This window comes from Falco rusticolus, chromosome 8 (genome assembly GCF_015220075.1).
Source record: "Falco rusticolus isolate bFalRus1 chromosome 8, bFalRus1.pri, whole genome shotgun sequence".
Lineage (NCBI taxonomy): Eukaryota > Metazoa > Chordata > Aves > Falconiformes > Falconidae > Falco > Falco rusticolus.
The window spans coordinates 38,319,826-38,441,721 of NC_051194.1; the positions used below are offsets into that span (position 1 = coordinate 38,319,826).

At 40.1% G+C, this 121,896-nt stretch overlaps 3 protein-coding genes across 9 annotated transcripts; 2 read left to right on the forward strand and 1 right to left on the reverse strand.

Annotated features, from left to right (window-relative positions):
- Positions 1 to 5,850: 5,850 nt before the first annotated feature.
- Positions 5,851 to 23,689, reverse strand: PECR (peroxisomal trans-2-enoyl-CoA reductase). Of its 6 annotated transcripts, XR_005105759.1 has the most exons (10): positions 23,562 to 23,687; positions 20,412 to 20,545; positions 17,769 to 17,780; positions 12,994 to 13,159; positions 12,244 to 12,325; positions 9,930 to 10,026; positions 7,620 to 7,730; positions 6,909 to 7,020; positions 6,640 to 6,786; positions 5,851 to 6,608 (listed from the first exon to the last, which is right to left on the reverse strand). XR_005105759.1 is itself a non-coding variant. In XM_037397565.1 (9 exons), the coding sequence occupies exons 1-8, from the start codon at positions 23,674 to 23,676 to the stop codon at positions 6,640 to 6,642; spliced, it is 864 nt and encodes a 287-aa protein (XP_037253462.1). In that variant the 5' UTR covers positions 23,677 to 23,687; the 3' UTR covers positions 5,851 to 6,608. The 6 variants fall into 6 exon arrangements, 5 of the variants coding, with proteins under 5 accessions (XP_037253462.1, XP_037253459.1, XP_037253463.1 ...); XM_037397565.1 differs by lacking the exon at positions 6,909 to 7,020; XM_037397562.1 differs by having other exon boundaries at positions 5,851 to 6,786.
- A 64-nt stretch (positions 23,690 to 23,753) lies between these two features.
- TMEM169 (transmembrane protein 169) lies at positions 23,754 to 41,727 on the forward strand. 2 transcript variants are annotated; one of them, XM_037396347.1, is made up of 3 exons: positions 23,754 to 23,897; positions 35,721 to 36,155; positions 37,617 to 41,727. In XM_037396347.1, exons 2-3 carry the CDS (start codon positions 35,852 to 35,854, stop codon positions 38,234 to 38,236), a joined length of 924 nt encoding a protein of 307 aa, XP_037252244.1. In that variant the 5' UTR covers positions 23,754 to 23,897; positions 35,721 to 35,851; the 3' UTR covers positions 38,237 to 41,727. The 2 variants fall into 2 exon arrangements, with proteins under 2 accessions (XP_037252244.1, XP_037252245.1); XM_037396348.1 differs by lacking the exon at positions 23,754 to 23,897 and adding an exon at positions 27,402 to 27,516 and having other exon boundaries at positions 37,617 to 38,236.
- A 10,880-nt stretch (positions 41,728 to 52,607) lies between these two features.
- On the forward strand, positions 52,608 to 106,571 carry XRCC5 (X-ray repair cross complementing 5). The gene is made up of 21 exons (XM_037396346.1): positions 52,608 to 52,718; positions 55,833 to 55,946; positions 56,469 to 56,652; positions 57,860 to 57,908; positions 59,380 to 59,502; positions 63,472 to 63,657; positions 66,622 to 66,736; positions 68,803 to 68,941; positions 70,971 to 71,083; positions 74,450 to 74,512; positions 75,567 to 75,704; positions 77,098 to 77,188; positions 78,447 to 78,580; positions 83,443 to 83,639; positions 87,730 to 87,823; positions 89,271 to 89,340; positions 96,511 to 96,620; positions 97,147 to 97,243; positions 99,239 to 99,306; positions 104,174 to 104,245; positions 105,034 to 106,571. Exons 1-21 carry the CDS (start codon positions 52,701 to 52,703, stop codon positions 105,046 to 105,048), a joined length of 2,190 nt encoding a protein of 729 aa, XP_037252243.1. The 5' UTR covers positions 52,608 to 52,700; the 3' UTR covers positions 105,049 to 106,571.
- Positions 106,572 to 121,896: the final 15,325 nt, after the last annotated feature.

Below are 121,896 nucleotides of genomic sequence, written 5' to 3' on the forward strand. Positions count from 1 at the left end.
CCTGCGGCTGTGTGATCTTTATTGTTCAGAGATAGGATGTGAACATCCACCTCGGTGCAATCAGGTCTCCGCCGTTGCTTAATTCAGAAACCCTTGCCCCTGGCCCGCCCCGAGCAGCAGTCCGGCGGTAGGACAAGCGGCCTCGGCTCCATGGTGAGCAGGCTGCGCACACTTTTTAGGACAATTCAAAATGCTGCTCCGCTGCCTTCAGGTTGCCCATTCCTCCTGGCACAGGCTGGCTGCTCTGCAGGTGCCACCTTCTTCCCTCAGAAAGTCAATTCACACTCAGAAGAAGGATGCTACCCTAAATTAATTGATGAGGAAGCACTCACCCAGTATGTAGCAGGACAGCTATTAGTGCTACTCTCAACACCTAAGTAGCAGATGACTAAAAATTACTATGGCACTGTAATTAGTTTTGTACAGATTTAAAACTAAGCCTACAGGCACAAACCATTGTGCACACACAAGAAGCATGAATGACCCGTGTGTTGGCAAACCCCCTTCCATGACGCGCTGGCAGGCGATGGGTGTTCAGAGCCCTGCCGAGGTGGCAGTGATATGTGCTGCTGCACCTGACCCTGCAGCACGGTAACCTCAGCAGAGCTGCGCTTGTGACCTGCTTTCTGGCCCTTGGCCAGAGGTACTTAACCATTAAGACAATTAGAGGTTTGTAAAGCCTGGATAAGCCCTCAAAATCCACCCAAAATGAGGGTTGGGGGGGGTATTTTGGCCACCCTAAACAAACCTGGGAAAACTTGCTTGAACAGATATTTAAGACTTACATGTTATTACAGGCATATATAATTATGCTGGTACGGTCCTTCAAACAGGCAAGTCTTCAGTGGAGCAAGACCCCAAGCTGCATACCCAGGCAAGCAAACTTCCAGTGGGAACCACAAATGAAACTAAACAATTGCACATCAAGGCCCACAACCTGAGTATTGCGAGATCTTCCACTGAAATAGGCTACAAAAAATGGTAAAAACAAGTATCATCACCTTTTAAAAGAAGGGATTGAAAAGGACTGTGATAAAGACCAACAGATGAAGCATATCCAAGAAAGGCACAAGACTGAATCACAGTGATTAATAAGAACTCCAGAGCCAACACTAAGGAGACGCAGTCCTGTCTCGAAGCTAAGATGCTCTGTTCCACAGTTGGCAAAATCATGCCATGTTCGTGAGACACTTGTCATGACCAAGAGTCTTTAACTAGAAAGTTAAAAAGGTGACCTTTTCTGCTAAATGATAGGGTAAGAGCCAAGAAGAATGCTGACGTGTGATACTCCTGCACCATCAAGCAAGATCAATGAGCCACAGCTGCTTACACAGCTTTGAAAACACATCCAGTGTTTCCCTTGCCTTAGTGTTCCAGTTCATGGCCATTTGTCAGTTTTAGCATCTTGCAAATGGATTTCACTGATGAAGCAATGGTTAGTAAGCAGAGGGTTTTGAAGTCAGAATTCCTTCACTACCAAAGCTAGGAAGGATTGTAGAAAATCACCCCATATTCCTCTGCCCATGTGGCCCTTTGTGTTTCTGCACAAACCTGCACAGCACAAAGCACTCTCCTTGCACTATAAACACCATCCCAAGAGCGCTTTGCAGAGGTGATACACAACTGACAGCCATCAGCACTATTGTGCCATAATCCCTAAAACAGAACATATTCAGTATCAGGAGCAGGATAAACAGCTAAACATTGACTCTGAGATAAAAAAAAAAAAAACAAAACCAAAAACTATCAACACCAGAAACCAGCACTTATGACACTGGCTCAGCCCAAACCCAGGGGCATGGTTCTGAGATCATTTGTCATGCTACCGGAACAAAATAAATCTTATAGGAACAGTGTAATTGCTGATACAGAAGAGTATAAAAATAGAGGACAGAAGTTGCAATAAAGCATATTAGTTATTTATGCATTCAGTACAAGCCCTGTACAGGTGATGGAAGCTGGGAGGAGCAGGGGTGGAAATTATAGGGTAAGCACATCTTAGTATACTCAAGCAATTGACTGAAATCTGGCAGTATGGCTCTCCCTGGATTTCAGAATCAATGCCTCACTGCAGTAAGAGGTTCTCACCTTCTAGATGTACTGCTTGAGGCTAACAAGTGCCTGTATTAGTTAACACCGAAGCCATAGCTTCTAAACACTTTAAATGGAAACAAACCCACTCCTTTTCATGGCCATGCCATCATCTTCCTTTTCCACCCCAAGTTTCTCTGCCTCCACACCACTTATTCCTATCACTGGCACCATATTACCATGTTACCACATTTTGAACTACATCCAGAAAAGGATCTAGTTAAATACATGATTAATTTAATATATTTTTAATCAAAAGAGGGGTTAACTGGAAAAGGAACAAGCTGCAGAGATGGAGCAGGTAAGTCAAAACAGCTTTGCTTGGGAACAGCAGTAGCATAAAGTCTGTGATGTTTTAACATATGTTGTCATGTTATAACATGATCAAGAGTTCTCCCTCACCAGCAGGAAGGCCAACATCCTGTTTATAAATTTAAATCTAGCTTGCATGCATTGAGCAAACAACAGTATTACTTCAAGCCTTCGTTAGTTCTACCTGTCTGCTATGCTCCTCTGCCTTTCCATGACTGAAGGAGACATGTGCCTGCATCTCACTAGTTCCAGTTCCTCCTGATAAAAATGCACCATCACTGTGAGGCTGATGCCAAAAGAAAGGAAGAGCAAATAGCTTGGGGAGGACAGTCCTAAATCACTGCTGGAAGATTCCTAAGAGGCTTCATCTTCCCTACTAGCAATTGTATTTCTTACCCGGACTGGCATCTCCCATCATACTTAGTATTTTGCATTTCAGGACACATTCTCACTGCCCATGACATTCAAGTTAGCTCCAGAACAAAATAAATAAAGAGCAGCCAGCTATTGACTTGTCTATAATACTTGAACCAAGTACATAATACATAGACCAAGGTATGAGAAAAATACAGTGGTCATTCAGGTATGGAGTTGCTTCTCTAGAAAAAGCACACTGTAGATGACACCGGGCAGCAGTAGGTTTGTCTGCTCCAATCCCATCATTGGAGTTTATGAAGCAACTCATTTACCTTTAGGACTCAGCCGTATTCAGCAATCCAGAACGCAGGCAGTGTTGACTTTACTAATAAGATTATTTCCCTAATGTCTACATTACTGAGCCATTTAACACAAGTCTGCTATTTGAGATGGCAAGAGTAAACTAGGAGATGCTGATTAGAAGTATATGAAATTACGCTATCTGGCAAATAGCCTCCTTTCTTAAAGGTTATACAGGATATTCTATACAACTATTCAGAAGATTAAACATATCCATAAAAGCCTGTAACAAGCAACCGTTGCCTTTTATTTGTCCATTTACATCTTAAAGCAATGGACCTTACTGCAGAATGACACTGCACAGAGTATATTCCCTTCAGCAAACATGATGACTGTTAGTCTTTAAAGAATAAGGATTTTTAGAACACAGACTTCATTTTACACTAAGTAAAACCCCTGAATAATCAAACTTCATTTTATGCTAAATAAATACCCTGAATCATCAATATTCTGCTTAAGACAAAGAGCATCTGTAAAACATAGGGCAAGTACAGTTGATGAAAATTCCCCTTCGTTGAGCTACACTGCTTTCATAAATGTAAAGTTCTACATTATAGAATCTGTTATACGCAGATAGAACACCACACGGTGAAGCAAAGTAGCCATTGGTAATCATCTATTTATCAGTCAAATGAGTATCTGACAAGGGATAGGCAGAATAGGTGCAGGTTTATCCAAAGGTAAATATTAAAGCAACTGAAAAGAGATATCTAACAGAATGGTAAATGTAACTGTCATTCTAACATTCTTTTCTTCGCTTAATTACAACTGTACAGTGCAGCAAACATTTAAGTTTCAGTGTTTGGTCAATAAACCTCTTTGATTCCTCCTAAGGTTCCTTAGCCCTTTTCGCAGTTGCATCTACCTGCCTTGTCAAATAAATAAAATCAAGCCCTGTTCTCTGAACCTCAGATACCCAAATCTTATACAGGTCAAGGATGGTTTTGTTACGACGCCCACTTTTTTTTTTAACCTCTCAATGCCCTTTGATCAAGAGCTGTTGTTACAACAGCCTAGGAAGAGCTTTGCTACCACTGGTATTATCTGCAGCACTAACAGCAGAAAACCAAAACATTCATGCTGCCAGCTGACACAACACTGTATTTCTGCAAGGCACTGCAAAACTTTTAAAACAATTTCAACCTGCATAAAAACAGACCAAAGAGGCAAAGATCAAAATAAAACCTTTGTTCTGAGAATTAAACATTTCATGTTCTTCCTGCTGTAAGAAGAAAAATCGGGCGGTGGGGGAAGGTGATCATTGCAAAACAATTACAGCAAAGGAGTTACTATCCTAATAGCTAATATAATGTGATAGCATTTTAATATGGTGCACAGTAAGCCTCAACACATGGGGAACATCAGTATTACCACCGAAAACGAAGCAAAAAAAAAGCACAGAACACTGATGTTTCCACTTCTCTTTTTAAGGATGTATTTTCTTACACTGTACTTACCCCTAGAGTATTTTGAGTAAATTCTTGTATTGCACTAAGCTGCAGTGGATTACAGTGCCACAAATGCTAGCTGTTTCAACTTCTTGCTAGGGAAAAAAAGCACACACAGCACAAGCCTCTTCTAAAGAGCTAGCTTAGATCTTAATGCATCCATTGCTTTGCTGGAAGTTGAAGGCAGCAAGGTCAAATAAAAGTTCCTTGTATTCAGTACAAACAGAAAGGTTTGTTACAGTTCTTAGTAGAGTTTATTAATGGCAGACTGAACATGTCTCCCACACAGGAGAATGGCTCATTTTCTAATGTTCCATTTCACTGAGGTGAGTGATGTATTTCACCATCATTATGTATAAACTTCCCCTGTTCATGAATATTAAGTCTCCAGCAAAGTTACAGACAAAATGTGCAACAGTGTAAAATAATTATTTCCAAGTTTATGCTCAAATCCCGTAGAGAACAGTTCTGGGATATAATAAAAGTAATTTAGTTTTATCAAATCACCACCATTTCACATCAAATCTACAGTCCACACATATTGTAGAAGCTCACAGTCAAATATAAAGTAAATTCTACAAGTCTCAAGCCTGTTCATGTTTTACATTCTTAACATCTTTCTGTAAAAGAAGGTTGATATAATCTCTTAACAAAATAAATAATTTCACTTATATGCAATGAGCTAGGCTTTTAGACTTCCTAATCTAACAGGTGCATTTTCTTCCAGGAATTATCTTGCTGTGTACCCTGAACTAATATTTGGATTAATCAAAATGTACTTTGCACAAGAGGTTTGAAAAAAGCTGATTTTTATCTCTGTACAAGTTTCTCACAACCACATCAGCGACCAACCTATTACTAAGGAAAGAGGATGTCAGAAGGAAACAGCACTTTGGCTCAAACCACTCCTTCCCCACAAAACTGGCATTCAGATTTCATGAAAAAGCTATCTACATGTCCCTGTGTAAGTCCCCATACTTTAATGAAAGACACTAAAGTCAAACATTTTTGCAGAGAATGAACAGCTGGCAGGGACTCTTACATTCAATCCAAAATCAGGTATTAAAGAAGTTGCTTCTATAGCAGCAACTTGATTCCACAAATTTCAGTTTTTACAGCCAACACAGTCATCACTTATTTTTTGTATTTTGATTGAAGTTATCAGACATAGGAACACCTGCCTTAATGTAAATAAAAAAAAGTAACAACAAATACAGCCTCTTTGAGTGATATATTGCAAGTCTCTGTTTTTTAAAGAAGCACACCCATTTTAGACAACATGGCATGGATAAAAAGCATTTTAATGGTAATGGTAAATGAACACTGGCGAATGAAGGATTCCAAATTTCTCCTTTAACGGAATAGCATACTACAGAAAGCACTGCAATATATACCATACCTTTTGCTTCAAGATTTTGCATGTTAAATTGTTGAATCTATACTGTTTTCCATCACTGTATGTTCAACCTTAAGTTTATTATCTGATTTTTCTATTATCAAATTTAATTTGCAGCCAGCTTAACTCCATTATGTCGTTATACCTGCAAACAATTCAAAATATTCCCAATATGATATGCCGTATTAGTTTGAAACATTAATAACAGTATTCTGCCTTATTTTTAATCCTTTTCAGAGAAATACCTACTCTACTTAGTATTTAAAATAGCTGTTGAGCACTCAGTGTGTGGCTGAACAGGGATAGTGTAGAGCTAACAGCTACCTCAAGGGTTACCGATGCAACTAATAACAGAGATCTAAATTACCTTCTCCCCAAATTCATCCACAATAGGAGAATTCTGAAATGTTCCTTGACTGCCCCCTTCACTTCAAAATAAGTATTTTTTTTTTATTCACTTTGGACTGAGATTCTTCATTACTTCATGCCTGTGCAAATAGAGAATGTGTCTTTTATACCTCTCCTTCCAAAGAAACTGAATGTTTTCAGGGCACTGAGTGTTTTCCGAGAAGTTTGCTATGTACAGCCTTTCGAGTTTTAAATATAAACCAATGACAATCAAGGCACTCAATGTATGAGCAAAAGGATTATATTACTGAGAATAATAATCCCAAATCACAAAGTATGATTATCAGCAAGAGTAAAACTGGGAATAAGATGAAATCTCATTATTTTACAGCTTTGGCTTGAACTTGCCAGAAAGAACCTTTTTAAGCATTTCAGAATTTTTTCCTTCTGGTGGTGAAGGCCATCTGTCATGATCTGAGGAAAACAAATAAAACAACATAGTTAATTGACTGAGAAACTAGGCATTTTATTTGTGTGTCCTCCCCGTGCCCAGCTTTAGTCCTTCGAAGGGCATTATTTTGTAGCCCATTTCTTACCAGGTATTTCTAGGGCATGGCTATATAAACTTTGGCCGCCATCCACGACCATAGTTATCCCAGTTATGTAAGAAGCAGCTGGAGATAGTAGGAAACATACTGCAGGAGAGATCTGACAAAGGAATGACAATTTTAATCCTTCTGAAACTGCTGGGAATTGTTCATGTCAAAGATGCTTGTAAAAATTTGTACAGGCAAGACATAGCAACATTTTCTACTCAGTAATGAAAACTGTAACAATCTGTAACCCATCTTTCCAGCCACAAACATCACGTACATAACAGATGAAAACCAGTGAACTCTCAAAGATCAGCATCAGATGCTGAAAAATAACAAAAAAACCCCAAACAGTTGACCTGTTTATAAGATGCACGATTGGTGGAAGAGAGCTAAGTACTTTTAAGATACACTTTTTCACATTAATACTCATTCTTTCAGTCCTCCCTGCTGGAAGTCAGCCTTTTCAGGAACTAATAATGTCTACTGTGAAATGTCTCAGCTGTAAGAGGCATCTAAATTCAACTTTCAGTGTAACTGTGACTACTGAAGAAGTTTCCCACTTGGCACGACTACATAATACTACAAGTTTTTTTCTGTTTTAATATTCCATCGCAGTGCAAAATTAAAGTCTTTTCTGTTCTCTATATAATAAAGTGGCTTCAAAATAGAGACACAGAAGTAGAATTATCACAAATGTTCTGAATACATTACCTCTTCAGGAACCGCTGACCTCTTGGCAGGAACCTTTGGTATGCTCTTTAACCACATTGCTGTACCTTGTTCTCCATAGTTTGCAACAGCAGTTTCTGAAAATACTAATCCCTATTTTAAAACAGCATAGTGAAAATTAAGGTCTCTTGCATATGATTAAACTGTGATCACTGTAAAATTGTGAAGTTGACATTACTGGGATTTTCTGTGGGATTAAACTATACAGCACTTGAATGCAAGTTTTTAAATTTAATGGAATAGTGTAATTCATACAAGAAGGTAATTTGGCTGCTAGCCACACCTCTATTCAAGCATAATAATTCAGGTTATTCTAATTCTTCACTGTCACTTCAATAACTATAAAGTGGAGAGTATAAAGAAACTCAAAGACTTTTCAAATTAAAAGCATTTCATATTAGCTTACAGCAGAAACCCAAAAAGCCCAAAGAACAAGTTCGCAACAGTTTCTTGTAATCTGTAAGAACACTAGATTGATTTTTATGGAAGCAGACAGTTTCACAGTCAGAATTCAGACTCTCCCTACTTAGCTGCTATAGAAAAAGGTGACTGTCTCTGCTTTGATGATTATACAGTCCGGTTTAGACTTGAGAGGGAAGATGAAGGCTACAGCAATGGGAACACAGGGTTACATTGATTAGTTATGACAGAACATCTGGGACTCAAGTTGATGGAAGATAACAAAATTTGAATTCATCCATGGAGTACATGCTAAGATATCTAAGATATCTGTGAAACATGAGTGACTATATTTTGGGAACTAGGGAACTAACTCATATGCGAAACTATTTTAATCAGAATGCATGCTTTCCTCTCAATGTACCCATTCCCTACATGGGACTCTGCTCCTATAAAGCAGCAACAGTTTTGTATGGTTACCACAGACCCAATGTGTCCATAAAAGTGACAGGAGGATATAAAGTAGTCCTGTAACTACAGCATGGATTTTTGTTACCAGCATAGTAACACAGCTAGTAAATACTTCTGAAGTGTTTGCTTGTCAAAAATTTCCTTTGACAAGTGCTATAATGTATAATTAGTATGATTCATTAGGTAACTAGCAAGCCTGAAAAATATATTCACATAATAATGCTGTCTTAATTACTTACTTCCCCAAGACTTGATTAATCAGAAATAAACAATAACCAGGAAAACCAAGCCAGTAGATCTTAATATTTAAGAAGTCTTCAAATGAGTTGGGCCTCACAAAGGCTACATAAGAGCCATTACCTGAATGATCATCACACATCTGCCATTAAGCATTCTGTGTTATGCCAAAGAAAGTGAGCCCATATGTTTTAGGACAAAAGACAGAACAGACATCCTGTAAGATAGTAGAAAGATCATCCTGAGAAACAGTTCAACAAATCTGACGCTTGACTATACTGTGAGATAAGATAAATTCTGAATTTAGCAGTAGCTGGAAAAAGTTTATCTTTCCTCTTCTGTTTTCAAGGGAGTAAATGTGTAAAATAAATTGTGGTTAAGGGTGAAGATTACACAAGTCATAACAAATCACACAATCTCAAATGTCAAAGCTAGGGCTTCTATATAGCCTCTACATCTACAGCACCGTGCACTAAAAAATATGGCTGGTCTTTCCACACACTTATTTCAAACAACTGCTACATGCTACCTACTTCCTCAGAAGTGTGGCAGGCATATTTTAGCCAAACTGTATAGTGGCTTCCTGTCTGCATATATTTCATAAGAAAAAAAAAAAATCAGAACACACATTTTTACATATAATTTTTTTGACAGAAGGTCCACTTCAAACAGTCTTTTTATACCTAAAGCTAATCTACCTTAACATGTAGAAGACAAAGTAAAAGACATCATGTGGCACATCCAGAGATTTTAAAAATAACTTGGTAAACACAGGGGAAGCCATCAGCATACCTGAACCTCAAAAAGAAAAGGTTTTCTGAACTCAGAAATAACGTAACCATCACTGAAACACAAAGCATTTGGTAGTTTTGTCAAGGGTTTGTAAGACAGGTCACCAATGCCTCCCAAGTATGATTTCATTAAGTTAGGAAAAGACCCAAGAATGCCAAGTCAAAGCAGAAGCAATTTTATCCCACATCTCTGGCTGGTCATGGTCATCCAAACAGTACAAAACACTCTCAAATGACCTCAAGAACATAGATGAGGGAATTATAAAAATATAAATACATAAATAATTCACACACAGTTACAGGCTATAGATTTTAAAATCCCTTGTGACTGGAAAGTTTTAACCATGAACATATATGATGGCTAAGTTTAATCAGATCGTTTGCCATTACTTACAGGAGCAACACTGTTGATTCTTACTCCGCTGTGGGCCCATTCTAAAGCTAAAGTCTTGGTTAGGTTATTCACTGCAGCTCTTGCAGCTCCTGTATGCCTATTGAAAAAAGAAAGCAAAAGCAGCATCTGTTCCTTCAGCTAACAGTGCCCAATATTGTTTTTACTGCAGCCTTACTAGGGTAGTCAGAGTAGTTGTCTATGGGTGGACCAACCATGTGAGAGAGGATAAGATATTATTTGACCATAGCTTTATAGTTTAAACAAGCTATGCTATGATTTCCAGTCATTTGGGGAAAAAACATCATCTCTTCCCCACTGTGACACGAGGCCAGTTACATTCTACTGCAGAAGCAGGCTTTTAAAATGAAAAGCAACTGGAGGCAGAGTTCAAATTGTGTAAAACTATGAAAGGTGGGCTGCACGGGTAAAGCAACCTGGAAGGTTGCTTGGAAGGACAGTGGTCTGAAAAATAGTTTAGATCTTCTGACAAGCATGACTAAAATAAGCCACTATTAAAAATTAATATAGGTGGATGGAGGTAGAGATGATCATAGGCAGAGTGATCTCATACACCTTGGTGCTATAGGAAACTAGTCTGAAATAATTACAAGCTTGAACAAATGCAGACAAGATTACTGCAATTAATAATGGACAGTGGGTCTCAGGAAACTAATAAGAATTTAGTTCCTAGCAAAATAAACTTAGAGAAGATAAATAAAATCATTTCTCAAATACCAGGAAAGGAATATGAAAAACTTAAGAAAAACATAAGAAACCCTAACTTATTCATATGTTTAGGCCAGAAACAAATAACCTTCAGGCACACTACGAGCAAACAAACTTGACTAGTTTTATGTTCAAAATTAATACTTATGAAAAACTGTATCATGTGATTTTTGTATCATGTGAGTGGTGGCTGGACTTGTAAAGGCAAGTCTTTTTCACTAGTACATTTCTAAAACAAGTATAAATTCAATGTGAATTTAATTTGAAAGTATTTTTGTCTATCAATCTACATCCACGCACAACAGTTATTTGGGAAACTTTTTTCCACTGTTATTCAGAATTAGTTTTTTTTATCTCCTGATTCAACTCTCAAATACATCTTCAGCCTATTTGCTGTGACAATTCAACCACACTTAACCGGAGTGGAGAAACTCAAATAACTGTGCCTTCAGCACCACCCTGTGGATCTCTAAATTTATTTTGTACTTGCCAAGAACAAGCTAGTGAGAAAATACGCTGCTGTTCCTTAAAAATTTTAAATTTTGAAAACTTTCAACCATGAATCAAGACAAAGAGAGGTAATGGAACATGTGCTCAAATAATATTTTTATATTTTCTTCAATACAAATTCAAAGTAAAAAAAAAAAGTAGTTTCAAAGAAGAAATTCAGTTATTTTCCAATTAAGAAACTGCCAAAATGCAGCAATTTGACAAATTCAAAATTCCTTTTGAAAATAAAATAACTGAAACAATTTATTTTCTGAGCATTATTTTCCTTTCAGTGAATTGGAACTTTTTGGGGGAAAAAGTTTCAAACTGGAAGACTCCTGCTTGCTTCCATTTTGAGGGTAAAGAAATTTGAACAAATGTAGTACACACATGGATATGGAGAGGATGTTGCATTTTCATGCAGACAGCTGTGATCATTTGTGTCAGTATGAAACAGCTACATATGTGGTAATATGTTTGTGTCCATTAACTTCCTCCCAGTCAAGAAAGAAGCAGAGCAAATAGAACCAGAACCAATTCTCTGCATCAGACACCTTCTCCAAGAAAGACGGCTACAAAGTGAGAGTAAAAAGGAAAATGGGAAAAGCAGGTGTTACATGACCCGAAGGACAAAGCCAAAACCTGGTAACATACTACAAATGTTCCTCCTACTCCCCTACTCCCAGTTCAACTCCCATAACTCATTACACCACCAAGACCTGTAAACAGACAGTAGAAGATGAAAACAGCAGGTGCCAAGTTCTTGCAAACCCTCCAGAGATTTGGAAAGAGAACATGTATAGGTTACATTTCAGTGCTACTCTCACAGTGAAAGCTTCACTGGCAAGTCTTGCTTCAAAGTTTCTTACAAACAAGTTGACAGAGACCAGAGATGCCATTTACACCTGTAGTCTCTACTGAATTAATGAGAGGCCCACACATACAGCCAAGCGATACTATTGCTCTCTCTTGACCTAACTACTTTATTTCCACACTTTGCTGCTGCCCAGCGCACACCTTTCTAAAATGAAGTATTTAGGAGCAATTAGTATTTCTAGGGGAAAAATACAGGGAAACGTAAAAATAAAATATATATTACGACATTCCAGGAAACCCATTTCTCACGGCAGCAGTAATGTTGACAATGACTCCTCCATGTTCCTGCATCCAGGCATTGTACACTGTATGAAGGAGGAAGATAACCTATAAATATCAGAACAAATGCATACAAATGAACTTGCCAACCAGAAACCAAATTTGGAGTCTTAACTCTAACTACACTACACATTTCCTGTGCAGATTTAGATAAACAATCTGCTATTTGTACCACAGCCTCGCCACAGGATTGCTGAAATAACAGATGTGGTCCAGGTAAGTCTCAAAGTTTGTAAAGAAGTCTTCTGGTGGAAATCAAGATTCATGCTTCCACGTAAATCACTTTAATTTCCATGTTCCCAAAGCTATCTGAGAATCATGTATCATACTTAAATTTAACTTTAGATTTACACCCCTGATGAGAGAGGAATCTTTTCCTGTGTTACACACAGCGAATACAGGCCACAGAAGTGGGTTTTGTATAGTGTATTAAGTGAGTATCCAAGCCAGCTGACTCCCCAAATCTGGCCTTAAGCAGAAGATCATACTTGCCTAAACGTATGTTTGTATATATGAACAAAGGTAACGTACAATTTAATGTAGAGCTTTGGATAAGATTCATGAAAACAGATATCCACTGTCAGATAAGTGTGAGGAAAAAAGAAGGTAGGGAAACTTTACAGCAATACCAGAAGGCAAGAAATGTAAAAACCAAAACAAATAAACAAAACAAGCTTAAATGTTAAATCCTTACCTGCTTTGCAGCAGTAGAAGGTCCCTGTAAGATTCGTGTCTATCACAGCATTCCAGCCTTTTGCACTAATGGCTTCAGAAAGACTTGCAAATTGGCCTCCTCCATTATTCACCAGGAAGTCAATCTTCCCATGCAGACTCAGCGTAGACTTCACCAAAGCTTCTACCTGAAACAATATTTGTTAGTGTGGTATGCTGCTTAAGCTACATACCCAATTTCATTCTCAGACAGTATTTTCTCACTTATATCCTTCTCACACATAAAATTCAGAAAGGCTGGAAGACCAGTATGACAAGTTTAGTCAGCCAAGAAGGACTGAGCTGAATCCATGTTTACTTAGGAAATCTTCTTGGTATAATGCAGGTGCTACATAAAATACCAGCACGGAAGGAAGAAGGGGATTTAAGCCACTGAAGATCTGTAAAAACAAAACACAGACAAAAGCCTGCTACTTAAGACCTACTAAGAATCTCCTGACATTTTGCACAAGGGTGGAGGTATTCACAGCAGACACTGGAAGAATTTCATATAACATAGCTACAGCTTTTTTCATCTGATCCATACCCCTGAGCATTTTAATTAGAAAACGTAAGTAATCTTGTGACGTTTTAACATTCTTACTTCAAAAAGTGAAGTTTTGTACGTTCACTAAAGCTCTAACATGTGAGTTGGTAACAGATTATCTTTTTACTCAGACCAAGAAGGTTAGTTTGCTACCCTACAAAACATGAACTCTAAATTTAAAGTGCTGGAAATAACACAAGTTGTCATCTTGAGCAAAAGAAAGGTAAGTATTTAACTAAGACACCTTTTGTCTATAAGCAGGATGAATACTTATGATTAAGAACACTGTCTGGTACTATTTACCTTTGGTACTCTGAGAAGGTATTAACAGCAAATAGCAGTAGACAGTTTATTCACTCAGAGCTATCAGTGCAGAAAAGGAATGGCTTAAATTCACATGGAGGTGAAAAGATTTTGAGAATCTAAACCTAGCTCTAACTCTGACCTGATCTGAGCTACAGGCTGTAAGATAAGCCTTTTGCGTTGTCTTCTGTTTTGGAAGTACAGCAGTTTCACCACACACTCACACTATACACAAGAGAATTTCTGGAGGGGAACATATTTCAAAGCATTCAATGATGTTACAGATACCCAAGTGATGTATTGTTCCTACATATTTCATAATAAGAACTCTATAGCAACTGCTTAATAATTTAATCTTTATGTCAAGAAACGGGAAATGGGACAACATGACCTGCTTAGATTACCTATCATAACTACATACCATGCATCAGTTATTCCTACTCAAGCATATATAAAAAGTTAATCTAGTATCTGTGGTCAAAGAAAACACAGACCCAAAAAAAACCCAAAAACCAAACAGCACGAGCATTGCTGCTGCTGAAACAGATTTGACTAGGGGAAGGATATCAACCAGCCTTCCTCTGTATTGAGTTAGCAGTAGAAAACATCAAAAATAGAGGAACAAGCAAAGCACGATCTGTATTTCACCAAAAGCGTCACTAACTCAATCTCATAAAAAGCAGCCTTACAGCTTTCGCTGCTAACAATTCAGGATGGTTTAACAGGACAGTATGAATCCTGTAAGCATGCACCTCTCCGAAGAAGAAAACCCAAACAAACATATAGTGACTGAAGCCTGACTGAAAAAACTAATGCCTGCTGACAAAAAATGCTTTAAGAAAATAATTTTGATACCTAAATCACCATCTGTAAGTACTGAACATCACTTTATTCCTCAAATCAGTCACTGCAGCTTGTGGGAGCCGAGGAAAAAAAAATACCAAAACCCCAAAACATCTGGGACAGCAGCCCCAAAGCTTGTGAGAACCACAATAACACAAATACTTCCAGGTTTGCTCACAACCATAGAAAAGTAAGCTATGTCTTGCTAGGTGGCAAATGTTATGTTTCCTCTAGCAATATCAAACTCTACTCCCTGGCAGCCTGAGAATCTTGTTTTGAGTATTGCCCTCCATAAGTTACTGAAGTATGGGCTTGTTTATGGAAGAGAAATGTTTTCAGTAGCAGGAATGTTTGAACAATGGCTATTGCAGGGGGTGTATGTGTGCATGCACAGAGGGGTGCAGAGAAAAGGGAAAAGGCCAAGAAATATAAAAAAAACCCCCAACCAACAACAAATGAACAGAAGAAAAAAAACACTGAGAAGAGACATTACAAGCAAGTTTTGAGCAGGTGGGCAAAACCTGCTGTGACACATCAATGCAAAACAGTCCACATGTATCTTAACAAACTGTTGTTGCTCTACCTGTCGCATCATATTATCAGGGCAATAAAAAAAATCAACCACAAACACCTATCAGTTCTGCTTTCCTAAATCCAGCAAAGGCTAGCAGGGTCTCCAGTGACAGCTCAGGTGGCTCCAACTGTAGCAATCTTCACAATGCCTTCTGTGTTGTAGAGAAAGCATCGCTGCAGTGCTTCTGATTACAGTAAACATAGTGACAGCAGCCACCAGCACAGTGAGAAAGAAGGTCTAGTAGAACACATTTAAATCACAGTGAGAACTAAAGATTCCTTTCTATTCCTAAATATTCAAAATCCACAAAGAAAGAACTTCATTAAAAAAGCTGCTAAACACTCTGGAAACAAACCAAAACTGCACAAGGTAGAGCTAACAGTTTAAGACATTCTTCAGAAAAAGAACAAAATCAGGTACTTCAGACATAACACATAACCAGAAGACTGGAGCTCTTCAATAACGACCTTTTTTTTGCAAGTGCAACTCAAAAGTATTGTGCAGTAGTACACTTTCACAGAGAAAAGGGGCAAGTGTCCACATGCATTCACAGGTCACCTTGATCTTGAGTAAGACTTAACAGGCAAACTACCCGCTACAGTGTGTCAGAGATTTGCTATCTGGGGATTAGAACTAGTAGGCACTCTTAAACAGCGGTAACAGGTATTTTTACTTGGTGTTATTGCTGTTAAAGTCCAACAACAGGAATCTCTTATCCACAGCTCCTCACCAAGCCACAGTCTTCCACTACAGGCTTCATACAGACAGGCACCAAGTATGTATAAACCAACTGAGACTATGCTAAGCTATAAAGTTTATTGGAGAAGAAAAGCTGCTAGTGAACTCAGACATGAGGTCAGTGCTCAATAGTACTGTACTGAGTCCACCTCAAGAAGTCTTGTTTGTCAGATGTGCAAGTGACAGGCCTTATCCTCCGGGTCTGGCCCAGCAGCAGTTGCTGCTGGAGCTCGAGTGTGGAAAGGGGACACTATGCACAGAATTATGAATTGCTCATTTCAAGAAAAGCAGTGGTTTACTAGAAGTACAAGGTTTTATCTTCCACTTACCTAGATATGTCTTCTACTTACCTAGATGCCAATTAAAGAACTATTTGTCCACAGCATATATCATAATGGCTTTACAAAATTAAAAAGTTCCTCATGTCTGTCTTTCCCCCATCAAATGATTTGCTGTAGCTCAACATTTAAGACACACACAACACACACGCGTGTGCTTAACCTTCCCAAAAATCTACAAAGATAAATAGAATGCTCTTTTCATAATGGAAAAAGGATGGAGTCCATCTCTCCCACTCTGGCCACCATCACGCTGAGGCAATGGAATGAATAAATTAGATACTTAGATTTTGGAAAAAAGAGCTTGGTTTGAAAAGACACACACAGAGCTGTCTGGCCTGCATCTCAGTAAGAGCAAACTGATGTGCTCTTGTTAGATTCAACACATTACGTGGGCAGTGCTATAAAACATTTAAATAAAATCACTTCAGCTTCATAATCACGAAGAAGCAATACTGCTCCCTTAATACACTCCAGATCACAGGATAAGGGACAGAGGCACAATCGCTGCTTCAGGATAAGGTCCCATGAAGACAGAACATAGAAACCTCAGGTGCTCTTACCAGCATCTCAGAACCCTCTATTCTTCCATCTTTAAAAACAAACCAAGTTTGTTAGCCTTTACAAAACACTCAGTGGAAAACTAGCCAAAAGCAGCGGCAAACCCATGACAGAAAGAAACCTGACAGGTTACACAGCAGCTGAAAATCCTCCATCAAGCAAGATTATTTCTTGCACATTAAACAAAAACTAAGCTTTGCTAGAAAGCAAGAGGCCTCTGAGGATGAAGGAGGCTTAAAAATGTGAATTCATTAAGCTATTCCCATGATATCTGCCATCAGGCTTCTGCAGCAATTAATTCACTGCACCTTCTTTAACTCTTCCTAGACTAGAAAAAGTTCTAACAGTCATATTGCACTATATGATGACAGATGAATCTTTTAGTGCTTGAATTTCACAGATCCAAACCAGGGCACACAAGGAATGAGTTATCTTGAAAGTAGGTCAGTTACCTTAAGATTTGCAATACAAGGCAAAACAAATTAAAAATTATCTGGAAATTTTGACAGCACTTTCATCTTTCTTAGATCTCCTCTCTTTAAAGTCCCTTCATCCAGTTTGTCTGATTATAAAATTAAAACAAGGACAATTTTTTTTTTTTTGGGGGGGGGGGGGGAAGGCATGCTTGTTCCTACAGGTGATCAGGGTGGCTTCCTTTAAGAGAAAGATTTACTATTACAAAGGTTTCATTGAGATGTCAAAAAGAAGGATACACCAAATGAATTATGTAGCTTCTTCAAGAAGCTTCCTGGGCTTCATAGCTTGTTGATGGATCAGTTCTGACTTCTAAGGAGGCTTTTTTCCCCTTGTTGAAACATTTATAAAGTCTTCCTCCTCCACACATTCTTTGGTACCTGGTGTAAGAGCTGAGAAAGAGGATGTAATGATTCACAGGGAATACTGGTAGAGGCTGTCCTCCCTACTCAGCAACATGTTTCTGTGAATTTCTGAGGTAAATACTAGTCACTCATACTAAGCTGAAACCAGACAATGAGTTGTAAAGCTATTAATAAGTAGCACACAGAGCCAACACAGTTGTACAAGTCTTGTTTATTTTGGGAGGAAAACCGAAATTTTAAATGCCCTCTCACCCCATCTTACACTGTAAACAGGAAGCTACTCCTGTATTTGTGAAAATGCTGAAGTGAGTTATATTGCAGTGTTGTCTCTACTGAAGACTTATTCCTAGGCTAGAAAAAACTTTCATTACATATCTTACTGATCCCTGTTCCTAAGATTCCAAGTCCCAGGCACTAAATTTTATGTTAAGAATGGAACAGGTTTTGAAAGTGGATGTACAATGCTCTTTGAATAGAAATAAAAGCCCCAAGGTACTTTTCCTTTAGTCTCTGCAATGCAAACAAGTGCAAATTAGAAAAAAGTATTCACCACTGCTGCTCTTAGCTAATACAATAAATAAGCAATAGTGAGCAGTGGGCTGTGGAAAATCTGCCACATCCCTCAGTTCTTAGTTCTGACAGTTTTTTAACAGTGTAAGTTACTGATTAATTTATCTAGCTTCAACTTACAAACACTAAGCACCTAAGTGTAAGAAAGTGCTATCCTCACTACAAAGTTAAAAGCTGAAAAATGTGATCCATGTGTTGTGTTTCCGTTCCAATAGTGATTTTAGAAATTAAGTAACAAGCAGCCTGGATTTAGCAATCTTTGAGAATCTCAGCATTAAAGAAATAAGCGAGGAGGACAGAGCCAAAAAACAAGAGCTAAAGAACAAAAATCATAGGATGTTGCCAACCACGTTAATATGCAACAGAAATTAAATTCCTTATTCAAAATTTCCACAAAAGTTACAAACTTTTTGTAGTGGTGGGGAGTTTTTTTTCTAAATAGGATTTCAAGAGAGCAGTTAGAGAACTGAAGTGAGTCAAACTATAAGACTGTGCCAATGACTAAAAAAAATTCAAGACTGGAGCTTAATCTACCTTATTTCTCTGAACCCCCTCTTCAATAGATATGGATATGAAATTACAATGGTTTATGAGAACATCCACTGGCAGGAGACATCTGATAGAGGCTTCTCCAGTATCACATCAAAAGTTCTGAGAAAGTTCTAGCGTGTCTGTAAATGACTACGCTTTACAACAACCCTATAAAAAAGGTTTTAAAAGCACCTTCAAAAAAGTTTCCAAAGCCATCAAATACTCTTTGTCAAATATGTTTTAGCCACACTTAATAAACAGGAAATAAAATAGGAATGGTAGTTTGTTTGGTGGAGATTACCTCACTTCACCATGTGAGCCCTCCACCATCTCACAGAACACTGCAGTTCCCACTGCATTTTTAAACTGATGCAGAAATAAGATGCACCTGCAGAAGGTTATTAAGCATGCCAGAGTACTTTCTGCAAGAAGGCTTAAGCCTTTTCTCTCTATCTCTTCTCTTTCCTGTAGCTTTAATCATATAAGTTGCCCTCTGACATCTGCCATAACCTATTATATTGCACTGCTGATGCTAGTCAATGCAAACCTAAAATTCACAGGTAGGTGAAGTGACATACTGCACAGCCCCAGGGTTCTTCATCTTCAGGAGAGAAAGTCCGAGTATATCATTATATTTTATGGCACAAGCTGCTCCATGAGGGAAGAATTTTATTTTTTACTTGCTTGATGATTGTATATTTGGATATTTTCAGAACCTACATAGCCACTGAAGGCCATTAATATTTCTTTACGTTATGCTAGAGTTTATCAGAGACTTTGAAAGGTTAAGAAAAATGCAGCAATCAGTTGTTACCAGAATGTTTTCTAGTTGTCTTCAATAAGTTAAAAGTCCAACCTGATGCTGGACTTTTAAATGTTTAATTACACAAATTAGAAAATTAGGAAGTGAAGGTTGACTTCTGAAGAACCCAGATTAAGTACTTTCAGGTTTGATCTTCAATTTTTTGTAATATGAAGAAAAAAACTCATCTGGGATAACAATAGAGTTTGTAATGAGGCACACCTCAAATTGTAATCAAAATCTGAAACACGGTTAATAACAATAATATCTGTGGGGGTTTTTTTTGCTTTAATACAGGCAAAATTGACAATGCAGAGCACTTGTGTCAAGTCACAAGCATCAACGTTCCATGCTGTGACTTCCTGTTTGAAGGAAAACTATTCTGAGGTCTCCATCTTCACAAGTTAACACCCCCTCACTGCTGTGATAAAATGTGGCAAAGAACATACTAAGCGGGCTCCAGCTTGGCTGTAGAACATGCCAGTTCCAAGGCCTGCTTCTCCCAGAAGTATCTGAAATATATATGATGGTCAGAAAAAGCTATTTGCAATTACAAATGCTTTCTTGCTTAGGTGGCTAACAAATGGTCTTCCCTTGAAAAAGCACATCTTTATCTAGATCAATTTAACAGTGCTTTACTGCACCTTGCCCCTGATCGAAGACACTTTTGAGAGGGCCAGAGAAGACCTTTGGAGATCTGAGAATTTATATACACAATACGCTTTTGACATGTTAAGCAAATCACTAGTCTTTACCTCATCTTCTTTGCGAATATTGCACTGTATGGGAGTCACTTTGGCAGGCCTCATGGAAGAAAACGTATTATTCAGTTCTTCTGCAGCAGCTTTTAATCGATCAAATTTACGAGAGGCAATAACAACACTGCAACCTGTAGAGACAAAATGAAACACCCTTCAGCTAACACAGTTAAAACTATGCTAGTTTTTTAATAACATCAAGGAGATATCTTGTAGGATGTGCAGCCATTAGTCACTGACTAGAAGATACAGTATTGAAGTCCTTGCAGGAGAGAAATGACTGATGTCAGGTGCTTCTTAGCAACAAGATCCCACTGTGCCAGGAAAAGGGCAATCAAAAAAATGTCCACAAGGTTCCCTCTTCTTCCTGCAGAAGGCAAGACAGCCCATGAATTGATGAGTCAGCAAAGTAGCTTTGGAAATCACTTTTGCTGCCTCTGCTCACAGCTGCCTCATTTATCAATTATGTGATTTAAAAATGTTTCAGCAGGTCTTGATTACAAAAAAATGCTTGCTCCTAAAACCGCAAAACCAATCTTACCACATGTCTAGCTGTAATTTTGACTAGCAGTGAGCAAATGTAATGCTCTCCTTTTTAACCCTACAGAGTCTGAAGGAAAGGATGATAGCCTCACGAGGTTATTTCCTATCTGCAGATGACAGACAGCAGGAACAGAGGCTTCCCCATAATACCACCACATGCTGCAGAACCCTAGCTCAGGAGGAAAAAATAAGGCAGGAGTTCAAGCCTCTGTTTTTTTCAGCATTTGGAGGCAGAAGAATTAATTCTACAGAGATAAACAACACAGGTGCCAAATTAATGGCAAGTACTGACACTACAACCAGTCTAATTTCTTCTGTCACATCAGTGGACTTGGGACAGCTTTAAGTCTTCAGTAATTGCTACTACATAGACTAAAAGAGACCACATCAAATTAATTTCTAGTGCAAATCCAGTAAGCATGCATTTTCATATTATGAATAAGCAAATTACTAGCTTTGGATGGCAAGCAGACAAAGAGGTTTTGCTTCCAGTTCCCTCCTTCCATAACCTCAGCATCCCAGCAGAAGTCATCCCTTCCTCATACTAGCTCTGCTGTTCATCTGCTTTAACATAAATCAATTCAACACCCTCAACCAGCCAAAAAAAACCAGTTAACAACTTGCCAGGTGGTTTTGTGGGGTTTTTTTTCCCTTTGTTGCTATTTTACTGAGTGGAATTTGGCCTCTCGTGATCAAACAAACATCAGAATCAACTCAAAGTAACTAGTGGGAGTAAAGCACAGCAAGCTGTTCATTTGGCTCAGACTGTCTTGTGAAACGATGCATAAAACTAAAAAAGAAACCAAACCAAAACAAAACTCCAAAACCCAAAAAATAAACTCAAGAGGAGCTGAATTCTCCCAGAAGGAAGTGCTGCAACTAGATATCCCTAGGAGTGGGAATTTCACCATCAATCAGTGGCCATCTTAAAACAACACATGTGAACGTATTAGTCTCTGAGGTCTCCTCATTTTTTAAATTAAGAACTCCAGTCACTTGTACAACCACCCAAGTAATGCAGAGTTCATAAAATGGTGCACATAATTACCACATAACACAAAATACTAAATCACAGTAGCAGTTACATTGATCAACTCAAGTGCTTGTTAATGCACACACTGATATAGAATAAGGTCTCGTAAGACTGTATTTTTGCTTAATATGCCAATTAGGAGAGGGGAAATTCTCACTGAAAAACACTTGGTACCTACTGTGCAAGCTAATAGTACTTGACTTATTTTTCTTCACAAAGAATGACCAAACCATTTCCTGATTGTGTCGGGGAAAAAGGGCACAAGTTTTCAGATAAAGGGTTTAAATCTGTCCAGGCGGCTTCAAAGGAGACTGGTTATAAAACCAATGTAGATCATGACTGGCATTATCTGTTGCTGCTCCATCCCCCTCCAAAAAATACAGCCTAAAGCGCAAGGTGTACATGGAAATAGTTCCCAGTCATCTTGTCGAGAGTAGCCAGCAAGTCTGCAGGTAAGGAAGGCTGCTCAGACAGACCTGATTTTCTTCATTATTCTTCACTTTCTTACATGTGCTTTGTAGAGATTTGCAGCCGTGTTTTCTGTTCAGGATGTTATGGACAAGCGCTTTTGTTATTTGTATTTTGCTTGAGAAAAATAATGCAGTTCGAATTAAGTACAATTTTAAAGTGACTGGACAACATCATCAACCAACACTGTCATGATGCTTAAAAAGCACCTCTTTAAGGCAGCATGTAAGGACACCTTAAAAAACCGCTTAGTTCCCCAGTAATACGAAAGTAGCAGAACCAGCCCTCACTTCAGCTCCACAGGGCAAGTGGAAAGCTGAGGTGACAAAGGCCAGCAGAGGCAGTGATGTCTCCCAGCACACAGACTTAACAAAGAAAGCTCTTTACTATGCAGTGAAATGGCACGATGCACATTTCAAGAGTGCAAACCATGAGGACTATGGCACCACGAGGCCATTGATGCTAGTGCTGGTACTTTGAATCCTATCATGATGACAAACATTATCTGAAACCAGTCTGATGCTGGTCTGTAGGACTTCATGTTGAAACCTGCAGGAAAGTTGTTGCAAGGTGGATGACTCCGAGGATTGCCTTGCACTCGAAGATATACTTTACCTCCAGGACATTTCTGTCACGAGTACTGACAGAGAAGCACTGTGTCTCTAATCTCACTGCGTGGACAACACTTCAAAACCATACTACTACGTCAGACTCAGTTCAACCACCAGGTAAATCCTCCAGCTGAGCAAGAGGAAAACTCACAAGAAGGAGAATGAGGGAAAGAGTCCAGGCTTAATACAACCTCACCTTGACCGCTGTATTTGAAACAATGCATCTTTGAAGTGCCACGGGTCTAAAGCCATACAGCTCCGCACCAGCCTCGCCTCCTTCTCCTGGCTATTCACGACTCCCGTCACAACGTCCCACTCATGAGCTCCCCACAGCCCCCCCCGGGCGCCGCCTGCCCCACACGCACCGCGCTCCCCGGCCCCCCTCGAACTCCATCCCCGCCTTCACCTCACGCCCGGCCCTGCCCCCCTAACACCCACCCCGACCCTCTGCCCCACCGGGCTCCCTGCGGAGCACCCCCGCCCCGCGCCCACCTAGTGCCAGCAAGTCGGCGGCGATGGCCTTGCCGATGCCGGTGCCGCCGCCGGTGACGATAGCCACCCGCCCGCGGAACAGCCCGGCCGCCAGCAGCCCGCGCGCCACCGCCATCTTGCCCCCCGCCCCGCACACAGCCGCTCGCGCCCCCGCCCCCGCCGCCCCTGCCACGTGACGCGCGGCCCCGCCCTCCCGCCCGCCCGCGCCGCGGCTCAGCGCCGGGGACGGCGAGCGGGCGGTGGCGGAGCGGTGCGCGGGGCCCCGGGCAGCCCGTCGCTCCCGCGTCTTGCGGCACGGCACGGCGCAGCGTGGCACCGGGGCCCCGTGGGCGGCAGGTAAGGCGGGTGGCTATCCACGGGTCGGTAGCGGCCGGGTCCGTCCCCGCGGCGGGGAGCCGCTGGCCGCGCGTCCGGCGCCTGGGCGGGATCGGCTCCTCAGGTAGCGCCCTGGTGCCCCGGGGTCGCGCCGGCCTGCTGGGGCCTCCAGCGAGCCTGCTAGCCCCGTGCGCCGTCTCCTCTGCTTTAAAGGGAGGGGTCGTCGTGTTTTTCTGTACCGGTTCGGGTCAGCTTCCACAGCCATGCGGGAGGACACCCTCAGGAGCATGGCTGAGGGAGCCCCGGCCAGGAGGAGCCCGTGTAATGTTCTAAAGGTGTCGTAAATATCGGAGAAGGCTGCTGGTGTTCTCCGGCCAGGGACCCGCGGACGGAGAATCTCCTCTCCAGGCACGGGCTCTATCGGGAAGAGGTTGGGAAAGCTGAGGTGATACCATTTACCGTATCCCTAACATAGCCGTTTTGTGCTAAAATGCCTTTATGGTGGTTTTTTTTTCCCCCACTTATAATCGTCCTTAATAAGCTCGGTATTAATTATTCAGCTGACGTAGAGGACAGCCAACATTATTTTCCTTTATATTCCACAGTGAAGTGACAGAGCATCTTTGCCCATTGCAGGTGATTTTAACCAGTGCTGATGTGCCTGGGAGCATGTGTGTGCATGTTCAGTATCTCTCCAGGCATCTCCTCTGTCCTTTTCAATGTAAGAGGTGTTGGAATGTGTATCTCAATTTTGTCCTGTTATTTTTGCCTAAGGGGGAATGGCTAATGGGAGAAGAGAGTGAGAAAAAAATATTAAAAGACACATGTAAGTCTAGTGGGAGTATCATTGAGTCAGTTTTGGTTTTTTCATTTGTTAAACATTTTTTTTTTTACTTTTCCCAAAACATGTTCTAAGGTCTTATACTTTAAATCAGAGACAGTTATTTATAAGAACATCTTTATCCTGAGGTTCAGTGTGTTTCAAAGAAAGCTGTATCCCCTCGTTTTAAGTCTAGGGAAGGGGAGGCATGAAGAAGTTAACTTTGTCCAGACTCATTCAGCAAGGGGTGACAAGACAGGAGTGGACTTCTGCATGGTGACTTAGGCCAGTGAGGCAATTGTTAGACAAAGTTGCCTTCTGGATGGGCTAATGTTTGTGGAACACCCTAATATTTTAAAGCACACCGTTGCTTTCTGGAGGCAAAACATGAAGCACTGTGGGTGACACTGCAAGATACGCCCCTCCTCGCCCCCCCCCCCCCCCCCCCCCCCCCTTATTATCTTCCACAATCTGTAGGCTCCAAAGATCCCCATTAACTGTTTCTGGCTGCCCTACATATTTTAGGCAGGCTGTATCAGAGTAATCATTAATTAATCCCACGGGGAAGCATTTGTCTGTGCTAGTGAACTAATTCTTCATATTCTGACCTGCCCGCCACCCTGACTGAGATGCAGGCCACCAAGGAAAATCCAGTGGGCCTCTGTTCATAGGACTTGCTTGATTTCAGTGTTCTTCCTGGAAAGCACTATCAAATGATTTTTTTCTTCCTTACCAGGATAAATTGCTTGGGGTTTGGAATTTCTCAGTAGTCATAGAAATGCCATAAATAAGGGGCTGAACATGTGAATTAAGGTTCTGTGAGTGAGGGTGGGAGGAGAAAGGGGAAAGGCATAAAGACCAGAGAGTAAGGGGACAAGAAAAGGAGACGCCCATTCCTTGGCATTCAGTGGAGGGTAGCCCCTTCTGGTACAAAACATATCCACAAAGAACAGAGCTGAGGTAACCAATACTCACAGATATTTTCAGGAGAGCAATGGCTTCTGTTCATTGTTGTGTGGGTTGCCTTTGCACCCGGGATTCAAAGTATACCTTTGTGTGAATCGATTTTACTCTGCTGATTAAAATACAAAATTATTTAAGCTGAAAAGAAGAAAATTCTATTAACTAAAATAAATTTTAATCTTCTCCTGTACTTGTACTTTCTTATTTGAAAAGGAATGTTAATTTTCTTTTATTGGTAGTATTAAAACATGTTGGTCTGCCACTTCATGCAGCCATATAGTGGTAAATTCAGTAAGCAGAAGGTGCGTTTTACATATTTATGTTATTCTATAAGCTTAATGTTCAGATTATTAATTTTTGTCTTAGGAAACGGTATCTGATTAGATGATTTTTTTAAATTACTTTTTCAGTATGTGGCACCTTAAATTTGGAAGAAAATAAATCTGCATTTAAAGCCTTGGAGTCTTAATTTTCAATTTTTGAAGTTAAAAACCATCTCAGTGTTTTTTCCTTGGTATAGCTATCACTTAAAACATTAAATATTCAAAAATCAAGATGACACATGTAGGAAAAGGAATTAATCAATAGGTTTTTTTCCAGTTGTCAGCTCCTTCAGAGTTGTGGGATTAGCACGTTATTCTTCAACATCTACTGTTTTATTTATAGATTGAAGAGGAAAAACTAGATTTCCTGTTTCTGCAGCTCCCAGATTGTGTCTTGGCATTGAATGAATTAGTTCAATTTGTTGAGATGAACAGGAAACCGCATTTTCAGAAAAGTCTACTTTTGTCAAAAGCTGATTTTGTGCTTTGCCAGCCTATGGCTCAGCTATTCAGCTGATGACATCTGCCAGTCCAGTACACCGCCATGCTTCAAAAATCCTGGCAGCAATACGTACTGCCTTAATAATTCCTTATAGCCTGCTGTCCTTCAGGGGGTCTGTGCCCTCCCATAGTTCATAATCCATGTTGGCAAGGGGGAGGGTCTCAGAGTTGTTAAATACCAACCTGATGTGAGAAAACAGATGGCTCAAACAGGAGAAAAACCTCTGCAGGACCCAAATGCTGGGAGAGGTATCCCTGGGGCCAGCAGTCTCACAAGGAGGTGAGAGCAGAGGAGATTTAATGAAAAATGTCTGAGTGCCAGAAATAAAACTGTAGGGTCAAAGACATTTTCTGACAGAGGGTTTATGCTAGTTAGCCTTCAGAAAAAATCAGGCTTGCACTCCAGCAGCCTCTGCTTTCACAGAACCCCACCCTTATGGATGCTCCAGGTTCATATCTTTCTTCTCCTGGGATACCAAATTGCACAAAGTATAACCACAATAATTTCTCCACATGCACCACCATCACCCATACCTATTACAAGAAATGCCTGGATTGGGCTGAAACCAAATGAAAACCAGTGTGAGTTTCTGCTTCTCTTGGGACCTTTTTGTGGGATTACACAAAAGGCCTCTTTGGAAATCCCTGCTACTTTCACCTCCTGTCTGCGCATTCTCTCCTGTGTCTGTTTTTCCTTTCATCACCTTTTGTTAAGAAGTCAGAGCCTTTCTGGTTTGTGGCTTCTGGTTTTAGTGTCAAAACAACTCCTGGTCAGCCTTAGCTGCTGGTCAGGCTCTCTGGTCGATTCATCTCTTCAGGGACATTCCTCTGGAAAGGTACTTTACTCTCAGTGGTATCTTGGGGGATTTCAGTCTAGGAGATAATCGGGATATTACAACCTTTCATCATTACTCCTAGGAATTTCATTCCAGTGTTTAAAAAAAATTATAGAAGATACCACCGACACCTCATTCAAAGTGGAGTTTGCAGTGGTGCAAGATGTAGGATATCAACATCAAAGAGTTTGAAACTGGTACGTAGACAGATTTTCTAAATAATCACACCCCCTGCTAATACCGTGCTAATGATACTGAAGCATTCATTTGTCTGCAATTCAAAGTGCTGCATTTTTAATACCCTGGCACCATGGATCTGTATCTGCACTTGTATCCAGTCAAGAGTCCCCTGAGCCAACTAATTCCTGCTGTTGGAGATACCGTCTAAATATCTTAGATTATATTTACTGTGCCGTGCATTAAGCAATCCTGAATCACTCCCAGGGGAATCTTCCAGTTCTCTGCAGTTTTGCTTTTCAGCAATTCCTGGGCTGCAGCCAGGTGTAACTCTTGGAAAGCTCTGATCTGAAGCCCCCAAATATCTTGCATAGTAAAAACCACAGGATGTAGTTCAGTGTGGTATTTTTCAGATAATCCTTTCCAGACTGGATTTACAATTGTGTTTTCCACTGGGCTGCATGTCTGCACCTTCTTGCTCTTCAATTGCAGGTATTTCTATGTGTGGTTTCTCCTTATTTTGTCTAAGTAAAGCAGTGGGGTGCTTGACCTTGCCAGTGCAGAGCAGGGCAGGAAAGAGAGAGAAGACTGAGATGGTCAGGCATCTTCTGAGTAGGAAAGGAAGGAAAAAAGAGCATGAGGTGCCAACACAGGGTCCTAGTTTTCAGTTATTGTAAAGGTCAGGCAAGAGTCCAGCACGCATTATCACTGCATCATTTCCTAAGGAAAGGAAACGGGTCTTGCAGTCCTTCACTGAAATCACCTGCCAGGCAGGTCTCTATAGCTAGGACTGTACTGTCTTTCTCTGCACTCTGGAAAGGAAGGTGAGAGGATCAAAACTCTGGTTTCATGTACTACATGTTTGCTCTGTTACTGTCGCTAGGCATCTGCTTGGATGCCTAGAGGAGGCACAACACCCATTTGATGTGTGCAGCAAGCTCCTAGCAAATCTTCCAATCCCATTTAATACCAAGCCTTCAAACTGAGGATGAATCAGGTATTATACCAATAAAAATAGATGCTTGTCCTGGTTTCAGCTGGGATAGAACTAATTTTCTTCTTAGTAGCTGGTACAGTGCTGTGTTTTGGATTTAGTATGAGAATAATGTTGATAATATACCAGTGTTTTAGTTGTTGCGAAGTAGTGCTTACCCTAAATCGAGGACTTTTCAGTTTCCCATGCTCTGCCAGTGAGCAGGTGCACAAGGAGCTGGGAGGGAGCAGAGCCAGGACAGCTGACCCAAAATAGCCAAACGGGTGTTCCATACCATAGAATGTCATCCTCAGTATATAAACCGGAGGGAGTTGGCCAGGGGTGGCCGATCGCTGCTTAGGGACTGGCAGGGCATCAGTCAGCGGGCAGGGAGTAATTGTATTGTGCATCATTGGTTTTCCCTTGGGTTTTACCCTTCTCTCTTCCCCACCTCCACTCCCACCCCCCTTAATTACTATTACTATTATTACATTTTTTATTGTTTAAACTTTATTTCAATTATTAAAGTGTTCTTATCTTGACCCACAGGTTTTTCCTTTTTCTGATTCTCCTTCCCATCCCACTGTGGGGGGGTGGGGGTAGTGAGTGAGCAGCTGCGTGGTACTTTTGTTGCTGGGTTGCTGGCTGGGGTTAAACCATTGCAATGCTACACCTGATCCCAGCCTAAGGGAGCTGCGCAGGCAGGATGCTGGGCTCAAGTTGGTGACACTCACTTGTTTGGCTGTTCTATGGTAAAGTGTAATCCATCAGTGATCTGGTGGATGGGTTCGGAATTACAATGGGCACCTGCTGTTTCAAGGTGCAGGATGGCCTGCTTTGGCAAACGCAGAAGTGAGGGGTAGAACAAAGGAATTGAGAGAGCATGTCTCCACTTGATTGTCGAGAGATTTTTTTTTATACAAGATTCAGGGACTTCTGCTGAATTTATTCAAGAATCTCATCTAAACCACTTGGTTTGCTTTGAAGATGTCAAACTAACTTCCATTTCCAAGTCATTCTCCTTTTAAAGCCTTGGTTCTCTTCAAAGGCTAATGTGCACGTGGCATTCATTGACATTTTTAGCACAGTATAATAAACATAAAGAAACAGATCTCATGCCTGTGGAGGCAGTGGGAAGCTTTGAGTCCTTTGTCTCAATTTCTCTTTTTTCTAGCAGTCTGGACAAAGAAATGGGGAGACAAGAGAGAGACAGCACTGCAGGCTTTCACTTTTAAAAAGGTAGACCAGTACAGTTTGGGGATTTTGAAAAAGTTAGTATGCAAGAAAATCAATTAGGCATTTCATTTAATATAAAATAAAAATGCACAGCTATACTTGTATGCTGTTTTCCAGCCTTCAGTAATACTGATCTACACAGCAGTTATTTTTCTGTGACATTTAGAAAAGTTATGGAACAACAGAGGAAAATAAAAAGAACTGATTCATAAAACAGATACTCTAAAATGTCCTTGACTTTTAAAAGAATCCTTTGAAGATGTCATCCAGAAACAATTCAGTGATACTTTGGAGCACCTCTCTTCATTACTTTTTTTTGTTTTGTTTTGGCTGTATCCACAGAATACTGTCAGCAAGTGTTTGGGCATCTGACAGAAGGACAGCAGGGAGAGCAAGGGGCATGAGCCACTCAGTGTGGCACCAGGACCAGCGAGCCCTTAATCCGTACTCAAGCAAGTCAAGTCTTGCTGCAGGTGCATCTTCAGTGATGGTCAATCCATACTGGCTGACACAGGTCCAGCTCATGGTGCCAGTGGGATTGGTCCAGAAGCTGCTCAGCAATGTGGGGCAGCACTGGCACTAATGCCACCAGCCAACAGGCAGGAGCCATGTAAATGAGAAGGACTGGGCAAACTTGGGTCTGTCGGCACTTGCCTGCAAAGATTGTGTTGCTTGCCCACTCCTCCCTTTGCTTTTAGCACCCTCTGCTTCTGATGGGAAGGCGTGGGGCAGCAGGGCTCCATTAGCAATCAGCCATAAAGTTTTTGGTGGTATAAGTCATCTTATTGCGTTATCCCCTCTGCTGCAGTGCTCAGCACCATCCTCTGCTTTCTGCAGTCCAGCTTGAGGACTGCTTCTGCTTGGATGCACAGTCAGAGCGTTTCTTGTCTCTCTTTCCAAGAAGTGAAAATGCTTTGAAGCTTGTGGATTAAGCTGTGTACAGACAATGCAGCCTCACGATGGGCCGCTGCCACGAGGGGCAGTTTTTCTCCCCCTCCTTAGAAATTCTTTCCTCTAGGGATAGATGCATGGTGAACCTGATGAGGGAATCTGTCTGGCTGAAAATAACATTTTATTTTCTTTTAAAATGCAAAAGGGTTATTTTCAGTGAAATAAGTCCCCCTGTCAAGCTCACCGCAAGCTGCACAGACCCCAATACTGATAGGGAGGGGCTAGTCTTGCCTTGCCTTTTAATGTGTCATTCATCACAGCCTTGAGCAGTTGCTAGGTTCAAGTAACTCTGTAATCTAGTTTGAGCTATTTCATCACCAAATGGAGAAGGACATTGTCCTCTGTTTCAGCAGGGCGTGATGAGGATGCATATGTGAAAGATCATGTGGAGTCATTTAGAAATTTAAAACAGATCCAAAGCTGTTGAGGGAGCCCTACCATTTCACCCATTCCCAGAATAAGGTCTGAATTAAACATAGGTCATGCCACATGATTTTGTAAGGTGTGGGGCTGCATGTCCTCAATTAGACCAGTGCATTTTGTCATAACAGGATTGATTGGTGACAGACAGATCTGTCCTGAACAGCTGCATGCATCTGATACCATCTATTTTTCATATGTACAATCTGCTAGCAGATAACCCCTTTAAAAATATTAAGGATTGGAAATAATTCTTCAGGTAACATGCATCCTCAGAAACACACGCATGCACATGCACAAAATCAAGAGGCAGGGTTGCGTAGAGAAGGGATTAAGGATAGGGGTGCTATGGAGTTGATCCATGGCTGGGGAATCCTCTCTTAAAGTGTGTCTCTGGGGTAAATTTCTCCTTATCTCTTCCCTGTCCTGGGTAATTCACGGTGCTTCTAAAGCACAGGTTTTTTGTTCTGCAGATAACCCCTGCATGATGTGAGTGAAGACACAGTGCCAGTTTTTCTTGTGTTGAGCATTTTATGTGACTGTAAAAATAAAAATTGATGCTCCTCACTGCTCACTGTCTACATTTTTTCCTCTAATGTCTGCTCTGAGCAGTTATAAAAAGGTTACTTGTGTTTTAGCAGGGATTTAAGATCAAGGATTTTATTAGCTTGCGGGAAGGCTCTTCCTTCCTGTCTGTGTTCAAACCGGATAATTTCTCTTCTGTTAGCAGCAGGATCAAACCCTGAAAACCAATGGAAAAGGCTTCCGTTGACCTAAATGGTGCAAGGCCAAGCTTTTAGGCTCCTGTTATGTGTGTCAAAGACTAATTCTGTCATGAGAAGTGTAAGAAGCGTAAGCAGCAATAGCTTTACTGCATAGTAACAGAAGATTGTGCTTCTAAAAATTCCTCTACAGAGTGTTTTTGCAGAGCCACCTCCCCAGGGTTCTCCATCTGTTTTCACACAAAGATTAATAACAAATTGTTTGGCTAATAAACTTCTCCCTGCTATCCTTGAAATCTGACCATTTATTTTCCCTCCCTCCCATGGACAGTTATTGGATTCCTGTCTGTCCCTGTGCTCTCACATGGGAGACATCACTAGTATTAGATGCACAGCAATTGTCATGCTTCAGCTCCACAGCAAGGCTTTTAAGGGGTGAAGAGCTCAGTGTATGGCTGACATGAGTTGATGCAGTAGATAGCTGTGTAGTGATGAGAGCTGTCCTTGTTCTTACAGGATGTATAGAAAAGGAAGAGAGAAAAAATAAGCTGTGTGTACTCTACTGTGACTTCTGCAAGAGCCCATTTTTTGTTTGCAAATAGGAAGAAAATATTCTTGGGGAAAATGGGATTGTGGCTTGAACCTGTTTGATTCACCAGCATCCCTGCGGGATGTGGGGCTGATGGTGGTGTTTCGAGGTGCTGTGTTCAGAAGTCTGGACCAGGTGGGAGAGCGTATCCCAGCTGGTCCATTGGTAGAAACAGATGAGGAAAGAACAAACATCTGTTGTGAAAACAAGCTTAAGATCAGGAAAGATCTTTGTGATCTTTCAATCTGACTGCTCCCTAATACAAGCCATAGGACTTTCCCACACTAATACCTTTTCTAGTCAAGCACTGGTGACCAAACAGCTGCCAAGATACCCAGTCCAGATTTGGAAGTTTCCAGTGATGGGACAACTTTCTACAGCCCTCTGTGATGTATATCAAGTGACACCTACCACTTTGTTAAAACACCTACCTAACGTCTGGCCTGTGTTTGTATCTTTCAGCTTTTTATCTTACTGCATCCTCCTCTGCTGGATCAGAGGGTTCTCCTTCACCATGTTTTTGTTTCTGATGTAGACAGACTAATATCAGATTTTACTTCCTTGTGCCTTAAACAGAATAATCTGGGCTTCTTCACTTCCTTATCCCAAGGGCTCTGACCCAGCCACAGCAACGACACTTCTTAGGGGCTTGTCTCCCATAGCCCGTTCCCTCCCCTGTTCTGAGCTCAGGAGCAAGAGAAGTAGAAACTGAGCTGCCACCCCTTGACAAACATGCTGTTGAGGTGTTTCTTTCTAGTCCTGGTGGAAATTCACAGTGGCAGTAGCTGCTATAGCGGGGGTGGGAACATATGACATAGCAAAATAACTGGGGGGATCGCAGGGCATCTTCCGGTTATTAATCAGCATCCCACCTGACCAGTGAGCACAAGAACTGGACATGGATTTCCAGTGCCTATCTGTGACAGATTCCTTGCTTCTCCTCTCATAGTTAAGGCTGACATAATCCTTTAGGCTTTGGCGTTGCACTGAGAACTGATGTTAGTTTATCATCTACTGTGATTTTAACCAATGTCACAGCTGTATAAACCTTAAGGAAAAAAAAACTTCAACCACAAATCTTTGCCTGTAGCTTTATGTTGGTTTTAGATGTTACTGGCAAGTCATCTCCTTTTCAAAGCAGTGGGGACTGATCGTGGAACTACAGCCAGGATCTTTGTGAATCTAATCCCAAATCAACTTCTGTTTCTCCAGACCTTTAGTAGATCACCCCAACAGTGATAGTTTTGGCTTCTCTGTAGCTCCAGGCCTGTTTTCAGTACCTCTGGGAGGGGAATCTCACTGTTGTTTCAGGGGCTTATTAGGCTCAGTCATAATTTTTGGATTTCATAGATGCAAGCCATGAAGTTTTATTGCTAATTCTCAAAGAAAAATGTTAGAGCCTATTGTACTTACTGGATGAATTTACTACAAAGAGTGAGTTTATTCCATATAATAAATTTATTCCATTTCCCCATAAAGGCATTTTTAAAAAACACTGAATGAAAACTTACATGAATTCCACTGATGTGAAAAGATCTCGGAGTCCTGCCAATATTAACATGTTAAGAGCCAGAGCTTGCTATCTTTGAAGTCAGTGGATGGTTTGCTTTGGAATTAAAAGGAGGAAGTGGAAAGTGAAGTATTAGATTTCACTGTGAAGTTTCTTGCATATCCCGTTCCTCTTTTATATTATGGTATGTGTAAAACTGGCTATCTACATGATGCTTCCAAACAGATGTAAAGGCTGTGTTCCTCAGGCAGACAAGGTACAAGAACTGTATTGAGAAATTGCTTCTCATTAGCTCATTTATGTTTGGGGGGGGGTTCTGGGGGGGAGGGGGATGGTGGAGGTGATGAGATGCTTTTCCCAGAGACCAGAAAGGTCTCTGGGGAAAAATCCCTTCTTGTTTTTGCTCCATTCTCTGTTGAGGTTTCAAAAAATAATCTGAATTGTTGAGTTCTTCAAAGCCATGTAGAGCCAATTGGTCAGTCTTAGGTGTTAAAGTGACACAAATAAAAGTTGTGTGTGTTTGTGAGAGAGAGCGTACGGGGCATAAATAGTTGATCTAGAGTTCTGCAAAACATTTCAAAACAAACTAGAAAAATCTTGTATCAGTGGGAAGACCAGGACCATGCTGCCACATCTGAAAATGCTCAACTAGTTTCTAGCATCTGTTCAGGTAAAACAATTTCCCTGGCATTGTGTGGGCTATAAACTATGATTACTGTGTTTCTTAGTTTCCTGTTAAAGAGATGAGTTAGATACTAGGTAGAAGCTTAATTATTGGTCATGTGCATTTTTTGAAATATAAATGTGAATGTTCAACAGAGGTCTTCAGAGGTTGTTAAATGTTATTCAGTGTATTCAGATTTGTACCTAAATACTAAATGAATACTTGGCACGGTCAGTTTCGTAATTGTTATGATATCTGAGAACCATTAATCCTGCTTCGTCCATGTCCATGGAGGATTGTCTGTCTCAATGCCTCTTTAATTATATGTTTTTTACTTAGGCAGCTTTCCCACAGATAACAGTGTCACTTGATATTGCTGTTAATTTTGCTTGAATGAGGAGAAAAAACTGAAGCTGCTGTATTTGTTAACAAAGCTTTGAGAAGATTTGGGTTGTTTTCCCTGCACAACCAGGAGACTTGGCTGTGGTTTCCAATTCCCTCCCTAGTGAAGTCATCTTAATAGTAATTTTGCTTTAAATCCACTGTATATACTGTATTTTTAAGGTTTGACAGCACTACATAATGCTAAATTGGTATGGATTGAAACATCATTCATTTTGACATCATTTGATTACTTTTTGTAATACCCTTGCAATGGGCAGTAAATCAGAAGACACTCAAAATGAGAAAGTCTGGCACCAATATACCTGTTGTAATGAGGATGAGCACAGTATTCCTGCTGCAGCTGTCTAATCTAGGCCAATCCCTTAAATCAGTCAACTTCTTTTTCCTCTATGGTTTTGTTTCTGCATTCTCATGTGTATGGGCCAAAACTATTGTCTTCTGTTTGCTTCCAGCATTGCAGAGGAATATTAAATTCACCCAGTAAGCTGTGCTTGTTTAATCTCTTTTTATAAATTATTACTCTTTCCTTTTCCAGTAGCTTTGGTTTGTTACATTTAAAATTGGAACCTGAGAATCAGGATTAGGTGATATTACAAAGCATGTATCCATGTAATAAAATTGAAGTTCAGGACAGTAATAAGGATCTTCAGATGACACTTAAACCAGTTGAAAGTAACCCTTTATGGGAAAACCATGACCATTTTTTCTGCTTGGTAAGAAAAAGACACTTTTTCAGCCTTCTTTGTCATTTTAGGCTGGGAATGGAGTGCATAATTTGGATGTCAGCAGTGGGACATCTTACCAAAGCAAAGCATCCATGGGACCATTGCCTAATCAATGACTTCTAAGTGCAGGACCTGTTAGGTTGGAAACAAGTGCTGCAAGATGCCAAGTGAGGGTCTTGAGAGCAGCAGTGGGATGGAGGAGACAGTGCAGAAAGAGAGCAAGTCTGGAAGCCAGAGCCCTCGCCATGGCTCCATGAGAAGGGCTGTGGCAACCACTGTCACCTTTGATGGGGAAGCCACTATGGACCGGAGGAAAAAGAAGAAGAAAGAGTCTCGTCCTGAGTCAATAATAGTGTATCGGTCAGAGAATGAGAATAAGGTGGAAGAAGAACAGGTGGATGAAGAAGGAGGGGAGAGGAGCTCTGAGGAAGGCTCCAAGTTCCTGGGTCAGTCCATGGCAGATGGTATGTATTCCTGGGAACACCCATTTTCCATAAAGTTTTTTTTGATGCCAGCATACGCTAAAGTCAAATGTAAGTGACTCTGGGACCAACCCTCTCCAAGACTGCGGGCAAGGAGAGCCTGAGTTCATACATAAAACCACTCTGAAATAAAAAGCATTACAGGCTGATCTGGGGTGTCCTTGCAGTTCTTTGCAGAGGTTGGTTGTTGCTGCACTCATTTTTAAATGTATGTTTAAATGTTAGGGTTGATCCAGAAGAATGCTGTGTGTGCTTTAAGCCAATGATGCTGTGATCAAGCTCCTGTCCATGCTTAAAACAACTGCCTGTTAAGTGAAAGGATAGAAGCAAATGGATTTAGTGGCTCTACCTGTGACAGGGAGTTTTACTCATTATCTAGGATTTGCTGTTGCTTTCTGTTTGCATATTCTCAGCACAGCTTCCTCTTTAAGAGTGATTGTTTGGCAAGGTCATCATGGGGCATCTTGGAGCCACTTTCGCTTCTGATGCCTGTCCTGGATACCCTTGCAGGGAAGAAGTGTGGGAGGCAGGTCCTATGGCTAATCCTCTTGTGAATCGGCAGTGCGGGCTGGTAGGGGCTTAAATGTGAATGCATGCTCCTCATCCATCAGCTGCAGCAGATTCCCTCATGATCTTAACCCCTATCCTCATGGCTTATCTGCTGCCTTCCTGTTTTGGTGGGCTAGTTCAGACTGCTCAGCCTCCTTTTAAGAGCCTCTGAAGACCTTCTTTCAAGCTAGTCAGAATTAAGACTGGGAGGAAGTATATTTTAGGCCCATAGAGTTTTTGGCCGGTATCATTGCAGGGACTGTCCTAATGAATTTCACTTGGGAACTAAGCCAGTCTGTGACTTTAACATGCATCCCAACACTTTCCTGTTTGGTGCCTTTGCTGATCCCTTAAAATGCAGATATAATTATATGAGAGTTTGTAAGCTTTTTCTAAACTTTGAAAATTAATTTGGATTGAGATACAGTGGAAATGTAAAGTGAAATACTAGCTATTCAAGTATAACTCCATGTATGGATGTGCTTATTCCAGAACAAGAGTCTTAGTCATATTTCACGCCAAGTGTTCACACTGTTAAGGAATAAATCTATGAAGGTACCAGAGAAAATAGGCATGCCATTTTTGATTCAGTTACTGTGGCTCATCTTTCTCATACACTCCTGCAGCACTTTCCCTTCTCATATCGTCCCTAGTGCAGATGCTGGAGTCTTCTCCCTTGTGATTTCTATCATCTGGAATTCATGTCTTCTCCCTCATTAGTTCTTCCATTTTCTTCTGTGATAATCTTCTTTATACTGCATTGCTTATTGCATTCCATCTTTTTTTAATTTAATTATAACTCCATATGCACTATCTAATTGTCTTTGGGGATTTACAGAAAATACTCTGTACTGAAAATAAATCTAATGTAGATGAGTTTATCTGTGTTTGTAGGTGTCTGGAACATGCCTTTAGACAGCCGCTATGTCACCTTGACTGGAACAATCACCAGGGGAAAGAAGAAGGGTCAGATGGTGGACATCCATGTCACACTAACGGATAAAGAGCTACAGGAACTGGCGAAGTCAAAGGAGCCCCCTAAAGAGGACATGCCTGAGAAGAAGAAATGTGATGTTGGGCTGGACAGAGGACCCCACATTGTTCTCTGGACCATCATCTGCCTCCCCATCATTTTTGTAGTGTCCTTTGTGGTTTCATTCTACTATGGAACCATTACATGGTACAACATCTTCTTGGTATACAATGAAGAGAGGACCTTCTGGCACAAAATCACATTTTGTCCCTTTTTAATCATCTTCTACCCAATTATAATTATGGTGGTGTCTTTTTCCCTAGGCCTGTACTCAGCTGTGGCGCAGGTAGCATGGTCCTTTGGGTACTGGTGGCATGCTGTCAGGGATATGGAGAAGGGCTTCTGTGGCTGGCTCTGCAGTAAGCTGGGTTTGGAAGATTGTTCTCCATACAGCATTGTTGAGCTGCTAGATTCTGACAATATCTCAGGTAGTCTTTCTGGCAAGAGCTCTGCACAGGGGGTTGAGACCTCGGCAGTCTGAGCCTTTGTCCTGGCTGACTGTTTTGGTCATATGTGAATGGTTTTCACCTAGACAATAACACACTGATATTTTTTTTTATATATATATATATTTAAACACAAACTTAATTAATAAAATATTGGGCTGGGAGTGCTCTTTAAATGTCACAGAATGCAAGTGTGCTAGCTTCCCATGGTCTGGGTGGGGAGGTGCATGGCTCTCCAAGGACTTGTCATCTGTTTTAGCTAATTATAACTTGTGGGAATGGTGAGAAAATCCAGGTCTGTGGGGCTCAGGCTGTTTGTGGAGTGGCAGAGATACATGCTGAAAAGTCCACTTCTGTAAAGTGGAACTTTACATTTCAGATATAGGACATAACCGTGATCCGTTGACGCAGTGAAAAGAAGTCTCTACTCAGGGGTTGAACTTCAAGAGACAAGAACCTGTTCAGAGGTGAAGGCTAAATTGCAAAATGTGTGATGTTCCTGCAGTTTTCCTAGAAAGGGTCCTTTAACAGCCCTTCCAGTAAGTGCAGCAGACCTTCCCAGTAGGCTAGCTGCTTAGACACTGTCAGTTTGAAAAACAGACCACTGGAATAGTTGTGCCCAGCCTTTCACTGGGGGAGGACAGCATAGTCCCCAACAAAGGCACGTGAGCTGTACACTGACCTGAAACACACCCATCACATGATGGAAGAGTAGAGCTTGCTCTGTAATGCAGTGCATGGGGACCTGACTGACCTGTCACCAGCACCCTCAGGTGACTGTAGGTGCACAGACAGGTGGTTAGGACACACCTGCATTTGCTGTCTTGATAGGTGCACTGTTAGGAAGGAATGGGCTGTGGGAGTCATATACAGTGTGCAGTGCAAACAGTTGCATTATAGGCAAGAAACCTGCTCTGAGGAAGGGTGATCAGTTTGCAGGTCACTGCAATGTAGGTTTGGACCAGCAGCACCTATGTTTAAGGAGGTGGAGTTGAAGGTGCTTGGGATGGGACAGTGTTACTGAAACAGTCATTTTGTTTTTCAGGTTGCTCTTATGGAAGAGCTGCTGGACCTTCTCTTTCAGAACAGGGGAGTCCCTGAGCCCGTGTTTGTTAGTGCCAGTGCAAATTGCATTAGTGCCTCAGCTCTGGAAATCTGCATCCCACACACACTTCCTCGTTAATTATACGGATGAGCAACGGATTATATATCCTCCTCTCCTCATGTCTCATTTTCATAATTGGTTTGGCTCCTTTTGGGACTTTGCATGGCATCTTAGTGGGCTCCCAGACCAGGCTGAGGTGGCCACCATATGCTGGAAAAAATTTGTCTCTTCAAAAAAAAGATTAGCAGAAATGTTCTTTTTCTGGATTGACTCTTAGGATTCTGGCCTAAGGAGGACACAGGGAAAATGAAAGAGATGTATAACGGACTCTATTGGGGACTGAGTTACATGTCTGAAACATGAATAATTTTCTGAGTGCTCTAGTTCAGCTGGTGTTGCTAGTAAGTCTGGCTCAGCCCTAACCCAGAGGAGCCTACCATTTGCATGCGTGTACGTAGATAATTTGTAGTGTGCAGTCAGTCAGGCTGCACAGTCACTCATGTCTGTATAGATGTTTCACTTCCCCAGTCTCCCTACCAGAGGGGGAGCTGCTCTAGTTTTAGGATGGTAAAGAGAAGCATTCAGAAGCTGGATTTCACAGGAACTAATGCTTTGTGTTGCATTTCAAGGAGGAGCTCAAGACTACACTGTCTGTCCTGGTTAGGACATCTGGGAACCGGTGATGTATAAACAAGTCCATCCAATCCTCTAGGCATGACACTGAGAAATAAGTGAAGTCCCTGCTGCGTCCGTGGTCTGTCCCCTTCTGGGAGGTCCAGCCAAAGCAGCCTCTTAGCGCTGCCGTGAGGATGAACACTGTGAATAGTGTAGAAGCCAAATATCAAGAGCAGGTTTGTCCCCACACTTTACCAATAAAGCAGAGGTGCTCCCTGGGCACAGGTACAGCCAGGCTGTGTTTGCTGCTTTCTGATGCACAGCTTGCAGTTTTTACTGGTTAAGTCTGACAGCTAAGGCTGACACATGCCTGGGACCAGTTCAAGCAGTAAAATGCCTTTCACAGGGCTGTTTCAATCAGGGAGCTTGACGTGCTGCTGAATCAATAGAGAAGTCAAGGATAAGTCATGCCAGTGCTGGCAGTCTGTAGTGACCCAGTGCAGCCACTCTGCTTAATACTCTTCCACATGGAAATTGCAGGCTCCCACATGGCTGGAGGGTGGGAAGAAGTAATGCTTAACAAGCATTAATGGGAAGGAAGGCCTGCTGGCAAGTGTTCTCACGCTTTGCCTAGAGGGACACTGCTGGCATGAAAGGGGTGGATTGTGTATCTTGGCCCCAACAAGTGGGTTTGAGAGAAGGATGGCTGGCAAGTATGCATTGCTGCAGAAGGACAAAACCCAATTCAGCTGTCACTGCCAAACAGCAGCTGTTCAAGGCTAGACGAAAGGCTGGGGTCAGTGGCACAAAGAGCCTTCAGCTTACAGAGGGCTTGAATGATAAATACTAGCTCATTACAGAACACAGCCATGTGAAATGTCTGTTGAGCTGCAGGATTTGCTTTCAGGATTGCAAATAGCCTGCCAGAGTGGGGACAAAACCAAATCTGTGCCTCTTACTGCTATGTAGACACAGAGGAGTGTCAGAGAAGTCATTAATACCCTCCCCCTGCCGTGGCAGCTATGCTGGGATTGGAGGCCACCTTTCTGGGGATATACTGGAACAATCCATTGTGTGTTTTCGAATTTACACTTAACCAAGCTTGCCTCTGCACCTGCTGAAGTCAGGGTGTTCTGCCACTGATTTTGGTTGGGGCTAGTTTAAGCTTGGGATTAGTTCTGGTGCTATTTATAAACATCTTATTGAAAATTTTCTCATAACAAGTCTGGATAGCTTTCTCTTTTGCTCCTGGAATGATTTGCCTGCTGCAAAATATATAATAATTATCAATTGTTGTAATAGAAAAAAGCACAAGTTTTTGTCTTGTTCTACCCTTGCTTTCAGAAACTCACAAGTAATTTCTGCTTATGTGCCACTGTCAAACTGCAGGGAATTCCAGTTATTCTGATTGTTGAGTGTGTTTCTTGCTGCTGTAGTCGGGATGTTTTGTTAAGTAAAGATAGTGTACGTTTGCTGATTGTTATTTTTAATTGCATTCCCTTTTCCCATCCTTGCTGGCCTGGGTGGAGAATAAATATGTACGTGGCTTTAGAATAGTGTTGCTCTCATGTTTCTGCTTGACTTTGTGTTAAAAACAGTGCTGTGGGATGAACACAGTCATTCTATGCTGATAATTGATTACAAGTCATTATCTTTGAAGACCCACTTTAAAGTGTGTCTGAAATGTGTCTCAGTTTTACCTCTTGTTTAACCTGTGCCTATCCAGAACTGTCATATCTCTGGGCTCTGGGTTCTTGTTTGCTTTTACTTCCTAGTGCACAAATGAAAACTTCTGATTTAATTTCATTTCTTGGGTATCTGTTTGGCTTTAGCCCCAAGGATCTGTAGGGAGAGACACGCTTCCATACCAAAATAGAAAATACATTTAACTCTACAAATATGGTCTGTGTGTCTGCGACTTGAAACTGCTATTTACAGCTGTGCTGGGAAGATTTCTTACAACCCCTAAGTACTCCAGCCATGGCTCTGATAAGTCGAAGGAGAATCCACCAAAACAGTTCTTTTGAGGTGTCTAAATATTAAATGATACCCTTGGTGCTCTCCCACACTGTCTTACTACAGTCCTACCCTCCTGCTAGCACAGGGCAAACACATTTGGCATTTTCTTTCTTCTAAGAAAGAGTCATTAATCTTTGGAAGGCCCAAATGAAATTCCTAGCCAAGAGCTAGCACAGCTTAGTGTAACAACTCTTCCAGCCAAAAGGCTACCTGCAGGTGATTTTCTCAAACGGGCAGTGCCATGGCCAATGCAATAGCTGGAAATACCAGGAAGGTGCTTTCAGTGTGATGCCTGCTGCAAACATTGTCAAGGGAACAGGATTCCCTGCATGGTGGGTGTACGCTGGGGACTTCCCACCTCCAATGAAGAACCTGGTGAAGGACACTCAGCTTCCTGGTGTGGCAGCATGAGGTGGAGGGTAGTGAGCCCAGAGAATTAGCTCATTAGTCTTTGCAGTTCTCACCTTTGAGGTACAAGGTTTATAATTTTATAAGATAATGGTTAGCAGTGGGAGAGACTCCTATGGATGACCTTTGCACCAGGCAAAACACACCTGTATGACTGCACCATGTATTTCACCAGGGGGAGAGAAGGTGCTAATTCTGCCTGCTGACTTACCTATCCCATTCAGTTTCTTTGAGAACTGAAACAATCACAGTGTAAACTGTGCTTTTAACCATAACTAGTCTCTTGAATTTACCCTTCTAATCCATCAGGCCCATGCTTTGAACCCCAGGGCTGGGAACCTGCAATTCCTCACTCTGAAACTATCAGCTGCTCCATGGATCTGTGTGGCCATCCCCAGGGATACCTTTTCAAAGCTGCAACTGCTAGTTAAGAAAAACCACTCCAATCTGCTCTTGCACACTGAAGCACGCAATTACACTAGCACTGAAGAGAGAAAAGAAGGATGCATAGCCCACATTCCTGTGCTGTGATGGACACGATTTTGCTCAAAATTTATGCAAGCCCTTTTTGTCCCAGACAATGAATTATTTGTGGGACCAGTGCCTTTCCTGCTTATTTCCAAAGACTTGTCAACATGGAAGCAGTTAGTTTAACATGGATTAATTTCTGAGTAGATTAGTCCATCCAAGTTTATACCCTGTATGGAAATGGAAACTCACAAAAAGAGGTTGAAGCAAATGCAGGGGGCTAATCTGGTTGGAAATGCAACGTTTTAATTAATTTGGCAAATTAGAAGGGATATCATGTTTGCTTTCTTGCCTACTAAAGCATGATTTCTCTTCAAACAGGCAGCCACTTAATGATGCAGGAAGGCTTGTAGTTGTGTGTCGGATCAGGTTAAATTGCCAGGGGGGTTAAAAAAGCCCCCTAAGCATCTTTTCACATAAACAAGTGAAGTGTGACTGCATGTGAACAAGCAGCCCAGAGAAACGAGGCTTGAGGGGCTCTCATGGATTTCCCCCCAGTTCCATTAACTTTCAGTCTTCGTGATTTCTTGTCATTAGACAGTAGCTGAAGTCTGTCAGAATGCATTAAGATAAAGAGAACACCTAAGTCAGGCCAACAATGTATTTGTCCCTGTGTTAAAAAAATGCTCTTGCTTTTAGCATGCTAAAACATTAAATCTTCCCCGCAAAACAGAGAAGCTAAAATCTGTTGTGGTTTGCATCCGTTGAAATTAGGCATGCCATGGATTAATTTGACCTGGAATGCTCTAAGATACAAAATTTCTGCCCAGATGTGATCTCCCTGTCTTAGGGCTCCTTTTCCCAACCATTTCTTTCAGCTGAAAATTCAACTTCACAAGATAAAAAAGGATAACTGCTGAATTTCATAGTATGTTCTGCCTGGCAAACAGGATAAAAACCCACCTCCCAGGCAACATATTCCCTCAGGGCTTGGTTTATTACAAGTTCATACATCAGTAATGTATATTAAGACCAATATATTTGAAGGTGCCTTTGACTATTTTCATATGCATGCCAAATTCTTTCTGCTCCTACAGTGATAAGGTAAGTGAATAAATTATTTCTACTACAAAATAACAGCAAACTGGCTCATTGTGATATAACACAAATATAGCTTAATTTATTCTAGCCTGGTTATCTGAATTGCCTGCACTTGTGATCCTAACAACCCCAAATATTGTAAGTACACTGAATGGCTTTTGCAATATCAGTCCTGGGCATGAATCCAACAGCTCCTAGGGTAGTTGGCCTAAGGAGAGCATGCCTTTTATTCAGTCTGTCTTTCTAAATTACATTACTTGTCCTAAACTATGGAAGTGTCAGCTTCTAATGCTTTCACTATGATGCATTTAAATGTATTTGTAGCAAGCTGCCCTTATAATTAAAGGCAATTACTAGAATATCTTTCCATCATAATGGGGATTTTCCTTAACATTTATCCATGTAAAAGTTCCACACAGAATTAATAAACACAAGCAATTTTAACCTCCATTAATTTATTCAAATGAGCTCCCCTGTGACTTAAGAAATGAGCAGAAATGATTCCTAGTATTTGCACGTAGTAAAAGAAAAAAGGTCAAATATTGAATATAGTAAACAGTATCATCCCAGGGCACATGTAGTGTCATTCGTAAATGACATCTCAGTTCTCACCAAACGTGTTGATAGAGCTACCTTTAGTGACTTCAAAGCAGAAAATAATACTGACTTCTCTACAGTGCGATTACACACCACTGAAGCAATGAATGCTAATATTGAAATGGGCTGTAAGGCAGAAGTTTTATGTGGTGGTGGTGACTTCAGCCAGCCCCACGATTACAGCAGGATTGCTCTGAGGCTGTACTTCCACCCTAAAATCAAGTCTCTTTTGATGGCTAAATTTGCCATTTATTTCCATAGAATGTTTTCCTTGTCTAGTACAAAAATCCTGCAGAAACCAGCAGTTGTCATCTTGATGACTCACTTCTCTCCAAGGAATTCCTGCAAAAAATAACCGACAGGGAAAATTTGAAAGTATTCTTCCCTGCCTCTACACCTGATACTGTCACATGTCTGCTAGTGTCATGGGTTAACATTAAGTTACGCAAATAAAACCCAAACTTAATCCCTTCTTCTTTCCTCTGAAATAGCAGCTCCCTCCTTCACACTGCTACTTCATTCCCCGAAGCCGTACAACCTGGGAATTCACAAGAATCAAAAGCTTTAAAACATGAAAATATTGCAGTGCTCCATTTTTAAAGTGCATTAAAGCTGGTATTTCTCTAAAGAGCCAAACTTCCATCCTTTCAGTCCGATTTCAATCTGCTTCCAGGCATAGGCAAACAAATAGGGATTTAAAATGCGATCCTCTCTCCCAGCTCGTAAAGAGCCTTGTTCGGCAGCTGAAGACTCTCCCCATCCCCTCCTGCAGCCTGGTTGGATGGATAAGGAAGAAAATCCTGTGTTATGAGGATTAAATTGGACCATTAGCCAGTGTTTTACGTACAAGCATGCCTACATACATGATGCTCGTGGGGGGAGGATACTAAAGGCTTATTCTTGCACATCCACAAAGCAAATCCTTCACAGAGTGAGTTATCCCTGCTAACTTGTCCAGAACAATCCTGCTGCATGAAAGTGCTTTCCAGAGATGCTGAAAACAGCTGGATTGCTAATGGCTGCAAACAGAGCAGCCATTCTCTCTTACTGCACAGAGAAAGACTGTGAAATGAAGAGCAAGTGAAGAACAAGATGGATGAGATTCTGCTTCTCCAATCTGAAATAGTAGCAGCTAACACAAGACTTCTGGGCAAAATGTTGTTGTTTTGCTGTGTCCTGTAACGCAGTCTGCATTTTCCCCCAGTTTCTAAGGTGCCATTTCATTTTACTGGCATCTACCTTGTACTTATTATCCCCTCCTAAACCATAGGCTTTAACTTTTTTCAAATACTATTTGATACTCTTTTGCTGGGCTGTTGCTTTCCCCAAAGCGAGCATATCTGACATGAACTCTCTGGTCCTCTCTAGGAACCCAGGTGCTCTGGAGTTTGGTTGAACCAAAATACTTGTATTAATTTTAAAGAAAATCAGACCCTGTACTGCTGATAGTCCTCTGAAATGTAATAAAGAAATCATCTATTGTAATGGATTTAACAACTAGATCCACAAAAGTATACCCATATTATTTCAAGAGTAGAAACACGTGCCAGGTTTTCAGTTACTTAACAGCGGGAAATATTTCATCTCTTGTGGTACCAGGCTGAGTGGCCCTCGCATGGCCTCCTTCAGAAATCCTTTGGGTAATCCATGGATTTAGAACTCATGAAAACATCATCCTGAGCAGAAAGCCAGATTAATCGACCTTAGACGTAGGAAGAAATTTTTAAATCTACCTTCCAAAAAAAGCGCAATGTTAAAAAAAAAATAAAAAAAATATATATTATTGTCTAATCTCTGCCATACCTGCGTGCAGAAATTCCTCTGCAGTTTGGTGGTGCTTGCGGGGTGCACGCTACCTAATTCTGCAGGCTGTCGTGCTTCCTCTGCCTAGGATCATGTTGCCCTCCAGTGGCTGAACTGAAAAACAGGGAAAAAAGCCCACTGCGGTATTTTCTGCCTTAGAAATGCATCCAAAGAAGTCTACGTACCATGAAAGTGCAATGGCAAATACTAAGAAGCTACCTCATGCCAATTTTTAATATATTCATATAAGATGAATCCCTCCCTCCCTGTTCCTTTTAGGTATGCAATCTGAAGCAATCTTCAATCACGGGAGTGCATGCTGTTCTTTCTCCGGCATGGAAAAGCATTTAATGACAAGCCAATCCAACATTTTGATTTGCCCTTATACTTCAAAAGGTGTCCAAACCCATTTGCACATATTGTGCAAAGCAATCTCAATAATACATGCCACTGTAATGCATAAGTACCTCACATAAATACTTTTTTTTCAATAGCATGTGACATAAACACTGATAAATTTATATGTGGCAACAAAGGCACAAGGATTTTAGATACAAATATCTATGAAGTCTCAATGCCCCTCTGAGATGCCTCACGGCTTATTTTTTCAGAACATTTAGCATAATAAGGCATTTTCTGTGTTGAAAGTGAAGCTCCTTTCATGAACACCTGTGAGTGCTCAGCACTTACACAGATTTTACTGTATCTCAGACTGAGCATTAAGAAAATGTAACTTACATAACCACTGCCTACTGGTGAGAGACTTGGGTTCCAGTGATTTGTAAATCAGAACACAGGCAACCTACTGAACAAAACCAGAGAATTTAATTTTTAAAATGTTCTTTTTCAAATTTCTTATATTCATAAGAATTTCCTCTGTCACTCTCTGTCTCCCAATTTTTGTAACAAATGAGGGAAGAATCTTATGATTCCTTTAGTGTACTGTCCTAATTTTATCCAATATATATTGAAAAAGGCTATGGCATTGTGGTACAAAAAAAGTACCTGCTCCTGTAGCTGAACCTGTATCATAACATATAGACACAAAGTACTTGGTTTAAGTTGCAAGATAAACTTAATGTCAGAATTTCCTAGCATTTTGGAGCTGGACTTTTGCAACTTCAATGTTTTCTTTACTTTGTAAAGAAAAACACATTAAAGAAATAAAATGAAATTCTGTTATATAGACTCCTGACAGCTACGTGGGTTTCAGCTGGGTGAAACCTTTGGACCCACAGTATATGCTTCTGCCTTTTGAACTAATTAAATAAGTGACAGCTATGAGAGACTGTCCATTTACAAAAGTCACCTGCAATCAAGCAGCAACACCAGCAGCAAAATGTGATTAGAGATAAAACGGGAAAAGTCAGTGTCCTTAAACAGTGGAGATGTTTTCAAATCAGCTGAGCCAGGTGAATTTCAACTAAGGCAAATACAAAACTGGCTAAAGCAATCTCAGGAGTATTAATGATTTTCCTTAAAAAGATGGGTGAGATTACAGATATAACATCTACTTTTAAAAAGGGATGAGGGAGGACACAGATGTCAAGGAGTTACAGATTATTTGTGCTCCAGTTACTGGAAACTAGCATAATAAATAATTAAACCATTTATACCTGCTCAGATGATAATAAGTAAAAGAAAAAATGGAGTGGGTTCTTTTGTTTTGTTTTTAAAGAACAAATGGTGTCAAATCAACCCCACTTTTTTTTTTAATTTTATTTTTCTGAGAGAAAAACATAGGCTTTCTGGATAGAAATTATTTACCTTTGTTTTAATAAGGCTTTGATGCTGTTTTAAATTACATTCTCATAAGCAGGCTAGGAAGCTGTTGTGTATGTATAACAGATCTGCAAAAGCAACTAGAATGTTATACACAGAGCTGTGTCTAGTGGTTACCCCCAGCAGCGGCCATCTCGGGCTGAGCACTTCATGACTTGGCTGAAGACGAAACATGCTTATGAAATCTGGAAGTGACACAAAACTGAGAGGGATGGCAAGTACAATGGCAGAACTAAAAATTGATCATTACAGATTTCATAATGGTCTGAAAGAAGATGCAAGTTGTAAGACAAATGTGCCATTCTGTTCATCAGGTACAACAAACAGCAGGTGGAAGGACTACGGATGTGCAGTAATTCCACAGAACAGTATGTGCGTGCTACAGAAGAGCGTGATGCTCAAGGTGACTTCATGACAGTGTGAAAAAGGTAAATACCACATGGGGAAATGGGATAATAAACAGATTCGGCTTGTGAATTCATGCTTTACCTCTCTGTGACACTTAATACGGCCTCTGCTGGCGCAATACAGCCAGTGGAAGCTTTTACTCTGCTGCCTGAGACATGTACGTTAACTGCTTAGCCTGCAGAACAGAAAGGGGCTGGCCAGATGGAAAGAGGAGGCTGTAAATTCAGCAGCTAGGGTGGAGGGCAGTGAGGAGAAAAAGCAACAGTGACACTCTCAGAGCCTCTCAGCTCCATGTAGAAGGATTTCTGGGGCCGTTTCTGAAGCATTCAGGCTCCTCTGCAGTGGTGTAGGACTAAGAGTTGTGGGTAGCTTGTGTTTCAGCTGTGATCCACCGATTTGCCACAGTTCAGGAGCTTCTACGCTAGAACGTGTCTGGCAGGACACACCATGAGTCTGTATACTCTCCTAACTCACTACCTCTCCTTACAATGTTTTTCTTCAGTGTTTTCAGGCAAGGCTGAGTGGTGTGGTATAATGCTTCCTTATTTAGCTTTTTAATTTTCTTACTACAATAATTTCCTTATGTTTCCTAGCAGACTCATTTCCTTCCATTGCACAAACTAAACTGAAAATGGACAGAGCAGGTAGATCAACAGGTGAGAACCTGTTAAATCCCCAGAAGGATTTTTTTTAATTATTTTTTGGCTAAAGGCACAGTTTTTTAATGTGCCAAGTGTTCATGAGTCATAGATGGCCAGAGGACAAGCTCTGTGGACTTACAGCTGGTCCTCAAAGACTAGTTTTTCCTTAGAGAGTGAAACTGGTGTTTGAGATCTTTTCCCTGCAGATGTATTCCACAGAAGCAGCTAAGCAAAGACCGTCTGTGTGTTAGGTTTGCATCTCTTGGGAAGGACCATCAGGAATCACTAAACAGACATATTAAATGCTGGTGTTGGTCTGCACCACAGTTTTGTCATGTGTTTGCAAGCAGGTGTTTGGAAAGACCTCTTGGGAGAAGACAACTCTGCACACCTTATGAAGTCCAATGCAGGAAGATGCTAACAGATGCACTTCTAAGCTCTGCTTTGCTTTGAGTGCCAATTCCTGTCTACTTCATCTTCCAGCTCGCTGCCAGGCTTATACTGGTAGAAATACAAAGCTGATTGCTGTCAGTATCCTTGCCCTGCTTTGTTTATCTCTGTAGGAAATTCAGTTCGTAATTTCCCAGCGCACAGTTAGTGCATACTTCTGTATATGAACTGAGGTGAAGAATAGGTAATGATTGCAAAGTTAATTCTTCTGTGGAAAGTACTGCTTCATGTATCTGTTTCAATAAAACTATCGGGCTAGATCCCAGATGGCTACAGTATTCCTCTTTCCATGAGGCATTTATCCAAAGTTTTACCCTGTGGGCAATTGCTTCAAGAGGGAGAAAGGCCGTGTCATCTTTCTACTTTTACATTGAAGTCATTCACATTTGCTCAGAGCTGCCATAAGCAGCTGGGTCCCAGCTGCAACTCTCTGGATAATACATTCCTTCTTGTAACGAAACAGGGAAGCCATTTTCCTTGCTGCCTTGTAAAGGCATTGAGTGAAGCTAAACACAAGGCAGGCCCCTTACTGCTACTTCCCAAGAGTGTGTTTATTTAATGCAGGCTTAGTGTTTTGGGGGGAAGAAAAGTAACCAAAAAAAGGATTAAGCAGAGCAGTAAGAACCTCAGTGGGACTGAGATCTGACTCACTTTGTTGCAAATGAGATTACAGCTGATCACCCTGGATGTTGAGTCCTCTGAGATGTCACATTTTTATTATTTATACCCCGAGACTGACATTCAGTAAAATGGAAATGGCCAATTAATCACAAGAATCTTTTGGCAAGTGTTTACAAGCAATGATCTTCAAGTCTTATTCTAAGCTAACAAAGCCCCGGTTTCTCAGGTGGAGCTGATTAGTCAGATCTGATGATTACCTATAAAGGGAGTTCTGTGCAGATTGCAAAGGAAATGAGGATTAAAGTTTGTTTCAGAAAAGATTAGACAGTTTTCATTTGAATGGTGGAAATAGCTCTGAGGCACCAGAAAATGCAAAGGGGGAATGTTTGGGTTTATTGTTTGTGTATTTTGCTGAGAGAGTTATAAGACCCCATTTATGCCAGGCTGAGAGTTAATGGATAGGAGGATCACATCAGGAATTTCATGGTTACAGGTGTCTTTCGTTTTACTCAGGCTTTGTAAAAGAACAGGATGCTGTACCTGGGCTGGGCATGCTAACCTTCCTGCACAGCAGAGATTCCTAGTTCATCCCCAGATTAGGTTTCTCTGAGTAATGTTTGCCATTACTGCTCTAGCTGTGAGAGTTTGGACCAAAGCCTGGGATTCAGCTTTTATGTGCAATCTAAGATTTGGAGGGAACTATGTAGGGTTTTGTGTCAATATTCTGTGCCAACAGTCAGAGCTTGGGTTTACTTCCCAACCCTGGCAGAAAAATAAAATATTATTTGATTATGAAGTCTAGCAAAATACTTTTCTGCTGATGCCATTGCTGATGAAGTTGATCAGTTCTTGTTTTGCTGTTCTTCCCATTTATACATTTGTGTGCACACATCTTTTGCTTTACGCCTAGACTGCAAGCTATGTTGGAAATTGGTTGGGGTGGGAGATTACCTGATTGCTAGACCAAGGAGGGGCTTTTGGTCTGTGGCAAGCACTCCTAGGGACTAGAGTAACATCAGGAACAATAATTATAATAGCAAACAGACCTCATTTCCTTGGCTGATTAATCTGAAGTCTCCTTAGAGACATGCAGGAAGACAACACAAGGCTTTCTCTTGTAATTGCTGACTGGATTTTTTGTCTACTGGTTTCCCATAAAATGTTTTTCATGTTGCCAAGCTGCTTTGTTCCTTTGATATGCAAAGTGCTTTGAAGAGAGGATCCCCCAATTACTGATATTCCTGAAGTATGACAATGTAAAAAGGAGGGAAGGGGGATTTTTGTCTTCAGACATCACTTATAAAAAGGAAACACTTGTGTTTGCACGGTCAGTACTCTGGTAGAAGGTTTTTAGAGTGTTCATGTGAGACTTACTGTTTTGTAGCTATACTAGTATCACCACTTTGCACTCTGTTTTGAGAATAATTATAGATAATAATGTGTTTTTTGAGATACACTGAGAATGGAAAGAACACTGGTAATGCTATTCTTAAAGGACACCAGGAAGGTAACACAGAACAAGTACTCCATATACATGATGATGTATTTGCCATTCTCTGTACGCCTCTGCCAATGATTTAATATCCAACACATGCCAAGATACACATGATATAGCATGTATTGGACTTCAGCAAGTATCAGCAGGTCTAAGTTTCATCAAACCACCTAGATGTAGTTTCACCCCAAAATTCTGTTGTTAATGCTGGGAGAAAGCTAGTATTGTGCCCATGTTTAATTAAATAATCCTGTCCCACTGGTGATCCATGACTTATCAGACGCTTCTGTCGAGCCCAAAGCCCCGTCCTGGCGGCCAGGGGGAATGGCTGCTCCCTCAGCAGCCCGAGCGGGACCCCCGGGCGTTGTGAGGAAGAGGCTGGAGGGCCCGGGGCGGGCGATGGGCGATGTGCCCCGTGGGGGGGGCGACGGACGGGGCGAGTCAGGAGGTCCCGGTGGTGGGAGAGGGCAGGATGGCCACTCCGGCCCCCGAGACTCGCCCTGCTGCTGCCTCTCCTCAGGAACCCCAGCCCACCCAAACCAGGCTTGCCGTTGCCCACGCACTGCGCACACTACGGCCAAAATCGCAGGTACCGTCGTGCCCATGAGATGTGGCACTCAGAGAGCGGCTGGGGATACGGCCTGCAGAGAAAGATGCGGGGGCTATGCCACATCTCCCTTCCCCCTCACCCAGCCGGGCCACAGCCCGCCCAGCTGCTCTCCGCGGCCGGCCCCGGGCTAACTCGAGGCCGTGTGCCCTCATGGTGCCCCGCCGCGGAGACGCTGTGGGGCCGGGCCCAGCCGTCTCAACCCCTCCGCACCTCACCTGCCCTTCGCCTCGTCCCGCCCGCGCCGCCGCGGGGCGGTGCTGCCCCTCCCGCGGAACGCGAAGCGCCGCTGCCGTGTTCCCGGGGGGACTCGGATTGGAGAGGGGGCGGTGCCGGCCGGAGCGCTGAGCGCGGCGCACCGCGTCCCGGAACGAGCGAGATGGCCCGCGGCGGCAAGGTGAGGGGAGCGGGGGTTTTCCAGCGTCCCGACAGCTTTGGGCACCCCCTCCCCACGCGCCTCGTCCTCCGGCTGGCCCCGGCCCGCTGTGGCGGCAGCGTGCTTCAGGGGGAGGGGGCGCCGCGCAGGAGGCTTTGCTGCCCGCTTGGGCCTGGCTGGGCCCCGGGGGGGCCGTGACAGCAGGGCCCCCTTGGGGGCCGGGGCCGCCGCTGCCCGCCTGTAATGCGGGAGCCGCTCAGCCTTCGGCCCTGGGCGGCCGCTTGTGCGGGGTGTTAGCGCCGCGCTGGCTGCGGGGGCTTATGGCGGCGCCCCGGGGCTGCTCCGGTGGGGCCTCTCTGTGCCAAACGTGGCCGGTCCGCTCATCCTCGCCTGAGGGAAGCGGCTTTGCCCCCCTAAGGCGGCTTGTCGGTACCGCCGGCGGCGTGGGGCCGAAGCGGCCGCCTTGCCATCCCTTCAGTGACCCGACTTCGGCGTTAGCAGCAAACGGCACAGCAGTCACGGCTGCAAAACTCGCCTGTGAAACCGATTGACTCCAAGCTGCTGCGGGTGCAAAGCTGTCTGGTACCAAAGCTGTCTGGTGCAAAGCTTCAGTACCGGTGTCTCCGGTTTTGAGCACGGGGCAGCTACCGCAGTAGTAATTACTGGTGCTTTTGCAGTAGCAATGGTTTTGCCCTATTAAAAATGCAGTTTGCTCATCTGGTATGTTTAAGGAATCCTGTTGGTGAACGCTGTGTTAAGGTCTCTTCTGATACAGGGTAGTTTAGTGTCTGTCAAACACAGGTTTTGTCTGTGCTGCAGGCTGAAGTGCTGCTGCAGCAGTATCTTTCTTAGTTCTGTTATAATGAGCTTCAGCACTGAGGTTAGAGATAAAGGCAGGTTCATTCAGTTTTCACCCTTATCAGTACTTGAGCAGTGCAGATTGATGTTAGCTCAGGTGTGACAGTGTTCTCTTACAATCACATGCTGAGCATCTTAAAAGCATTGCTTAGTATACTGTGCCTGAAGATTGTAGTACTGGATGCTCAGGGGTGAGTTGCACAGAGGTTACTAACAGATGAAGAGACATATAGAGGAGGATTACCAAAAGAGAGACCTGCCCTCTTCCTGAAAGAGGATTCTGCGTACCTGAATAGATACTGGGCTTGGAGTTTGCTGTCTTCCAGAAGAGCATGTTAGCACTTGGCACTTGATCGTTTTTTTCTGAAGCAGAACAGCAGGTTTTCAGTCCTGCACTTGTTTGGTTTTTTTGCAGTCATCTTGCCAGCTGTGAAGAGCAGTTTTACCTGGTTTGGACAACAGGATTAGTTCAGCTGCGAGCTGTTGTGTGTCTTGAGGCAGAACAGCAACAAGCTGAGGGTCTGCAGCTGCTGATGCTGGTAGAGTAAATCCTTAGGCTGGCAGGTGAAGAGTAACAAGGCTCTTCTGAGAACCTAGTGCAGTTTCAGTTACTGACTCTGTTCTACTCAAGGATTTCACAGACTTAGGTGACTCAGAGGCATTAATTCCTGGCTCCCAGGGTAGCCACTAATAAAGGCAAAGTAAGGAACAAAGTGTGGAGACTGAGTATAACCTGCTGAATGTCTTGTGGAGCCCTGTTGCTCAGCCTTCTTCCTCTTGCCTTGTCTTGGGAGGATGCAGGGAGTTAAACCAGTGCTTGTTAAAATGGTGGGGGAGGTACACAGTATATTCTGGGAAAAGGAGGGTAAGAAAATAGCTTGACCACTGCTAATACACAACATCAGAGAGCTAATCTGGGTAAGCTGTTCTTAAAGACTTGATATTAGGAATTATCTATTTGGATGACAAAAAGAATCAGGTTCTTTTTGTTGATGTTTAAAAAGGTGTATATATATAAGATATTTTATAACTTGAGTTATTTGCATAGCTGTATACAAGAGAGCTTAGACCAACGCCTTTTCTTTCTGTTCATCCCTTTTGCCTTGCAAAAGTAAACTATGCATCTTGTGCTGCTTGACAATCTTCTCGTTTATTGCCCACATCCTTTCGGCAGTTTCATGTCTTGCAGAATTGAGTGTATTTTGCATTTTAAAACAAGGAGACTTGGCTCCAGCCTATGTAATACCTAACTTTCCTGTGTTCTGGCAAATAATTTAAGCTACTGGCAGTCCACTTGGCAAGATTTTGATCTACATTTAAAGAACCTTGCTTTAATAAATGACAACAGATTTGAGCTGGCCTTTTGTCAGTGTTCTTGGAGATGCATGGCATAATTTTGCTGAATTTCCATACAGCTTTATTGAGCTGGATGATAAAATTGCTTAGGTTAATTAAGGTAAGTCGAGTCTCTGGACTTGGAACTTGAGAGGAACTTAGCAAGAGCTGAACAAGAGAAAATGGCTTCTTTTAATTTGTTTTGTTCATGTACTCATTTATAAATCAGTTAAGGGGAAGACTTGGGCAGTGTTATATATAGATCAGTTAAAGCGATGATCAGAAATGCAAACATATATGCTAGCTTGTGGGATTTAAGCCCCTAAATTGAAATCAGAGTTCATCCTTCTAGGGCATTAAGAGCTTAGCTGTGTGCTGCAGACGCTGGTGCTCACTGCAGGATACCTCCAGTAGCATAAATGTTCTGGCTCTCCCTGGAGGCTATAGGAATGTTGTCATTCTTGCCGTTCTTAGGTTAGACCAAAGAGTGATCTCTACAGCTATTATGAGTGACTGTGAGGTCTGGATGTAGCTGTAGAGTTTAGGGAGGAAGCTTGTATCTCCACCTTGTGTTGTGCAGATATACTGTATTGTGTTGTGCTTGTAATTGTTAGCCAAGCTACCTTTGTTCTATTTCCTAGTGTAGAAGAGCCCTTGGATCCCAAATATGTTCACGGGGTTGTACAGAAAGTGCCTGTATTAACAGATTATTGTGTAATACAGGATTTTTTGTATTTTTGACTGTGCGTGGTACAGGATTAAATGACTCTCAGTTGAGTGCAGTAATACTGGTTCTGTCCTCCACCATTGTCTCTTATTAACAGTTATTATGAAAGAAATTGATGTAGTTTGATTTCTAGGGGTTTTTTATGTACCCTTTTAAGTAGTTACGCTTATATTGGCCCTTTTGCATTCTTACTCAGTATTGTCTTTCCTTTCCAGGTGGCCATAGTGCTGTGCCTGGATGTAGGCTTTACAATGAGCAGTTCTGCCCCTGGTGAGGAGTCTTCACTTGAACAAGCTAAGAAGATTATGATGAAGTTTGTGCAGCGACAGGTATGTGTGATAAAAAAACCGTTAAAAAAGGAGAGGAAGCAATAACATCTGTGACATATTTTCCTCATTTACTAGTAATTGAAATAAATGAGAAATGAGTAAGAATTATTCTGTTTTTATGCAGGAGTAACAGTGCTTTTTGTTTCAGCTGTGCTTTTGTGGATGAGGTGTGGTAGTCTTCAGGGCAGTAGAAAAGGGGAAAACAGGTACTCTCTTTCTCTAAAATGTTTCAACACCCTTAAAATTTACCACACTGAAGACTCATTTCAAGGACTGAGTTGGCCAATTTTACTTGTTTTATCCCAGATATCCTCATGTCAATCTGTTAGTTTAATTATATCTAAATTAGTAAACTCTCTAAGATTACATTTTGGTAGGATAGCACTGAAGAAGAAAGAAAAAGTAAATCCACTGTATCTGACATTGTTTCTTAATTAGTTCAGCTAGCTGGAGTGTCCTAACATAGCTGTGTGTAAATCTACCTGTGTTTTTATTCCTGTTTTGTACTTTCTCTATTTCCAGGTTTTTGCTGAGAGTAAAGATGAGGTTGCTGTAGTTTTGTTTGGCACTGATGCTACTAGGAATAACCTTGCCAGTGGAGATCAATACCAAAACATTACTGTACATAGGTCACTAATGCTACCAGATTTTGATCTGCTGGAAGACATTCAAGATGTGATTAAGCCAGGTTCTGAACAAGCAGACTGTATCCTTTCGTAGTAGAGCGCTTTTTGAACTGATTCAGCTGCGTAGGTGACAGGAAGTTAGTGTTGTGAAATGGACTCAGATTTGCCTCTGAGGTTTTAACTACTACCATAGTTCAACTGATTTGTGGTTGTAAGTTTGTTCAAGAGCAGATTAGCTGCTTTTCGACATTCTTTTAGGCTAGAAGCGGGAGTCTTGGCCTTAGGGAATCATTACTTTTACAAAGTGTTCTGTTAATTAAAGAGAACAAAAGATAGCAATAATATAATTTTAGGCCTCAAGGCATGTGTTTTTTAAAAATAGTGCCACAGAACTTGGTTTATGCTTTTTCAGCAAATAAAAGTATTATTTATGAAATATGTCAGCAGAAGTAGCAGAAGCCAGAGAGAAGAATAGAAGTTTATCAGACTGATTGCTATATAAAGTATTTGTAACATTGCCAAATGTCACTCGCTGGTTTGAATATTGTTTATGTTTGAATGTGTTCTGGTTTTAGGTGCATAAAGTGAAGAGTTTTAAAAGAAGATGATCTATATAGTGTCCCTCTGTGTGTTTCATTTACATACCGTTCAACTTCCTGTGTTTTGTTCCCTCTTTCTGGCCGTAAAATGATTGCTGTGAGCTCGATTCACTGTCAGAGCTGTTTCGGAGAAGTGTGCAGCCAGTCAGCTGTACCTTAGCAGAAGCAGTCATGTTCCTTTCATGGGTAGGCAGGTTTGTGTGCAGTGATAAAAATATGTTCCCAATGAAAATTGTGCTGAGGAAGAAACTTATCAAGAAATTGTCTGATGCAGATATTTTGGAGGAAAACTTGCATGGGAAAATAGTACCCATTGAAAGTACAACTAAATTTTTTTTGTGGGTGCAAAGTAATTTGTAAATATTAGATTGCTGTTTCATTGGACTTGAGCCTCCTCACTGACAGTTAAAAGATTGGGCTCTGCAGCAGTCTTTTTACTGTTCAATCAGATAAATGGGGAAGAGACAAGATCACAAAACAGACAAATTTTATAGGAACCTCTTGCACAGTAGATATTTGAAGAGTTCTTGTCTCAATAAATTTTGCTTGTTTGCTTGTTAACTAAAATGCATATTTGTCAGTGCTCGGGAGGAGGTGAAACCAGAAGATTATTTCATAGGAAAAACTTTTGTGACATGATTCATGTTCTGTGATTTTTCGTATTGAGATTTTTCTTAAACTTGCTTAGTTCTGGATGCAATTATTGTGTGTATGGACTTACTTCAGAAGGAGACAATGTGAGTATGTAACCCAAAGCCTTTTACAGAATTCTGACCTTGCACTTTGGAGCTGATCTGATTTAGAAAAAAAAAGAACAGCCTCAAACCCTACTCCAAACATTAAGAACAAACAACATACTACAGGAGTCTGTCCCTGAAGAATCCCCAGGAGAGATTTAGTGTCTTGAGATGATCTAAGAGCTTTCTGATGCAACTGGGAACTTTGCAGTAGATTTGTGAGAATACTAATGCCACTATATGAAGCATGAATACTTCACTTAATGTTGCATTTGTGATCTCTTTTCAAAAAAACGTTAATTCAGATGCTAACATGGCTAGAAAAGGGCTACCAGATTTATAAGGGTGATGGTGTTTCTTACTACAAAAAGAAAAAAAAATCAGAAAGGTGACTTTGTTCAGCCTAGCAAAGACTGTCAGAGATGAGGTGGGTCTTTGTAAATACACAGGCTGTGGGAGATAAACAGTGTGTTTTCTTACTGCACCTTTAAGCTGAAAGAAAATGTTGTCACAAGTGTTACAAAGTTGTCAATGAATGTACTTAGACTGGAAATGTGACTTTCTGACACTCGGTGAACTGATGGTCTGGGGAAATCGAGATTGAACATGTTGTTAAAGAGATTATGCAATCTAACTGAATACAGAAGACAAGACTTAGGGATGTAATTTATATTTTTATTAATAAAGTCCAGTTGGTGTGGAAAGTTGTATCAATTTAACAGTTAAAACTGAGTTTTGAATTAAAATCACTGGATTAATGGCAGTATAACCTTGAATACCTAAAAGCAACTGCTCTTGTTGTCTTGTGGGTAAGTTTTTGGTATGCACTGAACACTTTGATACAGATTTTACCTTCAGTTGAGAAAATACTATCAGGTAAATTCAAGAAAATCACCCTTATGCTTGAATATCCAGATAAAAACTGTATCAGTTTAAGTGAATTTTGTTCTTTATCTGGCAGAACTTTCTAATGTTTACTGTTACTGCTTCTTAGTGTATTAAATAGGCTTTAAAGTCCATCTTATCCAGTGAATCCAATGAATTAGTTTACTAAAATGGAACTCCCACCAGCAACAGTAATTTAAAATACATTTTCCATTTTCACAAAAGCAGATTCACAGCTGCAAAGGAAATATCCAGTATAATCAGTAAACTACCTAACATATTTTATTAGCGTTTTATTGACATAGGTGACAATTGGCAGAATTCCATTCATGTATGTGTGGTTAGTGATTTTATACAGTCACAGGGCCAGTCTCGTCAATTTTAGGGGGCAGAAGTGAGTAGGGGGAAATCATATAAAAGTAAAAACTTAGCAATGATAGAATAACTACCAAGTAGGTTTGTTTGCTTGGGTTTTTTGTACAAGTATATTACTTTGGTAAAGCTTTAGTTTTCTAAGGAAAGAATTAGGAAAAGGCCTTATAGATAATATTCCTGATATATGTGAATGTTCTGTTTGTATTTTAAGAGGCAAGAAATACGAGAAGAGACACATTGAACTGTTTACAGACCTTAGTAGTCCTGTCAGTGAGGATCAGCTGGAAATTATCATTGCTAACTTGAAGAAAACAGGAATTTCACTTCAGTTTTTGTAAGTATGGAAGTGGCTGTTGTACACTATGCATTTTTTTTAAAGGGACATTATTATTATTTCTTAATAATGATCATGAAGGAGCTGGTGATCTGGTCATGTATTGGTTTCATAGATGTGTACCAGTATGTAATATGATTGTTATAAGTACTTCTATCAATTACATATACCATCAATTCCAGTTATGAGCCAAGTCCCCTTGATTAAGTGATATGCAAATACATGTTAAGATGCTGGCTGCTACTCTAGTTCAGCTTAGCCATAAGTCTAAAATGGGAGACAAACGAACGATACAAGCAGATATAGCCTCAGAAGTAGTGGTTTTGTCACAGCAACAGCCTACATACTTTTAGGTAAGGGAGTTACTGGGAGAAAATAATGAGGCAGTGTTGCAGATGTTTATAGCCTGATTCTGGTGTTAGTAGAAAAGCAAGTCTGAAGAGAAGGATTATATTCACAGTGATGGGCTTAGAAAATTTAAGTGGAAAATGGAAGCAATGTCTTAAGCTTATGACAGAAATCCCTTGGCTGTCTTGGTATAGGTATAGGCATTGATTTGAAGAATCAATGGCGGCGCTGAGATCTGTATTAATTGTTGCACGTGATGGTAACATAAGCTGTAGGCCTTCTTGTAGGAGTTTTATATAAGAGCAAAACTTTGTGTGAATGTTTATGTTTGCTGTTTATCACAAATAATGTCACAGGAGAAATTTAAAGCCACAGTTTTACTTCTGACCATTTAAATATTAACTTTCACCTAGATTCAACATTCTGTAAGGTGCAATGTTGTGAACTTGAAAAATTCATTGCAACCATTTGCGGACCCATCCGCAAGATACCAGAGGGGTTAGGTAGGAAAGCATGACTGAAAATCGTGGCCTGATTCTCCACACATTTGTTGCCTGTGCTTGGGAGAGGCTGAACGTAAAAATGTCAGACTACTCTCAGGTTCTGTCTGCACAGCAAAAGAAGGTAAGCTTGCAACATGCCTTGACGTGCCCCTTTTAGCTTAGTTGAGCAATTGTTGGCACTGGAGGCAGGGGAAACACAACACCATGAACCTGAGTGCATCTTGCCAGCCAGAGTATGTCTTTCAGAGACCTGATATTTAGCCTGTGCTACCTTGTCTCCATACCTGTAGTTTGCTCTGCAGACTAGCACAGATGCTCCCACAAGGATTTAACATTGCAGTTCTGTGTGAGTTTTCTGATAAATCTTTACGTTTTCTTTGTGACAAAACAAAGGAAAGGCCCAGTGGCTGATAGAAGCACTAGGGAAATGTTGCTGTTACAGCATTAGCTGCAGATTTACACCTTGTCTCACAGCCATGCAAGCAAATGATGCTTTGAGAAATACACGTATAAATGTAAAATACTCAGGATACTGGTTTAAAAAAATAATTTCTTGCTAAACCTTGTGCTTTTGTTATAACCCTTGCTTCCGTCTCTTATGCCCTATTTATTGATTAGATTGTAACTTGTGGCAGATAGTTGGTTTTCCTCCCTGTTATCAAGTGCCAAGCAAATGCTGAACACTGTGTGGCTTTGGGTATTATACAGTTCTCGTCACAGGATTAAAGTAATGTAACTTATGTATCAGAAGTTTGAAGCTTTTTGCTGTCATAACAGCTTTAAAATACAGTTTCTCTATTTATCAGTGGATGCTGCTTCCTATAAAGGCATCAAACACTTTGCTGAAGTTTGTTCTTTAATTCTGCTGTGTGTGACATTGTTGTGCATATTGTTAACTGCTAATGATGTGTTGCTCCACAGATAAGTTTAGTGAGGACTAATGAGGTGAAACTAAAGTAGAGATCTGTAGGCTGCTTTTCAAAAACCTAATACAATGGTAAAATTCTTCTGCTTTGTGGAAATGTGGTAAAAGGTATCATGTGGTTCATTCAAAATCGGATCAAATGAAAGATTTGAAAAATCTGCAGGCGTTGTCCAGGGCGCAGGGTAGAGGATCTTACACGTCCCTCTTTTCTGTGGTTATTATATTTAGTTAACTCTGTTACATTTTGAAGAGCAGCAAAATCATTTTATCTATAACCCCTGGCTAAATTTTTAAATCTGATTCTTGAAGTGCAGGAAAATGTGTCATCTTCAGTCAGAAATTCACCTAGTGTTGTAAGCTATTAAAATCTCAGAGTAACATTTATTCCAGAGCTACCTAATAGCCCCACTGCAGACAGAGTCCCATTTGCTGGCATTTGGAGCTGAAACAGCATCACAGGCCTGGACTGGCCTTTAACAAGTCATTTAGAGCAATCCTTTACTTCAGACTGGGTCAGTTGTATGTATGTCATTGCTGAGCGGTGTTTTTCTAATCTTTTTATAAAGACTTCCAAGTGATGGAGACTGTTCTGTCTCCTCAGGCAGTTGGTTCTAAAATTTATGGTTTGAAATGCCTTTATCAGGTTTTTGAATATCTGACCTGACTCCACGATGCAATTTGAGTGCAGGCTCTAAATGTAAAGCCTTTGCCACTGTCTCCCTCGGCATTCTCCTGGAGAAACTGGCTGCTCATGGCTTGGACGGGTGTACTCTACGCTGGGTAAAAAGCTGGCTGGACGGCCCAGCCCAAAGAGTGGTAGTGAATGGAGTTACATCCTGCTGGTGGCCGGTCACAGGTGGTGCTGCCCAGGGCTCAGTATTGGGGCCAGTTCTGTTTACTGTCTTTATCAACAATCTGGACAAGGGGATTGAGTGCACCCTCAGTAAGTTTGCAGATGACATCAAGTTGGGGGGAAGTGTTGGTCTGCTTGAGGATAGGAAGGCTTTGCAGAGGGATCGGGACAGGCTGGATTGATGGGCTGAGACCAACTGTATGAGGTTCAACAAGGAGAAGTGCCGGGTCCTGCACTTGGGTTACAAACAAAGCTACAGGCTTGGGGAAGAAAGCAGCCAGGTAGAAAAGGACCTGGGGGTGCTGGTTGACAGCCAGCTGAACATGAGCCAGCAGTGTGCCCAGGTGCCCAAGAAGGCCAACAGCATCCTGGTTAGTATCTGAAACAGTGTGGCCAGCAGGACTAGGGGAGTGATGGTTCCCCTGTACTTGGCACTGGTGAGGCTGCACCTTGAATCCTGTGTTCAGTTTTGAGTGCCTCACTACAAGGAAGACATTGAGGTGCTGGAGTGTGTCCAGAGAAGGGCGATGAAGCTGATGAAGGGTCTGGAGCACAAGTCTTATGACAAGTGGAGAGGAGGAGACTCAGACGGAACATTATTGCTCTTCCCAGCTACCTGAAAGGAGGTTGTGAGGTGGGGGTAGGTCTCTTCTCCCAAGTAAGGGTAGGTCTCTTCTCCCAAGTAACAAGTGATAGGACAAGAGGAAATGGCCTTAATTTACACCAGGGGAGGCTTAGAATTGGATGTGAGGAACAACTTGTTCACTGAAAGGGTGGTCAAAGATTGGAACAGGCTGCCCAGGGAGGTGGTGAAATCAGTCCTTGGAGGTGTTTAGAAAACACGTAGATGTGGAGCTTACTCGTGTGGTTTAGTGATGGACTTGGCAGTCCTGGGTTAATGGTTGGACTTGATGATCTTTGAGATCTTTTCCAACCTAAGTGATTTTGTGATTCTATGAATATAAAGAACTGATTGTTCCCTTCCTATCTGCAACAGCCTTTTATATTTAAGACTGTCTTGCCCTCTGACTCCCTTTTCTACAGGCTTTATTTTGTTCAATCTTTTTTCACAGATCTTGTTTTCTAATCAGTGTTCCAATGCCTTCTTGTTATGTGGGCATCTTTCTTTGCGTATGATGCTCAGAACTGGTGCAGCACTCTGGTCAAGATATTACCAATACTAAGTAGACTGAAACACTACTTCATGTGTTTTGCAAACCATGTGGCTAGACTGCAACTAGATAGAAAACAATGATTATGATACAATTTTTGTTTTGTTCTTGGTTGGTTATTTTAATTAAGAAGAAAGTCAAACTAACTGCTTCTGCTTGTGTTCTTAGTCTCCCATTTCCAGCGGATGTTGATGGAGGTGGAGATACAAGTGCCTATGTACGTTCCCATGTGCACAGAAATTCTTTCCCAAGAAAGGCTTTAACTAAGCAACAGAAGGAAGGCATTGATGTGGTGAGGAAACTTATGCATGCTTTGGACCAAGAAGGAGGGCTGGAAGAAATTTATACTTTCAGGTAAACTTGGCTATTCCTCTTTATCATACTGTAAATTTACTTTTTGATCTCTTTCCTGAAAGATAAAATGAATAAGTAATCAGTCACATGGTTTCCAGTTTCACTGAAGTCAGTGAATTCTACTTACTGTACACTCAATCCCTTTCAAACAGCTTCTTCAGCGGCTTTTGAATAGGTAAAAAACTTACAGATTTCAGTGGAAAATGAATTTTCTATATCTGTATTTAAAGAAAAAATCAGTTTTTTTCCATCTTTAGTACTGGATTTTGGAGGGAATGTTTCTATAAATGAGATTTGAAAAGCATGCTTTCGAACAGTTGGAATTTGTGACATAGTGCAGGTAGAACATCTGCGTTTAATGGTAGTCTGTTCCTTGATCGCAGACTTGTTTTAGCTTACTAGTTTATCAAACTCCCTCAGATGGTTTCAGTAATGTTTGTTGAATCCTGCTCTTTAATCACAGACTACTGTGCCATTATGCCAATCAATTTACTTTTTAGCAACATTCCTAACGGAAGAAATGAAAGATGTTTTTTCACGTCATGTGAAATGATGTGAAAAATGAAAATGAAAAAGAAAGTGAAAGTGAAAAATGAAGAATGAAAATGTATGTGTGTGTCTGAAAAACTGTAGCTAATGAGATATCCAAGGCTTTTCCACATAGGTGTTGTCTCAGTTGGAGAACAAGCAAAATGCATCTATACGCCGTATAGAAGTCTAATGTTACTGTTGTAGTAGTTGTATTCTACAGTTAGGAAGTGTGATCTTTTAGACTGTGTTTTGCAGGAAGCTTAGTAGACCATAGTTGTAATGTGGTTATCAAGTGTAATTTTTAGCTGAGGGTGGCACCTGAAAATATGCTATTATTCATAATTTTATTTGTGGGGTTTCCTTCCCTCACTCCACCCAGCTGCTGTGCTTTGCACCTCAGCGTCCAGTTAAACTGTTAATTGAGCATTAGAATGGGTTAGTGAGGAAACATGTATCACTGTGTGTGTGTTCCATACTAGTCAACAGAGCAGTCCGAGTCTCAGGAGAAAAGCAGGCTTTGTCATTGCATCAAAAGACTGCACACAAAAGCAGTATCTTTTTGTGCCCGTTTAACCTTTAGGATAATCCATAAGCATAAAGCTACTATGGGCTTGGCCCCTTCTTTATATTTTTTTTTTGTCACATGTTCTTGCTACTGTATAAGATGTTGTGGCATGCTTTCAGGGGAAATCCAAAATCTTTGGATAAATAGGCATTTGGCTAGTAGATTAAAGCTTTATTTTTTTAAGTTATTTAAGAATATGTGAGGTTTTAGATGCAATTAAGTTGCTTATCAAGCTTTAAGAAGTCAGCCTTGCAAATCTGATGATAGTTTACCAACACAGATACACTCTCTGTTTTCCTCTATTCATTATTCCTGCTGGTAAAAATATCTGAACTCTTGTGAAAATAAAGTCATTCCAGGAAAGTAAGTTGTTATATTTTGTAGGGTTTGGTATTTTGACTGTTGGACAGGAGGTGCTTCTGCAGTCTCTGAGTTTTGGGGGAAGGGATTGGAAAGCAAAGAGACTTGTTTTTAAAATACAAGTTGAAATGTGTATTTAGTAGGTTTTTATTGGCTGAGTCTTCTTCGATAAGTGAGCGCTTTTCTTCTATAAATATAAGAAATTAATGGGTAGAGTTAAGTTGAGCTTGAATGGCATTTTTGGGCATTTGACACTTATGTATTTGACTTTCACATTCATCCTTAAATGTATATGTTGCAGTACTATTAATGCTGTAATAACAAGTTCTTTTTCAAAATTCTCTATCGGTGTCTCTGTTGCCCAGAAAAATAATTTTTCCTCTCTTCCTTCTGGAAAAAAAAAATTAAAAAGGAAATGCAATGCTTTTCTTACTATAGAAATCCCAGTGTTTTTCTCCTTTCATTGTGCTTCTGTTAGAATTAACACCTACCACCACCCCCACCAACCACCCCCCTGCTTATACTAAGAAACTTCAGAAATAGAATACCAAGTTGAATTCTGTACTAATGTTTTTAGGAGTTGATCTTAATATCTGCCAGACAAGTGCTTTAATCAAGAGAGTTAGATTTTGGGTTTTATCATCATGTGAAAAATGCGAGGTCAGCACTGTGTTATCTTTGCTTTATCATGCAATAAAAAATAATTTTGAGTGCTTTCTCTGCATTGGAATTTTACAACAAAATAGCTGATGCAGTTTGTATTAGCTGAAAGCTGTTCTGGGGTGCAAGTCTATTTGATTTCACAATTATGCATTATAAATTACTTCTACTGTAAATTTTTTATTTTTGGACTCCATTATATAAAGGTACGCAATTAACACTTTTTAGTATAAAATCATTACAGTTACTTTTTTTTTTGTTTGGTTTGGTTTATGAGCTTGTATATATGCTATTTAAGCTAGGAATACTCAAAATAACTTGTTTCACTCTAACAGAATGCCCTGAAAATAATGAGTTCATTAGTACTGTATTCAAAAAAAGTGTCAAAATTAATTACCACACAAACAAAAAATCCTGTTAATTGAAACTGGATTCTTCATTTCTTCACCTCCACTACATAAAACATTTTACCACTTAGATAGTCTTTTCTAATTTGGCTTGTTCCGCTAACTACATGCCCTAATTGGGTGAGCACAGATAAATGTAAAATGCTTAATAAGCAATTGTGTAGTTTCATCACAAGGCATACCGTCTTTAAGTCCTAATGTCACACCATCATAAAGGCTCAAGATGGCAATAATCTACTGTATCACTTCTTTTTTTTCATTCGCTTTTTCTGACAATAGTTAATGACAAGATTATTCATACAGTTTATTTTCTAATGCTTTATGCAGTCTAAACTGAAACAATTGGAGTCCTGCATCTCCTTGAAGAGAGAGTGTATTGTCTGTAATATTTTATTACAGTTCATCAGAGTTCATTTCTGTTCTCCTGATTCCTTCATTTAGCGAGAGCCTGGAGCGTCTTTCAATGTTTAAGAAAATGGAAAGAAGACCTATGGCTTGGCCTTGCCAGCTCACTATTGGTTCTAATTTGTCTATAAGGATTGTGGCCTACAAATCAGTAAGTTCATAAAATCGTATGCTTTAGTGGATTTTGGCAGCAAGTTAGGTGCAGCTGCATGCTTTTTCCTTAAAGCTAAGAAAATAAAAGATAAAACAACATCCAAAATAATTATGGTAGGGATTTTATGTGTGTCGAAGCCATACATCTAGAACTGTGGTTCCCACAGCAACTCTAGCTTCACCGTATTGAACACATATGTTACAGAAGTAAAATTCACGGTGTACAGAAATAGAAATAATTGCTATTTACGTTTTGACACTTAATGGTATTGAAGTTGAAGAACCTGATTAAGGATGCTGTGATTGTGTGCAGCTTTCCATTCTATGTCAGGGATGTGTCTGCAGCTCGATGAGACTTAGATATATTTCTTAAGCCCTAGGCATGAGAGGAGTTATGCACATGTGTATGTAAAATGGTGGGTGTAAATGTTTTACCAGCTATTGTTTCAAATCACATCTATTGTTATTTTGGACTTGGAAAAAAAACACCTCCTTTTTCAGCTTGTTTGCTTTATACCGTTTGGCAGAGCTTGTGCACAGTCTGTTTCCTTTACAGTTTATATGGGTCCTTCACACAGTGCTAGGAAGAAGTAAGTGTATTTAAACACAGAAAATATGCAAAATGCCAGTTACTGAATAATTAATAGGTAACTATATAGTGTGGCAGCGCTGATGGATCTGGTGAGATGGAGATTAATTGGTTTGTTATTTGAACCCAAGACTAAGAGTCTGACCAATATTGCAAGGTTTCAGGAAGATGCATTATGAAGTTGAAATATATCTCATTTCTGAGATATAGGCATACTAGCTTTGAAACAGGTCTCTGCTGCCAGCTTTCTATTTATACGTATAATTTTTTTTAATTAGGATACTGTGCCAGACCTGTACAATTATGCAGTAAGAGTCCTCTCCCAAAGGTGTTTATACACAAGATAAGTTAAGCTTGGGAGAGTAAGCAACATGAACCAAGTGACTAGCCCAAGGTCATATAGCAGTTGGATCAGAGCTAGGGATTAGACTTGTGATATCCTCTGACATAATCTGTTCTGTCTTTTCTGTTTTCTGCCCATTCTCACTCACTAAGTATACCATCAATTTCACTTAAGTAGAGAGAAAATAAACCATTTTTCTTTCCCTGTAGTTGGGGAACATTCACTCACTGCAGATGTTTGTTCATTTTTTCCCCTCCCAGTCTTGTATTGCAACTGGGATCTTTTCTTGCCTTTTGGAGAAGCTGCAGTAAAGAGCTTATGTTTATCCTGTAGTGTAGTAAGTCTGATGCAAAACTTGGGCATACAAACTGAATGAGCTTTGAGTGTCCCTGTATCTTTAACGTATATCTTTATGTGTGGAGTGGCTGGAAGACAACGGACATATTATGAGCAATCCAGACCAAGTAACTGTTGCAATAGCAGGCCGAGCAGGCCGAAGCTGTAACAAGCTGCAGGTGTGAAGGACGTATGCAAGGCCAAGGGAGACAAAGAAACTCTGTATTCACAGAGAGATAAGAGAGTTGGACAGAACAATGAGAAAAAACATCTCATCGATGATGAGCAGCGTGTGGGTGCCACACCAGAACCAATCAAATGGAGTGTGATGCCACATGAACAACAGCTAAGTGGCATAAAAGACACGCAATTCGGGGAAAAAAGAGAGAGTGACATGTAACCGCATAGGTGTGATGGTCATTACTTGGCTGGCTTCCCGCAGGACCCTCTTCATTAATGCTTTGTCAAAAGCTTTTATGTAGATAGAGGAAGAGAAATACATAGCAAGGAAGTTATGTGTTATCATGTGACTGAAAGACTTCCACAAATGACTTAGCCCATAACGAAGACAAGTATGTAGTTAATATGATATAGGTCAGGTGTTAGGTCTCAAACAGATGTAACTGTGCTGAAAGCACTGTAGTAGCAGTTAGAGATGCATATTTGGGGCTGTCATTTGTCCCTTATCATCAAAGTAATGCAGCACTTGGTCTAAGAATTTTTTGCATGTTCTGGTAAGCGCTCCGGATCCCACTGAAATGTTAAACATTCCTTTTCTTTGAATTCTGATATAAAGGTCACAGAAGAGAAGGTGAAAAAAATTTGGACAGTTGTGGATGCTAAAACCCTCAGAAAAGATGATGTGCAAAAAGAAACTGTTTACTGCTTGAATGATGATGATGAGACAGAGGTTCAGAAGGAAGATACTATTCAAGGTATGGCTTCTTTATGTGCACCTGGAAGACAAACTGAAGATAATAGCTTGTACTTTTCAATCACCTAAGTGCCTTTTAGCTTTATAACTTGAAGCCTTGCTGTGATCTTAGAATGTAAGCTCTGTAAGCTATGGAACACAGAGACTGTTATGTGAGACTCTTGGTCTTCACGTATTGTAAACATTTTTGCTTTTGCCGGTAATAGGTATAATAATAATACCACCAGGTGGAACTTGGAAGGCACTACAGCTTCCTAAACTGTGTTCTGTGGAGTGCCATACCTCAGTTCTGTAGTGAGTAGTGCTGCTACCTCTATTCTGTTTTCAAATCTTCAGTTGTACTGACAACATGAATACCTTCATAACGCTCTGTTTTTTTCTAGATAAGCAACTGCTGTAGATATTCTGCAATTGGGAGGATGAAACCATTAAAGGAAGGTTTAGTGTTCAAGAGTCTATTAGCTTTCTGTTTAAATTCCACAGCAGGTTCAGTCTGAAGCAGTGGTTTGCAGAATACTTCTTTCATAACCTTCAGCGTCTGAGTGGATTAAATTCCTTGAAAGACTAAAGGCCTCAGAAACAATGAAATAGTCTACTTTTAAAAAATGTAGTTAAGCAAATGTGGGGTTTTTGTGATTATGTAGATATATTTTACTACTAGTTTTTTTCTTTGCTGTTTCAGTCCCATGCAAGTAGGGCAGGTGTTTTAAATATAGAAAGGGCAGAACTCTTCAGATAACAGTATAGAATATGCTGTCAAATGAATAAAATAAATTAAAAAATTAAGATAAATACTGTGGTTTTTTATTTTACCTTTTTCAGTTGTAGCAACTGTAGGTGGTTTTGTAGCAGATAAAATTATGTCCCAAAAGCAGTGTGATTTTCTTTTTTTCTTTAAGCAGAAATGATAATTAAAAGCTCGTCATCTGTTTTATAACTTCAAAACTTTTAGTAAAAAAAAATCCACTTTTTGTAGCAAATGTGTTTTGAAGCATTTGAGACCATTCTCTGCTGATGTCCTCACTGCCTAAGCTGGTGAATGATTGTGGAATACTGGTAAAAAGAAGTGATAAACAGTTCAGTGTGAACAAAAGAAACCAAAAATTTCTCTTAACGGTGGTCTGATTTTTCTTAAAGAGCTGCCGATGCCTCGTGCACTTTAGTGGACCTTTTGGGAAATGTCATAATTAGACAATATTTTGCATCTGAAGCACCCCTACTGAATTTTTTTTTTTTCATTTTGCCTGTGTGTTTGCTTTTCAGTTTCCAGGAAAATATATCTGCATATAGGTTTTTCATCCAGGGATTTAGCTCTGTTACTTCTGCTTTCTTCACACCTGAGGGTATCATCCTTAGTCTGTGACAGTATAATAAAATGATGATGATGTAGGGAGGATGTTGGAGCTTGAGGTGGGGGAACAAGCAGCTGGAACAGGTGATACCTCTGAGAAACTAACAGCTTCCTATTTTGTGGAGATATCCCTGTAATGTAGGGCATGGGAAGTAAACCACAGAAACATGTAGAAAGACCAGTTCTGCTCAAAAGAGTGTTTTGGTTTTCCATTGCATGTGAGGATGTATTGCTTCCACTGTTAACACGTTTTGTTCTCTGAATCTCTTCTGGTGACATTTCCTGTCTGTGATTTGTGACTATGTTTGAATTTTTTTGTATTACAATTGCAGGGAGTGTTGTAGTCTTTTTGCTGAAATATATTCTGATTTGCTTAAATCTATTCTGCGAGCATAACTTTGTTGGGCAAGATGTTCCATTCCCTTATTTTCTTTCCAGCTGTCTATGAGGGTAGCTGAGTTACATAAAATGATGTACAAGGGATGCAACTGCTGTTGGTGAAGTACCAAATGTGTCTATGGGTGTGTGTGTTTTTTGTTAACAGGGAAAGTAATTTGATGAGCGTACATGGAGTGTAGCTGTGGGGCATGCATGCATTGTTAAAACATTCAGAGTGCTAATTTCAGTGTTAGAATTGTAGGCCCATATGCTTAGCAGATGCTCTTCTCTTGTTCTCCAGGGTTTCGCTATGGGAGTGATATAGTTCCTTTTTCCAAGGAAGATGAAGAGCAAATGAAATACAAAACAGAAGCAAAATGTTTTTCTGTTTTGGGATTCAGCAGATCCTCTCAGGTACAGTGCTGAACTTCTTCCCATTCAGCTTCCTGGGTTGTTCAAGACAGTTGATTTCAGTTTGAGTTCACTAAAGTTGTGGTGTTGTATTGGGTTCCAGTATTGGGAATGGGGCATCTGCAGTCAGGTATACAGGGGTGACTTATTTGCTGATTCTAGTACATGAAACCAGTATGTAGTCTTGTGAAGGACAGAAGCTCATAACTGTGGCCAGTGGGCCCTCAAGTGAAGCCAGAGCCACTGAACTCAGATCTCTGCAAAGTGGAGACACAGGTATTGTAGTCTTATTTCATTTCACCTCACAAACTTAATAGTGATGCCAGATGTGCAACAGAAGATGGTCTGTCTTCTGTCCAGGTCATGCAGAAGCCTTTTTGGGCTTTGTCCAGCCACCAGTGTGTTCTTTTTAACCGAAGAAGCTTCTCCCTCAACATTACAGAAACATTAAAGAAAGACTGAGAACCAGCTGCATTCATTCTCATTTCCATAAGGATTAGTTTGCAAACTGTGATTTTTTTCTGCTGTAACAAAACCTAAATGTAGCGAAGATTTCATGGAACTTACATCATTTAAAAACTCTCCATATTTCAATGAGATGCTTGGTGTTTGTGTGCACTTTTATTAACTTTTATTAACTTTGTCGTTTGTTTTACGTGGGAATTGTAAGAAACTTACCTTGAGCGAATACCTTAATAAATGCTATCCAGCACAGGGTGATTTCCTGAGAAAATTCAGGACTTAAGCATTAGGAAACCATTAGGCAAAGGCTTAACAAAACCTTTCTTGAAGCAGGGCATTTGAAGAGAAAGTACAGAGATGTGCGTGCCAGTAATTGCTAAAAATGTTAAGCTGCTTCCACTCTTTCTTCTCCAGGATATTGCCCAGGGTGACCGAAACTTTACTCTTCTTGGAGTTCACTGCACCCAGTCCCCTTCACCACTCAAAACTGAAAGGAAATTGTAGGGCAGCTCTGCACCTTCTGTTCTGAAATGTCCCAGCCCTCCTGCTCTTCTCTGAAATATCTCACTGCTTGAACAAAATCTTTGACAAATGCTGAGAAATTATTAACTTTACCAGGAAGGAAAGATGCTAATGAAATAGGAAGTATCTGTGGGACCTTACTCCCAAATGAGTGTACCTAAACATATTTTTATTTACAGTACAGGTGGCACAGAGACCCCTGCATGTTGCTAGATATGGCCTTAGACTATGCAGTGTGGTGGTCCGAAGCATCTTACTAACTGAGGAGCCAGGAAGTTAGGTTGATTTATTGAAGTGAGAAGCCAGCCTGAACGGGAGCCGCAACTTGGTTGCTCCTTGAGGACATTCAAAACTTAAAAGTTGTTAAGTAACATGGGAGCTTGTATACTGGAAGTGATTGAGGAAACTTATCATGCCTGAGCTTATATGCCCTAAATTGACCAAGGCACAGAGATGCTAGGGACTGCTAAATCCTGGACTAGAAAATGGATCTAACAAGGGAAATGTTATGTCTGAATCCAGTGTTCCAGTGAGACAATTTCTTGCATCTTTTGATGTGTTACTAGCCTACAGCTGAGTCTTACTGTCTTCATTTAATTCTGTAAGATTTATTTCACCATATGCATCATTTTCTTATGCTGGAGGCTGGCCTCCTGTTTCAACTTGAAGTTTGAATTTTATTGAAATGGATGAGAAGAATCATGCTCCTGTAAATGAGCTGTTATTTCACGTGGTTATTTTTTTTTTCCTACCATTGGTCAGATATATAATACATAGTTAATAATTGTAGGAATAAAGTTAATTGTAGGAATAAAGTTAATTGTAGGAATAATTTGCATAAAATTTATTAAAATCAATAATTATCTTGTGCATTGAAAAAATGTAAATCCAATTTGTTACTACTTTGAGGCATATTTATGATGTGATACCCTTGTCTGGGGATTTCATAATGAGTAGGAACTACATCTTAAAGTGTGCTCTGGTCCTGTAACTAGGAGTGTGAGTGATTATGCCGAATAGTAGTTGCATAGACATCAGTGGAATAAAATTATTCAAGTGTGATTGCAGGATTAAAATTATACTGTATAGGTAATGATATTGGGAAGTTTTCAACTACAACTCAAATTTTCAAGACCCGTGCTTTCCTTATGTTTTTTCTTTTGAATTTTGTTGTTTGGAATCCTAATACTGACACTATTCAAATGTATGTTTAATATAAAATTATTTCTTTAAAAAACTTTGGAGAAAAAATAATTTATTATTTACTAGAGAAACTGGAACAGCTCCAAATACATAATTAAAGAAGGAATAGAACCACCTTATATTATTTTTCTGAGTTATTCACATCCCTCAGGAAAGAAGATCAGAGACCGCTTAAACTTTGATTTTTAATTTATAAGCAATGCCATATAAATCAAGAAATAATACTTAAAAATATTATGAAGGGACCTTTCTTTTTTTTTCTGCAAACAAAAGAAGGTATAGTGATACGTCTAGTTATTTACACTGTACTGAACGTAAAATTTCCTGAGCTTTTAAAAGACAGAACACCAAAGAATAATTGCAGGTAGAATAATCTGAGTTGAAGAATTGTACTGTACTACATTAAACAGATCTGCTCAGGTGCAAGTTGTCACTGACTTCAACAGCATTATGGTGATTTGCTAAATAACGAAACTCCAGGTGAGTTTGCAGATAGTGTAATTTGAAGAGATTTTTCTTTAACAAAGAAAGGTCATTTTAACCAGTGTCCGTGGTAGTGTGCAGTCTTTGTGACGGGTTTTCCACTATTGCACTGCTTCTCTGGGTGTGTCTCACACAGCCTCTGTAGCTCCAGCTATTCTAGCAGTGCCCCTTGATGAAACTAGTTTTTTTAAGGGGTCAGCCATGTTCATGAACAGCATAAACTCTGCTAACAGAAGTGCTTCTTTTCTAGCAGAGCTGTATATACTCCAGGCTGTTGTTGAAGTAGCTTTATTAATTAAGGAAGTGACTTTTTTCAGCTCCCTTTTGACATATTTTTGCTAGGAAAATTATGTGGTGTCAGTTTTGGGTCTTTTATTAACTCCTGTGGTTTTCCATACTGACTTTTGAATTACTGCAGTATTCTTCAAATTGGTAACAGCTGAAAGTACCATAGTCTTTCATTCCTGCCCATCAACAGGAAGGTATGAGAGTACCCTGCTGAATATGAGTGAATATCCATATTCAGTGATAAATGGAGATATGAAACGTATAAAGGGCTTTAACTTCTCTGCACAGTAATTACATTTTATGGCTTCTCACTTGAGTAATGTGTTCAGTTGTGTCAGAATTTAATTGGTCTGATTGCATCAACGACATTTTCTTTAGATTGGGCTAACTCTTGACCATTTGAATCTGTAGATCCAGAGGCATTACTACATGGGCAACCAGGTTCTGAAGGTCTTTGCAGCAAAAGATGATGAGGTAAGGTGAACTGAAGTTAATGCTGAAGGTGTTTTGCTGTGGAACAGAAAATAGTAGCAGTACTTGAGATTGTCCTGTCTTTCCATGTTAACAAAACAAGTATTTTTAATGCAGCTTACAGAAGTCCTGTTCCATTGCCCATTAGGATGAAAAGAAGTTGGATTAGACCCCAAATGAATACCATATCTCATGAATAATGAGAAACTGGTAAACATTATGTTTGTACAAGGGCGTAGGGAACCTGGAATTGGTACTTAAGTCTGTTTGGGGTTGTTTAGCCTGGAGAAAAGAGGAGACTCGGGGAGGATCTTGGTGCTTTCCACAACTACCTGAAAGGAGGTTGTAGGCAGGGTGAGGGTTGGTCTCTTCTCCCAGATAACAAGAGGGAACGGCCTCAATTTACGCCAGGGGAGGCTTAGATTGAATATTAGGACAAATTTCTTCACTGAAAGGGTGGTTAAGCACTGGAACAGGCTGCCCAGGGAGGTGGCAGAATCACCATCCCTGGAGGCGTTTAGAAAACGTGTAGATGCGGTGGTACATAGGGGCATGGTTTAGTGATGGACTTGGCCATTCTGGGTTAATGTTCAGACTTGATGATCTCAAAGGTCTTTTCCAAGCTAAATGATTCTATGATTCTCGTGCAGAGCGATGGTGTGCTCTGTCACTGTGTTATTCAGAACAGACATCGAAATGATTTTAAATGCTACAGGTAAAACCCGCACTGTGGTGCTCTGTCTGATGTGTTCCTTTAAGGGGCTGACTTTCCTCCCTTTCTCTCTCGTAATACTTCTGAGAGCTCTTCACACCTAGTGGAAAAGGTGGAATGTGCTGGATCTAAAGTCTGCTTAGCTTTGAATATATCCACTATCGTGATAAAATTTGATCTTTCTTCTTCATTTTTTGAACATGAAAAATGCTTGTGTTAAAGTTACAGCTGAAATGGGAACTAGTCTTGACTAAATCAATGCTATTGAGTTCACTGTGAAAGATGTTATTTCAGCAGGCTAATGAGAACTTGCATGACTGTCGACTTTGGGTTTTTGTTTTCCAGAATGCAGCAGTTGCTTTTTCTGCCCTTGTTCATGCATTGAATGAATTGAAAGTGGTAGCTATAGTGCGTTATGCTTATGATAGAAGAAGCAACCCACAAATTGGAGTAGCTTTTCCATATATTAAGGATGCATACGAGGTAATTTTTCACTCTTACCTTTCTGCAGAGAGCATCTGTATTGATGCTTTACAAATATCAATTAATATGTGATCATATTTGAACCGTATGAATTTGAAGTGTTGCGTAATACCAGAAGAAACCAGGGTGACCTTTCAGAGTGATTTTAGGTAATAGTACCAACTCTTAGGACAAGGAGGTAATAAATAATTTTAAGAAAATTCCCTGGAAAAAATACGTGGAAAAATAATGCCATATGTTTTTGTTAATATCCTCTATATTACAGATTTAAGTAATGCTCATTTTTATTTCAATAACATAATTATAATTTCATTTTGCTATCCTGGAAATTTTTTTTTTTTTTTTTGGTATCTAGAAACAATGTAATCACATAGTTATGTAATAAGTTACCACTGCTTTCTTGCTGTTATTACCTACCTGTCTGCATACAATGCAAGGATGCATTCTTTCATTTTCTTAAAATGTGGGTTTATCTCCAGGTTGCTTGGTAGTGCAAAATTTGAATTTGATAGTTGCATGGCATTTAAAGCATGTCCAACTATGCTGTTGTCATTGGGTTTCCAAGTCAACTGGAACTGAGGGGAGGAGCTCAGAGTGTTTAAAGCTGTTATTTTAAATTCATATGGAGGGTTAGGAAGACAGTAGTATGTTTATTTACTTGAAAAGGTTATTTTAAAGAACAGGAGAAAAAAATCAAGTCTGTTTCTAAGGAAAACAAAAACAAGAAAAAGTTCTGTGCGCAGCAGAATCATGTTTGAAATAATCATGTAAAAAATTCTGAGACACCCAGAAGAAACACGGCATGTCAGAATTTTTGCAGCATATGTTTCCACTGATCTTACTTATGAGAGATTATTGAAAGAGCTAAATATGTATAGATGGCTAAGCAATGACGAAGGTGGGGGCGGACGTAACAGTCTTCAGACTTTTGAAGGGTATAAATATAAAGCATGGAAAGGAATTCTTTAGGTTGGTATGAACTGGAGGAGGTATTTGAATAAAGAAAAAATTAGGCTGAGAATGTTAAAAAAACAAAACCAGTTTTTGACTTTGAAACACAGTAAGCTGTGACAAAACCTCGCAAAGCACCAATATATGGATTATTTAAAGCTTGACTGGTTGAAACTTCGTACAAGAAAAAGGGGTCAGATGACCTGGGAGGTCTTCATTCTACCAGCAGAAAAGATGAGGAGTGTGGCTATCTCTGTTTTATAAAAATTATATTTTATTTCATTTTGCTTAAAACTGTGTTGCTCTGTGAATGTTTTATTTTAAGTACTTCGGTATTAGATCTTTAGATTTTTCTTATGTTTGTGCTGCCCTGACAGACTGTGGGATGCTTTAGCTTTTTTCTTTAGGCTCAGTTGTTTGTTTCTTCTTTTGTCTTGCTCAGTGTCTAATCTATGTGCAGTTACCCTACATGGAAGACTTAAGACAGTACATATTTTCATCCTTGAAAAACAATAAAAAATGCATTCCTACAGGTAAGATAGTTCTTTGCTGGGCAAACGGACAAAGTAACCTACTTGTCTTCCTTTAAGATACTCTAAAAGAATTAGAAGATTTGGATTTCCAAAGAAGATGTAGCTTTGTCATTTTGGCTTAGGAAATAAACCCCAGCCTTTTGGGAATACATTATGTTGATGTCATCTTGAACTGTAAAGCCTGTATCAAAACTTTGCCAGCCTAGTTGCAGGCTGAGCAGACTTGAGGTTTGCAGGCAGTCGTTTAAACTGTCCTGTTAAATGACTTGTGCTCTGGTTATGGGATTGTTGGTCTCTCAGAGTCTCTGTGAAGAGATCTGAGATTAGTTCTCTGTATCCTTTGACCTTTGAACTCATTTGTGAGACTAAATGGCCAAGCCTTGTGGGAACTACAATATGTGATTAGCTAGCTAGAATTAGAAGAGAAGCATCAGTTCTGTTTGTACAAAGCTGGTCCTGTAGCCGGTTGCAGAATAGCCTGTTAATAGAATGTACAAATGCAAAACCTGTGTTTTCTGTGGTGTGTTGTTTTTTAAAGCATGCACTTAGTGGTGTCCAGACTCAGACGGAGGGTGTCTTTGGAGAGCCACAGAACATGGAGCCATACAAAGCCTGACTTGCTGTTCTGAGAATTTTGCACAGCAGTGAGCGTAAATGGATGTAGTTTAAAATCCACTTCCACTTCTTGAACTTGTTATGAGATCCGTTGACTGGGCATCTGCATTTCAGGGTTTATAAACCATTGATGGGCTGTTTCTGAAACAGTTTCTGTTTCCTTGCCTGTAACCAGTGGTTTGAGAACAAATCTAAAACTTGTCTCACAAAAGCAATAGTTGACTATTGTGAACTGTGTTAATTTGCGATCATAACTTTTGAAATTTATATTATGCCAGTTTTTCAAACCAACTGTTGTTCTTATTTTCTAAGTGGCCTATAAGCCTTCTGTTGCAAATAAATACATCTTGAAAAAGAAGAAAAATAGAAGCACAAATACAGCAATAATTGAGGTCTAGGGGGGGAAAAAAAGAAGGCTTTATGACTTTACATTGTAGTCCTTAAATAAAGCAGGGCATTTATTATTGTGTTCGTTATCCATATTCTTTATTGGCATGTCTGTATCTGCAGTGCATTCTGTGGCATGTAATGACTTGGTCAGAATCTTGCATTGCAAAGTGAGTCTTCATTTATGAATTGTTGCAAGAAATGCATCCATCTGCAAGTGTATTTAGTTTTTCTTTGTATGTCGTTACTGCTTTAGCGGATCAGTTATCTGCTGTTGACTCTTTGATTGATTCTATGAATTTGGTTTATGAAGATGATGATGGAGAAACTTTTGAGGACCTCTTTAAGCCCAGCAAAATCCCAAACCCTCATTTTCAGAGGTTGTATCAGGTGAGATGAACTATATGGCATTTTTTAAAAACTTCTTTTGTTAAGACTTCACCTTTCTGTCTTTGATTCACACTGGAAAGATCTGCATTGTGAAGATGAGAATATAAATTCTTTTGCATTTAAATATGGAGTAGCCAGTGATTTCTATGTTGTCCTTAACATAGGTTTTATTCTTAAAATTTCCAGTCTCCAAGAAGCAATGGAAATCATACCTGTGCTGAGGTGTCTGCAAAAGCGTCAGTGATATTCACAGGCACCTAGACTAGACAAGTTAAAACTTGCTTGGGTATCTCAACACTGTATTGCAGTGATCGTGGTGTGGACATAGACTTGTTCTTCAGCTTCTGGGCAAAGAGAGAAATTGACTGAAGATCAGGGATCTGTTTAGCTTCTCATTCTGTGTCCCATCAAATCCTGGGCAGAGTCACTTTTCTGTGCATTGTTGCATCTAGCAGTGGTTCCAAAACAGATCAGTTAGAGGTGAACTTGATTAGTAGTAAATGATTACCATTTCTGACATTTAAAATACTCCATTTGGGTGCCTGAGCTGATGCATTTTTTGGGCAAGCGGAACAGTTCACACTTCTTGCAGTTATTGTATGAAGTGATTTACATTCATGTCATGAAGATTTTCACTGCAACTGTGAGGATGAGAGACTTAATTACACATTGGAATTCAAGTGTTCAAAAAAATGACACAGCAAATTCAAAAATAAGGAAAATGACGTTGCAATTTATGCAGCTGCAGAATTGTGTTGTATAGAGAACCATTGGGATAATATTGAGTGCGTGACCTCACTCTGAAAAATGACCAAAAATGGTATTACAGTAACCATGTTCATTGTATCTCAGCAATTCCAAATGAATTTTTTTCAGTTTACATGTAGGAAGAAATGCTTTTTTAAATTAAGAAAACATACCCTAGCTTCCAAACCCCATGCTGCCTCAGTATTGTCAAAAGAACCAAAGGATCTGGAGGTCATATATATGTTTCAGAAACACGTGTAAGCCCACTGTCTTCGATTCCTACTCTGACTGACACTTTGAAGAACTCGGTGTTCCCTTCAAATTCTGACAGTCATATTGACAAGACGGGGTGTAACTGAATGCAAGATTTAGTAAATAGAAGGTTATCGCTGGGCAAGAGTTTAAAACAGCTTGACCTCTGCATGACTTGTACTTGAAGGATTCTAAAACTTGGGTATTACAAAACACATACGGTTTATCTTGTAAATGAAACGGGATAGAATTTCTTCTGCTATCTTGCTGGATGCAATATTACATCCTTTTGATTCAGTGGATATCGCTTATAATGAAACATGTTTCTTTAGGTGTGCCATTTGTCTTCTGAAACAGTATGATGGTGGTGTCCCAGCAGTTGAGTCAAGTGCTGCTAGAAAAGAGTAACTGCTTAACTTGCCATTTTTCTTAGTGGATAATAGGATATTGTAAGGGTGAATGCTACTGGTGGAAAAAGTATTTATTAACTATTTCAATGTACTGGGTAGTATGCAGTTCCTGTCGACAGTGCTTGCTGTTTATAAAGCCCTGGATTACCAGTCCTTTTAGTGCTTTCTTTTGGCCATGCACAGCCCCATTTTTTTGTCTTGGTTACAAAACTGCTGTTAAACTGTGCAAGTTGCAGAAAGATGGTTTTCTCCTTTGCTGCAAACATGTTCGGGGTTCTTAATATTTTGATCTTAGACCAAGTGGCACTACTGGTTCCTTAAAAACTACAAAGAAAAATAACACATAATCTTTTGAATGTAGCCAGTAAATTGATTGGGCTGAACAGGACCTATAAACAGTTTGGAAAAATAACTCTAAAGAAAGGATGATTTCCTCCCTAATTTCCTTGCTCTGTTGCCTCATGAAGATATTTGTAATGGTAAGTGACAAGAGCCAGAATTTAAACAGAAACATCAAGCGAAATTGTATCTCTGGAAGTAGTGGTAGGCATCAGGAAATGACAGAGTGGGTGGAAAGGAGTTACTAATGCTTGCTGAAGTGGAAGATGAGGAATGTTGGTTATCCAGAGTTTCAACTTTTATTCCTTGCATCCAGAAAAGCCGAAGTGAATTTCTATAGCTTTTGTGGTGGCAAACTTCCAATGTCATCGTTTAACTTACTCTTCTTAAATACAGGGATTTAAAGCACATAAGATGTTTGGGGAATGCAGTGCATTTTGTTTGATGGCCAGATAGACAAATTGCTCAACAATGACTGTTCAGTCCTGAGACAGACCTGAGGGGAAGGTTTGTGGGAGTGGTGGCAGGCAGCATTGCATAGTTTGTGGGATCCACCTGCAGAGTCTGCATCTAAACATGCCATAATGGCTCTTGTTAGACCACCTGTGAGCAACCTTAGAGGTCTGAGCGCATTTATAAGTGGTTGGACTGTATGGTTCTATTTCAAAAAGCAGAGCAGCAAGAGGACAGGAGATCACTCACGGAAGTCTGTAAGGGCTTTCAGCATCAAGTAATCTTATCTTTGGTTGAATATAGTGGATCTGTTGGAAGGTCATTTTGAGATCATCACAAACTAGATGTAAACTGAACTCTAAGATGCTTGTGTTGGGGTTCAGTTCGCACAGGTTTAACCACCCAAAAGCTAGCTAACTAGTGTAAGCTGAGTTGTCCAAGGCTATTGTGTAATCCATGAAAGAAGAACCTTAGGTAAGTAACTGATCCTTCTTTTTATGATCTTCAGAGATCATAAGTACCTGATACTTGTGGTTGTGTAGAGTGAGTAGGTGACTGGTATAGATGCTTATTTTTTAGATAGCTGAATCTGTCACCCATATTCTAAGGCTTTAAACACTATCAGGTTCCTGTAAGTTTACAAATTTGCTGAAATATGTTCTTAAAAAATTGTGTTCCTAGATGCTGTGCAGAAGGGAACAGGGCAGGATGATTTCTTGCAGTAAATTCCTGTCTATTCATGCATTTATGCCATTGCTTATTATGGAATGAATCCTGTGAAAATTCCACTTCATTACATCCATTGACCAGTATCTTAGTATGCCCCCTGTTCCTGAAAGCTGGCTACATCTTGAGTCTGGAAGTGTAAAGAAATTAGGAAGAGCAAGGAGGAGCTAGTATGTTGCTGACAACATGCATGAATAGAACGGTGAGTCTGGAAGCCAGTGGCCGTGTGAGTTGCCTTCTAGCCAGTGAAGGTAGGAGTGGTTCTTGCTAGACACAGAAGGAAGCGGAATCAAAGTTAAAAGGGATTGTTTAGGATTAGAAACTCCAGGTTAAACCTGTTCAATTTGTCTACATTTAGCACCTGAGTTTTGATGGTCCCTGCCATCTCAGGTTTCAGAGGTAGTCATCTACTCTAAAAAAACCAGGAACAAGTGGAGGCTGTGTCTACTCAGTCTGCTCAGCTCTTGCAACTGCACACATAGAGATTTCAGATGCAAAAGCCTGAAAAACACATTCACAACAGGGGATTTAGTTTTTTTGCTTTGTGAGTTTAATTCAATTCCCTAATGTTGTTTTAATATTGGGTTTTTTGTATCACAAGGGCCATTACTGCAGCTTCCAGCAACATTTTTACTCTCTTTCAAAATAATTATGCCTTAAATCATTACGAGTGTTTCCAAATCAGTAGTCTTCTATGACTGCCTCCTTTTGAAAGTGTGCTCTAATATGGATTGGAGTCTTAATGGCAGCATGAAAGCACATCAGTATTGATGTGTAGCATATGGTCTGGATTTTCTTTATTGGCAGCTTTTCGGCATGAATAGAGGGTTTTGTTTGCTTTGGTTTTGTTTTTTAAATTAATGTCATGTCTGCCAGCCAACAGGGGAGCAAATCTCTGCTGTATTCCTAGTTTACTGAGTAGTTACCTTCACACTTGTGTCTGATTCACCCAGTACAATGGGCTTGGAAAAATTATTCTCCCATGTACATCACATGTTTTTATGTATGTGTATGCATGCACTGGTATCTGTGTATCTCTATGCACATACACATACATCTCTACTGCTATCCCATACCTTTCAACATTTAAGTTGTTTTTAAATGTTTAATTAAGTTTGTTTTTAAAATTCTCGATGGAATTTCCATAGCCTGCCTCATTAACCTCATCTCTGTCCCTCTGCTTGACTCCCTGGCTGTGTGCACTGTCTTTACACTTTGGTGAAAAGCCTTCTCCTCTGTAGCTCCTACCATCTGTTCCAACTTTGATGTACATCTGTCAGGTCCCTTCATTGCCTCGCTCTTTTCAAAGCTGAGTTGCAAACATACGTATATTCTGTGCCTTACCTGTGCACATTTGACTTCTTTCCATTTGCTCTTAAACTGGTAAAATTTTCTCTTGTGTGCGTACTGAGTTTTATTGACCAAAAAGAAATATTTTCTTTGAGGGACAATAAACTGACAATAACTGGAATATCTGGTTGGGGTATATATCTTGTTGCCTAATTTTGGAATGTAAAGAAATCTCTCCCGTATGACTTATTATAGAACTGCATTGTAAAGGTAAAGTGAAGTTAAAAAGCAGAATAAATGCAGATGACTTTCATTCCCTGGATTTTCTGAATAATGTTCACAGAACTCATTCCAGTGAGTGTAGGAACACTCATTTGTATTACTATTCTTGTTTAATATATATTCTTTAATATATTTTTATATACACATATATATAAATATATTATTGTTTAATATAATTACTGATATCCTTAGCTGATTGTATCTTTCAATCCACTTGTGAGCTGGAATATTTGTGAGGAATATGAAGGTAGTTTCTTTAATACAGAAGATATTTTACATGTACTGTATGAAGTCAGGCATACGGGCATTATATTAAAAGCACATAAACTAGAAGTTTTGCTTTGCTCAAATTGTTTCTTGCAGTGTTTGCAGCATAAGGCTTTTCACCCCAATGAGCCATTGCCGCCAATTGAACAGCGCCTTTTAGAGATGCTGGAGATGCCCTGTGTGGTAAAAGAAAGGTGTCAAGCTCCTCTTGAAAAAGTAAGAGCACTTTTCCCCCTAAAGGAAGTTGTCAAGAAAAAAGAAGAGAAGACTGCTCAGGACATCTTCAAAGACAAGTAAGTTGGAGATGTATTATGGGTTTTTTTTAAAACTTTTACATTTCAAATTGGTTTTGCTGGATGGAGCAGGCTCAGCATCTTTTGAACATAAGATCAGTGAGTTACACACTGAAAAAATACTGAAGGGTAGGGAATATTGTGGTACCACAGTATATCTGGGGTATTTTGTGAATAGTGCTGGTCCTACTGTTAGGGGGCAAGACACACCAGGAACCCGTCTGTAGCTTCCTCATGGCTGTATTTGTTGTCACAGAATCTGTCAGGTTGGAAGGGACCTCAGGAGGTTTCTTTCTGAGCCTGCTGCTCAGAGCAGGGTCATCTGTGAGATCTAAACAGATAACTTGGGACTTCAGCCAGTCTGGTCTTGAAAGCATCCAGGCATGGAGACTGCACATCCTCTCTGAGCAACCTGTTGCATCACCTACTGTCTCCTGGTCAAACAGTTAGTCCTACTGGTGGTTACAAAGTAGTTCAAATACACGTAACAGAGGGTCTAATTTAGTTTAGAATAAATGCTGCAGAGCTTTAAATTAGCTGTAAAGACGAGTCTTCCTTCTCAGCGTGCTCTATTTAGGTTGTTCTGTAGCTTTCATTTTTGAATACCGAATAAAAAGAAAAGCAGCTTCATTATTATGTGCTGTGCAATAAATGTGGATGTACTGAAAAATCAAACTGTTAGGGACTCTTCCTGGAGCATCTGTTGTCAGAACAGTTTTTAAGATAATTGTTTAGCGGTTTTTTTTATTACTTACACTATTTACTTTATTTGTGGTGAAAATATGAAGAATAAATGGTTAATTGCTACTGTATTGGTACTGTCACCCCAGCCAAATCAATCTGCTCAAATAAAATCTGCTTCTTAGACCTTAGTTTATTGAATGCCTGTAATATAACTAGTGAGTCTCCTGGGATGTTGGAGAGTTCTCAGTTATCTCCTCCTCTCTCCCTGTTGTCCTTTTTAGCTCACTCCTTTCAGTGCTAGGAACACTGTCTTTGAGCCTTTCTGAGGCCTTGTGTAGCAGAGCTGTCATACATGCTTTACCTTGGGTTGGCTACAGCCTCCTCGGCATGTTATCTTTGGAAAGACACAACACAGGACTTTTCACATTACTGCTCTGGAATAATGACCACATTTCTGTACCAGACTGGGAAATACTTTCCTTTTCATTTCATTCATTGCTGTGTGTGCCAATCTTGCCTTGGCACAACTGTGACTTCATCCTGATAAAATTCTGTTGTCCTTGCTCTGTGCTCCAGCTTCTCTGTGTGTGTACATACATACATTCATATGGGTATTTAGATAAAAAAAAAGGGGGGAGCGTGATGACACAACCTTGGGTTCAAGCAAGCTAAGGAGAGATCTTAAACAAAAAATGGTGACCCATTACTAAAGGCAATCGATTTGACAAGCAAGAAGGAAAGCTATTTTGTTTAAAAACTGATTTCCTTTAGAGGGGTGATGAAAGCAGCTGTAAAAATAATTGAGATAGAAATTGGTGTAGGGCATTAAAATGATTGAAACACCCCCCCCCCCCCCCCCCGCAACCTGTAAGAGAGGCAAAAGGGTACACACTCAGCTATGCAAAGAAGGATGAATAATATATTTTTTTATATAATTGCAAAAAAAAAAAGATGTTATGGCTGTAGTAATGAATGAGAATAGTAGTATTGTCGTTACTACATCAGAAGTGTTAACTGTATGTTTTTGTTCTGCGTTTGGGGAAAAGCTGAGTGTTGTAATTAAATCATGTGATAAAGTACATCACTCTGCAGCAATGACTAAGGACAATGTTAAACAGCAGATAACGTTCAAGTTATTAAAATGATCAGATCTAGATAATTTGCACCAAAGTGTTTTGAAAAAGTTGGCTAGAAGGTCTCCTGACCATAATTTTTGTTTTCTAAAACTAATTTGTGTCTTATCTCATCATATTGGCCAGATTAATCTCTACTTAATTTTTAAGGTCTAATGGGATTAAGGCAGCATAAATATAAGCATGATATCTTAATACAGATTTTAATATTCAGCATTCGTTTCACTTATGCTAAGCTCTGTGTAGTTTAAAACATTCAGCAAAATAGAAAGCATTTTACTTTTTCCTTCTTAGGTTGGCTTTGGAGAGGCTGTTGTCTCATCCAGCTTTGCAATATGTGAGAGGCTTCTATATAAATGTAGAAGTGGGTGTTTTAAATTAATCTTGTATTTTATTAATTTTTCTCAAATAGTAGTTGCACGTTTTAAAGTTTAAAAATACTGTTAATCAGTGCATTACCACTAACAGATTCTAAACGTCAGATCCTTGGCTGGTATAAATGGGTACGGATTCATTAGTTTCTGCTGTACTGCACTGATTAATGACAGGTATAGATTTGGTCCTAGATAGTTAAATGCAGCAGCAGCATTTATGTTCTCCTCCTTCCTCCAATCCCAAAGCATTTCGAATCAGTAAAATTAATGCAGGAGGGAAAAGATTTCAAGGCATTGCCATTGATTGCAAAACACCTTTTAAAGAAAAAGTACTCTGAAAGAGAACTTTCGTTGTTCTTTGCACCTTTCATCAAACCACATCAATATACAAGAATTGTGGTTCAAGTAGAAGTTCTAAAATCACTGGTGTTAGGTAAGTATCAGTTTCTCCTTTTTACAGACAGGCATATTGGCTGTCCAAAACAATCAAGCAACTTGTTCAAGGTCAGCCAGAAAGTCAGCAGAGTTGAGAATGAAGCAAAGTATCCTATCCTTGTCCTGAGGCATAACCAAAGTCATCATTTCTGCTAGAGTGATAAGTAAGGTTATGCTGGATGACAGGAGTTGCTGAGAAGGGTTTTCATTTCAGTAGTGACAAAATTAAGTAAAGGACAGAGAAGACTAGTGAAACAAAGTGGGTTAGACACAGATTGTAAAGTAGGGGAGGATTGTGCTATAGAAAGGGAAGACTGCACAGGTTCTTTCTAATAGTTCGTTGCTTCTGTAATGTGCAATGCAATTTTTAAAACTAGTTCTAGCCTTGTAGAATGCAAAGTGACACCTAGTCCAGGATCTCTGGCTTTGTCCCTACGTCATCAAGCAGTTCCTTCATTTCTCTGCAGTAACAAAAAATTTAAGGAAAAGTTCTTACTTTGTCTTGGGATTCCTTGAACAAAAATACTGCTGTTTAGATCACTGAGTAGCTTTCAGTCATTCTTAAACTGATTTTCTGTGTCAGTAGCCACAGTTCTGTGAAGTGACACAGAATGCACTGATTTTCTTCCCCTTTTGTGATTGCTTGGATTTTTTTCGGTTGCCAAGATGTGCTCTAAAGTTTGGCATATGTTAGATGTTACAATTAAGTTCCTAGTTTGAATGTAAACCTTGGTCTATGTACATCTGTAAGAACAAAGCAAGAAAGTGGCCTAAACTTGCAATAAGCTTTTTGAAAGCATTTTGAGATGTAGCTTAAAATGTCCTAGGAGAGTTCTTACATACTTAGTCAGGTTTTGCCTAGTAGGTGTTGACTGCTGTAAGTGGAAGTTTGTAAAGCTTTTGTGTGCTGATGGAGAATGTGGGTCATTAGACTCAAAAGCCCCTGTGTAAACAGGTTTGTAGTAGCTATCCATTCCAAGATGGGAACCAGGAGGTAATTAATTTCTTACCTACGTGTTAAGTTTTCATTACCATTTCATATTTAGAGCGAATCTGGTGAGAATACTAAATGCCATGTAATATACTGTAAAACAGTAAATCGTATGCTGTGAATTATGAAGGTTAAATCACTTTATTTGGAACCTGTGTATTGACTGCAGGTACGCTGTATTTAGGGAGGTAGAGAAGGTGTGTGTAAGTAAATTCACTCCTGAAATAAACATGAATAATCTTGCACCTTCAACAAGCGGTACCTTTTGCTTTATGTTAAGATAGAGTTTGGTCTCGCTTTCTACCATCTGCTTTGTGCAACCTGTGGGGAAAAATGAGGCAGGTTTCGTGTTAATTTTCAGACAGTTATATAATTTTGTCCAGCGTTCAGTGTATATTTCATTAATTTACTGACTCCCTACTTAATAGGCAGGACAGTTTAAGAGTTTATGTTTTTGTCCTTCTCGTTTGCAGCAGTGAAGATGGACCCAACCCTAAGAAACCAAAAATTGAAGATGAGGAAGGTAGCTTTACCATCATGAAACTTGCTGAAGGCAATATCACCTCTGTAAGCATATTTTTACAAATCTGATTATTAAAGGGCGAGATTCATTTATCTAAGTGTATTGTAGTGAATATACATAATTCCTGGTAAATGGAGAGTTCCTAGCTGAAATATGACTTAATACTGTCTCCTTGTAGATTTGAGACCGCTAGAGATTGTAAAGACAACTTTCTCTGCCTGTAGGAGCACGTTAACACAAGCTTCCCTCAGTCTTGGATATTTTAGGACAGAATTCTCCCCTGGTGTCTAGAACTCCAAAGGGCAAGCCTAAGGATCTGAGAAAAACAGAATCTCAGAATTGGGGTTTAATTGTTGAATTTTGTTCTTGCTCTTTCTTATCATCTGCAACATAGAAATTGCCTCTGCATATTTAATCGAAGTATTGATGTGATTTAAAGATAGTTCCCTGCATTGGTTGGGGTTCTACATCACAAGTTTGTCTTCATCTTGCTGCTAGGTCTAAATAAATTCCAGATGTTGTGTACAGGGGTAGATTAAGCCTGTTTCATAACTGTGTATGTACCTTCCTTGATCTGATTTTTTTGTATTACGGGGGAAAAAAGTGATTTAATATTGAAATAACTTCACTTGTTTTCAAATGTGCTATCCTTTAAGGTTGGGTTTTAAAATGCGTGATTGAGATTTTTCAAAATATTTAAAATCTGAAAAGATTTAAATATTCTGTACTCCTAATATATATTTCTGAGATTTCCTGAAAAGTAGCATTGCCAAATTTAGAAGAAGCATGAAGAGACCAAGCAAGCTTATTGAAATATCTATGAATTATTTTGACAGCAAAGCATAAAAATTTTAAATAAACTTAGGGAAATCTTGATTTCTGAAAGGGAATTTTAAACAGTGTAATTTTTTTTTTTCTTAAGTTATTGCATCTGTTTTTCAGTAAGTGTTTGTTTATTTTTGACCTGGCTTTAGTTCTTTTGTAAGGTTTCTGCGCTTCAGTGCCCATTTAGAGGTTCAGCTTTAAGATGTCAGACTGAGCCAGTAAGGGTGGATGACTTGAGTGTACGCTTTTAATTTTGAGCTTCCTATTGGAGTGGCAAACCAGTGATTCTGTACCCGCATGCCTGGGAGCTCCCATTCCTCATTGTGTCTGTCAAGATTAGTGAGAGGCCTGTGCCACAAAAAGTCTCCAAGCTGAGCTAGCAGGTAACCTGAACTACTGTGCTTCTGACCTCTAAACCCCAGAGAACATGGTCGGCTTATAGCAGTGCAGTGCAGTGAGTTCATCTTGCTCGTGTCATATCTAAGCCTTGCTAGGAGTACTGCGCGTTACACATTGTAAGAGTTGCATTTTACGAGTCTGCATGCAGAGAAGTGTAGAGCTTCTGTTTCCATATTAAAATAAACAAATGTAAAGGTTCTTGTTGCCTCACAAGAAGAAAAATTTGGATATTGGCAGACAGTTGTATCAATTTTTGATCTTTTGTAGGTTGGCAGTGTCAAGCCAGCAGAAGATTTCCGAATTCTGGTGAGGCAGAAAAATACTAACTTCGAAGACGGTAAATGACTTTTATCTATCTTAATAATGTTTAGTAGCATCTTCAGGGTTCAGTGGATGCAATCCATTTGTCTAAACCTAAGTTTCTAATGCTATGTGAGCTGCTCTGAATCTGTTCTCGGCATGCAGCAGGGCAGGGTTTTGATACAGAGGTGAGGAAGAATATGAAGCACACGTCAGCTACTGACTTGCATGCCGTAAGTCTGAAAATGCAATGGAATTATCATTTGTTTGTGTGGTATTTCCCTACTGGAATAGCTATACACAGGTGCATGTAATCTAAAGGTGTCTTGAAAGAATGCATAATGTGGGTGGGGTCCATTTTTCTTTTAAAGGGTGATTTGAAGGTTGTGGCAAGATACCTTACTTGCTGAATAGCATTTATTTTCAAAGAGAAAGATTTGTAGAGGTGCTGAAGTGAGGAGCTAGGTGTTTCAACAAGGCCTGTGGTTCTTTTGGACATTGTTTGAGGAGGCTGTTTGATTTGTGATAGACTGTTAAAGCCTACATAGCTGTTTGTCTCCAGAATTTCTAGACCTATAAACCAGCTAGCCAGCTTTTTACATGGATTTGCATTAGATCCAGAAGAAATTGTTAATTGAAAAAATATTTAGAATTGTTTTCTCAAATCTCAGATATATTAAGATGCAGTAAAAAAGCATTGTACAATGTATTAGAATACAGAAACTGTGAAACAGTTGACTACTTTGTCACGGTAATTAATTTTATCATGTTGGAAAGCTTTAAGGCAGAAGTAAGTCTAGTGATTACCCTTGAAGATGGTTTAACTAAAGAATGGTTAAATATCTTCACTTGTGCTGGATAACTGCACTACATATTCAGATGGCTTCTGAAATTTTGAGCAATCTGCTTTTATTTTATGTGTGATCTGCTCTGTAATTATAAGGTGTAGTTAGAATGTAGTGCAGTCACCCATTTAAAGGAGAGATAGAAGCCAATATAAACAAAACCATGCTCTGCATACTATTTTTTTTCCTCTGCAGGATCTCTTTTTTGCTTTAGAGCCTTTTAGGTACCTTAATACATAGAACATTACAGACATGTTTTTAATGGCTTGCTGTATTGCATTCTGGTTATGTAAATAGTAAACTCTGCCCTAAAACTATTCAGTGGTTCTAAGGATATATTTTTTTAATATAATTTTATATCATATTTAATTATGAGACTTTTTTTTTTTCCCTCTGCTAGAACATGTGAATTGTGAAACGTCTTTGCAGGAAAGAACGATCTGTGGCATTCAGATAGTTTATTAAGAAAAAATCAGATTTTGTGTGTCAGGATACAGGTAGGAGAACTACTAGGTTGCATCCTGGTTTCCTTCTTTCTTGTAGAAAAGGAGCATTCAGCGTAGTCTCCCAAACTGAATAGTCTACACTCTCATTTTAAAACAAAATAGCAAGAGATTCCCTCCATAGGAAGGAGAAAGACCTTACAGCTGTTTGATTGAGTGTGTTTTTTCTGGGTGGATAGAGAAGTTGTAGGATTAAGGACAGTTGTACTTTAAATACTGACAGTACAGTGGCTTTTTAATTAAGCTGCAGGTTAATGGCACGCATCCTCTTCAGTCTTCAGCAAGTGTATCACCAAAATTATGAAGTTATCAAGACCAAAGTATGACAAGGGGAATTTTTTTTAACAGCTTGTAGGAAGTCCTGATGGTATATTAATTGTTGAAAATGAGTACCGATGGATCTCCTGCAGGTGGCTGTGATGGGATTTGATGATGATTAGGGTTTGTGCCATTCGTAGGAGAAGCCTAAGTGCAAGTTAGCCCATGTCTGATGCTGCATCTCACAGCAGACTAGAGGAGGAGAAACGATGCACTTGCTGTTACTGAGAACTGGGTCACTAATGTGTAAATACATATTTTTATAAAATCTTATAAAGTTAAGATACTTACGAAGTTTCAAATTGGTAAGGGTCTTAGGGATACATTTTCTGAGACTGGAAGCTCAGTTCCTGAAACAGTAGTCAACTTTGGTTTTAATTGACATCTGTATAGTTTATGTCAGTAAAGACCCACTTACGGCTTACGTGATGAGTTGTGTGCGTTGGTGTCAGCTTACTGGCTAGTGTTGGTTGCTCTTGTAACTAGTATTGTGTTTCCTCTCCAGATATCTTTGCTTTGTTATTTGTGTTCATGGCCAGATAGATGTAATTTTATGCAGGTCTTATTTTGAGCAGGTTACAAGTGCACAGTCATCACAAAGGGCAGTCTTCTGATAACAGCTTCTGACATTTTTGTCGATGAATGCAAATAAAATAGATTAGTTTGCCTGAGTAGAATCTGTTACTCCCAAGGGTGTACAATATGTTTCTTCATTCCTGTGGCTGCAAGGAAGATTCTCAAATGCAGTGAGTGCTCGCCACCTTTGTAATGCCAAAGGAGTGGCCACGTGGCTATCAGTGGATCCTGTTAGACTATTTACAGATTTCCATCCATTTCTGCATTTCTGGAGAGCAGGTGTCTGATATGGTGTATTTTCATAGGCTTCTGTAGAAGATAGGGTGTCTTAATGAGGAGTAAAAAAAGGTCTTGACACATGCATAGTATTTTCTTTCGTTTACAATTTTTCTGTGTGAGTTTATAGGCCAGATGTCATTGCATCTTACAGGACTCCTATCTGAGAACATGATGCCTGAAGTCCTGTAGTTGAAAGAGCTTTTTTTTATTTTACTGATTGTAAACAAAGAGAGACATATGCAATGACAACTGTACAGTTTATGGACACAAGAAAAAATGTCCAGAGACAAATTGTGCCATACTGTCATTTTTATATTTATAGCAAACGTGTTAATATTTTTATTCCTAGGCATTTCTAGAAAAGTAAAATTAAGAGAGTTAGTAATTACATGTGTAGATTTTAGTAAATATTCCATTGTTCCTGAGGTGCCACGCTTTTGCCATGGCATGTAGATAGCTTCTTAAGTAACATGTAAAATACTGTTTTTGCACTGGATGCTTTGTACAGGTAGAAGAATGGTGTCATAAAAGAATGCTGCATAAGGGATTTGCAGGGAGAATTTATTAAGCAGTTGCAACAAGAATGATATTTTGTTGCAAGATTTTCTGTAGAAATGTGTCTAGTTAACTACCTTTCTAGACCTAAGATAATTTTTTTATAAAAATAGTATTTACTTTCAGGTTTTGTTGGCATATGTCTTTGCAGTTTGCCTGCATTTTTATCTTACTGGATGTTTTTGTGTGTTTTGGGGACTATTCATGCTCTACTGATAGGCAGGCCAAATGCAATGACTGGTTTGATGAAAATGATTCAGTCATTAGAAGAGTATTTGCAAACCAAATACTTGAGTATATAAAAACACTTTGAAGTTTTCTGTATGTCTGCTTTACAGAGAAGATGAAGCCAGATTAGTCTTTGAAGGGCATAGTGATTGGGTGAGATGCAAAGCTCTGAGTTGCAGCAAACAGAATTCAAATTAAATGTATAGGGAGAAAAGAAAAAAGAACTCGCAGTGGTGGTAGTCAAGTACGGAAAGGGGCGCAGAGAACTGGGAGGCTCTCCATCTTTGGAGCTACTCAGAACTGAAGTCTGTGGAACACTGACCCATCTGATCCTCAACAAACCTGCTTTGAGGGGGAATTTGGTCCATATGTCCTTCAGACATCCAGCCTAAATCATTCTGATCCATACCCGCAGGCCATTTAGAGAGACTGTTTCAAAATTGAACAGCACCTCATAGGACACTGGAGTAGTTCAGCAGCTCTTGATGTTAAAATGCTTATTTCTTGGCTTAAAGGAAAAGGAAGTCCTTAAAAATTAGGACAATTTTCAGCTTAGAATCTCTTTTTTTAGTTACAAAAATATGATACTTACGGAGAAGTAGCTAAAAATTATCAAGTAGTTTAACTGATTTGTCAGTTACTCTAACTTTAAGCACTGTCCACGAATACAAATCGTTAACACCACCAGTGGATAAATCAAAAGATTGACAACAACAGGAGTCTTCCATCTACAGAATATTTTTTTTTAACCTGATTAATTTTTTTAGGGTGGAAAAAAAATCCCCAAATAATTGAACTTGGACTATAATACAGTTTTATCTATTATTATTCTGTGATCTTGTTGGCATAGTAATCAAGACTAAGGACTGAACTGAAAAAATATGAAAACGTAACTACACTTTTGTACTGAAACTATGCAGAGATAACAAGTGAATATAATTGCTCATGGCATATTTCACAAGAAGTAACAGCACGGGTGAATGTATTTTAGTGTAGCAAATGTATCTGAATGCCAGTGGCGAAGAGATTAAATTCTGTTAGAACTAAAAGATCTTCTGTTCAAAGATAATTATTTTTTTTCTGCGTGTAGTTCTCCAGCCTTTAATCACTATATTTGTTATCTGACCAATCAGGTACAGTAGAAGGAGGAAGCAGAAGATTAAAATTTCTTGCAATGTTCTGCAGAATGAGGTGGTTATTAGTGCTGGAATTACAGTTTATGCAAAACGTAGAAGTTTGTTAGTTCACTTCCTTCAGTATGTGTGTAGGATGAGGGAAGTTGGGAGAAAAAAAAAAAGTTGTTACACAGTAGTGGCCTGAGTAGGTTGTCAGTTTGTAACTCTAGGACGTGTTCTTCAAAACCTCAGTGCCTGAGATTTGTCTGGGACACGTCAGAGTTAATGCTTATATCCACAGCATAGTTAAATAGACGTCTTTATGCAGAACATCCCTTTCTCTAAACCCGGGGACACCTATTTTTTGCAGCACACAAACCCAGAGATTCACATTAATGAAAAGGCGATGACAGGCAGCAGGAAATCAACAAAGTTCTCAGACCTAGGAGTGTAAAGGAGCAGAGTCCGCTACGGAGAACTCCGTGTTACAATCCTTATCCACAGTCTTTCGTATTGTCTTTTGCCCCCTGAAGTAATTCAGTAGTCTAATCGGAACACAGGAATTTTATCTATTGTAGATCCATCAGTCATAGGCCTGTCATTTAAGGGAAACCCAGTGGACAGACCCAACTTCAGCCAAGCTGTTTCAAGATGTTAGAAGAATCTGGTGTAAAATACTGTTGCTGTGTAACCTGTTTCCTGCATATATTATGGTTTTTCAGTGCCTAGTAAGACATTATAGGGTTTTTTTGGGTTCCTTACAACGGATTTGAGAAGGAGGCAGCCCACAGTCAGTAGAAGGAAAAAGACTTCTGATGCCTGCCAGTGCAATCAAATGGAAAGGGATTTTTAAAAAAAAAAATAAATGCAAAAGAAGTAGAGTGTCTGATAATTTCAAGCAGTATGCTGGAATCATTCTGACAATAGACTTTTATTGCACAGTCAGAGTGCCTGGGGTTTTAATTTAACACATCAATGAAAAGGCAGCATTAAAAAAAACCCACCACCACCACTGAAAATACCAGCAGGACTTGCTTTTATTAGTGCAATTCGTAAGAAATTAGAACATTTAATGAGAAAATTGTTAACCATGAAAAAAATGGACTGACTTAACTTGGAGAGCTTACGTAGTGAGACTTCAATTTAGTTTGTCAGCTACTGGTAAAATAAATGAAAAGTGAGCTGATCGCCTCTGGAGCAATAGGCATTTTATCACACTTTCTTGTGTGATAGCTGCTGTTGGACAGAACCATTATCGGTCTCCTTTTGTAGAAACTCTGTAGTCAAAAGCTATTGGGAGAATATCAAATATGTCTTGTTTCACTCTTTTCAGAGATGCTGTCTTTCAGATTCAGTTCAATTAGGAATTTTATAGAACATAAACGTAACAGCTAGCGCTGTGTATGCTTACAGTGAGCAGAATGCAATACAGTATTTAAAAAATACCTGCTTCTTGGTGTGTTTACTTGTCCTTGTCTCTTCCATCAGTCTGGAGGATGATGTTCTGTGTGGATGTTTCCATGGCTAGAATACTTGCAGTGACATCTATGCCCATAACATCTGAACGTAAGAAGGGCTATAGGTCAGGCTAAAGGTTCAGCCAATCCAGTGACCTGTCTTTAACAGTGCAAGAACACGACAGGCATATGCTGTGACTTGTCCAGAATGCTTTCCTGCATTTTCTTCCTCAATAGCAACATCATCTTTGATCTCTCTTGATAGAGTTCCTCTTTTAAGAGTTCTAAGAATTGGTTCAAGCATTTCTTTTTAAGCTGTTAAAACTGTAGCATCCCCCAGATGGTAAAGAGGTTAACTGGTTTTGTTTGGGGAGGGACTTTTTGTTTGTTTGTTTGTCCTTAACCCAACTTTTTGCTCTTGTTTTGAGAGAGGCAGTGGACTATCGCTCCCTATTCATTCTTTTTCACAGTGCTTCTGATTTATAGATCACTGTTGTATCCTCCTCACATTTGTCTTTTCCCAGGCTGAGGTATCTGCCAGAGGGTTAAATCAGACAGTTCGACATCTGTAATTAAAAATGAAGAAAATAAAGTACTAAAATCCAGCAGAATTTAATTGGGCTTGCAGAGCTCTTGGTGACAGTTTTGCTTGTCACTTTTGCAGCGTTTTACATCTACCTGCCTTTTAGGAGCTCAACAGTAAGGATGAAACTGGTGTTCCCTTCTTTTTGGTGGGAGTCTCGTTGTTTGCCTCTGCTTTTCTCTGTCAGGCACGCACAGTTTATAATACTTCTTTCCATAATCATAAACAGCATTGCCTTAATGAAAAATCATCAAACTACCTGTATGGAGACAAGATATACTCAATAACAAGGTAGTATTTTAACTGCAGTCACCCTACAGATATTTTGACATTGTTACACCTTCGTTATAAATTTAACTCTTTGGTTGAAATATGCACCTATTCAAAGGATGTTTAGGGGATATGCTTGCGTTGTAGAACAATAACCACCCTCAGCTTTAGCATCCCAGTCCCCAATATTCTGGTTTTACTTTCTATCAAACACTTTTTATCTATTTCTTGGCTTTCGGGGAAAGACTTTTGCCTTGGCCAGGCTTGGGTTTCTTCCTAGTTAGATCTAGCTTTTCCAGAGAGGCTGAAGTAGTTGTCAGTAGCTTAGATAACAGTTATCAACTTGAGTAGCTTGAGGCGGTATGGGTATGATTAACTCTTTAGATGCCTGTGAAATAGAAAAAGAGGAATGTAAAGGAAAAATATTTTTTTGCCTTGAAGGTGTGCATTCTTTGATTTATTTCTCCTGGTCTTTCAGTGAGTCAGCAGTTGATAAACCGCATTGATCAGTTCCTGGAAAATAAAGGTTCACAGTACTACATGAAAGGGATCAATTGTATCAGAGTTTTCCGAGAGGAGGCCATGAAGGTAATGTTACTATGTGAAAACTCTCATCTCTTTCACCTTGAAGACATGATGGGCCTGTTTGCTGTATTAGAAACTTGATAATTTATTGCTACATCAAAAGGAATCGATTCATAGATTAAAATCGGTTATATTATTTGAAAATTTAGAAATATATTTGCATTTTATGTTTCTTTATTCTTACTGGAATGGGGACTAGCTTCTCTGATATTATTTGCTGCTGTTTGTTTTCTTTTAAACATAAACCCAGAAGGCCTGTGATGTGATGCTTTTAAAATAAAATGAAGCGATCCTACGAATGTCTTCTTCAATAAAGCTAGTTACAAGAAAGTCTGCCTAGCTTTCTGAAAGGCAGTTTTTGTGGCTTATCTTTCATTTGAACTCTTGGTTTTATTAGAGATAAAAACGAAAATCAGTAGTGATTTTTGTGTTCAGCATAATGTTAGATAATTTCATAAAGAACTAAATTTGCGCTAAAGTGCCCTTTAGCATTTTTAATATTGTTTGTCATTGCTGTTATTTTTTTCAGCTGTCTAAGGTGAAGTGCTTTAATGATTTTCTGCAAGCTCTTAAATCAAAGGTGGAAGATAAATCCTTAGCTGATTTCTGGGAGATCATGATACAAGGTAGGATGGCATTTTTAAAAAAAGTATCTCTGTTTGTACTATCCATTGTAGAAGAGAAAACTTTGTTAGCAGTGGGACGCTTAAATTAACCTGAGCAGCATTTTGATATGGTTCATTCCTTCAGCCCCCTTAAAAAAAAAAAGGGGGGGGGGGGGGGAGAAATTTCACATTGTAACTTCCTTTTTTGCACTAATAGTTTCATATCGGCAATATTCATAATGGTGTGCCAAGTGTTGTTGAAATGGTAACGTAATTGTGGAAGAAGAGACACAAATTAAAGGGCAAGGAGAAGATGATACAATTTCAGATGAATTTCAAAATAAATGGAGAAAACTCATGCAGCAGAGATATAAAAAGATTCTTCCAAATTAAGCTTTAAAAAAGGCATAGATACATTGAAATACATCACTGATCATTTTGTATTTAAGCAACCTGAAGGGCAGAATATGTGGTAATATCACACCTACCTATGATTAAACTGGGAGATACATGGCAGTGCAATTTTAAAAGACATTCAGAGACTACGCAAGTGATAAATAAACAAACATTTTCACAAATATGAAACATGGTAGAGTAAAAAAATCTTTTATGTCATACTCTTGTTTTTTATTGGAACTAGTGCTAAGAAAATCTGTTAAATGCCCAGCTGTGTTCCTTAGGGGACGTGCTATAAAATGCAATGATATGCTTTTGTATAGCACCTTTCAATGTGACAAACTTCAGATGCTCTGTAATGTCTACTTTGTCCAAATTTCAAAATACAAGATGGGAATTTGTTTAGCAACGCAAAACAACAGCACAGGACAACACTGAAAGAATATTATATTCAGTTGGTATTGTAGTGGACCTTCTCTGAAGAAATTTGAAAAAAGAAACAAACTTTGAGAGTAGGAAACTTGAGTCTTCCAAAGCAGTGCTGGAATAACTTTTGATTGCTATAAACCAGAGTTTTTGACAAACTAGACTATGTTTTTTGGGAAAAAAAATTACAAATACAGAGGTGGTTTACAAATAGATTATTTTCTTGTGAGAAGATGATAAAATCATGGTGCTTTATGCATAATCTAACTGCTCTCACTAGGTAGCTGAAATGGCTTTTCGCTTGCTGCTACCAAAAGCAGTTCTGTTTCCCTTGCTTCTTGCCACGTGACTCACTGCCTCTTTTCTACCAAAGGTGGCATGCATTGGGCCTTTTCATGAGCAACTGCAATCACCAAAGGAGGATGGATGTGAGTTAGTGGCTTAGGAGCAAGGCAGATCTATTTGACAAGTTCACTTGCCTTATGAAACCCTGCCACGTAGTTCTCTGGGCACATTAAGGTGACATTACACTTCTGCTGCTACTGAAACGTTTAATCAAACTACTGTTCTTTGCTCTCACACCCACAACTTCTTTATTCAGGCACAAGCATTTGTGTAGCCAGGTGATGAACTGGACTAGAAAAACAATTGTGGTAAAAAGTAACTGAGTTTTTTTAATATTTTTTTTGGGGGGAGGGGGGGAGGGTCATTGCCAAGGATGGTGGTGTTGCCACAATCAAGGAGAAAAGTCGGGGCAGGACCAGCAATTTTGGTAGTCAGAGGGTAGATAATCACAGCATAAGTGTTTGTATGTTAGGAGTTAATTTTTCTAAGGACCTAAGAGCATGCTGTGAATGACTAGAAGTGTAATTTCTGTTAGATTTTCAGCATTTTATCTGTGATTTAGGATTTCAGTGTCTCATTAGTTTGATTGTCATAATATTAGCAGTTTCCTAAATGGATACTTCCAGAAGCTCATGAATATGCTCATTAATTTATTTTTATATCATAGTTTATATCATAGTTGACTCATTTATGCAAGTCACATTTTCCTTTTGAGCAATATTTTTTTATTTTTGCTGGTGATGATGGCACATTCAGAAGTTGGAATTTGGAAGACTTTTAATTTCTAACATTAAGTGAATTTTTTGAAAGCCTTCTAATGATATTTTTGTATCTCTCATATATTTCTAGACAGAATTTCTTTGATCACTAAAGATGAAGCAGAGGAAAGTTCGGTGACTACTGAAGAGGCTGAAAAGGTATCATTTTTTTAATGAACATCTATGTGTATAGAGCCTTTGCTGTGGAACAGGAGATTCTTTCTTATGTGGGTAAGTCTTTGGGTGAATGAACTAGGATCCATGTGAAGGAAGAAGAGTGTGCTTTTGCCACACAATTTAAATTGCCCCAGTTCAGAGCAAAAATAATTCTCCTAGCATGTGCCACAGCATTTGCTTTAATTTGTCTTTAGAAAGTAGTATGGATTGATGATATTATCTGAAAATATCCTCTATAAAGAATAGTAACTTCAGGAACTTAGGGTAGTGAAACAGCAATAGACTATTTATATACGCAAGATCACTATTCAGCCTTCATAGAAAGAACTGTGAACTTACTGTTAGCACACAAGTTCAAAAATCAGAATACTTTTTTTTGTCTAAAAGTGTTAACTGTAGCAATATAAAGTTGTTACAACTAGTTTTCACCATATGTGTGATCATATCAGTATTTTCCACTTTATGCAGCTCTTGTGGATTGGTGGACATAACAGATTATGCTGGTATTATTATTGGTGAACATATTAGATCCTTTCGGGAAACAAAAGTTTTGGAGTTTGGAGTGTTTGCAGGTATTATTTCTACAGAAATATAACATTTCAGAAACTGCAGTGATGAATGAAGGATGTCACAGTTACAAAGGAGTGACATCTAACAGGCAAAATGGTGCGTTCTGTTTGAAAGAAAGCAGAATTCAGAACTGCTGTCAAAAATTGTATTTGTGTGGACAAGGAAAGATGGGCATTCTTGTATCAAGCTGCTAGCCATGATTTTAAATAGTTTAGGAGAAAGGCAGTCCCTGTATTACAGACCCCTGAAGGTAAAACTGCGGCTAAAATCACCAAGTACTTTGCAGAGAAGCAGCTTTTCTAAAATATGCCACATTGGTGTTTTGTTTTTCACAACTTCCAGGCCTTACATTAGCAGTAACTAAAGGGAGTAGAAGTATGTTCTCCATGAATGAATTAATGAGTGGGTAAAGGTTGTATTTTAGAAACGTCTTTTTTCATCTGTAACAATTCACCTCAAGATGAAGAAGGCACAGAAATGTCATGAATGTGAAAAGATAACGAACTAAGATTCCAGAAAGCTAAGTACACGTGCAGAGTATGAGTGACAGAATATGATGTTTTTTCTAGTCACGAAGGACCTACTGGCTATTTCCCATCACATATAATTGTATAGAGCAACTTTTTTCCCGGTGGTGGTTTTAAAGAGTATCAATTTTTATGTATTCCAAATGCTGTGAATTTATCTTGGAAAATTCCTAGGACAATATTTTTCTTAAGAACTTCACTTTCTAGTCTGAAAATACCATTGATGCTCAAAACATGCTAATGCTGTGTGAAATAGCCACCATTCCTTAAGGAAATCTCTCCTAGCCATGAAGACCTTACAGCAAATTATTAAGAAGTCTTAACTGTGAGCTTGTGCTGGCTAAAAAATATTGTACATGCATAGGATTGCAGCACAAAGTATGAAGTGCCAAGGACTAGTTCTATAGTTGCTAAACTAAGCTGGAGCAAAGCATTTGTAGATTGACTGCCAAATTACTTTGCTGTTTAACATCATCTTACAGTCAGCCAGGTGTTGCAATACAAGAAATTATTTTGTGATTGATTGAAGGTCCAACAACAGCCATAACTTCCCTTTAAAACAGGGAAAGAAGATTGCATGAAATCAACTCTGCAACAAACATGACAGTTACCTTAACTTTCAGAATAAACGGGTTGTACTGATTGCTAACTAGGCAGTTGGCAATCCCACTTATTCACTAGATAACCACCTCTGCACACACTCCCCAGATCCAAAAACAGAACCCTGATTTGCCATTGCCTGTGGAGGGTTTAAATGACTTTTTACTTAAGAAATGGAAGACTGCATATTTTTGGAGTAATATCTGCAGGGATAGAAAATTTTGTCTTGAGGTTAGGGGGATGATCTAAAATCTAGTCCTCTCTGGTCCAGTTAAACCCTGCCACAGCTTTCCTGTGTCATACAAAGGCAGCATTTTCCTGGGTCTATGGTAGATTGCAAAAATGGTTAATTTGTTTTCTCTACTGAAGGCGATACCCTTCACTAAAGGGTTATATTGGATCTTTTAAAATACCACACAATAGAGTAAGATGCAAGTTTTCTTTACCTCTGTAACAGGTAATGTGCAAGCATGTAGGTCAAGAGACTGGCTGTTACTGTGGTCCTGTGTGATACAAAAGCCTTTTGTACACAGATTGTTAGCTGATAGGAGTTTCAGGACTATTTTGGGTTTATAGGGTTGGCGTTTTGAAGGAGAAAGGAGGACTTACAAGGCTGCTTATTAGAGAGGTAACATGTAAAAATTTTCTTTTCCTTTTTGGTTGAACTAGGTTATCCATGCATATTTTCCTACCACTAAGAAAAACTATTTTAGAAAGCTTGTTTGTTTTTTTCTTTCTGTAATAGTGGAGATCTCTCTTTAAAGCATGAGGATGATAGGTTAAAAGAGCAGAAATGTCAAGTGCTTTTTCTAGTTGCTTTGGGGAAGATAATGGATTTCAGCAGAACTATTATATGTAATTTGCTTTTGCTTAAACGTAAAACAAGTTTTGGAAAAAACTCAACTTTAAATGTTCAGCATTCAAATGAAACTTCAGGTTTCGGTTTATTACAAATCTTCATCATACATGTCTTTAGCTTTTAGCTTTCTTTACCTAATTTATTGTGGGAAAGCTAATTTTGAAAACTGAAAAATGTGCTACTTTCAGAAATCCCACTGTACTCCTTTAACTTTGTAAAATGAAACTTGGTCTGGTACAAAAAGGCTTTCAGAGCTGACAATGACTAGCTTTCAGTTTCATAGTATGTGCTTTTATATTACTACTTGTTTGAGAACTTTTCTGGCAAAAAAAGGTAGAGAGACATGCAGCATCTTGAAATTCCAGTTCCTTCAAGTCCTGCCACCTTCTCTTCGCTCCCTCCCCCCCGCTTTTTTTTTTTTTTTTTTTTTTTCCTTCCCCAGCTACAAATCTATATGGTAAGTTGAACTCAGCATGTTGACATGAATAGTGTCTGTGGAGTAAGCTTTCTGCATTTCTCTTGGATGTTGCTGTTTGGGATGTAGGAAAGGTCTGACCTTTGGGTAATGAGACAACTAGGCAGAGGTGGTCTACATCCTCTGTCTTCTGTGCTAACCAAAAGCAATGTATTTGGTTTTCATCCTAGTGGATTTGATATCTGGTATTTACCCAAAAATGGGATGCACAAGGTAACTTCTCACTGTTTTATCCCCGTCTAAAGCTGTCGTTATTGCTCTAGAGGAGGATCAGAACATTTTGTTTGCGCAAAATAATAGTTAAGATTTTTACACTGCGAAGTATATTGTCTCAAAGATAGGCAGTGCTCTGATAGGGCTCCCAGGCCTTCTACACAACCTCAGAGGCTGTTACAGTTAAGTCCTCAGGTCAGACAGTAGCTTGCTTTCAGGAGCCAGCTGTTCATACAAAAGAGTTACATAAACTCAAAGTGGGTATTTATAGCCTGTTTAGTGTGGTTATTTTCTAACTAGCTGTTCTCTTTCATCTACAGTAATGGCAAAGTTGTTTCTGGATTAAAGATGATGGAACTGAAAGTCATGGAATGTGGCTTTTCTTCCTCAGCTTTTGCAGCTGTTTTTTTATCTGGGGCAGGGTTGCTCCTGGCTTTGTGTACTTGTTCTGGTGCATGTTAATAAGAAAAAGAAAATTTATAATTTTATGGTAAGGATATCGGTAAAGAGACCATAAATAAAATTGTAGGCAACTGGATGCTTTTTAGGCAAGAGTCAAGTATTTGTTTATGGGTTTTTGTTGGGGGTTTTTTTTTTTTTTCAACCATTCTAGCTAATTTTTTTTCCCTATTGTGTTAGGGCAAGAGAAGAATAATTCAGAGGTGGTTGTACTCTAGGTATTGTCTGTGTGTTTGGTTCTGGTTGTTATAGTATCCGGGCAACTTACCTTGATCTTCTGTTTATGAAAGTCATGTTTTAAGTGACGGGCATATGGTGAGTTGTGTCAGCAGCTATGGCAATAGAATTGTACATAATGAATTTTCTATTTTTAAAGACTGGCATTCTAACTATCTTGCGTGTTTGAGGTTTTTTTTTAAATTCATGTCTTTGTTCATTTGTTAAATGTTAATTGAATTAAATGGGAAACTTCTAAGTTCCACACAGAGCTAGAATGTTGTACTTAAGAAATTCGCTAAACAAGCCATTGATCAGCTTACGTATTTAATCACATCAGTGGTGGGGCAGTTTGCTGCCCTTTAGCATTTTGTAGCTACATAAAATGTTACTTTAAAAATTATCTTTAAGAACATAAAGATGGTTGTCATACTGTAATGGACAAAATTCCATCTATCCCAGAATCTCATGTTTGTCAGTGGACAGTAGCAGATGGGTAGGGAAAAGTGTACAGGCTCAGACTCCGGCCACTGATGTCTCAAGTACTTACTGTGCTTGAGGGTGTTTCTGTGGACTTAGTAGACTTCAAAGGATTTCTCTTTTATGAACTTTCCCCATCTCCTGGTGAGGCTAGGGACTAATACTTGCAGCATCTTTCTTACAACGTATTCTACAGCTTAACCGTATGTTGTCTGAAGAACCATATCCTTTTACCTGTTTTTCAACACACTTCACCATAAAATCCTTTAAAAGCAAGTCTTATAAAATTTCCTGTAGTTTAAGATGATTTTGGAGGGTGAAAACCAGGACAACCTTCCTTCATAATTTTTAATTGAAGGTAGTTTTGTTTTGATATAGGAAGGAGACATTCTGTTAACATTAAGGGTCTGAGTTTTTTCAGTATCATACAGATATCTTTTGTATTTTCAGTTCTTGGCTCCAAAAGAAAAGAAAAATGAAACTCTGCCTCCCACAGATGATGGTGGTGATGTTGATGATTTGGTGAGTACCATGAAGAGATGATGTGGCTTTAGAATTCAACTGTAACTGAAAGGTGCAGTGAGAGAGAACAGTTCTTAAAGTAGTAGATTAGAGTGCATGGATTAGAAAACACCTAAGGAATTTAATCAGAAAAGAGCCACATGGAATTACTTATTTGCTATTGTAAAACATAAACAGGTGTATAATTTCATAATGGCAAGTTATGGAGTAACATAGGGGTTTATGTAGGGTAAACATGTCCGCTAGTGTCAAAAGAGCCAGTGAGGCTGTTAATTTGATAGCAGATTGTTATAATTTATTATAATAGTATTCTCAAAGCTTATAGATCTAGAAGAGCTACTTATGCAGGTTGAAAACTGAAAATAATTTTTAAAAAGGTGTTTTAATCTTCTCAATCCTCTCTATATAGACTTGCTGAAATTCAAGCATTTCAAGAGGATTTTTAATAAATATTTTAGGTATTTTTAACATATTTGAGTCATTACAAATCTGTCTCCAAGGCTTAAGCTGATGGTGTAGACAGTTTTAAAGACGTTTTTACTACAGGCAGATTTGTACTTTCGGACTGCATTTTTTTTAAACCTATAAATTTCGTGTATGATTATGTGAAGACGAGAGTTTTAGGTTTGTTTTTATTTCATAGCAGTTTAGTATTAAGTTCTGTGCAGTCCATTTATGTTACACAATAAAGATTTCCAAATGTGCTTTGTTTTCTGAGCATTAAACACATGTAAGAAATAACTTTAATTCAGTGCTGCTTCTTCCAAATCTTTTTCTACTATTTGCAGCTGGACATGATGTGACTGGGCGGTATATGGTGACTATACAAGCAACGTTTTGGAAGAGATCTCCCTATGAGATGGGGCACAAAAGAGGATGCTGATGAGAAGACAGTATATCCGTCTTTATTTTCTTGACTGAGAGTGGAAGTCCCAGAAACATTTCCAATTGGTATAAATGTCATCTGACTTTTGAAAAGTAGAACAAAAGGTTGAAATAATCTGAAGTATTTGTGAAGTAATGCTACCTGTAAGGCGTCTCTCTGTTGTTTTTCTTTAGCACACTGAGTCTAGCTTATCCTTGGTATTGCTTTCAGCTAAACACTACTAAATTTAATGAGAATTTCCACTGGCGCCTGAAATTCTTCTTGGATTACCTGGGAAGGAAGACAGAAATGTCAACAGTGAGGTTACCAGGTAATGCTGAATCTTTAGTGGATGTAAATCCATAGCATTATTGTTAGAGAAAGGAAAAAGTCTCTATTTTCATGCTCTTTTCCTATTAAAAAATAGAGGGGGAAAAAGCCCACAAAGGCTTATCAGAAAAAAATTCTAGGCCGGGGAGTCACAAAGTAATAATTTGAAATACACAGAAGAATCTAAAGCACACAGCAAAGCCAAGTGTGCTGATCTTGCCATACTGTACCCAAATCAGTAGTTATAGTCATCTCTACTACAGGTTCTCTATGCTGTCAGCTCAACAGCAGCTCAACTCTCTGTCCCCTTCTGTTATACATTTTCCTGTTTCATGTGCTGGGATTTCTGATTTTTTTAGACTTTTAACTAGTACAGTTATTGTAGATACTCCTTATGCTAGAAGGATGAATGAATCAATTATCTGCATTTCATACACTGCACATAACTGCTAACACAGAGCAGAACAATCCATGAAAGCTGTACTCTGACACCTGTGATAGGTAACTGATAACAGTTAACATTGGTAACCAAAATGGAGTACTGTCTACACAGAACATTCCGAGTAGTCAAATACTGCTTAGAAAGAGATACTCAGATTTGATCACAGACCTGGAGAGACACCCATAATACCTTCACAGATACGCTTTTTTGTTACAACCACATTAATTCCTTTAAAAGCTGTTCTTTCACTATTGCAAATGTTTAAACATACTGTGCAAACTGGTATGAAGATCATAAAAAAGAAAAAAAAATATCATGAGCTGTAGTTAAAAAGTGTTTTGGAGTATCTGCACTTCATACTGAACAACAGCTCCTGTGTGGGAAACAGCAATTGCTTCTTGCCCCTGCCTCCCTATACAGTGACCTGCTCTCTCCTGTCTTACATCCTATCCTGGCTGAGTTCATGCAGACTTTGAAAGGGTTTCTCGGATGCAAATGGCAGGGAGTAGGTGATCTTTCCAGACCTTTAGAGCATAGAGAAGATAGATTTCAGAATTGTAAATAAGAAGTATCTGGTCGGTCCATGTTTTTTAATGTCTTTTGAGGCCAGTTAATAGAGTATAACACTGGCTGGGGTTTCTTTTTACATTTTATTGATTTGTTTGATGAATAAAAATTTAAAAATTTGCTTTTGTTTTCTTCAGAACCGTGTTTGCTAAAATCAGATGATTAACTACCTATGCAGTACCTAAGAGAAACTATCAAAAGTCCCCTTTCTGGGCATACAATGGAAACACTGAACATGAAAATCCCTCTACAGAAGCTGAGTGTAATTACTTGTTTTATTCTTTACAAACTCTAAACTTCACAACACCCCAATAAAATATTTTTTACCGTTTTACAGTGATGATAAGTCTTGGTCAAGACCAGGCAGGATATAGAATTACTTTGCAAATCAAAATGAGCATTAGGACTTTTTGTTTCTTTTTTGAACCAGCTGACCACATTTTTAGAGAGTATTGCTTCTTCAAGCAGTAAACAATGTAGTTAATGGAGTATTATTTCATAGATCACCTTGCTACCTGTACAGCGCATTCAGGCTCAGTATGGTAATTGAGGTGCTAGTACTGAAAAAAGGGGAATGGGAATTTATGACTCATCATTAAAACAAGTGAAAGCAAATTCTTAGAAGGCAAGCAAAGTGTCTTTCATTCTGCCCAGCCTTCTGGGTATCAGTCATCAGAAGCTTGTGATATGTCTTACTGAGAGTCTATCAGGTAGTAATCTGATTTTACATTTGTTCTTTGGCAAAGGGCCAGCTTCTGGGTTCTTATTAAATGACTGGAAGAGACCTTCCTCTTAGTCTAAGCACCCATTTTCAGTTATGAAGTCTGACCTAGTTACTTGCTAATTACATTGAGCATACTTGTTCTGAATTGCAGTACTGGCCAGTCTTCAGAAGCCATAGAGCAGTTAGTGGTCCACTTCAAAAGCAGACGTGCAGGAAACACCATGCAAATTTGTTTTCTTGCGAGCAGCAGAACATCCGTTGTCCTGCACTATATAGCCAAGAGAAATTATCTAAAAATATGGCTGTGGTTTTTGTATATGTTACAGATTTATTTTCTTTTTTCCCGTGGAAGGAATGCTTCTCTGGAAAGCTGTTTGGGTGCTAGTAATATGGGACAGTAACCTTGGTTAGCCTTGTTTGCTGTGAGATTGAAACTTATAACTGTCTGTGTCTTTCTGTTAATCTGCTGCTCTGATATCTCTTTAACTCGTTGGCCAGTATGGGTCAGCTTTGATGGAAGGCCAGTGATTTCAGCATTATGTTTTAAAAGATTTTTATGAAAGTAGATGCTGGAAAGGGGTGAAAGGGAAAGGACTGAAGACTTCAGCCTTTTTTCCCCCTTTGGCTGGTCTGGCAGCTGAGAGTACCAGCAAGCAGGCTAATTGTCATGTTGTATCAGCAATATCCTATGTTGCCTAGTCTGCAGGTACTCTTCCTTCTTCTCTTTCTCAATTAGAAGAGGAATGTGGACGAGAAAAGATACTTTACAGTGAGGACTTTGGAAGGTGGAAAGTACCCAGATGTATTATAGCAGGAAGCGTAATTAATAAGGGAGGGAGATGGGGCCATAGTATAAAACTGAATACTCCACAGAAAGGACAAAAATACTGTTCTGGGAGCCATAGAGGAAGACTGAGGCTGTTCCAGTAACAATGTTATGGGAATCTGTAAGTAACCAGGCTGTATCAGTTCTGGTAAGGAAGCTGGTTGCTCTGATACTGAGTAGTGGGGTCTGCTGACACTGTAATGCTGCTCTCACGTCTTGTCTCATTCATTTTTGTTCTCAGAAACAGAATTTGTGCTCTCAGGCAGTTGTGAAAGTGTCACAGAAGTCGTGAAAGATAACTTCCAAAATGTTACGTAGTTGAAGGCTGGTGATTTATGTGATAGTGGGCTGGCTCAGAATGAATTGTCAGGTCAACAGTATGGTGTCAGCATGTTTGGGGAATTCTGGAAGCAAGGCTCCATCTCTGTCCTTACACTGTGGCACAGAAGTATGACACATACCATCGAAACACTTGTAATGCAAGGAGATCTGTTCTGCTGCACTGCAGTCTGTTAGTTGCCCATCTTCTTGCTAACTTTCTCGATATTTTGGTTTTGGCCCAGGTGTGTGTTTGATGTTGGGGCAAGGTCTTTAGGATTCGAAAATAAGGAAGGAAATTTGCAGTCACCTGTGGAAGACTGGAGAAGTTATTTAGGCTATGAATTCTGCAGACAGGGCCCATCTTTATAACCTGCATTTGCACATTGCTTAGCATAGCAGCTCCTGCTCTTGGGATTGGGTTGCTGGACACTACCACAGTTCAGATGATATAAGGTATAAGCTCAGGGAAGAGTTCCTTCCTGATCTTAGTTGGGTTGGGGGTAATCTGGAAAGAGGAAGAGTTTTGGCTTGCATTTTGTTAAGCTGGTGAATACACTCGTAGATATTCCTGTTGTGTTTATAATTAATACGGTTGTTTTGGTTTTGTTCCACAAAACCCAGCAGTGAAATAAGCAGTTAACGTTAGCTCTTTGTTTGTGACAGGGAAAATCTCATTTCCACCAAACTTTCAGCTTTGCTTTCTTTTCCCTTCTGTCTTCATTCTTCTCCTCTTGGTACTAGTACAGCATTAGACACACAATGGAGTGCAGAGTGTGACAGCAGTAACAAGAATAAGTATGGGATGTAGAAAACCTCCAAGTTTTCTCCTCCTTTTGAGGTACAGGTTACAAAGATTATTAAAAAAAAAAAATTAAAATGTTCCCAGCACTAGCAGGGGACTGGAGGGCCTGTTTTTCTAAATTCCTTGAAGAACTAATGCACAGGAAAGTTAAAAAATTTTTTGTAAGCCCCACCACTGGAAAGATGCCAGTAAATGAAGACAGATTTGACTTCTGCTAGAGGTTACTTGTCTTTGTAGGTGGTGGAGTTTATGTATATAGTGTTTCTGTGCACTGTTTTGAAGGCAGCTTTGGGAGAAGCTCTGCAGCAGTATGGACTCTTCTTGTAATTATTGAACTTGAAAATTTTAGAGGAATAGATTACCACAGGAAAAGAAAGGAAACCAGAATAGGTGAAGTTTTCTTTTGTAATACTATCATAATCTGATATGAAGACCTACAATAGATATATTTAACAAGTCAAGGCTGTGATTGTTAGCTGCTCTTAGCTTTCCCAAAGGATGAAAACCCACATTGAACTCTTCATAGAAGTTTGGTGTAGAGGCAGATATACTCTTCACTGTACAAGAAAATTACTTGGAAATGATTTGAACCCATCTTAGCTTAGCTTAAAGTTTGACCATATTTTTCTATGCAGCAAGTTTTGATAAGTGGAAAGATTAGTGTCCCCCTCTATTCCATGCCCCACACCCTTTTCTGTTTTGGAATAGTACTTGCGTTTGTGAAAAGAAGAACTAAAAAAGAGCTAGAAAACCTGTCCCTTCCTCTGGTTTTTACAGACCAGACGTAATCTTACTGCATGTGTGAGCTAAGGATGCCTTAAAATAGGCCCTTCACTCATCTGACTTTCTCTCTGCACATACTTGCTGTACTTCAGTGATTTAAGTTGGACAGAAATTAATGTGCTGCCTCTTCCCAATAACTTTGTGAAGCAGCATGACTAAGACAGTGAAATGAATCTTGTTTCTTCTGATGCCTCACCAGTACAGTTCTCAGCTATTGACCATCAAAATAACTTCTTTTACCAGCAGCCTAAAGTACTGGCAGTACTTCTTGCTGTCACCAAATCACGAAGTATTTCTCAGCACTAAAAAGTACTTAAATTTGGTCATACATATATTTACTGGTGTACTAATTCTTAGGACTCTTCTATGCACCAAGTCAGCTGTATGTACTCCTATGAGAGTTTGGGAAGTCTATGATGGAATTGGCAGGTTGATCGTAAAAATGTATTTAATGTTGTTTTAAAAGTTTCAAACCAAAGGATTGGTTTTCTTCCTTATTTTTACTCAGTTCTAACCCTGTCTCATCTTTTCTTCCTATTTTGATGCACAATAATAGGCAGTAATAACTGTCATTTCCTTTTCCTCCAGAAGGGAGTGAATCTTGCAGCTTTCAAGATATTAACAGAAAAAAGAAATACCTCCAGTGTATATAGTGTAACTAGAAACATTTTCTCTCTGCTGTCTGACACAATGCATAAAGGAAGCAGAAGGCCCCTGAGGAGATGAACTATGGTGCAGGTATTTTTGCCTGAAGCATGTGTGGATCAGACATAATGCTAGGGAAAGTAAGGTAAAACAGCTGTAGTACCTGGTTGTTGGAGTTTTATATAGCTGGGATGTATAAGAATTTCTTCTCTGGCCTGCTAATGTGAGTAGTCAAATGACAAATATTCCCTCTCCACAGAGCGAGATACACCAATAACGTGAAGAAATGGTATATAGGCCCCTGTACCATGTTCGCTTTTCTATAGCTGCTAGAGTTATAGCGGCTGTATCAGAATGCTTAGGGACCCTTTACTTACTAAAAAAAAAAGCGGAGGAGCAGGCAGAATTATTTTTCTTTGGGCCCAAGGAGGCCAGCATGGAAAGCCCTGATCTGAATGGGTAGGAGAGACAGCCAACAGCTTTTCCCTGTGGTCCCTTAGCAGTGTGTGTGAATCCCATGTCCGTTTCATCTTCCACTCCTCAGCCTTCCCGAATGTTCAGGGAGTGTCACTCCTCTGCCTACAAAGGGTAAAAAATGGCTCAGCAAAGCTGAAATTTATAATACGACCTCGTTAGTAACTTGTGATGTTGGTTCTTCACCTTTATTTCTTGTGAACTTTCAGCAGTTACCAACCATAGTGTCTCCATGTTGCAGTTTGGCCCAAAGGTTTTGAAGGCTTTATGCTCTCCAGGAAGAGCATATCATAAGGCATATTGATCCAGCTTTCACAAACCTGTGCTGGGTAGCATACAAATTTGTGTATCATCTGAATCCCACCTTCAAGTAACATTCTGATCATCTAGAAGCTGAACTTGTTGACTCAATTCATTTTCTTGTGGGGGAATTTATCGATGATAAAATCAACCAGCAGTTACATCCTTTTCTCCCTGAGGAAAAGAAGTAGACAAAGCATTTTGGGGAGGAAAGCATTTTTGATGATATGGAAATTGCCTGTGTGTAATGAGCTTGCTTCGGTCTGATGTTCTGCCGCTTGGAAGTACCAGAAGTATCAGTGTGTCTATAGCTTGTTAAGCCACTGTTTATCTGGTATGGGTTGTGCTTTGCAAACGGTAACGTTACCTGTGGCGGCATGCACTTACTGCAGAAATGTCTTGAAGGGACAGAGATGGGGCAAGTTCCTGTCTTTTAGTATTTGTTAGCAAACAAGGAAAACTTGAGGACACCATATATATCACTGAGCTGGCTGGGTTTGTTGCGCATTGTTTGTATGGGGTCTGTGGCCCTATCAAAAGGGACAACTGAAAACTTTGTGTGATCTGGTGGTCAGGGTTCTTGTGAGATATAGGAAGTACTCTAGACAAAGTACGTTCTATAACAGGTGGAATCTCTCAGTGGTGTCCTAATATTAAATCAAGCTGTAAGTTAAAGAATCTGAGAAATGGGCTGTGTCCCCCAGTGGCTTTGTAAAAATTTTTTCATTGTCTTATTTCATAAAGAAGAGAGCTAATCTTCTGGTTCACTAGTGAAGGACAGCAACAGTAAGGTTTTATTCCTAGCTCTGCTGAAGACTCATTTGAGGCCACTTACTCAACCTCTCTGTGTCTATTATTTGCAGCTGGGGAAGGTTCTTTACATACAATGTCTCAAAGAGAAGGTAGGTGAAAGATCCTCCCCCTCTACTCTGCTCTCATGAGTAGAGAGCTGGAGTACTGCGTTCAGCTCTGGGGCTTCCAGCATAAGAAGGACATGGACCTGCTCAAGCGAGTCCAAGGAGGGCCACAAAGATGATCAGAGGGCTGGAGCACCTCTCTTATGAGGAAAGGCTGAGAGAGTTGGGGTTGTTCAGCCTGGAGAAGAGAAGGCTGTGGGGAGACATTATTGCAGCCTTCCAGTATCTAACAAGGGCCTACAAGAAAGCTGGAGAGGGACTTTTTACAAGGATGTGTAGTGATAGGACAAGGGGGAATGGCTTTAAACTGAAAGGGTAGATTTAGGTGAGAGATTAGAAGAGGTTCTTTGCTTTGAGGGTGTTGAGGCACTGGAGCAGGTTGCCTAGAGAAGCTGTGGATGCCCCGTCCCTGGAAGTGTTCAAGGCCAGGTTGGATGGGGCTTGGAACAACCTGGTCTAGTGGAAGGTGTCCCTGCCCTTGACCAGGAGGTTGGAACGAGGTGATCTTTAAGGCTCTTTCCAACCCAAACCATTCTATGGGTCTGTGACTTTGGTTGGATGAGACTTGTATTATAGAGAGGGTATGTATGCGCAAAAGTTTTATGGCAAAAGATTGGTGGGGAGCAGAGAGTAAATGAAGGCAAAAAGCAAGTAATTTTAATGCTCCCTGGGACATGAGGAGAACATGATCGTTAGTCTTGAGGAGAAGTGGTACAGTGGGAATTCCATTGTCTCACAGGTGGCAGGAATATGCAAGAGGCAGACATTAAATAGGTGAAGACTGAGATATTCTGGAGAAATGGACAATCAGTTATTCCACTTAATGACTTTGAAAAGCAAGGAGAGGAAACAGATGAGGTTCCAAAGCTTATTATTGGAAAGGCTGTATCTTTCACAATTCAGAAAGAATGAGCGGTTTTACATAATGAGCACACACTTACTGCTCTGCCATACACACACACACTGACCTATTTAAAAATGCAAATGGACATAAAGTCCCCTTCAGGCAGCAGTGACAAAATCAGTGTAGAAGGAATAGGGTTAGTCCAGCAAGACAATATGTGATTGGGTTGTAGCTTGTCTGGGAGTGATTTCTCTGCAGTCCTCAGGAGAGGGGAGCAATAAAGGCTTTAGCATTTGAATTACTCTCAGCTTAAGGTTTACATATGAGATTGTGTATAATCCCCATTAACTGAAAGCTGATGATGACTCGGATATGAGAACTGCAATGAGACAGAGGACATGAAAAGGAACAAACATGGAGAGAAAGACATGCAGGAATGACCTTTTCCTACAACAGGTCCCTGTAACTTGAAACACAACAAGAGTGAAACATACCCAAGGGGACCACTTGAAATCAAGGAAACCAAATTGTTGCATATATGTTACAGGGTGCATGTGTGCTGCAAGGCAGGACCCACTGCACCTTCTGGACAGCTGTATATTCTTCAAGGGAAGATTACTCTGCAGAATCTTCATGGAAGAGCCATGGGCGGTTTCAGAGATGTACTGTGGGGTAAAGAGACTTGAAAGGCAAATTGCAGCTACATGGAGAAGCATACGATAGGTTCTCAAAGCAACTTGTTTCCTTCTGTTAAGTATAACTGCTGACGTTTTTGTGCAGGAGTGTCCATGTGATGGGATCTGGCCTTTAGGTTGCCAGTATCTGGCAAAGGACTTCGCAGACTGTCAAGATCTGGTCTTGAAAATTAGTCTAGGCCAGGCTGCAAATAGTTTGAGACTGGTACAAAACCCATGGGAAACTGAAGAAGATACGCTTCTGTGATTCTCTTGGTAACTACAGAATGACCAAAATTATTATGTATTTTTTACATACAATAGAATAGAATAGAGTACAATTCTGAATTTTTTTTGGCTTTACATCATAGAATCATAGAATAGTTTGGGTTGGAAGAGACCTTTAAAGGTCGTCTAGTCCAGCCCCGCTGCAATGTTTCTTTAAAGAAACAGTCACCCCCACTTTCCAAATCCTACAAGAGCAAATGAATCTGGTCATTTACCCATGTCTGCAGTCTTCACTGTACAAAGTTTTCCTGAAGTCTCTGAAGATTTCCTGTGTGCTCTCAGAGATAGCATGAAACCAGCCGATGGGGTAGAAGTTGACGTCTTCATTGCACCACAGTTACCTTGGGCATCGTCAGTTTTCCTCTGCATAGCAATGACTGTGCAGAGGATACTGAAGCAAAATCACCAGGTACACCTAGAATTAGCAGCCCCATTGCTCAGGTTCAAAATGCTGTGGTGGCAGGGTGCAGGAAGCTTGCGTGACTGCTGGGAGTGCTGTTCCTCTACACTCATTTGGGGATTTGTTGGGTACCCAACAAGCCAGCTGTGTCTGTGGAGCACAGATTGCTCCCTGTGTAAATTAAAAGCATCAAGGGAACTGAGAGAGGAGGAGAAGGGAAAAGTAACTCAGAACACGTATGCACAGTTCAGGATCAGATATAGCTGGAAAAAATAGCGCTTCAAGACAAGGAGAGAGGAAATTGAATAGATGAGGGCATTATATTTACTATAAGAAGTGAGCAAATCATACAAACAAGCACATTCTCTTAGAATTCATTTAAATGGACACACACAGGCCCTAAGGAGGACAGTACTGCAGGAAAAAGAAATTATTGGACCTTGCGTGGCTTTCAGGATTTAGCTGCATGTCATCAGCTCAAAATGCTACTTGGTGATTGAGATTTCTTGTAGCTGCTATGCATGGAGCTTGCCAGTATTTGTAATCTGTAAACTAGTTTGTAGTAATGTACATTAGCTCTTTGTAGATAACATCTATGTGTCCTAGAGCTGCAGTCCCTTAATGGGATGCTTTTAACAATGGTCACCGAGGCTTCCATTGCTTACTGAGGGCATTTTGCAAAAATAGTCACAACATAAAGCTACATAATTTCTGTAATACATCGGACTTTTTCATAAGCAGTTGTGCTTTCTGGACCAGACAGCTCCATTCTCTTGCATTTATTCAGTTGGCTAACTGAAGGCAAGTTTGTCATTCCTGCTAGCGTTGCTGTAGAAGCCTTAAAAGGTACATCTGGCCTGTCTGTATCCAGGGTGCAGATGTAGGGATCCAGGATAGGGTATCAGGGCTGAGGAATCCTGTAGCTTTGTGTCACAGTGCTGATGGCCTGCTGCCACTAGCACAGTTGTGCTTCCTGCCTGTGCAGCCATCCTTGGGAAGCTGCACCTACAGCAAAACAAGACTAATGTATAGAAAGAGTTGTTTTTTTCTGAGTCCAATAGGGTAGGAACTTTTTGGCAACCTAGAGTCAGGTTCTCAGTTTCTTCTTCATTTCCTTTGGGAAAGGCTGCCTCTGTGGTGGTGATGTCTGTGGACCTGTGAATGTATGTACACACATGACAAATGTTCCCATACAAGCCCACAGCTTCATAGCAGCACAGAACAGAGACACTGACGTCGCCAAAATTAATTTTTTAAACGTGAAATAGATGGGTTTGTACCCTTCCCCTGTCTTTGCATGCTGTTGTAAATTGTAGTAAGAAGCAGTGAGTGCTTTATGAAGTGCCATAGGCTGAGCATACGATTTATTTATATTTTTTTTTCTGGTGCCCTGAGATCAGTAACAAGCTCATTTGCTGACCAGCTGACTGTTAATACCCTGGGAGGAAATGCATATTTTATATTTACTAACAGAACTCAAGAGGTACAGTCTCACTTATCTCAAGCTCAGCAGGCCTTTGGGCACAAAATGTGCTCATGCACTTTGCCATTTGTGCATGAAACAGACATCAAAGCAGCCCCTTCAACTGGGTGATATTCTCTGTGAGATTTTAAAGGGAAGGCAGCGTGTTGAGTGGCAGTGGCTTTGCCAGTTGGTGTTTGAGCAGCTCCAGACTTTAGTGCTTTGATGTGAAGAGACAGGGAAATGCCATCACTCCAAACTAGCAGAGGTGGGTTGGGAGGGAGCTGGCTTGGCTCTGTGTGATGAGTCTCTAATGTCTTCTCTTTCCTGCTTTACCTCGTGGGTCTGTCACCTGTCTGTTATGGTCAGCACACTAGGCCCCTTGTACAACTGCTGTCACACTGCTTTTCATATGCATTTGAGAATGCAGAGATCCACTAACTGTAATTTGGGATAAGAAGTAACGTGGTTTACAAACAGCTGTAGGCTGAATGTAGGGAGGCTCATGCTGTAGCAAAGATGAAGGATGGTTTCTGGGAGAGGGTCTCTTTAAGATCTTTTAAGATCATCTAGTCTGAACATTAACCCAGAACCTCCAAGTTCATCACTAAACTGTGTCCCTAAGTACCGCATCTACGTATTTTCTAAACACCTCCAAGGATGGTGATTCCACCACCGCCCTGGGCAGCCTGTTTCAATGCTTGACCACTTTTCAGTGAAGAAATTTGTCCTAATATCCAATCTAAACCTCCCCTGGCTTAAATTGAGGCTGTTTCCTCTTGTCCTGTCACTTGTTATCTGGGAGAAGAGGCCAACCCTCACCTGCCTACAGCCTCCTTGCAGGTAGTTGTGGAGAGCAGCAAGGTGCCCCCTGAGTCTCTTCCTCTCCGGGCTAAACAACCCCAGTTCCCTCAGCTGCTCCTCATAAGACTTGTGCTCCAGAGCCTTCACCACCTTCGTTGCCCTTCTCTGGACACGCTCCAGCACCTCCATGTCCTTCTTGTAGTGAGGGGCCCAAAACTGACCAAAGGATTCAAGATGGGGCCTCACCAGTGCCAAGCACAGGAGAACAATCACTGCCCTTGTCCTGCTGGCCACACTGTTTTAAATGCAAGCCAGGGTGCTATTGGCCTTCTTGGCCACCTGGGCACACTGCTGGCTCATGTTCAATTAGCCATCAACCAGCACCCCCAGGTTCTTTTCTTCCATGTGGAATGTAATGTAAATTTTCTTTTTCTGTTTTCCGTGCACTGCACCTTCTCAGTGTCTCCTTCACGTGCCGTGCGCGCTGTGTGCAAAGCACTTCCGAGCTTGGCTACAAATTTTTGGGTGTCCATCCAGCTTTGCTCACTTATTTTGCCGCCTTGGCGGTTTCCAGCTCTAGCCATATGACTGCTCCCTCCAGCCTGTGTTGCTTCTGTGCTTCATTCTCAGCTTTTACCTTCAGCTAAAATCAGCACTGGCTGGTGCACTTCCAGGTGTGGGAGGCACAACCATCGGTTGCAGTAAATTGCCGTCTGATTCTGGGGGCTGCAATGAGACCTCTCAAATACTTCTGACTTAATAGCTTTTCAAAATTCACCTCTCCTGAAGGGTACTAAGGAGGCTTCAAACCTCCATTCTTTGGGGGCATACCTATTTCTTCAGTGCTGTATGGCCGACCTCTTGCCAATTTATTGTCTTTAGCACTAGGATGCTCCATTGTAGTTTTTAATCTTGTTCCTGCTGTACAACTAATTTCTGCTTTCTGGGGCCAGTGTCAACCTGGTGACCTACAATTGTTTCTCCCTGAATTTTCTTGTGATTACTACTTCCTGAAAATTATTCTGGCTGATAAGGTGAGAAGAACTTGCATTATGGTGCTGCTATATGAGCACTTCTGATTTAAGCATATGTATTTAATTCATGTTCAGAAATTTCTATAAATTTTGAACTAAGGCTTCAGGTTCTCCTATGCTGCTGAATTTCTAGCACGTACAGGTGCTTGCTTTTTTTTCAGTGAGAATCTGCAAAAAAGATTTCAGGACTTTGTGTGTTTATTAATAACTTAGTAGCACAGAGAGTGCTGTAATAGCTTACTTTCATCCAGAGGTTTTCAAAAGAACATTAAGTGTTGCTCCTATGTTTCAGCTGAGTGATTTATAATGTAGAGAGGCAGTATCCACACAGATGGGTCAGTATTGGTAGAAATATAGATGTTGGCAGGGCAAGATCACTTCTGTGGAGGATTTTGCAGATGTGCCTTTTGGACTGGGATGCAGTCAGCGACTGGGATGCAGTCAGCGGCAAGGGCTGTGCTCTGCCTGCATATTCTGTGTGTAGGCTCCGGTGTCCCAGGGCTGTGTTGCTTTCCTTGCAGAATTAACAAAGAAACTGTTCTTCACCTGCAGGCCTGAGGATCGGTGCCGTCGAATGATGTCTGCAAAAATAGGGTAGATCTGAAAAAATCTAGTGGAGGCAGGCTGGTTGTGCTGTTCCCTTACTCCTTTAGTCTGGCCTAGTCAAGAGGCTAAAGCATTTTCTAGCAATATTGGAGCCTCAGATTCAAATCCTTCCTCTACCTGATTCCTCTTGGCTGTTAATCTCAGTTCTTAGCCTTCGCTGCTGAAGATGGGCTCTATTGTGTAAGTGTAATACTGGGTGGCCAGCTGGAAGCTACATCTGTCAGGCGACTATTAAGTACCAACCTAGGGCTGCATTTGCTGGGACATTCTCAGCCTCCTTTGCAGACAATATCCCCTCTAGGCCACCAGCTACTCAGAAAAGAGCCCCTTTGCTCTGAGGGCGGTGTCCGACTGCACTATAAATAAACAAACCCTACATTTTGCATTTAGGGGGGATATGTAGTGGGAAAGTGGAGGAGGTAGACTGAGAAGAAGAAAAAAAAAGGACCTAATTTTACAGTACAGGAGAGCTAGACCCTGTTCTGGGTTCTGCTACAGATACTCTGTACCTTACATCCTATGTACCCCTCATTTCCTCCCCACACCCGACTGCAGAGTGCCCATTTATCTGCGCAGTGGGTAGGTTCTGTTGGGCAGAGATGGCTGTCTTCCCTGGATTCAGCTGAGGTGGTGAAGGCTGCTGCTTTGTTACGGGACTGCTGCTTTGCTGGAGGCTTGCCCTTCCCACCACCAGCTCTGTGGCAGAAAGGAAGCAGGACTTGCAACCTGGCTCTCGTTTGCTTTGCAAAGCCAGCCAGGCTAGTTCCGTCACTGCTGCTGGCTGGCTTTGAAGGATGCTTTCATTCCTGTCCCACCAACTCAAGCATAAGGCAGACGGCAGTGTCTTAAACTAGTGCTTAAGTAGTGCCAAGATACTGGCTGACTTGGGGCCTTAAGCAGAAGGCTAACTGGGGCTTGGAGTGTGGTGCCTGTAGCTCCATCTGAATCATCGTGCAAGTGCCTTTACTTTGGTGACAGCTCCTCTTCCAGCTTCTCTTTGGAGCTGAACTCTGCTCCCTGGGCTAAAGCGAGTCATCCGGCTTTGCACTTTTCACCATACAGTTTAAATGACAAAAGGGTGATTTTTATACCTCGGATAAGTTCAAGCATAGGTGATCTTTTAATGAAGTGATCTTTGTGCCTGATTGTATTAACATTACAGGGAGACAAATGTACTTGAGCTGCAGAGAGCCCCCTGCAGCTATAATTAGACAAATAAAGAGGTTCATATTGATTTGTAGATCAGCATGAGGAAAGAATGAGCATCGCCCATGTAAGCTTTCAAGACCAAAAGCTAGTGCAGGCTGCAGAGAAGTCAGCTTAGGATCTTGATCCTAAAGCAAAAGCTGCAGCCAGGTTATCTGATACTGGCCTCACCTGTTCTGCCAAGGAGGTGGCACTGAGTTGAGCCCATGACATGGGGGCTTTTGGAGTTACCGCTGCTGGAAAGGAGCTGTGCCTGAATTTGTATAGTACAGCTAGGAGAGCACGTGCACTTGGTTCATCGAGCAGTGAGCGAGGTGGTGGTCTGGTATCCTAAGAAAACTTCATGTAGGACTTTCCTTACTTGTTGGCACCAACTTGGCTTGTGCACAGCTCAGTGTTACAAACAACAGATGAGAATCTGTAAAATCACAACTTCATCACTGCCGTCCTGTGGAAGTGTTACTCCAGGTGTGCCAGTTGAAGGAACGTGCAGTCCTCAAGTGGGGCTCTAGGCTGGCAAGGAAGAGTCATGTCCTTGCCACAGACATTTGTGGACTGGCTATGCACACTTGAGCTGGGCAAGCCAAAGCCAGCAGGAAAGTGACACTGGTGACATCTTCCTGTGTGCCATTGGGCAGTCATACCTGGCTCAACGTCAAATGTGGCAACAAAAGCCCGAGGGGCTTTTTAAGGGGCATTTTAAGGTCCATTTGCATTGTAAAAGACAAGCAACTGGCCCATCTCTGGATCTCTTTCTCTAGGGTCATAGTGTTTAGCAGTGGGCTTTGCTCTACCAGCGAGTGCTTTTCAGTGCTGGGTTCTCGGTGGAAAGCTGCAGAAAAGGGCAACTGGAAAGCCTTTTGCCCTCAGATGTACAAATGATGCAAAAATCCAGACTTTACCTGGAGAAAAGGCAAAGGAAGCATGGGAGGCTGAAGAGGAGTGTGACAAGACATGATACAAGGCAGATTCTGAATTACTCAAAAAATACCCTTGCTGTTCCTTATAGCTGTGTGTGTCCCTGTGCGTTCAAAATGTGCCTGCATTGAGACTGGCATTGTCCTGTCATCTCTTGTCAAAATCCAGCCTTCAAGAACTCTCATCTAATGTTATTGAGCCTAATATAAGCCAAACTTTTCTACAAACTCACCTTGTTGCTGCTATCTAAGCACTATAGTGGGGACGACATAGTAAATTCTCGTGAAATGCACTTTGAACGTCAGCATGGCTTGCTGCCTCCCTTGTTAAATATAGGCTGTAACTGTGAGAGGCAGCTGACAACGCCAGAGAAATTTTGATTTTAAGCATGTGTTTGTCTGTAGTAACACCTTTAAGTTTTGATTCACTTTGCAAACAGTGCTTGAACTCTAGACAATCTGTTTTTAATTGGCACCATGTTTCTTGTGACAATCTCACTGCACTGTGGTGGACTGGTAGTAACCTTTTTGCCCTGGTTTTGAGGCTTGTAATTTGTATTTAAGTGATTTGCTTGAGGTTGTGTAATTAAAGCAGCAATAGCAGCAGACCTGGAGAGACTCAATTCCCTGCTCTAACAGCTTAGAACAAAATACTGGGGAAATGGATGGATTTTCCCATGTCCTGAAGCCTTCAAGTCAGTGCTATGGATAGCTTTCTGGGAAATCTGTGATTAGCCACAGGAGCTGAGGGGTATGGGAGAAGCCAGAACAAATGATGCAGTTGTTGCTTCTGAGGTTAGAAATCCATGACTGCACAAACTTTTGATTGCATGCTAGGGCGTGGAGGAAGGAGGATGAGAGGTGTTAAGTGGTTTCTTTTGTCTTGGAGTCCCCTTCACTGTCGTGGATTGACTGAGACTAAGGCAAACTCTTTAACTTGGGGAAACGGCAACTTTTCCCCCACACTATCAATGGAGAAAGAAAAAGCATTTCCCTTTTATTTAAGGTAGCTTCACTGATCCTTTGGAAAGCATTTTAAGTGGATTGCTGTGTTAGCAGAAGCCAAAGTGTGTGTGGCCCTTTTCTGTCAGGAAAGATGCAGCATTTAAAAAGCAAGAGACACAGACAGCCTGTAGTGCTTTCTGCTCAGGGCATTTCATGCAGCTGCTCCCTGGTGACTGCTGCAGCCCAGTGAGCGGGGTTTGCTGCCTCGTGCAGCTGCCTGTGATCCTCACTCCAAAGGGAACAAACACACTGCCTTTCAGCTAGGCCTGCGCTCCTCTGATTGCTTATGAAAATGTCTAAAAGAACATTTCCAAAACTATCAAAGGAATCTAATCATCTATTTACGCTTAATTCTGTGGGAGCTTGCAAGAGGGCTCCAGACACAAGTACTTCAGTGCAGGAGGTGGTTCATGTG

Coding starts and splice junctions, on each gene's coding strand:
- PECR (XM_037397562.1), bottom strand. CDS start 23,676: ATGGCGGTGGCGCGCGGGCTGCTGGCGGCCGGGCTGTTCCGCGGGCGG. Junction 7,021..7,619: donor GGTCAGCGGTTCCTGAAGAG/GTAATGTATTCA, acceptor TTCCTTTGTCAG/ATCTCTCCTGCAGTATGTTT. Junction 6,787..6,908: donor CCATGCCCTAGAAATACCTG/GTAAGAAATGGG, acceptor TGTTTTCCTCAG/ATCATGACAGATGGCCTTCA.
- XRCC5 (XM_037396346.1), top strand. Junction 55,947..56,468: donor TGAAGTTTGTGCAGCGACAG/GTATGTGTGATA, acceptor CTCTATTTCCAG/GTTTTTGCTGAGAGTAAAGA. Junction 87,824..89,270: donor CTGAAGGCAATATCACCTCT/GTAAGCATATTT, acceptor GATCTTTTGTAG/GTTGGCAGTGTCAAGCCAGC.
- TMEM169 (XM_037396347.1), top strand. CDS start 35,852: ATGCCAAGTGAGGGTCTTGAGAGCAGCAGTGGGATGGAGGAGACAGTG. Junction 36,156..37,616: donor GGGTCAGTCCATGGCAGATG/GTATGTATTCCT, acceptor CTGTGTTTGTAG/GTGTCTGGAACATGCCTTTA.